This window comes from Myxocyprinus asiaticus, chromosome 25 (assembly GCF_019703515.2).
Source record: "Myxocyprinus asiaticus isolate MX2 ecotype Aquarium Trade chromosome 25, UBuf_Myxa_2, whole genome shotgun sequence".
In the NCBI taxonomy this organism is placed as follows: Eukaryota; Metazoa; Chordata; class Actinopteri; order Cypriniformes; family Catostomidae; genus Myxocyprinus; species Myxocyprinus asiaticus.
The window spans coordinates 39808712-39952890 of NC_059368.1; the positions used below are offsets into that span (position 1 = coordinate 39808712).

Genomic DNA, 144179 nt, shown 5'->3' on the forward strand with positions numbered 1-144179 from the left:
ACGTTTTAATATTAAATATGAATATTTTGACACTTAAACTTCTTGATAATGTTGACTCAAAAATCTAAGATATTTGTAAAATCTTTTTTTTCTTTTGAAAGTAATGATTAAGCTCTGTACATTAACATGTATTCGAGTTGCAATTAAAGTTTTTAACCTTATACTTGGTTACACCACATAATATTTTTGTAGAAAAAGCAATATTTGTTATTAAAAAAAAAAAAAAAAAAAAAAAAAAAAGAGTAAAACAAATACGGACTCAAGAGTACATTTCCATGAACTTGACGTGTGTTTTAAACGACATTTTTTTTAAAAGGTTCTTATTTTTATTACCTCGGACAACCTCATTTATCAATGACACAGTTGTATTGAACCTGGAACATTCCTTTAAAACAGAACAAAAGATACAAATCACTGAAAAAAAGGAGGGAAAATGACTTTTATTATCTGCCTAAATAAACATCAAGTGAACACAAAGTGGTTGGCCACAGCAAGTCCCCTGATGATCAACTACAACTAAAGGCATGTACGAGAAAAAACTGATACTATGTGACCATTCATGGACTCACTTGACTTCACAGTCAAAGATGCCAGAAACGCATCTAAATAAAAAAAGACCATCAAGGATGATTTGTGGTATTTTTTTTTTTTTTTCATCTTGGTACGAAAACAGATATGAATTCTGTAACACAGCAACTAAAAAGCAAAGCAAGGGGGAAGAGAAGAATTTACATTGAAGACAAAAAGAAAACATTCCCTAAAGATATTACAGAATAAATCATTTGTATAACCAAGAAATCCCAGTTCATTCACAGAAAGGTGTTTGGAATGTCAGTGGTGCTGTGAACTGAAAAAATGGTTCACCCAAAAAGTGAAAACTGTCAATATTTACTCATGCTCATGTCAATCCAAATCTTTATGCTGTTATTTTTTGGCTGTTGAATAAAGTCGTATGGACTACTTTTACAGGAGTATTGTATACACATTCACCTCCACCTTTCCATTACGTCTCATCTCATCCACGCTCCTCTGTTCATTCCTGCCACGGGTGGCATAGCGTGGGGTGGCAGGGGCACCTGAGGTTGACCTGGAGGAACAGGTGGAGGGGGATACCCCATTACCGGAGGGGGCACACTGTGCCCTGGTGGCATGCGTGGAGGTGGAGGGGGGTAGCTGGGGTTGTATCCTGGCGGGGGGTAAGATGGTGTGGGTGGGGGCAGATTGGGCGGGGGGTAAGTGGCTGGGGGTGGAGGGCCAGGAGGTGGGGGGTTTGAGTGTGGATAGACGTGTGGGTGGTAAGGTAGGCCATATGAAGGGGGCATGGGTGCGTATGAAGGTCCTTCAGTCTTCATCATGGATTGCAGGCTCTGGAATCCCTCCCCTGACATGTATGAACTGGACGTTGACATTCCCATGATGTAGCTGGAGGGAGGAGGGGGAGGCGGGCGGTGAGGTAGAGGGGGCGGGGCCCCGTGCGGCAGAGGAGGAGCCGGGCCCTGTGCTGGGTCAAGTTCGGTCGACACGGCCAGCTCTGCTTCAGCAGGAGGCGCAGGGACTGCAGATGGAGCCTTGCGATCTACAGGAGGACAGATGTCAGGGTGTGGTTAAGTAGAAGTATTTTCTCAACTAATGGGTCACGACACAAAATTTGTCTGTTATAATTCTTATGCAACAGCATGGAAAAACAATGATAAATGCAAAAAAAAATTTTTTTTACAAATCATCATTTGCCATGCAATCTTCCCATATCATTTGTTGTTGATGGCAAACGTTGCGAGTCCAGTCAAAAGTAATGGTATTTTGGTGCAAATTCATGTGTCACTTGGTAATGAGGATAAAATAAATACAATATTTGACCCAGTGTTTGTTGCATGTTAGACTGTATAAACCACAGCAGAAGTGTGATTTACCAAAGTTGTCAATTTTACTATTCAAACTGTGTCATGTTTATAATTTAGCATTTTGTTGGGACTATAGTAATACATTTCTATGTATGATTTTAATGACATACTTAGGACTTACAAATGTGTCACGATGCACAATTCTAAAAATTTCTAAAAAAGAAAAATGCGAATCATCGCTTGTTTTCATCCACTACATCAGCGGATCAATTATTTGGCCACGCCCCCTTTGGGGGAAAAATACAAAACCCCCTCCCACTTTTTTTTTTTTTTTTTAAATACTTTTAAAAGATCTTCATGTTACAATTTTTTTATATAAAAATATAATGAAAACTAAATGAAAAGTTACACACTTCATTTAAAAAGGATCTGATTTAACTTTGTCACTAGGCCTACATTGTTCTGTTATTTTGTGTATACTTTGTGTTACATAAATAACACATTTTAATATATACTTGCAAAACATCCCCCCCAAAAATAATTAAAAATTTAATAAATAAAAGTTATACTGTTGCAGGAGCAACCCATGAGACAAAGTTTTCTTCCTGCAGGAGGCGCTTGATGGCTCAGAAAACCGAATGAGGAGGAGCAAAATGAATGAGAGGTGAAAAGTGTCAATGTCACATTTTTGTTTGCTGTTTACAAAGTCTACAGCTGTCACAGAGACCGGTGAGATATCTCAGGACACTTATTTCATTAATATCTTTAAGGGAGAAGGACATTTTTTTGCATATATTTCCATGAAAAAAAAAATAAAATAAAATAAATAAATATAATATATATATATATACATTATATTGCCAAAAGTATTCGCTCATCTGCCTTTAGACGCATATGAACTTAAGTGACATCCCATTCTTAATTCATAGGGTTTAATATGACGTTGGCCCACCCTTTGCAGCTATAACAGCTTCAACTCTTCTGGGAAGGCTTTCCACAAGGTTTAGGAGTGTGTTTATGGGAATTTTTGACCATTCTTCCAGAAGCGCATTTGTGAGGTCAGACACTGATGTTGGACGAGAAGGCCTGGCTCGCAGTCTTCGCTCTAATTCATCCCAAAGGTGCTCTATCAGGTTGAGGTCAGGACTCTGTGCAGGCCAGTCAAGTTCTTCCACACCAAACTCGCTCATCCATGTCTTTATGGACCTTGCTTTGTGCACTGGTGCGCAGTCATGTTGGAACAGGAAGGGGCCATCCCCAAACTGTTCCCACAAAGTTGGGAGCATGGAATTGTCCAAAATCTCTTGGTATGCTGAAGCATTCAGAGTTCCTTTCACTGGAACTAAGGGGCCAAGCCCAGCTCCTGAAAAACAACCCCACACCATAATCCCTCCTCCACCAAACTTCACAGTTGGCACAATGCAGTCAGACAAGTACCGTTCTCCTGGCAACCGCCAAACCCAGACTTGTCCATCAGATTGCCAGATGGAGAAGTGTGATTCGTCACTCCAGAGAACGCGTCTCCACTGCTCTAGAGTCCAGTGGCGGCGTGCTTTACACCACTGCATCCGACGCTTTGCATTGCACTTGGTGATGTATGGCTTGGATGCAGCTGCACGGCCATGGAAACCCATTCCATGAAGCTCTCTACGCACTGTTCTTGAGCTAATCTGAAAGCCACATGAACTTTGGAGGTCTGTAGCGATTGACTCTGCAGAAAGTTGGCGACCTCTGCGCACTATGCGCCTCAGCATCCGCTGACCCCGCTTTGTAATTTTACGTGGCCTACCACTTCGTGGCTGAGTTGCTGTCATTCCCAATCGCTTCCACTTTGTTATAATACCACTGACAGTTGACTGTGGAATATTTAGTAGCGAGGAAATTTCACGACTGGACTTGTTGCACAGGTGGCATCCTATCACAGTACCACGCTGGAATTCACTGAGCTCCTGAGAGCGGCCCATTCTTTCACAAATGTTTGTAGGAGCAGTCTGCATGCCTAGGTGCTTCATTTTATACACCTGTGGCCATGGAAGTGATTGGAACACCTGAATTCAATTATTTGGATGGGTGAGCGAATACTTTTGGCAATATAGTGTATATAGTGTACAATACCTTTAAGAAGAGATAAAGAAATTGCGCACGCTGGTTCTCACGTGTATTGTTACTATTTTTGTTGAATGTGTGAAAATGAATAAGATTTGAGAATGTGGCAGTCGTCAGTGCTCCACTTACAATACCTCCTCGCTGGCCTACACTTAAAGAACAGCTGCACTACACCATTTGCTTTATCTTGAGGGAACCCACCTTATCATGAAGGAGCAGCTCAAATGACCTTGCTTCGGGAAGAGTTGTATTTGTGGTATTAGAGCAATTGTAGGCTGTTTTATAAAAAAAAAAAATAATAAATGCTGCCAGGATACGTCACAGAATGAGTACAATATCTCATTCAATAAGGGCTGAAATGGCTGCCATGACCTACTTTAACAACCAGCTGTGCGTTAAACACTTCTGAATGTCAAGGGCTATGTTCGAACGTCGAACCTTTCATTGGGCCAGACACAAAGCAATCGCACATCCAGGACATGTGCGCAAATGGTTTAAAACACGTCACTGTTTTGCGAATAAACTGTTTCCATCACCTTAAAGGGATAGTTCACCCAAAAATCAATTTTCTCAGTATTTTCTCACCCTCCTGGCATCCCAGATGTGTATGACTTTCTTTCTTCAGCAGAACACAAATTAAGATTTTTAGAAGAATATTTCAGCTCTGTAGGTCCATACAATGCAAGTGAATAGGTGTCAAAATTTTAAAGCTCCAAAATCCACATAAAGGGAGCACAAAAGTAATCCATATGACTCCAGTGGTTAAATACATGTGTTCAGACATGACAAGATAGGTGTGGGTGAGAAATAGATAAATATTTAAGTAATTTTTTGTCAAATTCTCCTCCCAGCCAAGTAGGGGGCGATATGCAAAAATGATTACCAAAAAAAGGAGAAGAACGCGAAGGAAAATGGACTTAAATATTGCTCTGTTTCTCACCCACACCTATCATATCACTTCAGAAAATACGGATTTAACCTTCAGAATTTTGGCACCAATTCACTTGCATTGTATGGACCTACAGAGCTGAGATATTCTTCTAAAAATCTTAATTTGTGTTCTGCAGAAGAAAGTCATATATATCTGGGATGGTATGAGGGCAAGTAAACGATGAGAGAATTTTCATTTTTGGGTGAACTAACCCTTTAATGCACATTTTGAATTTTCAAAACTCTAGAAAATCCAACTCTGCCTAGCGCATAAAATTTTAAATGAATTTTGAAAGTTTATGCGCATATCAAGCATAAACATAACATTCAGGTTTTGTTAAGCGCAAATTTGAAAGTTGTCTGGAAACCCAGCAACGGAGTTTGTGTATATGCAAAATCTTACACAGAATATGCTTAATAAGATGACAATGTGTAAGGTCATGTCAATATCCTTGACTGTCCTCTTTTATCTGGGAAAGGTAATAAATTCACGGTTTAAGCAAAAACTGATTAGTACACCTAGCTTTTTGTCCATTACCCTGATTTTGCTTGGCATGTAAACCGCTTTATCACCACTGTTAGATTATTTAGTGTGCATGTCTGTTTACGCTTAGATGTCAAGTGTTAAAAACTTCATTGCATTGTCGGTTTATTGATTTGTACGTAAACCCTTACAATGTGTTTTTCTAATGAGCAGATTTTTAGTAGTTAGCAGCATTTTGATGAAAATGTAAATGCACTCACAGAAATAAAATCACTTCATTTTTTTGGTTTATGAGGAGCATGGAAAATGTTGCCAAAGATTAATATTACTGGTTATTCTAAAGCACAGAAAGCCTCACCTGGGGGTTGGGAGACAGGCAGAGGGGGCATAGGACTCTCTAGACGCGGTATCTTAGACCCAACTTGCTCTGAAACAAAGACAGAGAAAGATTAGAGACAGTTAACCCAAAAATTAACTTTTCATTTACTCACCTTTGTGCCATCTCAAACTCGTGTCTTTTTTTTCTTCTGTGGAACTGAAGATATTTTCATATATGCATGATGTGTTTAAATCCATGCGTGATGTGTTGAATTCCATACAATACAAGCCAATGGGGTCCAAAACTTTCAAGCTCCAAAAAGGACATAAAGGCAGCAACAAAGGTAATCAATGCGACTCGAGTGATTAAGCGATACGATCGGTTTCGAGTTAGAAACAGACCAAAATGTAACTCCTTTTTCACTGTATACTGTATCTTGACATTTGCAGTCTCCTTGGTGCGTTCATGAGAGAAGCTTGATTACAATTCCTTGCATTTGAGGCATGCACAGAAGTATACAGAAGTTTCATATTGGTCTGTTTCTTACCCAAAACCGATCAGATCGCTTCAGAAGCCATGGATTAAATCACTCTAGTTGTGTAGATTACCTTTACACTGCCTTTATGTCCTTTTTGAAGCTTGGAATTTTTGGACCCCATTGACTAGCATTGTATGGATAATACTGTACATCTTGGAAAATATTTTTGTTTGTTTTCCACAGAAGACAGCAAGTCATACGAATTTGAGACAGCATAAGGATGAATAAATGACGAGACAATTATCCTTTTTTTGGGGTGGGGGGGGGATTTTCTCCTCAATTTGGAATGCCCAATTCCCAATGCCCAAATCCAAAAGTCCTTGTGGTGGCATAGTGACTTTCCTCAATCCGGGTGGCAGAGGATGAATCTCAGTTGCCTCTGCATCTGAGACCATCAATCCGCGCATCTTATCAAGTGGCTTGTTGAGCGCGTTACCGCAGAGACGTAGCGCCTATGGAGGCCCACACCATTTTCCGCAGCATCCACGCACAATTCACCACGCGCCCCACCAAAAGCAGGAACCACACATTATAGCGACCATGAGGAGGTTACCCCATGTGACTCTACCCTCCCTAGCAACCAGGCCAATTTGGTTGCTTAGGAGACCTGGCTGGAGTCACTCAGCACACCCTGGAATCAAACTCGCAACTCCAGGGGTGGTAGTCAGCGTCAATACTCGCTGAGCTACCCAGGCCCCCTATAATTATCATTTTTCAGTGAACTATTCCATTAACAATTAATACAATATGGAATGGTTCATCTTTGATGACACCTAACAATGTCCTATTTAAGTGATTTACCTGCTGGGGCTTTAGGTTCATCTTTAGGGGAGACCTAAAAACACACACACACACACACACACACACACACACAATAAATAAACATATGATGTTTGTTTGTTTCTTTCATTTTTTACGCCATGACAGCTTCTATGGCTATATTCATGGCGGGAACCAGGTTTAGTTATTTAAAATACTTAAATAAGTTGAGGTGTTTAAGATTCATTTTTCCTAAAAACCTTAAAACTAAATTTGGATTCACTTGCTTAAAAACCTTTTCAAAAGTAATCAACTGAATAATACAGGTTAATAAACATATGAACCTTTAAATGCCTAACAATCACCATGGGGGGGGGGGGGGGGGGGGTCTTAGTTGCCCTGCAGCTCAATGGAGGATTCAGCTTTCTGAGCCACCATGCATCCCAAAGAGGAACACCCCTTTTTTTTCTTATAAAAAAACAGTTAATTGCAACCCAACATTCGCCACCTAATGAACAATGTGCATCACATATCACGTCACTGTCTAAAGTTCCTAATGTGTCTGCAAAGGGGTCAAATCCTAGATCAATAATCAGATAAACTGATCCTCTACCAGTATAAAGGCATGATGTACAGTATATGAGCTGAATGTGAAAGCTTCACTTACATGTTGCCGTTTAATCTTGGTGGGTGGGCTGGCCTGAGGGGAGTTTTTCTTGGGAGGTTGAGAAGGTGGGTTCGGTGCCCCTGATTGACTGGGCAGCACTGCAGGAGGTGGTGGTGGTTTCTCTTTGTCCTGCATCTGAGGTTGCTGGGGTATCGGCTGCTTACCCTGAGAGTACAAGTCCAGGATCTGATGGCAGATGTCTGTAAAGTAATTAAAAGTAAAGCTTTCTTTATATAACACCTTTAAAAACAGTGTTTACAAAGTGCTTTACAGATGTTCACACACACAGAATAAAAAACAGAGTCAAAATAAAAACAGAATTTAGAAATAAAAAAGGAGAATACTGTAAAATGGAATTAAAAGAATAAGAAAATATAATGCATAAAAACACATACCATATTTTCCGGAAATAAAGTCGCACCTGACCTTTTGTGGGCATGTGAGGAGTTGCGTTTGACAGCGGACTAGAGTTCGTTAGAACAATAATGTTATGATGGACAAAATATTGAAACTGGTTGCATGAAGAACTTTGTAAAGGCAAAATATTCTGAATTGGCAACTTTAAAAATTCTACCGTCTCTATGACTGATGTTTTCATCCGTTTTGGTGCGCGTGTGTTTGACCAGCCGACATCAGTTACATATAAATTATGTATATAAGTCGCTTCGGACTATAAGTCGCAGGGCCTTTCAGATGATGAGAAAATCCATGACTCATATTCCGGAAAATACGGTAGTACTAACAAAAGAATTAAAAAGAGAAGAAAATTAGAACACAACGAAGGTGTGAAGATGCTGTGAAGAAAGAGCTTGTAATATACTGCTGCTTTAATAGTGTAAGAATTGTAGTGAATCACACTGCCTTACAAAGGCAAAACACAGTAACTATTTACTTTGTCAAAACGGAGTTATTACTAAAATTATATCTTTTAGACTAGTATTGTCACCATACCAAAATTTCAGTAGTCGGTACCGATACCAGTAAAATTTCACGTTTCTCCAATTTCAATACCACACAAAAAAAATAAATGCTAATATGGTAATGTGCTATTGAACATACTCCTTTAGTCTATTTAAAGTTACATTTCAAAGTAAATAATACATTAAAACACATTTCCTTCAAATGTTTCATAGCTCTGCTTTGTCATGTACAATGATTGAAAATGATTCTCAATGTCTGTGGAGTTTCCAGTGTATCAACGGTCTCAAATGCGGATTAGATTGCAGCCTTTCGCGGTTTAATAATCACACTAGGACATATCATGATTTTAATTTGATTAACTGTCAATTTTAGTGTAAAAGGAGTAAGTGGTAATGTGTCAGTCAGACAGCATGCTGGTACCGGGAAGAGTCGCTGCTCGATACTGCAGAAACACTGGTATTGTGACTACTTTTTTTTTATTTTAGTATAGTCTTGGTACTGAAGTACCGGTACTTCTGACAACATTATCTTAGACTAAGATCTGTCCTGTGACAGAAGGGTTTCCCTCAACAGTGTTCAGATTCAGAGAAAACAGCGAGAAGCTGTCAATAAAAAAAAAAAAATAAAAAGATTCTGTTTTTCTAAAACCAAATTTCTTGGGGGCTTGTGTAGCTCAGCGAGTATTGACGCTGACTACCACCCCTGGAGTCGCGAGTTCGAATTCAGGGCATGCTGAGTGACTCCAGCCAGGTCTCCTAAGCAACCAAATTGGCCCAGTTGCTAGGGAGGGTAGAATCACATGGGGTAACCTCCTCGTGGTCGCTATAATGTGTGGTTTTCGCTCTCGGATGGATGACGCGGAGAATAGCGTGGGCCTCCACACGCGCTACGTCTCCTCGCTAACGCGGATTGACGGTCTCGGACACAGAGGCAACTGGGATTCGTCCCCCGCCACCCGGATTGAGGCGCGTCACTACGCCACCACGAGGACTTAAAGTGCATTGGGAATTGGGTATTTCAAATTGGGGAGAAAAATAAATACAAATGTTCTCAGTTTCACTATGGTGTAAGGTTAAGAATCATGAATTGTGATGAATCGAGTGCCAATGTTCCTTAAATATTCCATTAACCATTAGAATGGAGAAAAGTAAAAAAAAAAAATTGAAATGCACACTATGAAACACATTGTGTATTGGTTTTTTTTCCATGCGTTTGCTTTGACTTCTCACCCTCCAGGAGCTCTACCGGCACGTCCTGTACGAACTGCTCCCACCAGCGACGAGATGACTGCTTGGATGTCCACTCCTGGATGTCAAACTTACACAGTCTGCCGGCGAGGTACATGACTGCCACAGCTATGATTTCTGGCTCCCACTGAAGAGACAACATTGTGCAGAGACTGCAAATATACACAAACATGTTAATACCGAGGAGGAGGTAAAAATCATACATAATACAAAATTCATTTCAAGAGGGCAGATTAATTAGTAAAGCTGTAACAAAAAACCCATACAAATTTTTTGCTACTCATAGGGTGTTTTTTCATTTTTCTTTTTAAACTGTAAAACCTCACAGGTATATTATTTGAGGTAGGTGCGACTGTTGTGCTTTTTAAATTTCAGAACACAAATTACATGTAAGAGAATTTGAGCAAATATAGAATTGATACAATATGCATATTGCTTTCCTTTGCAGTCATGCGAGCGCTCCAAAGAAACTCAGGACATTTGATTTATCAGCAGTAGTTGAGCTTTTAGAATTTGAGAAATAAAATATTAAAAAAATTAAAATATTGTACTATTTATTATTCAAATCATTCTATCCTGTTGAATATTTATTTACAAAGCCTTACAGGCTAATGTTTGAAAAAATGACTTCAAAGTGTGATTATTAAAGGAATAATTGATGATGATCAGACATTTGTAGCTACAAAAATCACATAAAGGAAACATAAAAGTAATCTGTATGACTCCAGTGTTTAAATCCATATCGTCAGAAGTGATATAAAAGGTGTGGCTGAGAAACAGAGCAATATTTAAGCTCTTTTTAATCTAAATCCCCACTTTAACTTTCACTTTCAGATGTGAAAGTGAAACTAAACAGGCACCAAATGTGAATGAAGCTCTGAAGGGCCACACAATGCAAGTGAATGGTGACCAAAACTCTGAAGCTCCAAAAAGCTCATAAAGGCAGCATACAAGTAATCCATTACACTCCAGTGGTTTAATCAATGTCTTCTGAAATAATCCAATCCATTTTGGGTGAGAACAGACCAAATAATAACTTCTTTATCACTATAAATCGTGACATCAGCTGTCTCCATGGTGATCCTGATTTCAAGCTCGATTACACTTCCCAGTGCCATCAAGCGCTCTGCACATGCGTCAAAGCACTAGGAAGAGTAATCGAGCTTGAAATCAGGATGGTACCTAGAGACTGCAATGGCAAGATGTACAGTGAAAAAGGAGTTATAGTTTAGCCTGTTCTCACACAAAATTGATTAGATCACTTCACAAGACATGGATTAAACCAATATGGATTACTTTCATGCTGCCTTTATGTGCTTTGTGGAGCTACAAAGCTTTGGTCACCATTCACTTGCATTATATGGACCTAAAGAGCTGAGATATTCTTCTAAAAATCTTCATTTGTGTTCTGCTGAAGAAAGTAAGTCATACACATCTGTGATGGCATCAGTAACTGATGAGGGATTTGCATTTTTGGTGAACTATTCCTTTAAGCTTAGACTGTAACTGAAATGAGCAAGATAGACAAATATCTAAATTATAATTAATTGCCAAAGTAAAGCCAACCTGTCATTCACAAATGTCCACGCCATCTGCACAAGCTTCTGAACTTTGTTCTTATCACCTGAAAATCAAACCATCAGGCGAGTGAAAATGAATTCAAACAGTCAGGATAAAAGCTGAAAAACTCAGCAAACTCTGTTGATACCTTTCAGCTGTTTAGCGTAGCGCAGCAGAAATTGGTAAGGGTGTTCTACTTGTAAATCAAACTTGATTGTCTGGAGTAAAATTCTTTCCAGGACCATGACCTCTTCCTGTAGAGTCATTCCATGAGAAGCAGGGATGTTTAATATGGTAGGGACATCACAAGACTGATATACTGTGTGTTGAATAAGTTGCAAACCTTTGGATCATCTCCAAACTGGGCAAACTGCACGTCGTTGAGTAGACTGCGAGCTGTTTTAATGATGTCTTTACACTTCTTAGGGGTTTCTTCCACTTTTCCTGCCAAGAAAAGACAGCAAGCCCCGGTCACCTGTGGAGAGCAGTCATAAATGTGATTTAGTTCATAATTTGCTACTTCTGAAATTGGTAGGCTGTCAGGCCTACAACAATGAACATTAAATACCAACAATCTCTGCACTCACACAATACCCTTTTTCAACTGTGAACCTTTGTTTTGTTTTTTTGTCCCTGGCACAAAAGAAATGCTGAACTGCTCAATTTAAAGGGATAGTTCACCCAAAAATGAAAATTCTCTCATCATTTACTCATCCTTATGCCATCCCAGATGTGTATGACTTTCTTTCCCCAGCAGAACACAATGAAGATTTTAAAAATAATTTTAAATTTAAAACAAACTTTTGGTCCATAAAATTAATGGGTGCCAAAATTGTGAAGCTCAGCATAAAAGTAATCTATAACTTCAGTGGTTAAATCAATGTCTTCAGAAGCGATATGATAGGTGAGAAACAGATCACTTTCACATTCTTCTTGTGTTTTTGGTGATTCACATACTTCATGCATATCGCCCCCCACCCCCCCTCCCTTCCTCCCTCCCCTACTGGTCAGGGAGAAGAATTTAAAGCAAAAAAGGACTTAAATATTGATCCGTTTCTCACCACACCTATCATATCACTTCTGAAAATATGGATTAAAACACTGGAGTGTTATGGATTACTTTTATGATGCCTTTATGTGCTTTTTGAAGCATCAAAATTTTGGCACCCATTCACTTGCATTGTATGGCCCTACTGAGCTGAAATATTCTTCTAAAAATCATAATTTGTGTTCTGCAGAAGAAAGTCATGCACATCTGGGATGGCATGAGGGTGAGAAAATGATGAAAGAATTTTCATTTTTGTGTGAACTGTCCCTTTAAGAGATGTTGCCTTTGAAATTATTTTATTAGCCAGGTTCAAAACTGTTGTAAAATTTAGAGAAACACAAATCTGTGAACACATAATCTATTTTCATGCAGGTAGTTTTTATGTTGCTTGCCAAATGTAAACAGCCCAGAGTTAAACTAATGAACCACATTACATGGAATATTTTTATATTCCAATTATTATTTTTAATAAATCTAACTATAGTACATTGGTGTCTTATATTATTGTTAATGCAATTTTATTAAAGGAATAGTTCACCCAAAAATGAAAATTCTTTCATCATTTACTCACACTCATGCCATCCCAGATGTGTATGACTTTCTTTATTCTGCTGAACACAAATGAAGATTTATAGAAGAATATCTCAGCTCTGCAGGTCCATTTAATGCAAGTGAATGATGGCCAGAACTTTGAAGCTCCAAAAAGCTAATAAAGCCAGCATAAAAATAATCCAAACGACTCCAGTGATTTAATCCATATCTTCTGAAATTATCCAATACATTTTTGGTGAGAACAGATCAAAATATAACTCCTTTTTCACTGTACATCTTGCCATAGCAGTCTCTATGTGCCCTAGTGCTTGATATATGCGCAGAGCACTTGATGGCGCTTGGGAAGTGTAATGGAGATTAAAATCATGATCGCCAAGGAACCTGATGATGTCAAGATTTATTGTGAAAAAGCAGTAATATTTAAGTCTGTTCTCATCCAAAACCAATTGGATTGCTTCAAACGATATGGATTAAACCACTGGAGTCATATGGATTACTTTTATGCTGCCTTTATGTGCTTTATGGTGCTTCAAAGATTTGGACACCGTCACCTGCATTGTACGGACAAAGCTACAGAGCTGCGAAATTCTTAAAAAATTTTATTTATGTTCTGCAGAAGAAAGAAAGTCATACACATCTGGGATGGAATGAGGGTCAGTCAATTGAGAAATTATATATTTTTAGATTAACTATTCCTTTAAAAGCTTAAAGACACTCATTTTTTTCCATGGTTAAGGTGGTTTTAGGCACTCCACTTTGTGTTGTTCATAAGAACACCACTGACCTGTGGTAAAATGACTGTAACACAAGACCACAAGGCTTTTTACTTTGCATTGTTGTTGTGATGTAATGTCAGATTTTTAACAGCATGTTTTACTTACATATCTGGGGAACTGTTTGAAAGAATGAAACATGTAAAAACGATGAAAGTATGTTATGCCAGTCGCCAAAGTGTCATAATGTCTTAAAAACTGGTTAAGGATAATACTGAAATTCTCTCACTATTCTTCTCTCTCGTTATATTACAGAAAACAAGATGTACTTCAGTTTGAAATGGTCTAAACGGCTGCATTAGAAGGATACAGTCCCAGACGAGTTCCGACGTCGAATATGAACCTGGCTCCCTCTCGTCTGTACCGGGCTTCTGTGGCCGGGTCAAGGCCGTCGGACTGGGATGGGGTGTGGGCCAGATCCTTCTTGTCCCAGTACCAGCATGGCTTTATGTGATCCAGATTTGTGGCGAAACTTCCAGAAGTGGCGTTAGAATTCTCCTTGCCGTCCTTCATTTGGCAGGAAGTGACAGCTGATGCCAGACTGGACTATAAGTCCGCGGTTGGACAGCAATCAATGTGCAAGTCTGAACTGCAAAAGACTAAACATATAAAATGCATTTTTACTGAGAGAACAGACATGCCAGTGACATCCAATTACAAAATACTTTTTGTCATGAGAATAATGCAAAAACAATCTTAATGGTCATCATGTATTTTAATCAGCTATTTTATGGTACTGCTAAAGTTCTTCTTGGTAAGAACATTGACCATAAATATGATCATATTTTAATTTTCAGAGCATGTGCATCAGGAAAGTAAATGTTCCTTGTATGACAATTAGTTTAGTGTCTTAATGTGATCTTAAACTCTGTGATGCCCACAGTACATTCATTTTCATCTTGATCTGGCAAATACGATCAGTCTGGTGTTTGGACTACAATGACTGTGTCCAGATGAGGATATTTCAGCGCAAGTAATCTGTTCCGGGAGTTCAAGTTTAGTTTCTGAATACATGATCATTGTCAGTAACGCGCTTTCAACAGCCCTCGAGCACGATCAGATTAAATACTCATCGTTCATATCATATTTCATGAATAACTATGTACTAATCTTACCGTTGTGATATTTGACAGGGTGAGAATCCAGATAAATTCCGTAAACCTGTGTACTTTTAATATTTTTCGGGCTCAGATTCAGGACATGGAGGTGGCCATTTATCGCGGGTCTTCTTCTGCTTGCCCACACCGGCTTGGAAGCGTCATTATACACACGAGAGCTGCTTCTGCGCCACCTAGAGGCCTGGAAGATTAAGTGCACACCAAAGCGCCACACACCGAAGAAATAATGCAACGTGAAATTTAAAGGAATAGTTCACCCAAAAATGAAAATTTTCCTCAACATTTACTCACCCTCATGCCATCCCAGGTGTGTATGACTTCTTTCTTCAGCAGAACACATTTGTAGAAAAATAGAAAAAATCTTGGTTCAGTAGGTCCTTAAAGGAATAGTTCACTCAAAAATGAAAATTCTCCCATTATTCACTTACCCTGATGCCATCCTAGATGTTTATGACTGTCTTTCTTCAGCAGAACACAAATGAAGATTTTTAGAAGAAGATAGAGCTCTATCAGAACCTTATAATGCAAGAAAACGGGTGCCAGTATGGGTGCAAATGCAAATGTCACATTTAGGCAGCATAAAAGTAATCCACACGACTCCAGTTGATCAGTGAATGTCTTCTGAAGTAAATCAATAGGTTTATGTAAGAAACAAGTCTATATTTTAAAATGTTTTTAACTTTAAATTGGCGCTTCCATCCAGGGCTCTGATGCTGTTTGAAATGGCCGAACTCTCTCGTGACGTTCGTTCTTCTGTTGTAAATAAGCGCCAATTCCGAATTCTCGCGTGAACTCGCCGACACTCTTACGTCACCCAACAGCTACGTGATGCATCAACTACTGTCAGGAAGCACTTTATAAAAGTGAATAACGTTTTAATTATCGATGTATTTTTTACACAAATGTGTCGATTTGCCTCAGAAGACATTCATTGGTCAACTGGAGTCGCATGGATTACTTTTATGCTCCCTAAATGTGACTTTTGGACCATCAAAGTGCTGGCACCCTTTTACTTGCATTATGAGGACCTGACAGAGCTCTATCTTCTTCTAAAAATCTTTGTTTGTGTTCTGCTGAAGAAGGAAATTCATACACATCTGGGATGGCATCAGGGTGAATAATAAGTGAATTTTCATTTCTGAGTGAACTATTCCTTTAAAGGGATAGTTCACCCAAAAATGAAAATTCTCTTATAATTTTCTCACCCTCATGCCTTCCCAGATGTGTATGACTTTCTTTCTTCAACAGAACACAAACAAAGATTTTTAGAAACAATATCTCAGCTCTGTAGGTCCTCACAATGCAAGTGTATGGTGATCAGACATTTGTAGCTCCAAAAATCACATAAAGGAAACATGAGGTAATGTAAAAAAATTCTTTTTTTTAAAAAATGGTACAAACAGACACTTCTCTTACAGTTTTTAAACAGTATTTAAATATGTTCACACTTATATTGGACTCTTCAAACTCAAGTAATCCATATGACTCCAGTGTTTAAATCCATATCGTCAGAAGTGCTATAAAAGGTGTGGCTGAGAAACAGAGCAATATTTAAGTCCTTTTTTTAATCTAAATCTCTACTTTAACTTTCACTTTCAGATGTGAAAGTGAAACTAAATAGGCACCACATGTGATTTTCAGATGTAAAAGTGAAAGTGGAGATTTAGTTAAAAGAAAACACTTAAATTTGTATTTGTTTCTCACCCACACCTACATCGATTCTGAAGGCATGGATTGGACTGGAGTCTTATGGATTACTTTTATGTTTCCTTTATGTGATATTTGGAGCTACAAAGGTCTAATCACCATGCATTGTATGAACCTACAGAGCTGAGATATTCTTCTAAAAATCTTTGTTTGTGTTCTGCTGAAGAAAGAAAGTCATACACATCTGGGATGGCATGAGGGTGAGTAAATGATGAGAGAATTAAAATTTTTGGGTGAACTATCCCTTTAAAATGCAAGTGGATGGTGATCAGACCTTTGAAGCTCCAAAAAGAACAGTCAGCATAAACGTCGTCCATATGACTCCAGCGGTTAAATTAGTGTCTTCTAAAGCGACACGATCACTTTTGGTGCAAAAAAGATCAATATTTAAGTACTTATTAACTACAAATCATCGCTCATTTCCGGTCAGCAGCAGTGTGTGCGCGTGACGTAATCGTGTTGGCATTTTTTCTAGAGAACTGACACACGTGCGACACACCCGGAAGAGCAGCGCTGTTTACAACAGAGGAGGAACGCTGTACAGATCCTTTGTTGGTTTTTGGTTAAGATTTGTATTTGTATCTGTATGTTTTTCATAATGATGCGTTTGTGTACTTATCCTGGATGTCTCAACCGAGAGAAGAATGTGAGATTACGTCCATAACATGCCAATGCAAATATGTCACACGAGAGAACGTGTGAACTCCTCCCTCTCGTGAACGTGCATACTGCTGCTGACAGAAGCGATGATTTATAGTTAAAAAGCACTTAAATATTGATATTTTTTTTTTACACCAAAAGCGATCATATCACTTTAGAAGACATTCATTTAACCACTGGAGTCATTTGGATGATGTTTATGCTGACTGTCTTTTCTTTTTGGAGCTTCAAATGTCTGACAGGGAGGTGGCCATTTATAGCGGGTCTTCTTCTGCTTGCCCACACCTGCTTGGAAGCGTCATTATACACATGAGAGCCGCTTCTGCGCCACCTAGAGGCCTGGAAGATTAAGTGCACACCAAAGAGCCACACACCGAAGAAATAATGCAATGTGAAATTTAAAGGAATAGTTCACCCAAAAATGAAAATTCTCCCATTATTCACTTACCCTGATGCCATCCTAGGCATTTCTTTCCCCATGTATTTAATCTGTGCATGCGTTAAGCGTGAGGAAGTGTGAATGAGCTTCTCTCATGAATGAGCAAGGAGACTTCTGAAGGCAAGATTTATAGTTAAAAGGTACACCAAAAACAATCACATTACTTCAGAAGACACGGATTAAGCCACTCGAGTAGTATAGATTATATTTATGTCCTTTTAATAGCTTGAAAGTTTTAAACCCCATTGACTTACATTGTGTGGACATAAACACATCAAACACCAATGAAAACATAGTTGCTTGTGTTCTGCAGAAGAAAGTCATATGAGTGAATTATAATTTTTGGGTTAACTATTCCTTTACACTGACATAATGATATAGAATAAGTTATAGACAAGGGCGTAGGCCTGCGAATATTTTCTTGGTCAGTGGGTACCTTGGAGTCAAAATGATTGAGAAACACTGAGCTGTTAAGATAAATACATTAGAGGGAGTATTTAACTATGAAATCTGATGTGAGACCTTCGCTAATGGTGGTAGTTCCCTGACAAACTAGATCATGGCGAAACTCAATAAAATCATCAACAGTGTTATTTTGACTACATTTTCACTGACAACTTCAACATTTAATTTTTTTTTTATTTTATTTTTTTTTTCTAATAAATTATATAAACTATTTGATAATGTTTTAATTGAACGCTTCTTTTGCTCAGTCGTTTATAAATCCTTGTTATAACAAATTGTCCACTTATGCATACTAAGATTACATTTGGATTTAGATTTACTGGGTGAATATTGTCTCGTTTTGTCACTTTTGTGTATGAAATGGAATGATGCTGATACGTACATTCTCAAACGGGTTTGTCCTATATTACTTATTAGTGTGTAGGACTATTGCAAAATAAAGAATTATCCAAAAACATAAATAAAATTGAGGAAATGTAAAAAAATAAAAAATAAATGGTACAAACAGACACTTCTCCTACAGTTTTTAAACAGTATTTCAATATGTTCACACTCTTCAAACTCAACATAAAAAATCCGAAAAATATTGTTTTTGAAACTAAGCATATTTGCCGGTTAAGGCTTTTATTTGCCATGGCCATTACAATGATCAGCCACAAAATTATTTGAATGTAACAGGGTTGGCACAATTCATTAATAGGTTACAAATTTATCAATTTCCTTAGAAAGCCCCTAAAATATTCAGTGTGCCACAGAGAAATATGAACATCAAAGGGTTTGAAACTCTTATCAGACAGGATTTTCTAGTAATGTCAAATCCATATGTTTTGTGTCCCAAAAAGTCCTACATGGTGTATTGTTCCTAATCAGCATCTACACTTTTCAGATTGAGGATAGACACTTTGTCTGACAACCTAGTATTTCATGCATTGTAAGGGTGCTCCTGGTTATCTGAGCTATAAGCACCTCACGATTTTGAGACACCGCCAAAATAACAGCATATTGTGCTTTTTCAATGTGTTGCATGTTGGTTTTGTATAATGGTGTCCCTCTCCCAAAGGCAACAATAATAACCTTGAATGGAAAAGATCATGTTTTATTTATGAATGTAACTGTGCTCCAGGGATAGAGTATACAGGTTGTACGTTGTATGGAAGTTATTGCATAAGGGAGGAGGTTTGATGTTTTTAGATAAATAGGGTTACAGTGTGAAGTTACATGACATTTATTCTAGTTTCATATATCATAGTTTCTGCTGGAAAGAAGGCTACATGTTGAGCGACAGAATGCCTGTAATTAAAACCCCTAAAATGTGCTGAACAAATTGGTGACAGGCTGACTTCTACAGTAAGACGAAGTAGGGAAGACTAGTTGTTACACTTTGTACTGCAGAAAATATTTATCAGGTTAGGTTTATTTTTGAAAATCAATTTCTGTATAGGCACACACTTTTAATTGTTGACTACAAAAAGCTAATAAAAATTTGCCCAGGAAAAAAAGATACATTTCATTAAACACGCTTATAGGCAAGGGCAAGTTGTGACATTATTTAGGAAAAGTTTTCACTAAAGGAACCCGCTGATTTGAGAAGTATTCCTTTGTTTGAAATATACAAATATTTTTTAAACCAACATTTTAACGAAAGAAAAAAATTAACATTTTCCTCAAATATCTGCATTTACAATGAAGGTATTATCGGCTATTTAATGTTTTTAAGCAAAATGTAAATAAACAATCATAAAACATAAAACAGTGGAAATGAAATAACATGCAAAAGAACCCCAGTTTTGGCAAAGAGACATTGTAATTAATATTACAACATTTGAATTCTAAAATGTAAACATTTCAAACACATCCCATTTCACAGTGCGTTTCAGTTCAAATATACCTTTATTACGTTTACATTTGCCTCAATGCATGCCTGTGCTGTTTCGTTGTGTTTACTTGTTTACCTTACAGATATTACTGTAAATAGTCTACTCTATAATCTGTAAATAATAGAATTTTTGTTTGGATGATATAATTCACAATAATTATTATAACATGACAGCTGTGTGAACTAAGTGTTTGAAACCAACATATAAAACCGCTTCTAGAAAATAAGCATTTGTGCAACTGGACTTTTCACCCAAACACTTAGTTACTGAGATATAATCCCTGTGACAACAAGCCCCAGTCTCCCCTATCGATAAGTGAGTTACTTCTATCCTACATATGAAAAAATAGAGCTGATGTTGTGAAATCTGCCCTAATCATTATCACACTGAAAACTCTTTGATAAAAAAAATAACAATTTGGCCCTTTATAAATTGTATGTAATTAAAATGCTGCTATATTTATTCATTTTAATTATGTTTTTATTTTATTTTACTTCATTATAATGTGTTGTTTTAAAATGTATTCTCTGTCATTTTTAAGTCAATTAGAAAAAAAATGAGTTGTTTCAGCTGAACTGTGTTTTGGGGTGTGGCCACTGGCTCTTGCACAGAGATGTTTAAATATATAGACCTGGGTGAAGGTACGGCGGCTTATGCAGAGCTTAAACAGTTGTTGTTGATAATTGATAAGGTTTCAGTTGTGTCCACAGTTCTGTTTAGTGTTACCTATGCTGTTTTGTGTTAAATGTTTTTTATTTAAAGTTACCATCATGGAGATTAGTGTTCCTTGAAGCAATGTACTCATGTTCTTTCAACTCAGAATAAAGTGTACCATGCTTATATTCGTGCTTATATTCGAAATAAGGAAATAACAGATAATCGGAAATATATTTCAACTTTGAGACACATAGACATGTGGTATAAGGTTGGTTTATATTTTTCTCACTTAAAAAAATTAAATGAGGCCTGATGCATGCTTTCGAAATAAGTAGAATATATATATATATATATATATATATATATATATATATATATATATATATATATATATATATGTGTGTGTGTGTGTGTAATGTAGATAAATCAGTTTACACAATTCAGTCAATTCAAAAAAAATTTTTTTCCAGTGCAGCCAACAGGTGGCGCTATTGTCTTAAATGGCAATTGGACAAATCTGAATCACAATGTATATTGCCTGGGAAGTATCATTATTTTGTATTTGTATTATTTGTATTATTTTGTAAAAGGCAGAACTGTACATGGTGTCATTGTTTTGAATATTTAAAACTTTATTATGCGATGTGTTTTATATATATATATATATATATATAAACAACAGTTTCTACTAGAGATTCAGCTTACATTTACAATTTGGAGCACAGTAATTTACAACTCCCGTAATTTACAATACCAAAGTTACCCCTACGGTTATTATTACTTTTAAAATCATTTAAAAAAATGATATGATGCCTCATTGAAAGAGATCCGATTTTTTTATTTTTTTATTTATTTATCTATTTATTTTGATGACAGTGGTGATTAATACTAAATTGTCATAGTTTTATTGTAGCAACGACAACTGTAGAACATTTAAAAACGACTCTTGGCACTTAAACTGTAGAAATGCCCCTCTCCGAACCCAGTGACGGGACACTGTTGGTAAGCACGGCGACCCTTCTGTACCCAGTCTGCTGCCACTAGTCGCCCCCAGCGCTCTGGTTGTTACACATTGCGGACCTCGCATCACGTCACGTCCGTACTTGAACTTGAATCCCATTCCATTCTTCAGATGCAACCCCCCCCCCCCCCCCCGAGGCACTGGGTGCTCCCTGAGAGGAACTTGTCGGACGTAAATGCGAGACGTAATTGCTCGGGTCTTGATTGATCTGGAGAGGAGGTGTTGTCTTCAGAGGGACCGCAGGAGAGTTGAGCCATTTTGCGCGCTGATGCCAAGCGCACATGGAGGACTGTGCCAAACACTTCTCTCACCTGGCGAGCGCGCCGTCCACGGGTCTTGGATTTCCATTAAGCAGGACCACAGATAGTTAATTCTGTGTTGTAGGGATTTTAAAGACAGAATTTTACAGGACTCAATGTGAGACTGGCAGAGGTTAAATCAGCCGCTGCATGCCGGAGTGACTTTTTCCGCATCGCTATCTCAGGTCAAGTTGCTCTTAGTTATTGCTTCACATCAGTCGAGCGCGATTTAGATTTTTCAAAGAGGTCAAGTGTTAGTTTTTGCCGTGATCACGATTAAAATAACACGAGAGCGGAGTGGAACAGTACCCGGACTGTGGAGGAAAGTTTGGAGAGCATCGGGGAGCGCGCACACATCAGTTCGAGTGTTCCGTGAGATGCTGCTGTAAATGGTGGGGCAATGTCCCGACGGAAGCAAGGCAATCCACAGCATCTGTCCCTCACACAGAGGGACACCATACCCAGTGAGTACAACACCTTCACCCCCTTCAGCAATACTGGCATTCCTTAATAGGGCCAAAGAAAACGTATCGAAACAATTAGTGAACACGTTTCTTTCTTTCTGTCTTTCTTTCTTATGTATTTTTTAAAATATCAGTTGAATATCTCACACTCGTCTTAAGTAAACATGCATTGCTTCGAATTGTAACAGGAGGCATGTTAGTTTTTCACATTTCTGGGGGTTGATTTCACTCATAAAGTTATATTTCGTAAAATGCAGAATTACATGTGCTCACTAAAAGTGCAGAATTAACTTTTAACATTTTAAATACCAAAAATAATTATAGTAGACCTAGGTGTTTGGGCTTAACTGATTACAAATTCTATTTATTGATCATTTATAACCAGCAATTGAGGCCTGTTACTGTTTTTTTTTTTTTTTTTGTTTTTTTTTTAAACTGTCAGACCATCAATTCTGAGAATAAATGATGAGTTGGACAATCTTGGTATGCTAAACATAAAATATAATCCATGACATACCGTTTTCATCCAATATTACTGTGTAAGAGACCCACACGCTATCTGTCCTGCTCTGTCCCACATGTTGGTGCAGCTACCATTATGAGGACTCTCCATAGACTTAATGATTTTTATACTGTATAGATTCTATCCCCTAAACCTAACCCTCACAAAAAACTTTCTGCATTTTTTTATATTTTCAATAAAACATCGTTTAGTATGTTTTTTTAAGCAATTTAAATTATGGGGACACTAGAAATGTCCTCATAAACCACATTTATAGCATAATACCCTTGTAATTACCAGTTTGTAACCTAAACAAAAGTCCTTGTAAACCACTTAAACCTGGCCACACACACACACACACACACACACACACACACACACACACACACACACACACACACACGCAGAGTGGCCTATCAAGTCTACTTTATATAGCTTATTTTAAATGTATTTATTTATTTATATGTTAATGTCTGAAGTCATTTTGTGTTGTACATTTTAATTTAGTTGATTTAAAAAAAAAACAATATATATATATATATATATATATATATATATATATATATATTAATATATATATATATATATATATATATATATTAATATATATATATATATATATATATATATATATATATGTATATATATATATTACTTCTGTTTTACAATATCAGACTATCAAACAGGACTAACAGGGACATATGCGAAGTAAGGACTTCGGTGTTTACTTCCATAGTTTATCTAATTATCCGAGCACGTCAAGAGATACTCTTTCTAATTGTACGACTTTATCTAAAAGAGCCAAGTGCTTACACTAGTTCAAGTTTTCTTTCCTCAAAAAGCTTTTTTTATTTTTAACTTTGTAAATTTTGATTGTAAACTATTGAGAGTAATATAACACAAACCAACAGTATGTTTTTAGATATTCAGTATTGAAATTCATAGAGCCCTAATGTGTCTAATTTATAACGGCTTCATAATCTCCACAATATGCCTTACATGTTCACAAGCATTTATAACATTGGTTTTAGCCACAAACAGTAAAAGACCAGGAAAGTTTGTCTATGAATAATACAAATATTACAGCTACGATAACTTTGCATATCAATGATATGATACATCCTGTACTATTGCAAGATTTATCAATTAAACTCATATCAGATTAATGTCTCTTTTAAAAACCTCTTTACATTTTTCTTCACAACAAGATTTGTTTGTATTAAGTGGTTTATAATTACTATTCAAAAATATCCCCCCCATGGAGAGCTGGTGGCGTTTAAATTCAAACCACTGCCAGTTTGCCAGATTATTTTACCTGATGTGGTTTATTTAGCAGACAGTTAGCTTTCATTCAGTGTTTTGGGGGTTTTGTTAACCAGAAATACTACAAAAATAATTTATATATTAGTGCTTAATTAAATATGTTTATTTGTATAGCAAAACCCATCAAGCATATGTGTATGTTTGCAACTGTGTTTGAACAGAATAATTATACTTGTATTATAATTATACACAAATATGTGTTTAGTTCACTCATAGTTAGTGATGTGTGTGTATCAGTTGGCAAATGTGCAGTTCACATTGAGATGTGTGCATGCTTTCTCTACACTCTCACTCTCATGTGCACAGACTGTAAACCCACCCTTTTTTAAGTGCACTCCACTCAGGCTTGCACGCCAGCCTTCATGGGCAATATCACACTCTTTTGGGGGGTCTGTCTGAAAGGGAAAGCCAAAGTGCCCTCATTTGGCTATGTCAGCGCTCTTGGCACAAAACATGTCAGTTAGCTAAAAGTTGCACAATAGGAAGATATTGCCCCGAGCGACAGTACCTATAGATCACACTCAAAGAGAAAACCAAGAAACACGAATATCGACATACTTTGCGTCTTGAAATAAACGGGGGGGGGGGGGGGGGGGGGCGCACTCTACACCCGCATGTACATGCACAGGTGTGTGCTTTAAATGGATAGTTCACCCAAAAATGAAAACACACCCTTATTTTGTTCCAAACTGGTAAGACTTCCTTTCCTCTGTGGAATACAAATGTAGATGCTAGGCAGAATGTTAGCATAAATGAGGTAAATGGTGCTCTGCCTAACTTTCTTTTGTGTTCCAGGGAAGAAAGAAAGGTAAAAATAGGTTTGGAACAACATGAGGGTGAATAAATGATGTCAGAATTTTCATATTTTAGCGAACTATGCCTTTATAGAAGATAACATGATCAGCAGGGCTCTTTTACACTCAAACATGGGTTCACAAGGAAGTTCTAAGGAAGTTTCATAGATGAAACCACACATATTTAGATTTCCGCAACAGCACTTCAGTGCCAAAGAAACTGATTAGTATATCTCAGTAGCTCTTATTGCATGTAAATTGTATGATTCATTACATGAGCAGTTACACAGATATTTGGATGGGTTGGTTTAAACGTTAAACTGTGGGTGGGGGCTGTCCATTAGGGCCCTTACTGGCTGTGGCTCTTAAAATGTCAAACGATTCTTGCATTGGCTTTTAATGGCTGTGACTGTCAGTGCTTTGAATGTTCACATGATGTTTGCCATGATCTTTTAGTAGCCGGTGGTCATTTTGCATTGCATCATGCAAATAATATATATGGCATGAACGGCCCGACCACTGCCTCTTTGATTTCTTAGAGTGGAAAGGGTCACATCAGCCTTTTACAAGTGACTCACTTCTTTAGGAGGGATTTTTATGGTGACGTCCAGCCTATTCGTTTATGTTAGAACAGCCTTTGAATGAGGACGAGACAAAGAGATTATTTCACACACCGTGTGAACCCAGAACTGTTTGATTGCCATGTGGTTTCCTGCTGATCGGCCTCGTCTGACCTGACTTGACAAAGATCGTATGTGAGTCTTTATTTCACTGCACCAAATTACGGTTTATTTTATGTGTATCATATTTGGTGGTTTGCACAGCTTCAGAGGAGTGTGAGCTTGTACGGTCATAGCTGATAGGGGGTGCTGTAAGTCCTTATGAGAGAGGATGTGTGTGTGTTTGAGAATCTGATTACTGCCTTCAGGAAGTGTGATAACTGTATTTATAATGGTTAATACCCTGAATTGCTATCTCTCCTCCCAAGTGTATCATTCCCACACCAGACTCAGTATAAATCTCTTATCTTAGGCAAAAGGTAATTAATTCAATTTATTGGAGTATAGATTTCACCCTGGAGAGCAGTAATCTAGACGCTATGCCCACTCTGCGCATCGCTCCTAAACATGTCCTCGATTCCAACCAACTTGCTGCTTTTAGTTTTAATTTATTCAGGATGTAAACATTTCTGTAAATGTGCCAGCTTAGCTACAACAGCTCATTTTCAACTGTTGTCCCAGGGCAGGTATTACAAATTGACAGAGAAAATGAAAAATGTAAAAACAGGATATTTTTAAAACAAAGTTATTGGGGTTCTGCATTTGAATATCTGGCTTTATGTGAAATTGTCAGGTTCAGAGGAAGACGTTAGAGCACACGTGCATGTAAAAATTTGTGTGCATTTGTTTGGCACGCATCCAGAGCTTGTAGGCCGCTTTAATGAAGACAAGAAAGAGCATTCAAGCTGGGCCTGCATGAATGCAAATGGGTTATAATTTTTTTTCTTTGCAAATGCACCTGGTGAGCTCAAAAATCATTTTAGAGATCTTTTCATATGTGCTGCAGATGTTACCAGTGTCGCAAATACATGTCACTCACAATCGTTTTGCGGAATGTGCTCGGTGCTGTTCGCTGTGAGTTTCTTCAAATATTAGCTACTTTAATTCAGGGCCATAATCACCATAGACAACCAATGTTGAGTACTGATGTTGATTAATATGGATTTTCTCAATGACAGATTCTAGATGTCCCCCCAATCATGAATATTTGGTGACATGCTTAAAATACTATAATAATTACCTTAATTATTACTGTACTATTAAAATATGTACAGTTATAAAAGGATAACTGAAAAAAAAAAAAAACCCACCTCCATACATTTTTTCCCCATATTATTTGTGTTATTACACATTTAGTAGTTGTAGTTTTATTTAGTTATTTTAGCTTAACGTCAACAAATACATATTTTCTTCTTTTTACATACAGTGGCCCCTTAAAGCATTTGGACACTTTAGCCACCCTTGCAATTCTGTGAATGTATTTTTATTAAATAACATAAATATCAAACTAAATTGCATTTAATTTAAAGAAATATAGTACAAACACACTTTTCATGCAAAACATTTATCAAAAGGTTTGTTAGATTTCAAATGATAAAACCTTAGTACTAAAAAGTATTTGGACACTTAAGACACACGCAAAAGTGTATGAATGTATTTGCATTAAATAATATAAATATTAAACTAATTGTCATTTTATTTTAAAGAAATATTGCACAAACACATTTTTCAAGCAAAACATTGAAATAAAATTTTTTTGCAAGGTTTCAAATGATAAAATGTAAGTAATATAAAGTATTTGGTCACTTTTGTGTTGTCAGATGTTCATAGTTAATGTGATGAACTACACCTGTGGTTACACTGCTAGGACACCTGTGTGAAGTTGAGGATAAATGGTGTTAGTTCTGAGAAAAGCTCAGAACTATGCCATATGCCATTTGGTTTTAAAGCTATTTTGTTATTTAATACAATAGCATTTAGATGTTTTTAAGTGTGACTTAAGTGTCCAAAAACTTTGTGGCCACTGAATAGGGAGCAATTTACCTGCAAACTATACACAACTATAGCATTCTTATTTATAGAAAATGTAGGTGCATGATGCGTATAATACATTATGCAATTTTACAGCTTCTTCACGCACTTAACTCATAGATTTATCTGATTTAAATATCACACCACACACACGATCTGCTGTACCTGTGGCTCTCACAACCACCTTCGTACTTCCATTGTGTCCTCCGCTTGCATTTGGTCCATTTGGGAGGGCATGGCTGCCTCCCAGCACACCCTCAGCGCACATTCCTGCAGCATTGGGTCTATGCCAACCCCATGATGTTTGTGTTCTCCCCCTTGGCGTTACTCCACCGCTCTGATGGGCCTCCTGTCAGTCTGCGAGTGAGCGGCAGTCAGTCAAGTGTGTGGAAGTGGCCCGGAGCCGCTTGCTGTCGCGTCCTCCACAGCACTTGTAGCATTCAGACATGTATGTGATATCATTTAATATGTGTTTAGGTATCACAGGCTCTAAATACAGTGTTTATCTAAATATCAGTTTGTTTGTGAGTCAAAGTGCTAAATAGTCAAATATTGTACAAAAGAATGTTTTGTCAGTTAGCCTAAAATGTGCTTCATATGGTAGGCTAATATTCAACTCAATAATATCATTTAATAACAACATCAATCTGATAACATTAGGTTATGCCAATTAATGTAATTCAGAGAATAGCTCCTTAAAAGTACTGTTTACCCAAAAAGACAATTCTGTCATCATCTACCTACCCTCATGAGTTGTTCCAGACCAGTATGACTTTCTGTCTTTTGTGGAACACAAAGTCACTATTTTTTCCCCCAGTCCAGTCCCTAACATTCTGCTTAACATTTACTTTTGTTTTCCTCGAAGAAAGAATTCATACTGTTTTAGAACAACATGAAGGTGAGAGAATTACATCAGAATTTGCATTAAGGAGTGACTATTTGCGACTAGTTGCACTAGGTGTAAATAGCACCTGCCAGTAGTGTGGCAGGTGCTATTTGCATTCCAATACTCTGGTGGAAACACAGAAATTGAAGACAAACTGCTCCCCTAGTTTTTACAGTGGGGTGTAACGATGGTTTGGATGTGCTTTTTCATGTGGTTCATGAAAAGCATATCCTTCACATAGTTCAATTTCTCCTTTTGTCCCACTTTTTCCATTCTGTTTCCTGTCTCCACTCTTAATATTTTCTTAATACTACTTATAAAAATAAAGGTTGATTGCCTCGCAGTGATTTGGTCACAGTGAAGGTCAGGGTGTTGAGTTAAAGGTTTGATCCTGGTAAAATCCTGATCCTGTTCTTGAGCTCTGAAAAGGTGCTGTATAATTGTAAAATTATTATTATTATTATTATTATTATTATTATTATTATTTAACTAAATAATGGTGTCCTATCGTAAAAAATTCCTGATAGACTTACAGGACTTTCACCTATCTGTAGGCTATATTGATTTATTATATTTATTTTAATGCATGAATTTGTATTTATTATTCACTGCAAAATGTGTGCTTGACATTTCACATTTTGCTTGACACCTCCTGCCTCCAGAATATTGTTGTTATACATGAACAATGGAACGAAAATTCTGTTTCAGGCAGATATTAATAACAGAAACACCAGGAGAAACTAAAGTTAACAACATATTCCACAGTTAATGTGGCCAACAAATTCAGCTTCATCTGGTTAGAAAAAAAAAAATCATAAAATAATTTAATTAAATAATAATAATTATTGTTAAAATAATAATAATAATAAGGCTATTATTATGAAAAGGCATACACAAGGCATATTTTATTAATAGAAACTATAAAAGTAAAAGTAACATTTAAAAATGGGCGTTTCATTTAGTTTTAACATACTTCCTGTTTAAGCCCCGCCCACACCCGGTTCTATCTGAATTCAGAGACAGATACAGATAATTTTATCATATGAAAAAATACAGATACAAATACAGATAATGGCTTCGCTGCACACCTCTAGTTACTATAGTAAAACAATGTTTAATTTTTGTGAGGGAAGGTTACGGTTAGGTTTAGGGGTAGGGGTGAGTGCAGGTGTCTGTCGGACTCTAAATAAACACAATAAACTTGCTCCAGTGATACCGCTATACTGTATGTTAGTATTTAATTAGAGGTGCAAACAGCATCTTACACTATTTGTACTTAGTGCAAAAAATATGCTTTTTGTTGTTATTTACACTTAGTGTAAATAGCATCTTTTGCTATTAGCCTCTGCCTTTTAATTGTTGGGTGAACTATCTCTTTAAGGTCACAACTGCACACTGTACAGTTCACTTTTTATAGTGTATCTCTTCAATAACCAACTAGTATGTGCCCAAGAGTGTGTTTGTCCTTCAGGCAGAGACTGGGATTGATTAGCTATCGGATCTCATGTCTGCTGCAGTCTCTTTCCTGTAGTTTTGCTCACAGTGAATCTGTTTTGTATCTCTGTGTGGTTTTGAGTTTTGGGTCAAATCCATTTCACAGCAAAGAGTGTTTTGACAGTTTCGTCATAGCTGAGATGTTAATAGTCCAAAGCAAATGACATCGATATGCCAGAAAGGGAATTTCGCGAGGGTACGAAATTCAAGAGATTTAGCTTATTTTCACATAACAAACAGCTGTTTGTGAGGCTCCTTAACCACTTTTCCCAATGTGCACCTGTGATTCTGTGACAAGCGAGGCGGCTCATGCCTGTGAGCGTATTTTGAGACTGTTTTGCGGCTTTAGCTAGCGCTGGTTTGTCTGCTGCGATATACCTGTGCACCGCTCCAACATCCGTCCAGCGTGCAGAGAACTAGACCGGAAACACAAATACCACTGCGAGATTCAGACTTTACTGCCTGTCACACACACACACACACACACACACACACACACACACACACATCCCCTGACTGATCTTACTGTGCAACTCACAGGTGTTATACTTCGACTGCAGTGCAAGCTGTGAATTTTGTTTTGTGAGGAAAGAGGAAAGAATCAGGCTCTGTGTAAGATTTCGAGCATGCAGTTATACATGTGACCACATACAGTGGGGTTCAAAAGTCGAAGAGTTCTCTTGTGAAAATGCTTCTATTTTGCATTTTCTAATTAAATAAAAAGAACATTCTGCACAAATTAGATTATCAGCATAATGATTTGTGTTCAAAGTTGAATCGCATTGACATGGACTCAACAAGTTTGTGCAAAACCTAATAATCCATGTTTTCCAGCATGATTTAAGAATGAATCACACAAGATGCTTTTTGGAACAATGGAAGCAAAGAAATCTAACCTGTTTTTCACATGGTTAATGTCACAAATTTATGATGTGGAAAGAGTGTGGAACCTAAATATTTATAATTAATTTGACTTAAAAACTATTCTTTGTTTAACATTTTGTAAAATCTTAATATTTCTGTTAATTCTCAGATTTATTTTAAATTAGATTTTGAATGCCAGATTTTTAGTAGGTTCTCAGATATTACTATATACATGGTGTGTATGTCACAATATCAGTTTACGTGCTTGACATGTTGGTGTCACTTTGGCTTGTGCTCCAATGTTGTGTTGCAGAGCTATCGGTGCAAGAGTTCCGCACAATTTTTTTCTGGAGAATTCAGAACTTGAGTTGACAAATAATTTGAGATTCGAATTTAGGCTGTGACTTGAGCTGATGGCAAGTGACTTTTTTCAGTTTATATATATATATATATATATATATATATATATATATATATATATATATATATATATATATTTATATATCAGCCACAACATTAAAACCACCTGCCTAATATTGCGTAGGTCCCCCTCGTGCCGCCAAAACAGCACTAACCCGCATCTCAGAATAGCATTCTGAGATACTATTCTTCTCGCAATTGTACAGAGCGGTTATCTGAGTTACCGCAGACAATAACTGACAAAGTTATTTGTCAGTTATATGTATATGTATATATACACACACACACTGTATATATATTTAAGCAATATCACATGAGCAAGAGTGCGATATGGCTTATATACAACAGTTCAGTGAGCAAGTCATTAAAAAAAAATTAGGAAAAACTGAATACAGTCATAAACACATTTGTGCATGGAAATACTTTCTTACGTGATGGATCAGAATCTGCTGTTGCTAGTTCAAGCCAAATGAACACAAAGCCTCCATTAGTAATTCAAAAATGTCACTTTAGAACTAGTATCACGGCTTGGGCTGTTTCTAACAAGTTATTGGAGAAACAATGATGTGTGTGCATGTGTGCGTGTGTGTGTGTGTGTGTGTGTGTGAGAGAGAGAGAGAGAGAGAGAGAGAGAGAGATGGAGGGTGTGTGATCACCTGTCGCTCCAAAGCAGAGATGCTGTAGTGTGTTAGTCCGTTTCCTGAAGCTAATGTCATTTTGGTCAAATTCATCCTATTTTCTCAGTGGAAAAATAAAAAAGTGGGGGTATTCCTGCCTATTCTGTGGTAGCCGGTGCACAAGTGTCATTCACTATTGAAACCGCAATCTCCTCCGCCATTTTGAACAGTGTGTCCTTTCCAATGTGGAAACTCCAGTAAGATGTAAGCGCCTTGAGTTTGTGTAATTAATCAGTCTGTTGTGTCTCTCAGCTGTGGTGAACCTTAATGCTGAAGTTGTTAGTTTAAAGCCATTTAAAGCTATTTCCTAGCTTTAGTAGTGTAGTAGTAATACAAGCGATCCCATAGTTGAATGTAAACACTGACTGACGCTGACTCACTTACGTCACCTAACTGGCTTATTTTACTCACAGAAATGGTCTTTTGCCACCATCTACTGGCTAAAATATGTAATGTCAAAAAATTTAATGTAAAGAGACATCTCTTAACACATCTGCAATGATCTTACACTTTAGTTTAGAATGGCACGAACACAAGCGGAGTGATACACACAGTGAAGCGTCCACACACTCGTCTGACTGCCGCTCACTCGCAGACTGACAGGAGGCCCATCAGAGCAGTGGAGTAATGCCAAGGGGGAGAACACAAACATCATGGGGTTGGCATAGACCCAATGCTGCAGGAATGTGTGCTGAGGGTGTGCTGGGAGGCAGCCGTGCCCTCCCAAATGGACCAAATGCAAGCGGAGGACACAATGGAAGTACGAAGGTGGTTGTGAGAGCCACAGGTACGGCAGATCGTGTGATATTTAAATCAGATAAATCTATGAGTTAAGTGTGTGAAGAAGCTGTAAAATTGCATAATGTATTATACACATCATGCACCTACGTGCCGGAGTGATACGCACAGTGAAGTCATAGAACTTCTCTCATCCAATCAGATTCAAGGACCGGAACTAACTGTTATATATGTATATATATATATATATATATATATATATATATATATATATATATATATATATATATATATATATACAGTTGTGCTCAAAAGTTTGCATACCCTGGCAGGAATTGTGAAATTTTGGCATTGATTTTGAAAATATGACTGATCATGCAAAAAAACTGTATTTTATTTAAGGATAGTGATCATATGAAGCCATTTATTATCACATAGTTGTTTGGCTCCTTTTTAAATCATAATGATAACAGAAATCACCCAAATGGCCCTGATCAAAATTTTACATACTCTTGAATGCAAATTGTCTGCCAGTATTTTCTGATAACATGCTGCATTCATCTTGCCATCAATTGTCACAAGATTCCCCATGCCTTTAGAGCTCACACACCCCCAAAACATCAGTGAGCCACCACCATACTTCACAGTGGGGATGGTATTCTTTTCACTATAGGCCTTGTTGACCCCTCTCCAAAAACATCTCTATTTTGGTCACGTCACTCCAAATTACAGTGTGCCAGAAGCTGTGAGACGTGTCAAGGTGTTGTCGGCATATTGTAACCGGGCTTTTTTGTGGCATTGCTGCAGTAAAGCTTCTTTCTGGCAACTCAACCATGCAGCTAATTTTTGTTCAAGTATAGTTGTATTGTGCTCCTTGAAACAACCATACCGTCTTTTTCCAGAGCAGCCTGTATTTCTCCTGAGGTTACCTGTGGGTTTTTCTTTGTTTCCCGAACAGTTCTTCTGGCAGTTGTGGCTGAAATCTTTCTTGGTCTACCTGACATTGGCTTGGTATCAAGAGATCCCCGAATTTTCCACTTCTTAATAAGTGATTGAACAGTACTGACTGGTATTTTCAAGGCTTTGGATATCTTTTTATATCCTTTTCCATCTTTATAAAAGTTCCATTACCTTGTTATGCAAGTCTTTTGACAGCTCTTTTCTGCTCCCCATGGCTCAGTATCTAGCCTGCTCAGTGCATCCACGTGAGAGCTAACAAACTCATTAACTATTTATACACAGACACTAATTGCAATTTAAAAAGCCACAGGTGTGGGAAATTAACCTTTATTTGCCATTTAAACCTGTGTGTGTCACCTTGTGTGTCTGTAACAAGGCCAAACATTCGAAGGTATGTAAACTTTTGATCAGGGCCATTTGGGTGATTTCTGTTATCATTATGATTTAAAAAGGAGCCAAACAACTATGTGATAATAAATGGCTTCATATGATCACTATCCTTATTTAAAAGACAGTTTTTTTTTTTTGCATGATCAGTCATATTTTCAAATTCAATGCCAAAATTTCACAATTTCTGCCAGGGTATGCAAACTTTTGAGCACAACCATATATATTAGGGATGGTCATACTTGTTGAGTACTCTAGGGGCAATAACATATACATAACTGTATATATAATAACATGTCTGACAAACAACTTTGACTGCTGCATTGCATCTTGTTGTTCCAGTGTACTGTCTATTCATTATTATAGGCTGTCATAAAATAATCTGTTACAAAATGTACAGAAGATTGCATAATCAAAATATAATGCATCATATTTTGTCATTATGTTGAGTTACCCAACTCAATGAAAGAATGTGCACAATGCGCGTCTCTCTGTTTTTCCTTCAGGTTACCGTAGTAATCTTAGTAAGTGCACACCAGTTTTTTTTCATGACTGAACTGTCTATTTTCAAATCGTGGTTGGCTTAACAGGAGACGCCATAACCATCGCATTTTTAATATGTGTAAGTTGAAGTTCAGTTTTGATGCTGCATTCTGTTCCATTTAGCTGCACTCTGTCTAGCTGTTTGAAACACTCGCCTGCTGTATCCACAATATTCCTGAGTCCCATGATGCTTTGCAGGCGATGTGGGCAGAACTTCAGTGTAAACAGTCATAATGTTACGTACTAATACAGCATTAAAAATGACAGAAATTTGAGAACAAATGAACACAGAATTATAGCAAGGCGATATTGTTCTTCCCCACCTATTTGTTAATGATTATGGGTTTCAGGATGATGGCCAAATATCACAAATAGAAGCATTTTAGTTATTTTGTTGAGTCTTTATCCAACGATGGAAGAACCTGAGCAGACTAACCTGAAACGCTATGTAGCCTATTAGCGCCTTCACAGCTGTAAATTTGGACATGTTTTGAGAACTGTAGATAATTATGTTTATTTTAAAGCATATATTGAGTCTAGAAACCTGAAGAGTTTGTTGTACCGAGATTATGTACTTACTGCAAATACAGGAGAGGTCCAGACAGCAGGATGCTTGTGTATTACAGGACTCAGGTGATAAGACTGTCATGCTGCTGTTTTTCGGATAAAATACAATTATATTGTGGGAGATGACTATGTAGTAAGCTCAATCTAGCTTTATAATTGTTAGTTTAAATACATAATCTCCGTATCTAAATGCTATAACCGACATGAAATTTTTTAGTGTTGATTGAACAACTGATCCTGTTGATAGACTGAATTTATGTTTCTTGTGTAGGAAATAACAATATATTAGCAGCCACACAATAAACTGTACCGTACAAAAGAACTACATGCAATACAAATAAACATATTTATTTTGACATACTTTATAAACATTGTACACAAAAGTTTAATGTTCTCTGTAAAGCAACTATAAAACAGTATGTATTATTAAAAGCACTGTACAAATAAATTTAACTGATACTGAATTAATGTCCACACTGTTTTCCAAATCACATTTTCCCCTTAAGGAAAGGCAAGCACATTCTGCAAAGATACTCAATAGAAAGTGAATTGCAGGCAGGAAAAATGCAGGAAAGATGAAAAACATAATACAATTAATTTCAATAATATAAGTAATCCCCCCTGTTGACCTCTTTCCAATAAAGTGGAAAGAGCACACAAGCAAATTATTCCAAGCTTTTTCAAACAGATGTTCCTAAGTCAATCCTTCTGTAGGCAGCCGATGGAAGAAGCAGCATCTGGGACTGGAGTGGTTTCTGATCATAACATCGCTGTTTTAGATAAAACTTTAGTTTCGCTTGATTATTAGGATAACCATTAACCGCACACGTTGTCTGTGAAATTTTTAAGACATCTTACAACATTTAAAAAGCAAGAATCTAACCACATGACACGCAAGCAAGCAGTGACCGGCTACACACAAAATGGCAACCAATCGCACTTCCTCTAGCCAACCGGAAATTCTGCCCACCTTGCAAAATACAGTGGGCTCGCTGAGAATGTTGTGGATATACAATGCTTCAGCTTGTTGAGTCCACTGCCACACGCCTGGTGTGTGAGTCTTTCCAAGTGTTCGCTTCTGTGGGGAAAGCTGCGATGCTCTGTATTGTTGTTGCTGTGATGATTCATGAAGCATTCCATTCAACTCGGATAGTCAGAATTTCCACCTTTCAACTGGGGAAAGTGCAACGTAATGACACATTATGTCGGACTTCTAACTTGGAAACTTGTGCGGAAATCTTCAACTCCTATTTCGTTGAGATGCAGGTGTGTGTTACTTCATGCAAACATGTTGGTGCCCAGGGCAGGAAGGTTTACAGTCAGTGACAAACATTCACTTTTATTAAATAATATCCATTAACGAGTCAAAGATCTTACATTAAATGATAATAAAACATGTTTAGCAAACGTTATGCAGAGACAGGTGTTCAAAACACGGTTAATTACACTCTCTTTTGATTATCGTAACAATAGCATTGCAGCGTCGTATATCAGTTTGGTTGCAATGAGACGTCTCTGACTAGGGATGGGCGGATCGATCCTAAAGTATCAATACTGATGTTGTTTCAAAAATATCAATCCTCACAAAAATATCGATTCTAACATTTTTTTTAAAACTAGGGATATTATTATTTGGTTACAATGAACATGAACAATAATCATAAGCTTCAAAATGAAATAAAAAGGACTAGGCCATATTAGCAAATACTTGTGCTAATATCCGCTGATCTTAAAATGCATGCTGAAAGACACAAGCAGACAAGCACTTGCACTGTCACAAGGCTCGTTCAAAGCAGTGCCTTGTAGAAGTAATGATAGAAAAAAAGGAGAAACTGCTTCTGGAGTAAATTCATGCTAAAATAACATATCTAAAGGTGACATTTCTTATAATGAGTTTGTATGTAATTTTTGTTAATAAGTAATTTAAAAAAAAAATAGTTAACCATGGTTTTACTACAGTAATATTGTAGCAGTAACATTGGTTTATTGTGTGGTAACTATGGTTTAACTAAATACCATGGTTAAACTATACTGTAGTGAAACCATGGTTAATTTTTTGAAGGGTAAACAAAACAGAAGTCTAATAATTTTCTGTTTAGGCTCACAAATGTAAAAAAAAAGAAAAAAAAAAGACTTGAATTATGACTAAAAATAATATTTTTTATTAATAATATTTGTAATTAAAAATATTATATTAATATTATTTATATAATATATCGCCCATCCCTGTCTCTGACAATCAATGTACCCCTCAAAATCACAACGTAATCAGTCTCAAAATTAAAAAATAAACTCCCTCTTTGACACGTTTGTGTTTAGTTGTCAGGTAATTGCCACTGAATTTCAAATTAAGTGAGAAGTCACATCATGCTTGATCACCATCGATTATCGTTTTCACGATCGATCATTGCTGCCACGTCCGAGTACTCGAGTATATATATATATATATATATATATATAAAAGGGATTCGAGCCTGTTGCTCAATTTGAACACACTCAGTTTCAGGCGATTTGCTAGATTAGCAAATCTAACATTTCAGCCCATGTAGTCATTGCACAGAAGATTTGTTGTTGAACTTTGTACAGACTGTACATGCAGTATCCTAACAAGCAAGATAATCATGTATTGACCAGCTGAATAGCAACACTGAAAAAAAGATTTGCACCTTACAATAACTATAGAACACTAATCATAGACACGCCAACAATTTATCATTTAGGAACTTGACATGAACGCTAATTAACTAACCAACTACTTTAGATCCAACTAAATAATATTCACCGGCACCTGCAGAACATTAACAGTGCTGTAGTTAGTCAAAAATGCAGCTAAAGTAGTGATGCACTAAGTACCTCTGGGGTATTTCTTCTGTTTCACTCTCTCAAAATACATCATAAAAAAATAAGATTCTGCATGGTTCTTTGTTTGTTTTAAAACAAAAAGAAACAAAAAGAAAAAAGAATTTTTTCCCCCTTTTATGGTTTTATAATTCATTTATCATAGGGGTTAAGCAAGTAACTGGTAATTTGTTATTTTTTACTGTATAGGTCTGATTCTGTTTTTGGCTTATTTTCAGATTTGTGAAACAGATACAGTATTGTTCTGTGCCTGTTGATTACTCACTCCGTTAGTTGTATTATTTAATAAATTAGTTAATAAAGTTAGTAAAATTTGATTCTGCATGATTAATTTATTAATTATTCTGACACGACAGAAGATGTTGGGCAAAATGTTTGCCTCAGTATTTGATTGTATGGAAAAAAGATGCAATGAAAGTGAAAGATGACCAAGTCTAACATTCTGCCTAACGTTCCATGCATAGGTGTATAAACACTGACAGAATTTTCATATTTGGGTGAACTATCCCTTTAACCATAAAGTGCATAAATCTAGCCATGCACTGGTTGATGTGCCTTCTGTTTTTCTCCATGCCTCAGCTGCGGTCGATCATGACGTGGGGGAGGGGCAGTGCCCATCAGAGGTGTCTTTAGCCAGCCCACTGGGCGGAGCCGGAGAGAGTGACCTGCTGACCTGTGGTCAGTGTCAAACCAACTTCCCCCTGGGAGATATCCTAGTGTTTATCGAGCACAAGAGGAGACTGTGCCCCGGACCCGGCGTGTGTTTTGACAAACCGTCAGACTGCAGCGATTCCCCGTCCCCCAGACCCCCACGGACAGAAGTCTGCCGGAGGTCTGGACCGGTGGAGGTTGGGATCCAGGTCACGCCAGGAGAGGAAGAAAAGAAACGACTGACGCCCGCAAGAGGAATCTGCCCCAAGCAGGAGGGTGTCCCTACAGGTGAGTGTTTTGAGGGCTGACACACACACACATTCTTATCGTGATCTTGACATGTCTATACTCCTAAAAATAAAGGTCCTTCAATGGTTCTTTTCAGCACATTATGTCCTCTTATAAAGAAGCATTTTTGGCTCTATTGGGTTCTTGAGTTAGCTATGTGGTTCTTTACAGATTAAAAAAGTTCTTGAAGTTACATTATAGGTCTGTTTTAGTTTCTGTGTTCCTTCAAGGAAGTTAAGCTCAATCGACAGCATTTATGGCATAATGCTGATTAACACAAAAATGTATTTAGATTTGTCCCTCCTTTTCTTTTATAAAAGTGAGGCACTTACAATAGAAGTGCATGGGACCAATTGGTAAACGTTAAAAAAACTCACTCTCACTCACTCACTCAAAAGTATAGCCACAAGATGTAAACAATATGTTTGTTAACATGATTTCAGGGTCATAAAATTGCTTACTAACCTTTTCTGTGTAAAATTATATCCAAATGTACAACTTCATTTAGATGAAGACGTAATGCTGTAAACCATAAAACCCTAAAAAGACCTTAAAAACAATGATTTAAACGACATTACAGTTTAAATAATACTCTTGTTTTAACTGAAGAATTCATGTATGTGCTTTTATAAAATTATCAGCTTCAAATTTCTGCCTTTAAACCCTCTAAAAAGTGGCCCCATTCACTTATATTGTAAGTGCCTTACTGTAACCTTGAATATAGCTTCTTTTTTTCTTCTTCTACTTTCTTATTTTAAGGGATGGGTCAAGTTGAAAAAAAGTTTTTTTTTGTTTTTTTTTTGGTAATCAATATTAGGTCTGAAACGATTAGTCGACATTATCGACAACGTCGACAATAAAACATGGTCGATAAAGATTTTCATTGTTGAATAGTCGTTTGATCTCATTTAACGTAACATGAGATCATATGAAACTCTAATGATGACGTTTGAGAGTAGCACTGCAGTTCGCGCCTGACTGAGGAGAGGAAGAAAAAACAGCTCACAATCCAGATGCACTCTAAACTTTCCAAACAGCTTCAGGTGATGTATATTGCAAAGTATGATGGAATTATAATGCAAAAATACAAAATACGTAAATACAAAAGCACTCTCGTTGTGGAATAAGTGGAGCTGGAGCTGCCTCTTCGCTGAAGTAAAACTGGCATGTCCAGTGTCTTTAAATGAAACACCCCAGCGTTACATCTTTAATGCAGTAATATTTAATGCATTACAGCTTTATTAAAGTTCAAATAATAAGGAAGCAGGCCATGTAAATAACTACAAACTCCAAATTGGTAATTTCTCTGTGCGGTCAGCGCCTCCTCTATGAGTTGTGCGAGTGTCCCGATCTAAGGGGGAGAGATTGAAACTGCACCCGGCTGATGCACACTCTGTCACGGGGACGCTCATCCCACGAGTGTGCATGCTTAATGCAGCTAGATTATAATGTGATGGCTCCCGACTTATTGATTCATAATATATGTGTCACTGTGCATTTCTTATCGTGAAGAAAATTGGCAATACACAGCTTTATTAATAAGAGAGAGTTTGTTTTTTGTGAGTTAAAGATGGATTGAAGTGAACAGAAAGGTGAGAGAGGGTAGTCTTCGCCCCATTATACACTGCAACAAAATACGTTTTTGATTTGTTTTTGTTTTGGATTGTTTTCCAAAAATATTATCCAAGACTCATTTAAAACAATGTACATTTTCTTTAGCAGCTATACTGCAGAAGAAATTTTTTTTATCTGAGAATGTTGTATATAATATTCAAAATACAAGTATTTTAAATAATCTAAAACTCCTTTAAAAAAAGATGCATTCACCTGAGAAGCAGTATATAAGATATTTATACTTGCTTTTAGAGAATAGATCTTGAATATAAGTATATTGTGTCTTCACTGCACTTGCAGAAGAATAACCAAGTGAAAAAATACACTTATATACAAAATACACTTATATTTAAGATACATTCTATTAAAGCAAATCTAAATATCTTATATGTTGCTTCTCAAGTAAATGTGTCTTGTTTTAAGGATTTTTAGACAATTGTAAATGGAAAACAAGACAAAAACACTTGATAACAAAAGGATTTTTTGCAGTGAATTTCTTTACTGAATTAAACTTAATAAAAAGTTTTTTTTTCCCCCTTTAATTCAGTGAATGTCATTTAGAGGTATTTTTAAAATATGATTTTCTCCTCTGTATTGTTAGTAAGCACGTTTAATACAACCTTTTAAGTCGGGGCACAAGCTGAATAGTCAGTTAAGATCTAATGATTAATCGCTGCTGTAATCACCGAATAGTCGAATAATCGTTCTAATAATTGTTAGATTAGTCGATTATAAAAATAATCATTAGTTGCAGCCTTAGTCAATATTATGCAACAAATGCTGTTGATTGAGCTTAATTTGCATATAACCTGGAATATTAATTTAAAGCAACAGTAGTCAGATATTTTCTAAAGAACTAGAGTTTATCTGATAGCTTCAGGCTGTAAAACCAGTTTGATTCTAATTTGAATCTTTATTTTTAAGAGTTACAAAGGAATAGTTCACACAAAATTTTAATTCTGCCATTATTTACTTACCCTAATGTTGTTCATACCCGTAAGAAATTCTTTCATCCGTAGAACACAAAAGGAGATACATTAAAATATCTTTACATAGCTCTATTCCTCTAGTTCATAGTGGCCTATTAAGCTAAAACAAAGAAACAAACAAAGAAACATAAAAGCTCAATAAAATAAAAAATAACTCATGCGCTGTATTTTAAATCTCTTGAATCCATATAATAGCTTTGTGGGAGGAACAGACCGAAATATAAGTGAAATGTCAGTGAAAATGTTACCCTTTGCAGTTATTTTTATTTAGTTGAGTGGACAAACAATAAAGTTTCTGCGAAGATTGTTTTTAGGAAGTAACGTCTTGGTTACTGATGTAACCTCTGTTCCCTAATGGAGGGAACGAGATGTTGTGTCGATGTAGTGACACTAGGGGTTCGATCTTGAGAGCTCCATTCACCTTTGCTTAAAAGAGAAAAGGCCAATGAGAATTGGCGAGTGGAATTTGCATGCCACTCTCCGCCTCGGACATATGGGTATAAAAGGAGATGGCGAGCACCACTCGTTCAGATTTATACTGAGGAGCCGACAGAGAGTCCTGACCGTGTCAGCGGCCGGTTCGGCAGGAGGGACACAACGTCTCGTTCCCTCCATCAGGGAACAGAGGTTTCATCAGTAACCAAGATGTTCGCTGTCTGTCACTCACTCGACGTTATGTTGATGTAGTGACACTAGGGGTTCCTATAGGAAACGCCGCAGGCGCTGAACCCTGTCACTAGGTATGGAAGAGTGGACACAGGCAAGCTGCTGCGTGCCTCGCAGTGAGCGCTCAACCACGTCATGACCTTCCAGTGACTTAGGTAAGGCATCTCCCTAGTCCTGTTAAGGGGGAGGAGGCACTTACCCAAGGAGGCTACCGGCGGAGCCTTACCTGATTGCTGTTAAACGATTTCCTGCCGAGCACTTTCTAGAATAATGCTGGGAAGACCACAACCGGTAGGGAGGTTAACATGTGGAGAATATCTCACATGGACTTACCAACGGGCAAGTTCAAATATGGAATGATACGACCGGAGGACCCTATCTACAGAGAGGGTACACAGCAACAGTGGCCAAGGCAGAGAAAGCTCTGGGGAGGGGAAACACAGGGTTCACCTAAAGGGAAACCTGAACAGTGGAAACTCATCATACGGGATTACCAAAGGGGAATCACCACACATGGAGCACTGAGTCCGAGCACACAGGCTCACCTCAAAAGGGCATACCACGAGTACTGGGCCTAGTGCCGTTACTCCTCCGCTGAGTTCATCACCGAACAGTGCTTAAGAATTAAAGAGGCGTCCGGGGGTTCACCGGATACGGGGAACTGTTGTGGACAAAAATGCGCACATTATCACCTTTTGAAAAAGGGGAAAGGCGCAATGCAAGCGATACACCCAACCGGCCACCCAGTCTACCCGCTATTACCGTGTAACACTCGGGTCGAAACCGGGTCTATGCTTGGGTTGTAAACCTCGCAAAGGTATTGGGTGTAGCCCAACCCGCAGCTCTGCATATGTCTGTGTGGCAGGGCGGAGGGCGGGGCCGGGTAGTGATTCCGCACACCTGGCCCCTAGTTGGGCTGATTAGCCCGAGAGGGATAAGGGCCGACTGGAGACGGCAGTGCGGCAGAGAGAGAGTTACGGACAGATGTCCGACACCTGTGTGTGTTTGTGCTTTTGGTTGAGTTTATTCATTAAATCATTATTTATATCGTTAAGCCGGTTCTCGCCTCCTCCTTTCCATTTACCCTGTTACAGTCCGCTAGAGAGGCCCCCCTTGCCAGTGCCCAGGAGGACGCAACACCACTAGTGCAGTGTGCCCGGACTCCCAAGGGGTGTGGCAAGTCCTGAGATTTGTATGCGAGAGAAATGGCATCCACAATCCAATGGGCTAGCCTCTGCTTGGAGACAGCTTTCCCCTTCTGCTGTCCTCCAGTACAGACAAAGAGCTGCTCCGAGCATCTAAAGCTCTGCGTGTGGCCCAGATAGATGTGCAGGGCGTGAACTGGACACAGCAACAACAAGTCCGGGTCTTCCTCCTCTGAAGGGAGGGCTTGGAGGTTCACCACCTCCAGGCATTCGCTGGTAACTGAGAGCACCTGCGGGTCCCCCATCCTCTTGATGAAAATGAGCGCCACCAGGAGGCCCGTCTTCAGAGACAAAGTGCTGAGCTCGCGCCCTTTTTGAACCTGTTGATCAGGTCACGATGTCATGAGGGTCTCCCATCCAGTGTGTCATGATAATTTGCTATGGCAGCCATGTACACTTTCAGGGTAGAGGGAGACAGCCGTCTCCACAGCCCTTCCTGAAGGAAAGACAGCACAGACCCGACAGCGCATCTCTGTGGGTCTTCCCCACGGGAAGAACACCAGTTCGTGAAGATATGCCATTTCAAGGCATACAGCCGCCTCGTAGAGGGGGCTCTGGCCTGAGTGATTGTATTTACCACCACTGGCGGAAGACCTGCTAGGTCTTCCGTGTCCCGTCCAGGAGCCAGATGTGGAGATTCCAGAGGTCTGGTCACGGATGCTGGAGCATGCCCTGCCCCTGAGAAGGTCCTGCCTCAGGGGAATGCACCAGGGAGGTGCTACTGCCAAGAGCATCAGATCAAGTCCGGTTGGGCCAGTACGGCGCAACAAACAGGACTTGCTGCTCGTCCTCCCTGACTTTGCACTCTGTGCAATGAGGCTCACTGGAGGAGACGCATACTTGCGCATCCCCCGAGGTCAGCTGTGTGCCAAGGCATCCACATCGAGAGGGGCCTCGGAAAGGGAGTACCAAAGGAGGCAGTGAGAGGTCTCTTGGGAAGCAAACAGGTCTACCTGCGCCTCCCCGAACCTCTCCATAACCAGCTGGACTTCATGGGGGTAGCACGTCTGCTGCACGTTTGATGACGCCCAGAAGGTGAGTGGCTTGCAGAGACTTCAAGATATGCTGACTCCAAAGGAGGAGGCGGCGGGCAAGTTGCGACATGTGACATGAGCGTACACTGCCTTGCCGGTTTATGTATGCTATGGTCATTGTGTTGTCAGTCCGGACCAACACATGCTTGCCCTGAATCAATGGCCGAAGCCTCCTCAGGGCCAGCAACTCTAAGCAGTTGATGCCTGCCTGTTGCACAAGGCACCCCAGCCCGAGTTTGAGGCATCTGTTATGACCACGACGCGCCTTGAGATCTGCTCTAGGGGAACACCTGCCCATAGAAATGGCAGGTCCGACCAAGGGCTGAAAGTCTGATGGCACTGCGGCATGATGGTCACACACCGGTGCCGTGGCGCCATGCCCACCTTGGGACTCAAGTCTGTAGCCAGTGCTGAAGCGGTCTCATATGCATCAACCCAAGGGGGAGAACCGCTGCCGAGGATGCCATGTATCCCAGGAGCCTCTGAAATTATTTCACTGGCAATGCCACCTTCTGCCTGAAGGTCTTCAGGCAGGTCAGCACTGACTGAGCATGTTCAGTCGAAAGACGTGCCTTGAGAGGGACAGAGTCCAACTCCATACCAAGAAAAGAGATTCTCCGCACAGGGGAAAGCTTGCTCTTCTCCCAGTTGACCTGCAGCCTGAGTCAGTCGAGGTGCTGATGCACGAGATCCCTGTGTGCACACAATAGGTCTCGCAAGTGAGCTAGGATTAGCCAGTTGTCGAGATTATTGAGAATGCGTAAGCCCTTCTCCCTTAGCGGGGCCAGGGCAGCCTCTGCGACCTTGGTAAAGATGTGAGGGGACAGGGACAGACCAAAGGGGAGGACCTTGTACTGGTATGCTCGTCCCTCGAAGGCAAACTGAAGAAAGGGTTTGTGTCGAGGAAGTATTGATACATGAAAGTACGCGTCCTTCAGGTCGATGGCCGCTAACCAATCCTGATGTTGTACTGATGCCAGGATGCACTTCTGCATTAACATTCTGTAAGGCTTTGTTCAAGGCACACAGATCAAAGATTGGGCGCAACCCTCCCCCTCTCTTGAGTACAATAAAATAAGGGCTGTAAAAGCCCTCGTGCAACTCGGCTATGGGGACAGGCTCTATTGCTCCCTTCGCCCGGTGGACATAGGCACCCCCCCCCCACACACACACACACTGTGGTGGAGAGGATGCCACTGAACCTGGGCGGGCATCTGGCGAACTGGAACACGTAGCTGAGGCGAATCATCCTAATGAGCCACCACGAGGGGCTGGAGAGCGCTAACCAGGCCTCCAGCCCCCGCGACAGTGGCACCAAGGGTGACGACTGGACTTACCATGCCCGGTCAGGTGCCGACATTGTCCAGCCCAGGGCGCGCCGTGACTTTCGTCACCCGTAAGTACGCAGTTCCTGCATCAGCCCTGGGTTGGTTCTACCCTCGTGCAGATCTTTCAGCACTGTGGCCTGGTGGACCTGCAGGATGGCCATGGTGTGCAGGGTGGAAGCAGTTTGACCCACGGCCTTGTAAGCCTTCGTCATTAATGAGGAAGAGAACTCACAGGCCTTGGAAGGGAGCCTTGGTCGGCTGCGCCAGGTGGCTGTGCCCTTCAGGCATAAATACAGCGCACTTTACCTGGGGGAGCTTGACATATCCTTTAGCCGTTCCGCCGTCGAGGGTAGTCAGGGTGGACGAGCCCGCGAAGCGTGTACGGGCAGAAAAAGGTGCCTTCCACGACTTGGTTAGCTCCTCATGCACTTCTGGGAAGAAAGGCACCAGGGCGGGGCGCGGCCGAGAGTTGCGCTCCGAGCCTAGAAGCCCATTATCCAGCCGCGAATGCTCATGGGGAAATACAACACTTGGCCATGCGAGGGTGTCCGCTGATATGCGCCGTAAAATCCAGCAGCGTAAGCAAAAGGTGAGAGGACGAACACAAGCATGCATTCAGCTCCGAAGAAAAATCTGAATGCAAATTCCACTCGCCATTTCTCATTGGCCTTTTCTATTTTAAGCAAAGGTGATTGGGGCTCTCAAGATTGAACCCCTATTGTCACTACATCGACACAACTTCGAGTGAGTGACAGACAGGGAACTTTAAATTAATTAGTAATGGGATTACATTTTCCATGAAGCAATCATTCAGTAATTTGACTACAATTATAGAAAAGTAACTATTAATTTGTAGTGGATTTCTTTTTGAGGAACATACCCAAAACTGTTAACTGTCTAACTGTCTGTTACTCATCATGACTTCAGGAGATGTGGAATTTATCGCACAAGTCATGTGGATTACTTTTATGTACCGTAGAAGTAGTCCATATGACCTGTGCGATACATTTCACGTAGTTATGGTGTTATGGTGTTTTTTGGTTCTTTTGGAGCTTGACAGACCCTTGTAACTATGCACTGTCATTGCATGAACCATTCTTTGAAATGCTATTAGCACACAATTAAACACACACACACACGCATTGCTCACCAGTTCTTACTGGATTGCTTCTCTCAAAGGGTCTTCTTCTTTTGACTCAGGCCTTCAAGAGGGATTAACTCCCCCTCGCTTGATTTTATTAGAGCAAGACACAGCACCTCTCTCTCTCTTTCTTTCTCTCATGTCTAAGTGAAACATCACAGCCCTGAGGTCTCTAGCAGCTGAAACCAATTCTCTAAGAGAAGAAAGCTCCAGAAATCCTCACCCAACGTGTTTGGGGGACATATCACCGCATTAAGAAAAAAGGCTAAGAAAACTCATTAAAATTCAAGTGCTAAGAGACATAGTGTGGGGATTAATGAAGAAAATTCCTCATTCAGAGGGTTAAAGATGCAGTTTAGCATGAGAGCCTTGAGGGGCCACATGTTATCTCGCACAGCAGCCCACCCTCCACTCAGCAGAGAGCCTGGACAAGGAAATGCTTCACTTGCTAGTCAGAATATGACAAATAGCGACATAACTGCCACATTGTTGTCGGCAAGATCCAGACTTTAGCCTTGTCCAAGGCTTTTTTTTTCTCTTTTGCCAAACCAAAATGATTAGCAGTTACTGTATCTATCTGTTTGATTGCTTCTTTCCAAAGCTTTTAATCTTGAAGTTTTTATATACGTATATATACAGTGTGTGTATATATATATATATATATATATATATATATATATATATATATATATATATATATATATATATATACAGTATATATATATATATATATATATATATATATATATATATATATATATATATATACATACTGTATATAATCAAACAAAATTTTACCAAACAACTTTAGCTTAAGGTTTGCTTCGTAGACATAAGTGGAGAAGTCATGAAGGTTATCCACAGAAATGCAGGACAGGAGGGAGCTTGAGGCTTGAATTAAATATTTCCAGAGCATGAAAGCTTTTCACAACACATTAGATTGCCACTTAACTGTCAAAAGTTTCAGCCAAATTAGATTATATTTAATGGGGCTAATTAAATACAATATGAAGCTATTGTTGCCTAGTGGCTGGAGGCATACATGCTGAGGGCCAAAAGCCAAGCCTGATGGTTGTGAGTTAACCCATTCAGATCCAGTGTTTGAACTCAGCTGATGGAAGAAAGGTGCTTTGGTTTGAAAGGCATTTTAATATAGCATGTGGGTATTATTGAGATACATTTGGTAGAGAAAAAGTCAACCAAAAATAATAATTCCATCATTTACTCCCCTGTATGTTCCACAGTACTCTCCACGTTACAGTGAACATATGGAATTCTTTCTTCTGTAGAGCACAAAAGGAGATGTTTTGATCTTAGGATGGATTCCACAGGGAATAAACTGCTATCATTCGCAATCCAATCACAGACCACTGCTTGCATTACTTCTCTTAAAATGGAATACATAGACAATAAATTAATACCAACTTTTACCTGCCAAACAGTAAAAGACACTAAATCTAAGTGCACTTCCACAGTCAATTCAGGATGGACTACAGGAAGATACTGAATAAATTAATCTTAACATTTCAATCAATATCCTTTAGTTTTAAACATTGCCTACTAAAAAATGCACTGTTTACTCAATTAATACATAATATGTATTTTACATGGACAAACAATTTGAAGGCATGATTTTCAATGACGTTATTTAATGAAACTTCATGTTGTTCTTGTCCATCCAATGAAAGAAGATAGTGACCCGGTGCTGCCAAGCTCCAAAATTGTTCTAAAAGCATCATAAAAGTAGCCCATACAACTCTAATGATACAGAAATCTAATTTATACCCATACATGAACATATATTGTAGTTAATATTTCTCATTCCACTAGTATTTGGGATATATACTGTGTATATACACTACCGGTCAAAAGTTTTGAAACACTTGAATGAAATGTTTCCCATGATCTTAAAAATCTTTTGATCTGAAGGCGTATGCTTAAATGTTTGAAATTAGTTTTGTAGACAAAAATATAATTGTGCCTCCATATTAATTTATTTCATTATAAATCTAAAATTTAATAAAATAAAAAAAATGACTTGGACCAAATAATAAAGAAAAGCAGCCAATAAGTGCCCAGCATATAGATGGGAACTCCTTCAATACTGTTTAAAAAGCATCCCAGGGTGATACCTCAAGAAGTTGGTTGAGAAAATGTCAAGAGTACATTTCTGAAAATTCTAGGCAAAGGGTGACTACTTTGAATATGCTAAAATATAACACAGTTTTGATTTTGTTTAGTCACAACATAATTCCCATAGTTCCATTTATGTTATTCAATAGTTTTAATGACTTTACTATTATTCTAAAATGTGAAAACAATTATAATAAAGAATGAGTAAGTGTTTCAAAACTTTTGACCGGTAGTGTGTGTGTATATGTATATATATATATATATATATATATATATATATATATATATATATATATTAGGGGTGTAAAAAAATATTGAATCGTATTGTATCGTAAGATACGATGCTCACTATACAATACCATATGTATCGTATGATACATAAACAATAACATTATAGTGTAATTTAAAAAAAAAAAAAAAACAGCGCAACAGTGAGCGCTACAAAACAAGCTGAGTGAGAGGCAGAGCTGAGTGTTCACAGGACTTAGCAGCAGTTCTGCAGTACATAGGCGTTAAGATAGATGGCTAACGTCAAGTAGATTGTAGCATTAAAACTTGTCAAATTTGCCAAACAACGGTATCATTTCCCGGTGCTACAGTACATCAAACATGTCATTTTATTTATGCTGACATCACCGCGCAAATCGGTGGATTTGCGATGCAGAAACAGCAGAGGCAAAGTTGCATATCTCCCAGACGACATGGAGCATGACACTGAAAGAGACGCTCATAAGTAACAAAAACAAGCTTATTCAAAAATCTGACAACGTAAGAAACCCGCGATTACATGAGACTTATTATTTTCTGGTTTTGACGTCAAAATGTAAACAGGTATGAGCACAACACTTGTGCACATGTTATAAGTCGGTAATAATGACAGTAAAGTATACATACAACGTGAAATCAGCAGAAGAGGACAAAAATAACGTGTGCCGATCGGTTTTTGCTCAAGCCGCTAAATAATATTGGATTGTGTACATATATTGTAAAACCAGAGGTCAGTTTCCTCTCGAGTTTTTATTTTTTCACAGCTAAATAACTGAAAGTTTTTTCTTGCTACGGTCACTTTAGCTTGCTCTCAGGGAGCTTTCAGACAGCAAGGCATGCTTTTCTATAAAGCTGATTTGAAATGATGTGTATTGTGAAAAGTGCTATACAAATATAAATGACTTGAGTGTAGACAAACAATTTTTTCAATAAATAAAATAAATAAATAAATAAACAAACATGAAAATTGTGAATTCATCTGAGATTTTCTCATTACAGTCAAAAAAAATAAATGCATTGCTGTTGTTTAAGTTATATATACTGTATATATATACAGTTGAAGTCAGAAGTTTACATACACCTTAGCCAAATACATTTAAACTCAGTTTTACACAATTCCTAACATTTAATTGTAGAAAACATTCCCTGCCTTAGGTCAGTTAGGATACACTATTTTAAGACTGTGAAATGTCAGAATAATAGTAGAGAGAATTATTTATTTCATCACATTCCCAGTGAGTCAGAAGTTTACAAAAACATTTTGGGTAGCCTTCCACAAGCTTCTCACAATAAGTTGCTGGAATTTTGGCCCATTCCTCCAGACAGAACTGGTGTAACTGAGTCAGGTTTGTAGGCCTCCTTGTTCGCACATGCTTTTTCAGTTCTGCCCACAAATGTTCTATCAGATTGTGGTCAGGGCTTTGTGATGGCCACTCCAAAACCTTGACTTTGTTGTCCTTAAGCCATTTTGTTACAATGCTTGGGGCATTGTCCATTTGGAAGACCCATTTGCGACCGAGCTTTAACTTCCTGGCTGATGTCTTGAGATTTTGCTTCAATATATCCACATCATTTTCCTTCCTCATGATGCCATCTATTTTGTGAAGTACCATCCCATGCTTCACGGTTAGGATGATGTTCTTCGGCTTGCAAGCCTCACCCTTTTTCCTCCAAACATAGCGATGGTCATTATGGTCAAACAGTTACATTTTTGTTTCATCAGACAAGAGGACATTTCTCCAGAAAATAAGATCTTTGTCCCCATGTGCACTTACAAACTGTAGTCTGGCTTTTTTATGGTGGTTTTGGAGCAGTGGCCTCTTCCTTGCAGAGCATCTTTCAGGTTATGTCGATATAGGACGTAGTTTGGTGCGAAAAGTGCAAATCAATCCCAGAACAACAGGAAAGGACCTTGTGAAGATGCTGGAGAAAACAGGTAAACAAGTACCTATACTTGTCTACCTGTTTTCTCCAGCATCTTCATAAGGTCCTTTGCCGTTGTTCTGGGATTGATTTGCACTTTTCGCACCAAACTATGTGCATCTCTAGGAGACAGAATGTGTCTCCTTCCTGAGCTGTATGATGGCTGCGTGGTCCCGTGGTTTTTATACTTGCGTACTATTGTTTGTACAGATGAACATCGTACCTTCCGGCATTTGGAAATTGCTCCCAAGGATAAACCAGACTTGTGGAGGTCCACAATTTTTTTTTCTGAGGTGTTGGCTGATTTCTTATGATTTTCCCATGATGTCAAGCAAAGAGGCACTGAGTTTGAAGGCAGGCCTTAAAATACATTTACAGGTACACCTCCAATTGACTCCAGTTAGCCTAATTGGCTAATGGCCTAAAGGCTTGACATCATTTTCTAGAATTTTCCAAGCTGCTTAAAGGCACAGTTAACTATGTCATCTTCTAACCCACTGGAATTGTGATATAGTCAATTAAAAGTGAAACAATCTGTCTGTAAACAATTGTTGTAAAAATTGACTTGTGTCATGCACAAAGTAGATGTCCTAAACGACTTAACAAAACTATAGTTTGCTAATATTAAATCTGTGGAATGGTTAATTTTTTTTTTTTTTTTTTAATGACTTCAGCCTAAGTGAATGTAAACTTCTGATATATATATATATATATATATATATATATATATATATATATATATATATATATATACACACACACACACACACACACACACACACACACACACACAGTTGAAGTCAGAAGATGTGGACCTCCACAAGTCTGGTTCATCCTTAGGAGCAATTTCCAAATACCTGAAGGTACCACATTCATCTGTACAAACAATAGTACGCAAGTATAAACACCATGGTACCACGCAGCCATCATACCACTCAGGAAGGAGTCACATTCTTAATATAAAGTAATGATCCTAACTGACCTAAGACCTATGGAATGTTTTGTACGATTAAATGTCAGGAATTGTGAAAAACTGAGTTTAAATGCATTTGGCTAAGGTGTATGTAAACTTCTGACATCAACTGTGTGTGTGTGTGTGTGTGTGTGTGTGTATATATATATATATATATATATATATATATATATATATATATATATATATATAGGAGTAAATATACATATTATCATATACAGTATGTTATGTATATATGAAAACAACCTTTAGACATTCTTGTAGAGTATAGACATGAAATTATGAAGCATTTAGAAATGATGTGGCATTTAGAAACTTTAAAAATATACACGTTTTTATATCAGTGAAAATCATATATGAACAATATACTGTAATTCATATATGTGTTTTGCATTCATTGCCAAGTATCAGATTTCTCAATGGGAATTCCAAGTTTTAATGTTTTACTGAAAATGTTCCCCTCAGCTCATACAGCATACATTCAAATAGGGCACATCAAGACGTTATTACATCTGGTGTATATCGAAATTATTGCAGTGCATCAACTTTTAATATGCAGAAGTGTGAATTAGATTTGAGAGCTACAGCTGAATTAAAGATTTTAAGTGAATGACAACTTCAATTTCAGACTGTTACTCAAACAAAGCTAACATATGGCTTCAGAAAATTTGGAATATAGAGCATAAGTGGTATAAACTATCTTTAACTGCTTTTTTGACATTTTGGAGCTTGACAGCCTGAGCAACCACTCACTTTCATTCAGTGATGTGCACAGACCTTAGCAGGGACAGGGGCGGAAGGATAAAAAGGGCACTGATATATATATATATATATATATATGATATATATATATATATATATATATATTAATGAGTAGTTATTATAAATACTTCACTAATTTCTTTGTTTTTTGAGTATTTAACCTTTTTCTTGTGTATATACACTGTACATAATTTTTTCCATTTTTCCTTTATCACAAATAATAGCCTATTCTGTTATATTTCTCACAAAATGCACCATGGTAATACACTTGTTTATTTATTTATTTTCAGACATGGTCTGTGATAATCCCATGTTTATGACGTGTCATAGTAAAACCATGGTATTTTTTAAAGTATCTTGGAGTACCATGAGAGTATCATGAAATATGAAACTGATCAACTATTCAGTACCATGGCATTACCCTGGTAACGTGGTGCACAGTGCGAAGGCGCGATGAGAAAGCACGAGGCAAATGACTGTGTTATGTGAATTCTACAGGGTCCTTGAATAATGTATAACATAGGGCAGCCAGTGGAGTTTCTGGTGCCCCCCTAGGGAGTTGGTGCCCTACGCAGACTGCGTAATATGCGTATAGGGAGCTGCGGTATGTGGTAGCCTAACAGTATTTTTCTGAAAGTGATTAGTCTAACGGGTATGAGGCCAGCGCGGCTAGCACTGGAGGCGATTTGGGGACCCCAATGGGACCACCTCCGCCGGGTATCCCCCCACGGACCTCCCATTTCCCAGCACGCTCGTCTGCCCCGATCGGGCTTCCGGATGAGTCCGCCGGCTCGTCTCATGGCGAGTTCGACCTTTTGTTCGGAGCCCGCAAAGCTGATGAGCTCTCGAGCGCAGCATCGGAGAGCGGGCTGGTCCAGTCGGGCGCGGAAGCATCAGCTGGGCTCCCCCGCTCGGGTACGGTCGCCCAGTCACAGGCTGGCGCAAGCGTCGGGCTAGAGTGGAACCCTCCACTCTCCCCTGAACCCTCGCAGCTTGATGATTGGCTCCTGGGCTCGCGGCGCCGCTCAAAGCAGCCATGCCCCGCTCCAGTTCCTTTCTTCCCGGAAGTGCACGAGGAGCTGACAAGGTCGTGGGAGGCACCTTTTACTGCCCGGTCCCAATCTTTCAGCTCTCCCGCCCTCACTACCCTCAATGGTGCGGCGGCCAGGGGCTGTTCGGCGATTCCCCCAGCGATTCCCCCGGTGGATAAGATGCTCACGGTGCACCTATGCCTGCAGAGTGCCACCACCTGGTGCGGGCGCCCAAAGCTCCCATCCAAGGCCTGTAGGTTTACATCGTCCACGACGGCCAAAGCCTACAGTGCCGCTGGACAAGCCGCCTCCGCCCTGCACGCCATGGTTCTCCTGCAAGTCCACCAAGCCAAGGCGCTAAAGGAACTGCACGAAGGTAGTTCCGCCCCAGATTTGATGCAGGAGCAGCGCTCGGCGACCGACCTCGCTCTCCGGGCAACGAAGGTCACGGCGTGGTCTCTCAGGCAGGCGATGTCCACCTTGGTGGTCCAGGAGTGCCACCTTTGGCTCAACCTGGTTGAGATGGGTGAGGCCGACAAGGCACGGTTCCTTGCTGCCCCCATTTCCCAGGTTGGCCTATTCGGCAACACCGTCGAGGACTATGCCCAGCAGTTCTCGACAGTGAAGCAGCAGACGGAGGCCATCCGTCACATCCTGCCCCGGCGTGGCTCAAGATCCCGCACCCTGCCTGCTCGTCACCAAGGGCATCCCCCTGCGGTGACTGCACCGGCTCCGCTGCAGCCCGCCCCTTCGGCCCGGCCCCGGCGTGGAGCCCACCGCAGGAAGCAGATGCCACCCGTCCCAGGCTGTTCCAGGTGTGGTCACAAGGAGCCAGGTAAGTGCTTCGATGTCCCTGAACTCAGCATGGCCACAACATGGTGTGGCATCTTGGGCTCCGCCCCGCCGCGAGGCCCCACCTGCAGGTACGTCCAATGAGATTGTCCCCTTGGTCCCCCTTGCCCGGAGCTTGACTAGGGCTTCGGGTCAACTGGGAAAAGAGCAAGCTCCTCTCGGTTCAGAGCATCTCTTTTCTTGGTATGGAGTTTGACTCAGTCTCATTGACGGCGCGCTTCACGAACGAGCACGCACAGTCGGTGCTGACCTGTTTGAAGGCGTTCAGACAGAAAACAACGGTTCCACTGAAACTCTTTCAGATGCTCCCAGGGAATATGGCATCCTCAGCGGTGGCCACTCCGCTCGGGTTGATGCATATGAGACCGCTTCAGCACTGGCTTCAGACTCGAGTCCCGAGATGGGTGTGGCACCGCGGGACACATCGCATGGCCATCACGCCGATCTGTCACCGCCTCTTCAGCCCTTGGACCGACCTCATGTTTCTACGGGCAGGCGTTCCCCTAGAGCAGGTCTCCAGGCGCATTGTGTTTATGATAGATGCCTCCAAAATGGGCTGGGGTGCTGTATGCAATGGGCACACAGGCGCGGGCCCGTCCATAAGCCAGCGGACTTGAGTTGCTGGAAATTCTGCTCGCCCTGCGGAGGTTTCGGCCATTGATCCAGGGCAAGCATGTGTTAGTTCGGACAGACAACACAGCAACGGTAGCATATGTCAACTGTCAAGGCGGTCTGCGCTCCCATTGTATGTCACAACTCGCCCGCCGTCTCCTCCTCTGGAGTCAGCAGCACCTCAAGTCGCTGCAAGCCACTCACATCTCGGGCGACCTAAACACTGCAGCGGACACGCTGTCATGGCAGGTTACCCTCAGGGGAGAGAGGAGACTCCACCCTCAGGTGGTCCAGCTGATTTGGAGTCGATTCGGGCAGGCACAGGTAGACCTGCTAGCCTCCCAAGAATTCTCCCACTGCCCACTCTAGTACGCCCTGACCGAGGCACCTCTCGGTATAGACACGTGGCACACAGCTGGCCCCCTGGACTTCGCAAATATGTGTTTCCCCCAGTGAGCCTACAGGCACTGACCCTGTGCAAGGTCAGGGAGGACAAGAAGCAGGTCGTCCTGGTAGCACCCTACTGTCCCACCCAGACGTGGTTCTCGGACCTCACGCTCCTCGCAATAGCCCCCCCTCAGAAAATTCCCTGAGGAAGGACCTTCTTTCTCAGGGACAGGGCACCATCTGGCACCCCTTTTAGGGACCAGGTGGTGAACCTGCAAGCGCTGCCCCAGGAGGATGCAGACCCAGCCCTGGCGTTGCTGTGTCCGGTACGTGCTTTACGCATCTATTTGGATCGCACGCAGAGCTTTAGAGTCTCTGAGCAGCTCTTTGTCTGCTTTGGTGGACAGCGGAAAGGAAGCGCTGTCTCCAAGCAGAGGATCGTCCACTGGCTCATTGATGCCATAACTATGGCATATCACACCCAGGACGTGCCGCCCCCGGTAGGGCTACAAGCCCATTCTACCAGGGGTGTAGCAGCCTCCTGGGCCTTGACCAGCGGTGCCTCTCTAACAGACATTTGCAGAGCAGTGGGCTGGGCAACACCCAACACCTTTGCGTCCCGTGTAGTGGCACGCAGGTAAGTCCGGGACAGCTGGCCGGGAGTACCGCTTGCGCATAGCGCCTTTGACTTCCCCTGAGCTGAAGACGTGCGCCGTTGACTCCCAGTAGTGTTCACAAACTGTGTTCTCTGGTTGATTTCCTCCGAGCCCTGTGGCATACGAGTTTGCGTAGAAATTCGCTGCCGGCTCAGTACACATGCTAACTAAGCCCTGTACTGGGGTAGGTGCTCCGCATGTGATGGTTCCCCGTAGGTAACCCCATGCAACGTATATCTTCTGCTAATTCGTTTCCCTGTTGGTAAACTGCATCTTCCTTGGGCAGAGGGAAAAAAAGTGGATAAGAGGCCATGACTGGCCTAGCCCGTCTCTATCTTTTGGGTAGTCGACTTGTCCCCAAAGGGCCATTCGACACTCATAACAGTGTTGGGGGAGGTTATGTGTCGGCCTGGTGCGCTGGCTATGAGGCAAACTGTGGTCTGCCCATCACACACCACCAGTTCACGTAACACAGTTCAGCCAGTTGCGGCGTTTCGTATAGGGACCCCTAGTGTCACTACATAGACACAACATCGAGTAAGTGACAGATAGGTAACGTCCTGGTTACTTGCGTAAACTCCGTTCCCTGATGGAGGGAATGAGACGTTGTGTCCCTCCTGCCACAACGCTGAACTACCCGCTGAAATGGCCGGGACCTTGTCTCAGCTCCTCAGCACAAAACCTGAATGAGTGGTTGCATACCAGCTCCTTTTATACCCGTATGTCCAATTTTCATTGGCCATTTATCAAAGACCAGAGGTGTCTCGGGCTCCCAAGAGTGACCCCTAGTGTCACTACATCGACACAACGTCTCGTCCCTCCATCAGGGAATGGAGGTTACGCAAGTAACTAGGAAGTTTTTTTTATATAATACTTATGTCAGGCTCATAACAGTATCAGTTATCCTATTTTAACATTTTATCCAGCATTTTTTTTTAAACAGCCCCTAATCAGTCACTCAACTCTCTAGCTAATCATACACTAGTGAATTCCGTAGAAAGAATACGGCATCTTGTGCTTGTCCTTTCCAATGCTTGTCTAATCACCTAGCCGACGCTCATTTAAATATTAGAGTAGCTTTAATCATGGAAAGTAATCAGTGTCATGAATATTCATATGGTACCGGTCTAACAGTCTCATTGTCTCACTTCTGCACCAAATCATGTCTTCCTGCCTCTCAGCTGTCTGCTCTGATGGACACAGTCTGGTGTAAATGGAAGAAGTTTCAAATAAATACACTATTTGTACATGATCCTATTGGAGAACAGTGTGTGTGTGTGTGTGTGAGAGAGAGAGAGAGAGAGAGAGAGAGAGAGAGTGAGAGTTTCAAAAGATGGGAAGAGTGATCCCTGTTCTGAGTGATGAATATTTGCATTGAGGCTCAAGAAGATTCCATTTGCATAATGACTTTGTAGTTTTGCATTAATTAAATTTGCATATGAAACTACGTTAATTACCTCTGATCATCTGTTTTCAACATTGCAGCATTTGATGTCCACCCTTCAGGGTTGTGATTAGGGATTACAGTGGCTGTTTTTTTTTGGGGGGGGGGGGGGGGGGATGAACTACAATAGAAAGTGAATTTGATGACTAAATTTAGCAGTCTTTTCTCCTTCTTTCTTTGTTCAGACTTTTCAGACTTTCACTAATGTCATGGCAGCAGTCATACAGTACTTTTGAATTCTGTAATTAAAACTCTTGCACATTCAAGGATCATATTTTCTTCAAGTTACTGTCTCAAGCAAAATTTTTTGCAAATGCAGTGTTTTTGTTTTTGAAAAAGCAATTGGGGGTGTGATGTCATGAAGTGGCAAAACTCATGAATAGTAATTATGTTATGTGCAGATAGTTTCAAACAATATTGTACTGTTTTACGTTATACGTATAGTGGAGTTTTTCTTTTGATGTTGGAGCAAATGGGTAAGCAAAAATTATTTTTGCCGTGGTCTCCCATGCACTCCCATTCACCACTCGAAGTTTATCCTGCAATTATTTACTTCCGCGTTCCAAAACTCAGAAGCGTGAAGAGGGTCCATACAAGGATTTCCAGGTTCAGCTCTGCCCTTATATGGGAAAATTTGCTAAGGCAAAAGTGGTAGGGCCACTTTTTTTTTTTTTTTTTATTTGTTTTTTTTTTTGGCAGAAACCATGGTTTTACTATAGTAGGCTAATATAGTAGTAGCTGTTGTAACAATTGTTTTTTATTTTTTATTGGGTGAAAACCATGTTTTTGATGCAAATTAACCATTTACCATGGTTGTACTGTAGTAATATTGCATTAACCATGACTTCAGTAACCGTGGTTAATTTAGAGGTTGCTATGGTTTTACTACAAATACCATGGTTAAAATATGGTTCTGTAGTAAAACCATGGCTAATTTTTACAAGGGAATGTCACCCTAATTAAATAAATAACTATCATTTGATTTTATTGAATTCTGCAATGACTTCTGATTGCAAAATTAAAAAATATCATCCAGTTGTTATATATTTACAAATAATTTCTTTAAATAGCTTCAGTGTAGTTAGCTACTTTTTGTTAGTAGTTTGTAGTGTAGCTAACTACTTTAAGTTGACTGTAGTTTTTTAAGCTTGACTGTAGTTTAACTACTTTAATTTATGAGTAGCTTGATAGTTTAAGACATACAGTTTCAAAGTAGCTTCCCCAACAATACATCTCAAAGCAGACGTTTTATTAAACAGAACTTCATTTCACTAACAAAAAAGATAATTGCATTACCATGTTTTTTTTTGGCATTGATCCTATTTGACATATATATATATATATATATATATATATATATATATATATATATATATATATATATATATATATATATATATATATATATATATTAGTACCACAATCACTGTATGGTACCCCCACAGAAATTTTTTATAAAGGTTGAATTAATATTGGATTAAAAATTGTATTGCAATTCAAGTGCAGATCTGAATAATCTCTCAAGGTTTCAAAACTGTATGAGTAAAAAAAATAAAGATGAATGATTTCAACTTGTCTGCCATTGGTTATCCAAACAGAGAGTCACACCCCAAACTCACTCCTTTGGTTTAGTCAATGTTGCTGTGACGTGCTGTTTGGAACTTACACAAACAAACAGAGGAATGATCTGATAGCACCACAGAGCCATTGTTTTCACTTTTTAAGGAAATAAGCCTACAATTGGCTTACTTACAATCATCTCTGCAAATTAAGCAAGGATAGGAGAATGTATTTAAAAACTGAAAAAATTACACACATCAGCTCTGATCTACAATCATGAAAATCTCATACTGGTATTTATTTGTTATCTCTGTCCACAATACAAGCAGAGTCAAGCATCTGCACCAATTTTAATCTCTCCAACCTCTGACCTCAATTTACAAAATGTAAAACCATACGCCTGGCACTGAACAGAAACCATGCCCAACACCCAAGCCATGCCAGCCTTTCTGCTGCAGGATACCTGTGGTTAGAGCCCCCAAGCTTATTTTTGGGATCCGTCCAAACAAGACCACCCCATCGCTGGCTGATTGCTGCTGTCTGCCGGCAGGGGTCAACCTGGTGCATGTTGGACACGTTATAGAGCAGGACAGCTCTGCATGTGCGCTCCACTCCGAGCCCTGGAAAGAGTTAAAGACTCCCACATGAAGGCATCAAACGCTCCACATACCACTTTATTGTAGTCATATGGCAGCAGATTTGATATTTTTCCTTCCACAGCAGGGAATAAAACTCGCCATTAATTTGGACTGTGAGCGTCGCCACTAAATTTCAACATGTGCTGATGGTGTTGACCAGATGTGTTACGGTTTTCCTTCTCAGTCTCTCTCGGTCTCAGTATCAGACTTTTGTCACATTATCCATAACAATTCCAGTACAACATTTCAAAAAATACTGCTGGGATGGTGAGGAGGTATTAACATGACAGTAGCTCGAAATCCTGAGGTGTAATCTGTACAGCTATCAGTGGTTTCTATTATTGCATTCTGTCTCTGCTATTTTCATTATGGGTCTATGTACACATACGGCGAGTGCAGTACTTTAGCTATTGCTCTGCGTCTTACTGTTTTTTGTATCTTGCACCATAAGCACCACATTTTTAAGCTGTTGTGTCAAATTAAAAATAATTAATCTTTGACATGCAGCACAGCTTTAAATGACAGCTTTAAAACAATAGACCAATTTGATCAATCTTGGGTGGGAAAAACATCTAGAATGTATTGTGTAAATTAGCTAGGGTGTATGGGAGTTATTGTGCCTATTAATATCTCTTTTCCTCACACAAGAACATGTCCTGTTTAAATGACCCCTTACACCCTGTGTACACCAGTTGTAAGCGGTGCATCTCGTTGGATCAAAATCAAATAGATCCCATTTTAATCAGTGAAGATGTCTACACTGGAAGTGTCTGCGCTGACAGAAAACGGATGTCCCATTCCATTTTGCATGGCACACGCTGGCGCTACTCCTGCCAACAAGACAAATTTAAGGTTTAGAATGTTTGCATCAACGTGTCCAGTGTAGACAGCCTCAAGCCGTTGCGGTGCCTCGCATGGTGTAGGCAGGGTTTTTGGCAGCATCCTAACCAAAATGGAACATCATAAGTAACTGATTTTGAATGCAAATACACAGATAGCACTACTCACATGTAGCACACAGATGTGACTCACAATTGATACAATACACAATAACAATACAATGCAATACACAATACAACTGACATAAGCATTTTGCTAAGCTAATAACATGATATGCTATAAGTTTATAATACGTAGCACATAAAAATATTGAATAAAACAGCCCATTTAAATTAGATTAAAGTATTTTATTTACACTGCTTTACAGTTTACCCAAAACAAGGTAGCTTATTAGGCAGCATAATGTTGCTGCTTACTGTTTGGAACAGCCTTGTGTCAGGAGCATCGCTATGGTGGTTTAAAATGCTGTTTAGATTTTGGGACAGAGCTTTTGTCCAGCAAATGGGATACTGTTTGCTCTCATTGAGTATCTTAGGGTGTGTTTGAACCATCTTTCCCTGAACCACGTTCACAAACCATAAGGATGATTAGATGTTTCGTCATATTGTGTTGTCTGTTTCTTCATAGTTTATCAGGTCAAGGGATCCCAGATGTGAATTTCTTGATCACAGCCCTCGGAAGCCAACAAAACAATATGCAAATATATGACCAATGCTGAAGATTAAGCAACAATCTTTGATGTCGCTGCTGAAAAGGCCTGCATTGCTGGTCACCAGCATATGTTGTGTTTTGGTATGCTGGGGTCACAACCATGCTTCTTAACTAGCTAAACCAGCAAGAGTTTCATGGATGGTTTACCACCTTCAGCAGCTATGATTTACTGGGGAACATGATGGCTATGGTGGTCCACCAGCACAAGCTGGTCTTTTCTCACCAGTGGTTCTGGCTGGCTCTTCATCACCAGTAAGACATTACGATAGTCTTGGCACAGCAGGCCGTGAAAGTGTTTGCGTGGAGAGTTATCTGCCAAACACTGACTATACTGTCACAATCAGGCAGCCAAGCCACACATGCCCAGAGGATACTGCTCTTCTGTGTGTCCTCCTGGCTGCTTTCTCAGGCAAACTGATTATGGGTTATGGCTCTACCAAACCTGTCCTGCAACATGTGCATTCTATCTGTACTTTTATATCATCCTTTATGTGGCACATGCTTTATTTACAAATAACATTTTATGTGTTTAATTTAGTAAAGCTTTGAGCACAGAGGCTGAGCATCTGAAAATGATGTAAATAAAAATGGTGTCATTATCAAGATGAGATAGTGTAGACTGAGCTAAATTACACTGTAGTAAACAGCAGTGTTTGCTGCCGTTGCTGTGGTTTTAGTGTAAGAGTTTGTTTTCGGTAGCAGATTTGTGTTATTGTGTGTGGAGTCCTGTTGAGTGGCACCGTAAAAGTACAAGGAGACTTTTAAAGTTTTTTTCTCATGCCACTTGACAACTGTCTTTTTTCTCTGTCCGCCTTAGAATATTAATGCCGGTTCTAAACTAATTGTCTCTGATCTGTACTGATAAGTGTAAGCTATGCGCTTTCCATGATTGTTCTGTTTATCTCAGTTTGGATTCTCTGATTGCACTTACACTGTAATAACAAGTGTGCTTCTGTATCTCTGTGTATCTAAAGGGGTTAATGGTTTGTTTGTGGCCTATTTAACCACTTTGAAATTGTAGCTTGTCAACTTACATGGTTCTCTTAATTAAAAGTATTTAAACTGCAGTACAGCTACACTTTTGAAAAGTAGTTGGCAACACTACAAGATACTTATAAAAAGTAGCTAACAACATTGAAGCAAAATGAAGCAATACTAAGAGTATTGATGAACAGCAGCGTTTCTGTTGGGTAAAAAATAATTTTTTAAACCGGTTTATTTAAATGAACTGATTCACTAAAATGAATCAGACATTTGTGTTTCTGAGAGTGTTTCTTTATTGCCTATGCTCATTTTGCTGTAAAGCTGCATGCGCTATACAACTTGACAAAACAGCAACTCACTGGAAGAAGTAGCTTGTTACTGGAAAAGCTACTCAAACTGGGTTTCCATACACATATTTTTATACCAATTGTGGGCTGGTTGGAAACACCAAGATGCAAATAATTGCTACAAAATGCACATAAAAAATGTATACATGGATTTATTTATTTTATGATAAGAGGACATGCATATAAACTACAATGGATACACATTTACTGAAAATACTCCTATGCAGTTTATATAAGAATATAGATGTGCATATACATAATTTGCTTAGAGAATATAATCATGCTTTTTTACTGATGGGGTTGCTATCCGATTGAATACGTACATTCCATTTACACTTGGCTGCATAAATGTGTCTCCTCCAAATGGATATAAATCCGATCTTCAATTCCCACACTTTAAGCAAATAAAACGGAGTTTGCTTCCGTGATTATGCTAATGCTGGGAAGCGAATTTAAAATCTGTGATTATTATTTGATTCCAAGTGACTCATGTCCATCTCGAGTCTGTCTTGGAGGGCATTTACACTTCTTTTCATGTCTTTTCATGATAGGATAGCGAGCTGATCAGCAAAAACGCATGAAGCGACCAAGTGTAAATACCCCCACATAGTATATCGAATGTTGCTCTAGTTATTCTTAAATGCCAAAGCCTGTCATTAAAATGATTGGCTACTAATTGTGTGACACGCTTTTGTTCCCATAAGGCATCAGCAACTGTATGCTTGCAAACAAGAAGTTCTTCTATCGCACGCTCTAAAATGCAAGAAGGAATTTATTACATTTTATAAAAGAGCCACAGTGGCTACAACCTTTATTTTCCTTTCTATTTTGTGGCAATTTCCTCACAAGTGACGATTTTGATCTCTTAAACACATGGGATGGAAACGCTGCTTTATATGCAAATTTCGGATTTTCTGCAAAAATTGGATTTGTAACTTGGATAGCAACATAACTACTGTTTTGAAAACTGATGTGTTACTGATAAATGTAGTTAAGTTAGTAGTGTTGCTACTGTGCCCAACAATGTAAAGCACACTATTACTTCAAGTTATTCAGTTTTTTTTTGTGTTTTTTTTTTTGGTCTCTATGTTACACTTATTTAGATTTCAGCAACAAGTTCTTAAATGCAAGTTTAGCACTCTAGGAAGAGGGGAAGGGGGTGCTCCATCATGTTGATAGTGGTCGATGACATTACAGTCTGAAGACTTGTGGGGGTAACAGACACCATGATAACTCAGCATTAAACCCTCCCAGGCAGCCCACTGAATGAATAAAGCCTCGATCGTATCAGTTTTTATTCATGCCAGTGAAGGCTTGTTCTTGCATGTAGTGCGCGGCAGATGTGGTCCTGTTGGTATGTTTGCTAAAGGCATTGGCTAGATGAAAGACTGTTCTTAACCATAAGCTATGCAGGGAGCCATGCCAAACGCCAAAATGCATCATTGTGAAAACAGCCCTGGGAGAAGCTGATCTCCCCTCGTTTGTTTCCGCAGAGGATGAAGAGGGCTTCTGTGAATTGCTGAGGGCGAGACAACACACAACAGATAAGACAGGAGAAAATGCTCATTCTCTCTATATACTTAGACTTTTTCTCACAGATATGAATGGCTTGGAGTTCTTACAAGTTGCTTTTCTCTTACAAGTCAAATTTTGGTTATAAAAATAGGCAAAAAGAAACACATTTCTCCTGAAATTCTATTTTCTCCTAAAGTCTATTGTTTTAGAGAGATGAAGGCTATTCCATGCATTACTGTTTTGAAAAAAGAATCTCTAACCAGGATAGAGAGGGAAGTGGACGGCCAGATGCACAACAAAAAGACAAGTAAATCACAGTCTCTAGTTTGAGAAACAGACTCCTCACAGGTCCTAAACTAGCAGCTTCTAAATGCAAAGACCTGAATTGCTGCAAGAGGATTCTTGGACAAACAGAACATTTTAAGAATACAACATTTATTTAAATAGAAATAGCAATAGTCTCTAAACTACATAATGTGCATGGTGACTGAAACACATTCCTATTTCAGGTTTATTCTCATTCACGGATATCCAAGTATTTTGGCTATTAAGTTAACATACAGAATGAGACTAATATAATGCAATATCATAGAGGAGGTAATGTATCCTCTATGATATTGTAGCAAATATCCAGATATGGAATGAGATTATTAAGCAAACTGTTATCAAATCCTACATGCCAACTGAATAAAATAAAGCAAAAATAAACATTTCACAAAGTGTTTAGTGAGAGATATGATTGATTCAAACACTAAAAGTGGCTGTTCTGCATATGTATTATTGTATTACAGTTGTAATAATAAAGTCTTAATTACCATTATGGTTATTTAACACATTGAGATATTAATAAGTAAATTGTTGCATTTGGTTACATTATGTTTTGTGATTTCTCATACCTTCTTTATATAACATCCATCGCAACATGGTGCACTTTTGGCCTCTACGTACAGTACAGCACCGTGAGCGAGACTGTTGCCCGCTAGGACAGTTTATTCTGAACAAGAGGGGTGAACGGTTACGGAATTTAACGCGGGAGTACAATACCGAACTGATGCGGATTGATAGAAGCAGACCTGTCTGTGCCAGGAAAAAAAATGATGTTCAATAAAAAGTCAAAAGAAGATCGCAATGTATGTAATTGTAACTTTATCAGATATTATTAATAAAACATGGGAACTCGTTGCGTGGGCATTTTTTGCCCCCATATTTTGAATTTTGTGGATATATTTGTCAATTTCTGAGGCATTTTTGCTCCGAGCCCCATTCATTTCTGACACTATTGACATTTTATCTTTCTAAGGTATTTAAAAAGTAGACATATAGTAGCAAGTAAACAAGATAATCCCTATTTGACACAATTAAAAAATTGCCTACCTTAAAAACAATTGAAGTTTGATCAGTGGTTAAACATGTTCAGACGGTTCCCTCGTACCTGAATGAACGGCTCCTTTCCAGAATAAAATGGAATGTGCAGAAAATCACAAGTATTACAGTTCTTGTATAGTGACAGGGCAGAAAGTCTTGAAGAAGCTAGAGAAGAGAGGACACCAGCGGCAGATTATGCAAGTTGCTGTGCTAATATGCTGTGCCCTGCATGCTTCTGTCATGATGCGCACAGGGCGTTTTAGTTTATAAACAGATTTAGCGCTCATAACTTTCTTCCTCCCAAAAAATGCAGAAATATTATGTTTGCAATTGTGGTGAAAATAATTGTAGCGAAGTTGAATACTTAATTTTAATCAACTGAAGTAAAAGTAAAGGTACTATTATTTATTTGAACGAGTCGAAATAAATTGTTGTGGTAATCAACATTTTGCCACACATGCTGTTGATTGAGTTTAACTTGTATTGAACCCAGACATTCATTCCTTTAATTGGATAATTGTACCACTATATCTTCAACTGTTGGTCCTGGAAAACCAGATGGATCAGCATCTGCTACACATTGTGACTGAGTGGTCTCATGGAAAAGTTTTTGCCTCTAGTAGCAGGAGTTCCCAGTTCCAATCCACCCTGATATAACTTTTCCTTTTAATAAACTAATATTGCACCTGGTTATAAGTGGATGTATATCATGAGTCAGGACACATTTGTCTGCATTTTGCTTTTGCAATTTAACTGGACAGGAGCACAAACTGCAGAATAATGGAGCGAGTAGTGCGTGCGTCTGTGTGAACTACAGAACAGCCACTTATAACAGCCTCAACATCAACGTCACTTATAATAGCCACAGCGAGACACTTGACACTTACCTGGTGAAAGCTCAGCAAATTCCGAATTTCAAAAAGTGGTAGGGACAAAATTGTTTAAGGCAAAAAGTGTTCCCAAACATAAATGATGCCTTTGGCTGCATACCTTAAAGTCTTGGCTACAAAATATCTGTTGAACATTTCCAAGGAAAAGGAAATAAGATACAGTTCATTGAAAACACATTTGTGACAACATGCCCCCATAGGCCTGACTTCTGTATTTTTAGACACACACATTTTTTTGCACAGTTATTGTAGGACATTGTCTGTATTTCTCAAATTAATGAGCATTGCATGTTTCTACACAAGAATCCTGACAGTTTCAGTTCCATACTCAAAATCACAGAGCATGTGAATGGACTCCAGTTGAAACACTACAATTAAAATCTCTCGCTTTTTTCCAACATCAGAAGTGCGCGGCCGTATATGCAAGCAGTTTAGAGGGAGCATAGCAGGACTGGGATAGGTTGCAGACCCTGTGCACAGAAGTGCTTTGCGGCATCTAAGGAGCTACTTTACAGGGCCCTGATTGTTTTGGAAGGCACACGGAGGGCCTGCAGAGTTTTACAGTGAGCTTTAAATGGCCTGGGCCCAGCTGGGGACCATTATGATACACGTTATTCAAAAAATGCCAGGGCAATTATTTAACATACTGGATAGCGCTTCCTTGCTAACACACGCAAGAGGCAAGTTATTTTTATCAGTTTTGAAACCTGCAAAATTGATGACCAGTAATTACCTCACACATCAGATAGCCTTAAGTTTTCTTCCATGTTGAAAAGACAAGTTTTAAACACAAGCCATGTTCATGCACCAGCCGAGCAACTGCCATTGAGATGAACAGCAATGCCAATAGACAGCAGGAATGCTAGCAGATAGCTCAACCATAGCAGCTCGACCAGCATGGAAATTCAATGGAAATGCTGGTGTAAAGTGGGCTTTAGGGTTTATAACAAAGTACAAACATTTTCAAAAGTACAGCTTGGCAAATGCAAGGCTATTTTCATTCTCGCTAGTTTCACACATGCAGCATTTAGCCATTAGCATTAACTGCTGGATATGCGGGTGGGAGATCTGATTGTGATCCAGATTACAGTTGCGATGACATTGAGCGGTACCCTCCTCTTGTTTGCTTTGAACTGGTCCCTCTCTAACCTCCTACTTTGCTTTCTTCTCTCTGCCCCGCTCGCTTGTCTGCGTCTCCTTTCAGCCACAAGTGCCAGTGTCATCCATCAAGTTCCTGCAGCTCTTCTTGAACGGCTTTCACGCCAGCCAGATCTTAACGTGGTGACGCACATGCCGAGCTATAATTCAGACTCATCGTTAATGCCACAAAACACAGTGCTAATGCACTTATTTCTATGTTCTCACAGAGCCAAGAGTAATAGCTCTTACTGACAGAGAAGTCTTTCCAGTTATTTTTCACTGTCTATTCCCGTCTATGCCGTAGGATGTCTCTCTCTCTCTCTGGCTGTATCAGATGATGACAGGCCACTCAAGGCTGGCATGTGTTTTTGTTTAGGCAGCTGTGCTACTCTCGGCTGGCCTGTTTCTTCCTTAAACTGGTGTTATGCTTGGTGGTCTATAATACCTGGAGACATAATCCAGGTATAATAATCCAGATATGAAAGAGTAAACAAAGTACAAATTTCCTTGTTGTGAAAACCTAAGCTCCTGAAATAATAGCATATAATGGATATTCTGAAGTATTAGCTACTTTTTACAAGTTAATGGATTCTTAATTAATGGTTTAGAGACTGTTAATAATTTTCAGTGTTTTAGCCTGAGAAAGATAATTTTTGTCCCCCACATAGCTAACTGAGCAAGGCTAACCAGCCAAACCTTGACCATTTGTTGGTAAGCATGCAGCAGGAGAGGACTGATATCAGGGTGTGTAGACAGAGCAGTATGGAGGCTAATGATAGACCAGATAAAGGCCCCACCAGCTGTGAAATGGCCTCCAGCCAAACTGCTGAGTGAATCTGTGTGTTAGTGTGTTAGGATGAATCTAGGTGTTTTTGTGACAGTGGCTGGGAAAATATGAGTTTGTTTGTCTAAGCATTCAGGTATGTGGGTGCCTTTTATGTATATATGTCACTCTCCTTGTCTGTGTGTGTGTGTGTGTGAGAGAGAGAGAGCGAGAGAGAGAGAGAGAGTGAGAGAGAGAGAGAGAGAGAGAGAGAGAGAGAGGTGTCTTCTCTTCTAGAGGCAGTTTGTGATGTCCCTCCTCTATATTCCTGCAGATGGAGACAGATTGGAATGGTTACTACAACCGGCCTGCTTTCACTTAGACAGGAGACCGCCATGTGTGTGTGTGTGTGTGTGTGTGTGTCTGTGTGTGTCTGTGTGTGTGCCAGCCGTAACCACTACTCCTGCCACTTGTCTCCTCACACAGTTTTTCCACTGTATAACTTGAGCTAGACTCTGCATATATAGTTGTCTGTCCACATTACAGCCAACAATCACAGATAACTGTAATGTGTAATTCATCAGAGAACTGAACTACCAGATGACTACGGGCTAAAAAGTACTAATTTAGTAATAAAGTTATTTGATTGTTAAGTATACTGTAATGTCAGAGCAGGCTTTCACACTGTGTACATGACTCATGTGTATACAACCTGGTTTCTGGGTGGACATTTATTTTTCTGCACTGCAAAAAATTAAAAATAAAATAAATCCAGTAAAATATCTAAACATCCCTTAAACAAAATAAATTGTGTTTTCTTTCTTGCTTTAAACATAATTCTGTTTAACTTTAGTGAGATTTATGCTTCCAAAAAAAAAAAAAAAAAATTCGAATAAATAAATAGAAATTTGCCAATGGGGTAAGAAAAATAAACTTTTTAATGGTAAAATATATAAATATATAATTTATAATATATAATACGAAAATGAGTCTTATTATCATATGCAATTTTGCTTCTCAAGTTAATTTTGTTGTTTTAGGATTTTTAGATATATTTATTGGAAAACTAGACACAGATACTGATTAAGAATTTTTTTTTTTAATTGTTAGATTGTCTACAGACATTTGAGAATTCAAGAGAAGAGTAATAAGAAAGCATTTCAATTTGACCTCAGATTTCTCTTATTAAGAGATGTACACAAACACGCACGCACACACACACACACACATACCGTAGATATTTAAACAAGTGAGGCCAGTCTGTCCTAACAGGGCCAAGCAAGTGCACATCAAAAAGGATGCGCATGCACACACACACACACACACACACATTTGTAAGGGATAATGTACAGTAAGCTGGTTGTTATCGCACAATAAACCCCGACAGGGTGATCAGGACCCCAACATGAAGCAGGGGGATCTTGTATCATACTGAAGGGATTTATTTATTCAGCTACTAACCAAATAAATAAATGCATGGACATAAAATATTGATTTGCATTAAAATTATGTAATTTGAGAAGAAAGAAATCGCTGAACAGCTCTGTTGGTGTTTATTTTATGAAAATGATTGTCTGACTCCTCAATATTCAGCTTATTACCACTTAAGACCACTTGCCAAATAAACAAATAAATGGCCACGAAACATTGATTTGGGCTGAAATTGTGTAATTATGTGAGAAGAAATAAACTGATGAACAGCTGAGGTCAACCTCCGGTTTGCGTCGAAGTACTGTTGGTGTTTATATTATGAAAATTACCACACGGGTCCTCATTATTCAGCCTATTGCAAGATTACTTGCCAAATAAATAAATAAATGCACATGAAACATTGATTTGAGTTGAAATTATTTTATTAGCTTACTTGTAGATATTGCACAGTGATCCGAGAAGCAGGAGAGATGGCTTGCAGAACCCGGATGAGCGGTCTGATATTTCTTAATCCCTGGATGTGCGGTTGTTACAGAGCAAGATCTGACTGCTAAATAGTGCCACTGACCAATCAGAATCGAGTATTCCAGAGAGCCATGTAATAAAATACTTTATTTGATACCACCCATTGAAACAAGGTACAGCAGGTGTCGAATATAGGATGATTTACATGTCTTGACATTTACTCATAAGACATAGCTCTACCACAGCACCGATTTGCAAGCATTACTGTAAGTACCACAAACAATGTTCATACTCATTTCACATTCATGTACATTTTATATACTATACTCATTTATGGATAAAGATAACAGTGCCTCCTCCAGACTGCAAGGCTTCCTATAATACATGATACAGAGCAATACCTTGCTAACGATCTTGCTTTCTTTTTATTTAGCCCAACAATCTGTATCCCTCTAGCCACCAGTCTATGCACATGCCCCAAACTCCCAAATATTAACACTAGAAACTGACACTTATACCCTAATTGACGTACAGCAGATAATAATGGCTGGTACTTCAATAATTTAGTAAGGTAAGCCTCTTCCAAAGAAAAGTCAAATGTGAATCCTACCTCCATTATAAGCACCTCCTTACAGGTCTCGTTCACAACTGTGTCTGATTTATTTGCACTTAAATTACTAAAAGCATCACACACAAACACACACATGTTGGTTCTCCTATCATTATGAGGACTCTCCATAGACATAATGATTTTTATACTGTACTGTAACAAGGTTGACATGGGAAAGGAGGAGGCGGGAACCGGCTGAACAGTCAAAATAATATTTAATTTAAACAAAAAGACACGAAACAAACACACACATGGCAGCTGCATGTGGCTCTCTCTCTCTCAAACTGCCGCATTCCACTGCACTTATCCCTCTCCTCGGCTGATTAGCCTGATTGGGGGCCGGGCGTGCATATTCACGGCCCGGCCCCGCCCTCCTCCTCATCACATGTACAAACTATCTGTTCTATCCCCTAACCCAACCCCTAAACCTAACCCTCACAGAAACCTTTTGTCATTTAAAAAAAAAAAAAACCTTGTTTAGTATGATTTTTATGCCATTTGAATTACGGGGACACTAGGGTTGTCCTCATAAACCACCTTTATAGCATAATACCCTCGTAACTACTAGTGTAATGCCCTCTTAAACCACCAAATCCAAAAAAACACATAAACACACACTGCAGGCTTTGGAATTTAGCATGAAAATATTGGGCTCCACTCAAAAAGCCAGTAAGCTGGTTTTGGCTTTAGCGTGGTCTGGTTCTCTCCACGCCATTTTCCTGCCAAAATCATTTATTTCACTGTCATAATCATTTATCAAAGCCAATCTGATGGGCTGTTCAGGCTTATAGCTCAATCAGTGTAGGATTACATCTATCATGAGGAATGACAGAAATCCAAGACAGACAGACAGGGGAGAAGGATATTAATTGCAAACATTTAAGGTGAAGTAATTCTGCACCACTAATGTCACAAAATGCAATTGACTGTTTTCAGGTTTCACGAACACTCTCCCCGTATTCCACTGGTAAACATATAGTCCCGCCCAAAACTCACACTATTGACTGAGCCAATTATGCTGTGCCGGGTTGGTCAGGATGCTGAAACAAACAGAGGAATGTTTTGATAGTTCCACCGAGTTTAACAAAAAACTTTCTTCCATGTAAAGCCATGCAAAAAATTTTTTTAGCTTGCACTCACTTTCTCACACATAAACTCTGAATTCCAAACCTCATCACAGATTCCCTAGGGTGTGTTGGTGGCACAGACAGAAGTGTCTCACTACACAGAATGCTTCACCTCTGTGTTTCTCATTAGCATAATGGCCTGGCCCCCTGATTAGCCGCGATCATCACAAACAAGACATCAGTGTTGTGAGGTGAGGCTCCATAGGCCCCAAGGAGCCCCAGATCACAGGCATGCTAATGAGGGCTCGCGTTACTGCGGCATGAGGTGTCAGCCAGGCTGGTGACAGGTGCACAGAGGGGACGTTTGGGGGGGGATTGTCCAGAGGGGAGTGAAGGCGTGTCGTAGTCCCCATGGCATCACATCGCCCTCTGTTCTTTATGCAAATCTACCGCTGTGGCTTTCTACAGCTCAGAATGTAGCAGGTTTGAGGGGCTAGAGCTGTGAGAGTGCCAGACCCGAGCTGTTCACACACACACACGCACATACATATGTTGTTGCATTGCTATTTTAGCATTGTGACGTTATAAAAAGAGTTGCATACATGTGCATGTGTTATAAGCCCAAACCCTGCCGGTACACGATACCATTTGACCTGACCCAATCAGACTGGTAGCGTCAAATTTTAAGTCTGAACCTGAAATTTCTCACTCTCTTTATAATTTCTTCTCCAAGCAAGTAAATTTGTTGCTATTGGCTGTATTTTATATAAGCATCATAGGCAACATTTGCGTAGTAACAGTAAACATACAGAGTTTTAACAAGGTACGGCGGCATCTCAGGACACCAGAGCAATGAAGTCCTCTTTGCAACCTGATCTTCTTCAGAAAGAATCTTTGTGACATCTGCACCAAAATACGTAGCACAACAAATGAAACAGAATGCCTGATAACTTGATATGGTGTCTAAAAAAAGCTGTTGTCCTGCATGAGATGCTGAAAAAACAGCAAGATGCAGCGCAACGGTCATAGATGTCAATCCAGCACATGTTTACATAGAAAAACAATAAAAACAGCACAGATGCACACAAACCCTTACAAATAATCTAGAGTTCTGGCAAACTAGCTGCAAATTTTCCACTCATTATTTTCACATGCAAATGAGCTTGTGATTTGACAAAAATGTTTGCCAGAAGATTGCAGCTCTTCATCGGTAGTGGTGAACCTGCGGCAAACCTTTGGCAACAATGTAAAATTTGCAAGTTTGCCACAAGCTCATTTGCATGTGAAAATGATCAGTGGTGAATTTACAGCAAATTTGCTGCAAATTTGCCATGAACTCTCAATTTTTGTAAGGGAAAATATTTCCAGTGTGAACAGCCCCTAACTCTTCTTTTCACACAGTTATATTTGAAAAATTGACCCAAACCTGGCTCAAAACCCGAGGGTTTCATTAACTCAGCTTCAGTGAGTGATTGGTTCATGCTCAGGTAATGCTAATGACAGCAGCAGCTTACGCTAATGTTATATCTGCCATGAAGCAGCAGCGCTCCTAAGTCTGCCAGATTTGTTCGCAGATAATTAAAAAACACCCTCCAGCCCCTCCTCCCATCTTCTCTGTCACTGCATTCATGCGCTTAAAGGGAAATTAATTGCCACAAAATGTTGAAATCAACATATCTAAACACAGGTTGGAGGTCCCTGAGGATAAGCTAATTGGCCATGAGGTTTTGTAATACTAAACCCAAGAGGGTGAATAACTTTAGTGTAAGCCCCCTCTGCCCACACACACACACACGTGTGTGTCATTAATCACATATCCTACACACACAAAGACATGCATGTCAACAGCCCAGCGCTGTTTAACACAGCGAGAATGCAGAACTTTTAGCACTATGCATGGCAACAGCCTGCTCTGTAGTATAACAGCCACAACTCAATTTAGCTGTTTAACATGTAATCCTGATAATATTTATTGAAGTGCAAGAGGGAAGAAAATTAGGCCATTAGGCTCTTGCAATGAATACACTGAAAGGAGAAAAGGCACTCTGCTAACTGGTAGTTGACCTTTGCGGCCTGCAGCGAATGGTTTCATGGACGTGGACCGCGGTAATTACTGCAAATTGAATTAGAGAGTGAACAGTGATGATTCTGTAATGAGCACTTTTATTGGCTGGAGTGCTTCGCTGTGACATGGCCCTCCCAGGCCTCTGTAGTGTGGCGCACACACACACCCAATGGGCCATGATCAGAAGGAGATTTGTGTTCCTGAGGTGCCTGATGGGTAATTTCACACCATCGTGCTACACAAGCTTCTGTCACAAGACATGGATCTTTGAAGGGTCATTAGCATATCCTAACTTATTCATTATGGGCCTCTCTCTCTCGTTCTGCCTTGTTTGGAAAGTTGATGAAATTTGTCTTTGGTCGGCATTAAGCCTGTCTGTCTGTTAGCTGACACGGTCCCTTAGTAACATATGGTGTTTTTTGTATGATGTGATAGGATGCAAATTGCAGTAGCTCAAGCACACATTTATGCCAGGATAAGAGCGCGCGCACACACACACAAACACACACACACACACACACACACACACACACACGTTGGTGCGGCTATCCATATGAGGACTCTCCGTAGACATAAAGATTTATATACTATACAAAACATAGATTCTATCCCCTAACCCTACCCCTAAACCTAACCCTCACAAAAAAACGTTCTGCATTTTTACATAAAAAAACAAAAACAAAAAAACATTGTTTAGTATGCTCTTTAAGTGATTTGAGTTATGAGGACACTACAAATGTCCTCATAAACCACATTTATAGCATAATACCTTTGTAATTACCAGTTTGTAACCTAAACAAATGTCCTCATAAACCACACAAACCCGCCCACACACTCACACACAAATGCATATATTTGTGCATGCACAAAACTCTCTTTCTTTTTCCATTCCACATTCTGTTGAATCCTGCCACCAGCGGATTATGAAATGCTGATGAGACATTTTTGGAGCTCAAACTGTTGGACACCGTTGTCCGCTGTTGATTATATACAGAATTGGGCACCTGTCCAGGATCTGAAAAGGAAAATGAACTGCCTGTGTGTATTTTAGCAACCAATGTCCACCACCTTTTTCTCACGCCCCCACAGTCTTTGTCTTTTTCTGATACTCTCTCAGCATCCAAAATCCCTCCTGCCAGGTGTCCAGCCAAACTAAACATAGGCTACGGACCTGTCTACACAACCTCTTAATTTGTCAATGTCCAAAACAGCAGACAGCTGCTTGTCAGACAGGACAAACCCCAAGTCCTATCTGCAAAGAAGATGACTCACACAACCTGTTTAAAAAATGATGACCTAAACAAATATCCAATATCAAATCAAATCAAATCACTTTATTGTCACACAACCATATACACAAGTGCAACAGTGGGTGAAAGCCTTGGGTGCAGTTCCGAGCAACATAGCAGTCATGACAGTGATGAGACATATACCAATTTACAATAAACAATAAACATCAGATTTACACAACACAATTTACATATCTAATATACACATAATTACACAACACAATATACAAATAATAATATACAATGTACAGTATACAATACACACAATACAGAATACACATACACACAATATAGAATACACAGTATACAATAAAAATAGAATATATAAAATATACAGTATGTTGTATTGTGCTGTATTGACATTCAGGCTGTCGGTTGATAGTCAGTTGCCAGTGTGTTGTTAGGAGAGAATATATTTATAACAGTCCAGTGTGAGATATAAGATTATAAGATTAATAAAGTGCAGTGCTGATGTATATTAATCATGAGAGATCAAGAGTTCAAAAGTCTGATTGCTTGGGGGAAGAAGCTGTCATGAAGTCGGCTGGTGCAGGACCTGATACTATCTCAATATCACACCTAGGGCCCCGTTACCTGGTATTAATGCCACTCTTGGGTGATCTGATCACAAATTAAACATGGAACTTATTTGCTTTGATTATCTTGCAAAGAAGCAAGAATTGATATTAAAATAATAGTTTATTTATTTATGGTGTAAAAGTATGAGTGTGACTGCACTGGCATAATTTGCAAACCACTATCATACAAACATTTATATGGGTGACTGTGTCAGTAGCTAACTGTGCATCTGACTATGTCAGAGTATGGGCCAATCAACATGACTCTTTCCTTTCCTTTCCTTCTTAAACCCTCTCTTTATCTTTCTTTTGCCACAGAATTATCTCTACATGGAAATAGTGAAGGTTGGGGAGGGGGGTAAGGGTGTTGAATGGAGAGTTATATTTTAATGTCTGACATTAGCACAATGCATTGTGGCCTCTGGGAAATACCTGCCATCTGTATTAGCCCTGGGGAGCTTCCCTGATTTCACCCTGACTCAGGTTCTGGTTGAGTCACGTACAAGCCGATCCTCTCTGACACAGCTTTTAAGAGCTCTAGGCTCTGCCGCGCAATAGATAACCTGCTATCAGAGAGCTCTTGTCTCCCCTCTTAGGATGATGTCATTTTAATATAATCGTATAAAATGGCTGCCACTGCAGCACGATGAGATGTCTCTCACATGTTGCCTGTTTAATTTTTCAACAGAAATTATCCATGAACCTAAACATAGAGGTCTCTTGTCTTTGATAACATTCAAAGCCATCACTGAGAGCAAACAGATGCACAAATAACATGGAAAGCTATTAAAGCGTGATATCTAAACCGACCTTTGCAGCAAATCATTTATTTATTAGCTAATATGTATATATTAATTCCATCCACATTCTTTTTTGTCTTCCAGGAAAAGATGAGCCCTCTAGTTACATCTGCACCATGTGTAAGCAGCCATTTACCAGTGCATGGTTTCTGCTGCAGCATGCGCAGAACACCCATGGGATCCGAATCTACCTGGACACCCACCCTACTAGTTGCTCTCTTACCCCACGCATGGCCCTTCCTCCACCACTGGGGGCTGATGCCCTGCCCCACTCCCCTCTTCCCAGCTTTCTGGGTGATGGCAGCAACCCTTTTCAATTGTTACGTATGGCTGCCCCGCTGCTACGAGAGCCACTGCCCCCTGGGTACATGGAAACCCGCTTGCCATCTACCCCTCCCTTTGTAAGTCCTCCACCACCTCGCCATCCTCTGGAACGCCTCGGCCCAGAGGAGATGGGCCTCCTGTCCCAGCATCCAAGTGCATTTGAGCGGGTGATGCGGCTGACACCTATGGGCATAGAACCATCTATGGGCTTCTCTCAACGTCTTCGAGAATTGGCAGGGAACAACAACAATAACGGGGGGCCAACCCCTCCCCTTTCTCCTAACCGTGTACCCCCCATGCATCGGCTTCTTAGTCCCACCCTCTTCCATCATGGATCCAAACCTCCACCTTTCCTAACCTCAACCTCACAGCCACCATCAGTCCCATCCAGAGGCAATTCCTCACCACCACTAAATCAGGTCGGCAAAGCCAAGTCCTGCGAGTTCTGTGGAAAGACTTTCAAGTTCCAAAGCAACTTGATAGTGCACAGAAGAAGCCACACTGGTGAAAGGCCCTATAAGTGTCATCTCTGTGACCATGCATGTTCACAGGCCAGCAAACTGAAGCGCCACATGAAGACCCACATGCACAAATCAGGCTCCATGGGGAGCTCACCTGAGCAGGGAGGGCAGGACTCAGCCGGAGAAGGGATTAAGAACAGAGAGGACAATGGCACAAGGGAAGGATTGGATAATGAGGAGGACGAAGATGACGAGGAAGAGGAGGAGGAAGAAGAGGAGGAAGAACAGCAAAATGGATGCAGGCCTCTGTCCAACCTGAGCATGGACTCGGAACTGAGTAGGAACAGAGAGAATGGCCCAAGACCCTCGCCAGAGGAGAAGCCACTGGCTTCTGAAAGAGTGACAGAAAGCCAATACAACAACCTCGACAATCACTTGAGACTGCCACAGGGCAGCAGGTCACACGAACAGACGGATGCAGATTCGACAGGCAGGGAGATCAACAGAGACGGACGGCCCATGGTGAACGGCAGAGGCTGCTGTCCGCAAGATCCCATCTCACTGTTATTCCACCGGAAGCCCCTGCCTATTTCCAGTCCCAGCCTCTCTGGGTCGTCCGCAAAGAGGATCAAGGAGGAGAAGGATGTGGAATTGCCACAGGTGCCCGTCATCTCCCCTGAGAATGTGTATTCTCATTTGCTAGCCGGATATGCTGCATCACGCCACTTCATAAGGGAGCCCTTCCTGGGCTTCAGCGACTCCAGGCAGTCACCTTTTGGCACTTCTTCCGAGCACTCTTCGTCTGAGACAGGTAGCCTGCGCTTCTCCACCCCTCCAGGGGAGATTCTGGAGGGGGGTGGGTTGTCAGGGCGAAGTGGCAACAGTACACCTCACCTCCAGCTGCGGGGTCCCGGGCCAGGGAGACCACCAAGCTCCAAAGAGAGCCGACGGAGTGACACTTGTGAGTTCTGTGGTAAGGTGTTCAAGAACTGCAGCAATCTGACCGTGCATCGGCGCAGCCACACAGGCGAGAGGCCTTACAAGTGTGACTTGTGCAGCTACGCTTGTGCCCAGAGCAGCAAGCTTACCCGGCACATGAAGACGCATGGGCAGTTTGGCAAAGAGGTATATCGCTGTGATATTTGCCACATGCCCTTTAGCGTATATAGCACCCTGGAAAAACACATGAAGAAGTGGCATGGAGAGCATTTGCTGACCACTGAGGTCAAACTTGAGCAGGCTGACAGGGCTTGAGAACAGTTACTAATGCACTGTATTATGGGTTTAGCTGGATAGTCTTTCTCTTGTCTAGATTTTCTTTTGAGAGATTAAATGTTTTATTTTTTTGTTTTGTGTTTTATTTTTACAAGTAAAAACAAACTGCCACCTGAGAAACAAGAACACAGGGAAATGTTAGAATGTGGTTCTACAAACCCTTCTTGCATATTCCTGCAACTAACAGAGGAGTAGTCCAATACGAATTCATGGAGCCTTTCTACTGTGCAATAATTTCTGTATTTATTGGATTATTTGTAATTATACATGGCATGTGCAGGTACATTATCAATGGGATTCTAATGCATTCAGTTCCTGAAATTATATTTCTACACCCTATCATATATGACAAATACTGAGATTTTGGCAATTAGCCAATTTTTGTGTTTTTAACTAGTTTCCTCAAAGGATTAAAAACTGGTAATTTCTAAAGAAGGTCAACTTCTAAAAATCTGAGAAAGTTTTTGTTATTGTTGCTGTCAGTGGCCCCTCTCATCTTAGGTGATATACAATAGATAGATGTAAAGCACTGAATGTCACTTTGACAATAAAATATTTAACAAATTTAAAGGGGCAAAAAAAAAAAACAGGGATGTTTTAAGGCAGCTGACAGGCAGTTTGACTGCATTTGAATGATTTTCTATTGACAACCCTTGAAATTAAATGATCATCAACCATGAGAATGGCTGTGAAGTGCTAATGACAACAACAAAATGTACTCTACAATCCCTTAGTTCCTGTGTATAAACAGCACTGAGGCTGCCAGTATACAGAGTTGTTCAGGGAAGCCATAAGCTTGTTACATATAAAATTTGTATCAGGTATGTATGGATGATACGACAGCAGTTTTGAGTTTTTAATATTGCATTCCTATGAATTTTTAAATGCAATGCAAACATTCTCAAATTAACTTTAAATTAAAAATGAATAAGCAGGTATTTGGACAACAATATTAAGCCCCTCACCTGCTCACCTGTAGAATTCACAGAAGTCATTTGAGCAAACACAAACACACACACACACACACACACACACAAACGCACACAATCATTACATTCAGTGAATAGTGTTGGGGCCCTCTGGAAGCCCGTGGTGACTGCATGTCCTCGAGTCTAAAAGATCCTGAGATTAAATGATTTCCTCATTACATTTTCTGTTCTTACACACAGAGTCGCTTCCATCTGCCCGCTTTCACACACCATTAGCAAAAAATTACACGGTAGCCCTCGAATATGCCTGCCACAAGCTGGTTCACTTTCTATATATTCACTCTTTATATGTACACTGCAAAATCTTTCTAAATCAATATTTTGTATTGTTTTCTAGTAAAAATATCTAAATATGCTTACATTTACATATACATTTACTTGAGAAACAAAACTGCTTAAGATATTAAGACTTGTTTTCAGAGAATATATCTTGATTTAAATTTATTTTTCCTACACACTTGGCAAATAGTTTTTTTCTTGTTCTGAGAATACATTTTACAGAATTTTAGTAAGGGTTATGCTTAAAACAAGAAAAAGTCTTAATATTACATAATTTTGCTTCTCAAGTAATTTGATCTTATTTTAAGGATGTTATATTTGTTATATATTTTTTACTGGAAAACAAAACAAAATTACTGATTAAGATTTATTTATTTTTTTGTATTGTAACAGCCTGCCATTTACATTCATTTCTTTTTACAGTTTACATTTTGTTTTCCCTGAAACCAAGCATTTTTGTGATTTGAATAAGTTTACTATGAACTAAGGCTACACATGTTGACCACTTGAAATAAATCAACAGGGTGTAACAGAGATTTAAAAAATTTACAGCACAAGAATGAAAATAATTGTATGACTATGGTGTTTATCATCACCTACTTCTCAGATACTTTGCAAACTTAAAATAAATGAAAGAAAGTGGCCGTAACTTAGAAATACATCAAAAGAAATGTGTTGTAGTTAAGTGAATGTGCCGGACTGAAGTGCCACCAATGGCTTTCTGAAACAGATTGTACCAGACATCATGGACGTGCCTCAAACTAATATTCAGCCTTTATCCTCTGACATAGTTCAAACTCCTGCTATACAACAAAGTACAATTTGTGAGCAAACTATCAATAACCAGTATCATTTCAATTCAATAAGAGGAATAAAATCAAGTAAAGTTGTAAAGGACGATTATCCATTTATTCAGACAAATGTAATGTTTCATTTGTAAGCAAAAGTCTGTAATGCACAGATTTGTTTGAGAAATTACTAAGCCATTTCTTTACTACAATATTTATGGACTACAGAGTTATTGACAGTGGAGGTAAAACAATATAATTGGAAGTAAAAAAAAAAAAAAAAAAACAATGACACTGTATTTAAATGATGTTTACAGTGTTGAAGTATATGGATACTGAACTTTTCTGTATATGTGTTTCAAATGAAAAGGAACTGTTTTTTCTACTATTTTAAATATCATAGCAGGGTTTTCTCTTCCCTTTCTTTCCTTTGTTTCTTTTCCTTTTTTTGGTGCCGGTATTTCCGTAAATTTCAATGGATATATGCGCGTGTATGTTTTGTTCATTGTTAAATACTCAATGTATTTGTAATTTCAGTGGCATTTTATGAAATGATGAAAAAAAAAAAATCATTATATTTTGCAGTCCATTATGAAATTGTGAGTCTATTCAAATGTTTTGTCACTATATCTGTTCATGATTTTGGTAAAGCCATCCAGAGGAGGATGTAAAAAAAATCTAAATAAATGAGAATAAACAAAAAAATTCACCCTTTGCATATATATATATATATATATATATATATATATATATATATATATATATATATATATATATATATATATATATATATTATGTAATTAGATCCAGGGCTAATTTTGGTTTGTGTTTTTATAATTGTGCAGAATGAAATTCTGAATTTCAAATTCTACACTACCAGAACCTTAAAATATATGAATACTTTTTTTTACTTTACTGTTATTCTAAAATATGGAAATAAATAATAAAAAAGAATGACTAGGTTTGTCTACATATTGACTGGTAGTATATATCATTCTGTTAGGAAGCCTGTGAAATCAGCACATGCACATTTTATTTAGGCTAAAATGCATATCTCTAAGTGTTCCATTATATTCCACTTAAACTTGCAAGTTAAACCCCGACTGGGATTTGCACGTGACCTTTGACCCAAGGACTTCACTAATTTGTTAAAGCTTTGTCTTCACTGCACCTGCCCTTCCTCCTCTTTAGTCTGAGTGCAGAGCGCACAAAATCTGGTCTGACCTCACTTGACCTCTCCCATCTCGCCTCATCCCTTCTTGTCCTTTGTGAGGCAGGTGGGTCTTTTGTAGCTCCAACAATGTTGTTAGGGAGGAAAACACTTTAAAAACTCTTCATTTACACATGGCCAGTCATAGACGGCTTTTCCCTCTGAATAAGCCACTCATGTGAAGACCCACAGGCTAAAAGCAGCCTGCATGGTGACCTAGAGATGTAAACAAACAATTGCTCTATAGTTCATTCATCCTGTGTTGTCTTGGCCATCCTGCATGTTTAAGCAATGTGTAGTTAGGTCATTCACATGGACACCGGCAGGATTTAATCTGAGGGTACTCACAGAAATCTGCCCAGAGGTCTACACGGGCCTTAAAATGAAACCCGACCAGAACCCGAGACCGTGTGGCCCGACCCAGCCTGGCCTGAACGATACCGTCAGATTTTAAGCCTGAACCCGAAATCGCTTACTATCTAATTTCTTCTCCTAGTATAGCTGTATTTTATGTAAGCATATGGGCAACATTCTTAACAGTACTGAAACAGTAAACATACACAGTTTTAAAAAGGCAGAGCAGCCCCTTAGTACACTAGAGCAGAAGGGGAAAAAAGCATTGCCTTACCATTTATTTTTGAAACTTCGCCTGGTGCAGAACAATCTGGAATAAAATGAAACACTGCTACAGTCCCCTCTATGCAGCCTGAACTTGTTCAGATTGTTGAATCTTTGTGAAAACTGCGCTAATAATAATCTAGACGCAGCGCAAGTGCAGAGCGCAGGTGTCTCAACATGCGTTTTTGAAAATCTTAAGTTCTTTTTAACTTGACATGGTGTTTAAAATGTGCCAGTCCTGCGCGAGATGCTGAAGAAAAGCGAGATGCGGAGCAAATGTCAAAAACATTCATCCAGCATGTGTTTAAACAATGGGGAAACAGAACAGACATGCAGAAAAACACCTTCGGTGTGCACGGCCCCTAACTCGTCCATTCGTACGTGTCTGTGAGTGAGAGCACGTGCGTGAAACAAGATCGGTAGGCCTGTTTATTTTTTCATTAATTACAAACCTGAACCCGACCTGAAACCTGTTGGGTTGCAGGGGTGCTCCCCGTGAGATTTTTTGTTGTTGCGAAAAACAACACCAAAGCGTTCAATTCTGGTGACTTTGAGATAAGCATTTATTTATTTTCTCGAGTATGAGTAGCGTTCACGTAACTATTGGCTAAAGCATTTCTTCCAGTAACCGTTCAGACAGACGCGTTTTTGTGCTAAAAAGCTAAACGCACCACAATGAATAGAACACTGGTGTATCGAGACATGTTTTTATCAGTTGAAAAAGTTATTTTTAACTTGACACAGCATCTAAAAATGCAGCGCTCCCGTGAGAGATGCTAAAAACACAGTGAAACGTGATGCAGTTGTCAAAAGACATCCATCTAGTGAATGGTTACATGGAGAATGATTGAAAAACAGTGCGAATGGACGCAAAAACACGTTCAGTTTGAACAGCCCCTTGTTTACATGCCAGCACTAGCTGAAGTTTCTCAAAGTTACATCTCAAAAAGACAGCCTTTTGTTTCAGTTGACTGTAGGTAAATTTACACCATATCCAGCGCTGTATTCGTAAATATCCAGATACTGTTTTACTGTGTGAGAAACCGCTCTGAACGAATTGTACTGAATCACAAATCGATTCAGACCGTTTTGCAAGCCCATTTGGCCAATTCACTGAAAATAACTGACTCAAAAGAATTATTAATTCGCAAATTGGGCATTGCCAGTTCTTTTAAACAGCCAACAGAAATACGGGACACATTTCATGATTGGTGAAATAGAGTAAATATTTCTCAGGTCAGTCGGAGCACTCATGGTACGCACAGTGCATACAGCCGTACATCTGCAGGCACCACTGGTCATTCAGACTATGCAGTACATTTTCATGTCCCAATCATTTATGTTTTAATATATTGGATAAAATATTAAACTCACAATTTTAAAAGAAATCAGATTTGGTTTCTTTTATCACAGTATCACAATTAAGTGAACATCTGGGTGAATTTTAAATAATGACACTACTTTTTATTAAGTAGATGTTGGTGTATCTGCCTTTGTCATGGAATGCAGAGAGACAGGATCCAATTGCAGAGTTCAAAAACAGGGATTTATTAAATACAACAAAAAGGACAAAAACAAACTAAAACTCCCACAAAGGGGGAAAAAATAAACATAAACTATCCCGAAGGGGAAAAACACAAAGTAAATAATCCAGGCAGGGGAAACAGGGAACAGGACCGACCGGACTGGGCTACGGGAACCAGGGTAGGAAGACACAGACCGACTGACAGGACCAACATGAGAGGAGCAAACAGACTGGAAACAAGACGAACTGGCACTGGACAGCAAACACAAGGAGACTAAATAGGGAGAGAAATCAACAGGATAACAAGACAGAGCAGGTGTGACTAATAAACTAATAATGGGCAAACAAAGCCATGCCACGCATTCTCACACTAAACAAAACCTGAGCGTACATCTCGAGGCAAATGCCATGCGATGCACGCAACAGGTGACAAAAGCAAGACAGGACACCTGTGCGAGAGTTCAGCCACACACACACCCGACACCTTAGACCGAAGTGACCGAACCTCAGCACAACGTGAAGACAGCTCGTGACCCAGGGGCGCAACGTGAGGCGCACCCGTGTTTACGAGAGACAGACAAACTCTTGATGCGAGTGCATGCTGCCAAGATGACATAAGCGCGATGCACCCACGTCAATAACAGACAGGCATGGAGCACGAGTGTCTGCATCCTGACACAGACCGAAACCGAACCAGACAGGAAGTGAGGATCCAGACACCATGCTCCCAACATTAAACAAGACAGACCGAAGAGCGCATGGCAGGAAATATCCCTATCATTTCGTAATATCACTTTAACGAACAAAAAGCCAGTTCCGTAGAGACACCATCCTCCAGGAAGTGGCTTACATTTTGGGGGGAAACAACAGCACAAATATCAGTAAGTATTATCAATGGATTTTATACATTTTGTGATGTTTTGTGGATTTAGTTGGTTTATGTCACGCTACAACATTCCAACCTGTTTGATACAATTACAGAAACTGATGTAAAATATTAAAAGTTCATATTCAAAATCTGTTAAATTTCAAAAGATTTTACAAACAACTTTAAGTTGACAGCCACATGTCAGCTAACTGATCAATCCCTCAATGAGCGATGGCCAACTTTTGCTCTTTATTTCCATCCTGTTTGGCATCCTTTTCATTTTCTTGCCATTGTACACATTATCATGTTATAATTAATTAAGTTTAAGTACCTGATCTTGACCAGAGCATATTTCTGAAATTCCTTAAATTACAATACACGTTTCTCTTCATTTTAATAGATACAAAGTTCAAAAGCAACCACGTAACATGAATGACCTAGTGAATGTCACTTTAAAGAGGGAAGCATGGAGCCTGACATCTGGGAGACATCTGCCCACAAACAGCCCGGTCCCAGCGCATACCTGACGGCTTAAAAAGTCTGATTCCCATAGCATCATTCGTAGCACCAGTTTCCCCTCGAGGTACCACTCTTTTCACACTCTAATTATGAGCAGCCACACCAATGAACTGCCAAGTAGCTTTGACCACATCCTCATATGAGCTGGTGTCTTAGTTCAGATATGGCATGTCATTTAAGGTCTCTTTTAGCCTCTGATAATGGCAGGTCCCACTGGGCCTGACCTCTCTGCCATGGGAAGAAACAGATCTCTCTATAGTGGTGAAGTAGCCCCTTCTTTATCAGGCCAAAACAACTAGGATACAAATAAGTCACAAATGAGGGGTCTGAACGTAATGTGGTCGCAACAAATGGGGTGTGAGCTGAGGTTGCAATCTGCGCCTTGACTGTGCCAAGTGACCGCAGAGTCCTATAGGTTTTCATAGGATGATAGGGGGTCATCCCACCAGATCTCTGCTTCATATATCCAGTTACTAATCTCCGTTTCCCTGACCACTGCCCTATCATACTGCCTCCTGTGAATATGATGAGCCCATGGGGCGGAGAAAATGGCAACCAGGGAAAATCTGCTTCAGCTGGCTGGATGTGGGAATGAGGGTACAGAGAGGATTTTTTTTTTAAGAGTTGAGGAAGATATGAAAATCTGTCCACAGCAGAGATACTATATGACCTAAAGGAACAAAGACTTGGGGTGTTGAAGACCATACATACTTACTTCGTGTCCTTGTTTTAGATGAATCTCTTTCCATTGAGTAACCTGTACAATTCTGAAAAGTAAATTGATAACATTTATATACTGTATATATATATATATATATATATATATATATATAGGATAGGAATGGCATATTCATCAGCTAGTTAGCATTTGTTACATAATGGTCCACCTTAACACTGGAAGTCAGGATAACACAAATTGCGCTATTTAAAAAAGTGGGTTACTTTACATAGAAAATAAGTGAGCGTTTACGGCGATAGAAAATAAGTAAAAACAAATAAATAAAAAACTATTGTGCCTGTCTTACAGTCCACCGAACTCTTGTGAAATCATCAAACTTCTAGCTAGAGTTTATTTTCTGTGCCAGCATCATACATGTTTGCATCAATCAAGCGGAAAGATTTGATGGACTAATCCCGTTTCGAGAAAGAAATTATAATATGTCAAATGAACACTATTTAATACGAGCATAGGTTTATAGCCTACTTAAAAGTTAGATTTAAATGCCTTACTGAAAGAGTTCCTTTGAGAAGACAGTTGTGTAAACGCACACCTTCAATTTAGAGGTGCAAGCTATTGAATAAATATATGAAAGTATTATATATAAAACACAACGCAAAATGCAAACATATTTGTTGAAATGTTGGTCAATAAATAAGCTTGTATTTTGAGTTGTGCAGTTTTTTTTTTTCTTTACTGAAAGCGTAAGATGTATTGATTTTGTTCATAAAAATATTTTGCCTTGTATTTGCAGTGCTGCAGCACCCCCACTTCCTGCATCCCAGCCTCTAACTGCTTTTATCAAACAGTGAATAACATGCAGTGAATATATCGAGGCGCCATTTTAGATTATCGTGGCCCGTTCGGCCCCGTTTCTTGGCAGGGCCATCAGGAAAAGTCCCGGTTCTCCCTGTGGCCAGTCCGCCCCTGAGCTCATTATACATTGTGCTTTATTGACAAAAATTGCCCAAAAAAATTTCCATCGCACTGTTACCACCACATAAAACCAGGCTGTAAAATTAATTTAATTTAAAATAGATGTTTTTTGTTTTATATTATTTATATCAGCAGTAATTCATCAAATAATGATCAAATGATAGAAAAGAGCATTATAACCTGGCATATGTGAAGACGTGCAATGTAGTCAAGTGTCTGGATCAAAATAGAGGAGTGATTCTGTACAGTCCCTGCAAAGTGTGTCAGATCACGGTGGTCTGCTGGATCCTCCGCTACACAGCATTAAGAACCTGCTCGCAAGATCATGATTGTGTGTGCAAATTGGGACCAGCAGCGATGTTGTGGGCACGATTGCACAGTTGCCTGATCTCAGTGACGTGCACATACCTTAGCAGGGACAGGGGCGGAAGGAAGAAAAAGGGAAGGAAGAAGGGAAGGAAGAAAAAATAAATCAGGGTACTGATTTATTTATTTTGAATGAGTTGTAATTATATATACTTAACTAATTTATTTGCTTTTTTTAAGCATTTTTCTTGTATTATATACATAATTGTTTTTTTTTTTGTTTTTTTTTCACAAGTAATAGCCTATTCTGTTATATTTCTCACAAAAAGCACCATGGTATTACACTTGTTTATTTATTTATTTTCAGACATTGACATTCATTTATGACATGTGCCATGTAAAACCATGGTATTTTTTAAAGTACCTTGGAGTACCATGACGGTATCATCAATGAATATAATAACCATTCAGTACCGTGGTATTACCCTGGTAATGGCACAGTGTCTGTTGTTATAGGGCTCTAATGTTTTTCTTGTCTCATCACTCTTTTCACTTTCTCTCATCTCATGCTCCATCACTTCATCCAGTCATAATAACTGACACTTCTTATATTACTTTCTCTTTATTTCTTTTAATATTCATATAATGTTATTTTACTGAATTCTTTCATTAATATTTATAAATATACAGGACCTTACAGCAATAATATGGCAGAACCATAGAACAATGATGGTGTCAAGATGGTTTCAGTGGTTATCATGGTAGACTACATGTTTAAAAAATGGTAATACCATGGTATTTTTCTGAAAGTGATTAGTCTAATGGCTTATTCGTTTCAACAAAAAACAAACTGGCTTTGGCTGAACCGCTCCTTAAGTTAATGGCAGTATTCTATAAAAGTCGAATTGAATTTCTATCACTGAAAGTGACGTGACCGCTCCCATTATAATTAATAAATCTGTCTACACTGCAGGTGCGCAATATCGGAAATGCAGTAGCAATTGAGCATTATTCTTTTGATGAAATTACAACACAGTGGAGTGACCTGTTACTCGTCTGAGGTAACGGCATTTCAATGCTCCGGGGCGAATTCCAAACAGCATGTTTTGCTCCCTTGAAGGACACTGCTGCAGGAGGGGATGCCACGCGAAATCTCGTTCAAAACGAAAGTGAGAAAATGAATCTTTTCTTGAAAGGCCCTTCCACAAAACAGTTAGCGAAAGGGTACATTCACACAGTAATGCCATGTTTCCTTCAGAGTAACCACTTCAAGGGCTCTGCACTTCGGAGTGAGTATAGGGCACAGGGAGGATCACGTGCGATGGTATCTGCCTCCAATCTGCTTTTGCGTGCGCTCTTAAAGGCACCTCCACTTAATATTCATTTACACGCCCGCGATTTACAAAGAAATCTCATAAAAACACATTATTAATATTATTGTGAGATTATTTTGAGATTTTGATTTAATTTCATTGTTAAAATTTCTTCCCTTTTTCTGGACGACCAAAAGGGCACCTTTAGATTTGTGAACGAAAGAGACTTATGCCCCTGCTGCCCCTGTTCTGTGCACGTCACAGCCTGATCTGCATAATTCCTTTAGTGAATTTGCCTGCTAAACCAGCACAGACAGTGTGTGCAAATAACATGTGTTTTTACAAGGAGCAATTCATTCTTAGTGAATTACCCACTACATGTTTTCATTGTAAGGAAAAGAGCAGCATGAGCAGTTTTTTGGGTGAAACATTGCTTTAAATATAGTATCTAACACATATTGTATGTAATCCTTGCATAATTAAATGTCTCACTCATAAAGTAGTATCTTCCATTCATTGAAATACACCTTCCACATATTGAAAATCAAGTCTGAGAATATATTAAATCACCTACTAATTGACAAGATATATAAAATTAACCTGGAGTGTTTATAAAACTACTGCATTACCAAAAGAGATCTGAGACTAGACTCTGCATCAATATGAATAGTTGACGGAGAAAACATAAATATAAGAATGTTAAAACATGAGGAGGCACAGAAGTTTATCCCACTTCGAGCTGTGCATGAGATCACATAAACTCTTTGCTTTTGGTGTCAAAATTCTTCTCAAGCTGCTGCAAACAGCACAATCACCTTGTGATTAGCTTCAAACAGAAGAATGCTACGGCTCTGAAAATAAAACAACATACGAGGCTTGTGCACTGAAAGATGGCAGCTCTTGTACTCTGTAATTAAGCCAGTCTGCACTTGATGAAAGCAAATTCAACTGGCGGGGACACAGTTTCACAGCCAGTTTGCTTTTACAACATAATTACAGTCCAAATCAAATGAGAAGATTTCATATTTCGCCGGGACAAGCATAGACTCCAGTGTCAACAATTACACTGACCCCCCCTCAGTAATTCACCTCTGTTTGGGTGCTCCAGGGAGGTCTGACTACAAGAATTCAAATGACTACTACTTGGAAAGAGTGGCAGCAATTATTCAGACCGTAGGTGTGGGTTTTCATTATATACAAGCTACGCTTCAGCGTTTTCCCCATTCCAATGTGTCAACGAGTATCTCCAAAGCTTGTATCAGCATGACCCGAGCTCATATTTCATTTAAACAAATGGAATTGTTCTGCAGGGGAAAATTAATATAGGACTGTGCAGAATGGGTGTCAGCATGCCATTGAATACAATGGCAACTGAAACAACATAGTTTCATGCCCTCACCCCCTTTTTCAAGGGTGAAGTCTCACAAGCTTTGCATCTAAATAAAACATCGGTGGGAAATCATTTTAAAGCAATACAATTATTCTCCTTCATTTGCACAATTTTTCAAATGTTCTGCTTTGTAAAGAAAATCTGAAGAATTCTCTAAAATCAACTTACGTTAACAGAGCTATAAGAATGACACTTTTAATGGTAATTTAAAGCATTTTCATATTTTTGATTTGTAAATAGTGCACCTAATAACATGCAAATATTTTTCCAAAAAATTAAAGTACTCATTTTGGAACAGCGGGCCTAAGACATGTGAAACACATTAAAGCTGATTTTCTGTAAAGCTGCTTTAGAAAAATGTGTATTGAGAAAAGCACAAATAAAAAACTATTCAAATAAAAAATTATTTGACTTTTATGTAACAACTTTTTTCTACTTTGGCAAAAACATCTCAATGTTCTCTATTTGCACAGTCAAACAAACAAGTGAACTAGAAGAACTTGATGAAATAAGAGAAAATATAAATACAGTCTTCTCTAGCACTCTTGATAGTGTCGCCCCCTTCGATTAAAAAAATTAAAGAAAAAAGCCTTGCACCGTGGTACAATAATCACACTCATGCTCTCAAGAGAGCAGCTCAGAAATGGAGCGCAAGAGAAAGAATACAAAATTAGAGGTATTTTGCGGTGCATGGAAGGATAATGTCTGTAGCTACAGACAGGGACTAAAAGCTGCCAGGTCAGCATATTTTAGCAAACTCATAGAAAATAACCACAACAGTCCTAGATGTTTATTCATTAGTGTGGCTAAATTGGTTAGGATTATAGCATCGACTGAACCAGATTTTCCATCGCAGCACAATAGTAATGACTTCATTAATTTCTTTACTGATTAAATTGAAATAATCAGAAATAAAATTGGAACTATGCAATCAATTGTCACAGCACCTCAGAAAACAGTGTCTCATAATTTTGCTCATGAGCAACTTCAACCCTTTGCTGTCATAGGTCATGAAGAGCTAACAAAACTTATCAAAAAATCAAAAGCCACAACATGTATGTTAGATCCAATACCAACTAAGCTCTTAAAAGAGGTATTCCCAGTAATCTCAGAACCTCTACTTAATATTATTAACTCCTCGCTATCCTTAGGACATGTCCCAAAAAACTTTAAAAGGGCAGTTATCAAACAGTTTCTTAAGAAGCCACAGCTTGATCCTAGAGAATTGGCTAATTACAGACCGATTTCAAATCTACCATTTATGTCGAAAATACTAGAAAAGGTAGTGTACTCCCAACTATGTTAATTTCTACAGAGAAATGAATATATGAAAAATTTCAGTCAGGATTTAGGCTCTATCACAGTACAGAAACTGCACTTGTCAGAGTTACAAATGACTTGCTCTTATAATCTGATCGTGGCTGCATTTCTCTTCTAGTGCTTTTAGATCTTAGTGCTGCCTTTGACACGATAGATCACGACATTCTCGTGAATAGGCTAGAGAATTATGTTGGCATTAGTGGATTTGCATTAGCATGGTTTAGGTCCTATTTATCAGACCGCTACCATTATGTATGTGTAAACGAGGAATTGCCAAATCAAACAAAAGTTAAGCATGGAGTGCCACAGGGATCAGTTTTAGGACCTCTGCTTTTCTCCTTATACATACTTCCCCTGGGAGATATTATCAGGAAACATGGAATAAGTTTCCACTGTTATGCAGATGATACTCAACTTTATATTTCTTATAAAACCCAATGAAAATTCACTATTCTCCAAATTAGCAGAGCGTATCAATGAAATCAAAGACTGGATGGCCAGAAATGTCCTTCTACTCAATTCCGACAAAACAGAGGTACTAATTATTGGACTAAAAACCTCTAAAAATAAGCTGCTAAAATAAAATTTGACTCTCGATGGATGTACTGTTACATTGTCTTCTTCAGCAAAAAACTTAGGTGTTATATTTGATACCAATCTGTCCTTTGAAATTCAAATTTCCAGTGTTTGTAGAACAGCATTCTTCCACCTGAGAAATATTGCTCTCCGTTGCTGATGCTGAAAAATTAATTAATGCGTTCATGACCTCAATAATACGGAGTTGCTAGGGAGGGTAGAGTCACATGGGGTAATCTCCTCGTAGTCACTATAATGTGGTTCATTCTCGGTGGGGCGCGTGGTGAGTTGAGCGTGGATGCCGCAGTGGATGGTGTGAAGCCTCCACACGCATTATGTCTCCGTGGCAACGCGCTCAACAAGCCACGTGATAAGATGCGTGCGTTGACGGTCTCAGACGCGGAGGTGACTGAGATTCATCCTTCACCACCTGGATTGAGGCGAATCACTACGCGACCATGAGGACTTAAAAAGCACATTGGGAATTGGGCATTCCAAATTAGGGAAAAAAAGGGGAAAAATCCAAAAAAATTAAAAATTAAAATTAAAATAATAGATTATTGTAATGCATTACTGGGAGGATGTCTAGCAAGTTCAATAAATAAATTTCAATTGGTTCAAAATGCAGCTGCCAGAGTGCTGACTAGAACTAAGAAATATGATCATATTAGCCAATTTTATCGATGTTACATTGGCTACCTATTAAATTTCATATTAATTTTAAAATTCTGTTAACTACATACAAAGCTTTGAATGATCTAGCTCCACAGAACTTAAGTGACCTTCTGACATGCTATATTCCATCATGTTCATTATGATCACAAAATTCTGGCTTGTTAATAATTCCAAGAATATCAAAATCCACAAAAGGAGGTAGATCCTTTTCATATTTGGCCCCTAAACTATGGAATAGTCTCCCTAACACTGTTCGGGTTGCAGACACACTCATTCCGTTTAAGTCTAGACTAAAGACTCATCTATTTAGCATACACCTAATTTATTCTTGAATAAATTAATATCCCGAGGTTACCAGAATCTGCCAGATCCAGCTCCATTCCTGCTTGGTGTCGGACTCCACTGCTACGTGTCGCTGAGAGATGATGACAAACTACAGCCGGTGCTAGCCAGACATCACTACAGTCTTTTGACTTCAGAGGATGAACTGATGCCAACTACAACTGTAAGACACCGGATACTACATATGCCACTGCCTGAACCTTGGACTTAGGATGGACCCCACCGAACCTCACCAAAATGACCTGCAGGTTGAACTGCGATGCACCTCATTAATCTCTGCCTGCATCACCTTTGTCTATTGATGGACTACACTCTTGAAATGGAATACATAGACTATAATTTAATTGCCTCCTGAACCTTGTTAAATGAAACTCCATTTTGGATGTGCCCATTGATTCTCAATGTGATAATGCACAGTGGATATAGGATTTCTAATGTAAGTAAGGCTCACTGTCCTTGTAGGAGGTCATCGTGTTTAACAGTGTGCTGTTTCGTGATAAATCCTTGAATTTTTCAAAATGGCATATCGGATGAAACTAAAGATGTTTCTCTTTTGATACAACCAGGTTTCAATGTAAAAACTTAAAGACGTTTCTTACCAGATGTAGACTAGTTTAGTTGGTGTTTCTCGCAAAGACAAACTTCACTAAGATTGGCGCCATGTTGTTTGCATTTAATGACAGCCCAGAGTGTCTTGAACTGAGATCAGTCAGTTTAAATGAAATTAAAGGGAAAGTTCACCCAAAAATGAAAAATCTCTCATTATTTACTCATCCTCATGATATCCCTGGTGTGTATGACTTTCTTTCTTCACCAGAACACATTTGAAGAAAAACAGAAAAATATCTTAACTCAGTAATCCTTAAAATGCAAGTGAATGGAGATTTTTCTTTTGAAGCTCCAAAAATCACAGACAGACAGCATAAACGTCATCAATACGACTCCAGTGGTTAAATTAATGTCTTCTAAAGCAATACGATCACTTTTGTTGCGAAAAAGATCAAATACTATGAACCATCACTTCTGCTCTCTCATGTGATGTATTCACTTTGCCATGATACAGACGTAATCTCATGTTTGAGACATCCAGGATGAGCACACAAATGCACCATTGTGAGTAAAGAAACAGATAAATACAGATCTAAACCAAAACCAACCAAGCTACTGTACAGCGTTCCTCCTTCTCACTTGTAAACAGCACTTCTCTTCCAGCTGTTACACACATGCGTCAGTTCTCGCATGTTTCACACGCGTGTACCACTTCTGATTGGAAGCATAATTTAGAGTTTAAAAAAGTACTTAAATATGTATCTTTTTGAACAAAAAGCATTTGTGTCGCTTTAGAAGACATTAATTTAACCACTGGAGTTGTATCAATGACGTTTATGCTGACTGTCTGTGATTTTTAGAGCTTCAAAAGAGAAATCTCCATTCACTTGTATTTTAAGGACCTAGTGAGTGAAGATATTTTTCTATTTTTCTTCAAATGTGCTCTGGTGAAGAAAGTCAGTCATACAAACCTGGGATATCATGAGGATGAGTAAATAATGAGAGATTTTTCATTTTTTGGTGAACTATCCCTTTAAATTATGCATAGTGTATAGCGAAGCCAAAACACAATGTACGTGCATGAGGACGTTAGGTCACATGAGGTTAATCAATGGAAATAATTTAGAAACACAAAAAGGCCTACTCTGAAATGTCCTTAAAGCTGATGTGTGTAACTTTTTTCAATACTATTTTTTTTTCTTGTATCCCAGTTTAATATGCAGAGTTGACATAAGTAATCCATTTGTAGGTTGATTTTACCTAAAATAAAATTGAAACACTGGACCTGTTCCAAAACTTAGTGAGCTGCCTCGCTGTCTCCTGCCTACATAGGCAGCTGTCTTCTATGGCAGCCGCAGCATCCTACCTGAAATGATACCTCATAAGATACCAATTTGGAATGCTCTGCGCATCTTTCAAATAGCACTCCTCATGCACAGCGCTTGGGAGACTCGTCTCGCAACTGATTTCAATACAGGTGACGTGAGAGAAACACCGCAATCCTCTAGTGAGCATAAATATGCACAGCACACACACATGTTGGGTAAAATAGTCAGTTTTGTATCATATTAACTGTTATTGATACTTTTCAGTATTGAATGGATTATAAGTATATTTATAATAAAAATTTATCTCGCTTCATCCGCCATCTTGGATTTATTTTCCCACCGAACTCAATATTCTGGGATCTGGGGAAGGATACATTCGATGATACCTTAGAATTTACATAACATAGAAGACAGAATAATTAAGATACCTAACTTTTGGAACAGCCTTCACGTCGGGAGTGCACATATGATGTCTTAAAATGCTGCCTCCGCAGGACGCTCACAAGGTTTTGGAATTGACCCACTCTGGCTCTATCAAAACATTCCTCTAGTTTGAGCAGCAACATTATCTCGGCCAGTGGTGTGCGTTTTAGATGGGACTATCTGTTTGTACAACCAACGAAAGACGGGGCGTTTCTGAAATCTGTTAAAGAACAATCATTATTTTTGCATTATTTTGCTAGTAGTGCAAAGATTACACACTTTAAATGATTTCTGAAAGTTGCACACAATATACATAGACAAACATTTGCCAATGAAATATTTTTATCATACTATAAGTCAAAATCTATACTGAAAATAACCATGAAAAAAATCTGTAATATATAATTTGCATGATATAATTTTAAAATAAATAAATCAATTAGTGATATGACAGGACAGAACAGATTCAAGGCAGAGGCCTTTGCTTCTGTGAATAAATATGTACTTCTCTTTTACAAGCAGATAATTAGCTCCTCATCTTCAAGTGACTTATATATCTGTCTTTTTTATGGTGAGACACCTTGAGAAGTGTTTGCTCAGCTCTGACCTTGTTACGAGGGTAAGTGAAGACAGATACTTCCCTCTTTCTCTCAAATCTCCAGCAGGCCACATATGCTTAAGGTTATGCAGCGTTTCTGTTCATATTTAAACCCTCAAGACTCTCAAATAAATCGAATAAGCCTCTTTGTCTTTGATTAACACCATCAATAAACCATTTGAGGCTGACAAACTTTTCTATTTCATAAACTTTCATACAAAACATGTTTATATATATATATATATATATATATATATTATGAATATATTGTCAACTGGTTGTGCTACAGGACCCCAGACATTACGTAGGACATCAGCTAGTGACCCAGCACCGTACCAAAATTGTTTATCACACAAAATGAACAAAATTGTTATTAAAATCAAACATGAAATGTATTAATATTGCCATTAATTGCATTGGCCAAAAATACACAAAATTATGATATTGACATTAGCTAAATAGGAAAATGTACAATATTGTAAATATATAAACAACAGCAGACATGTGATTTACCAGCCTAATATATAGAACAAACACTGGGTCAAATATCAGACTGTTCTCACAGAGAAATCAAACACAGTAGGTTGACTTTTCATTAGCTAAAATTGCTCTGTGCCAAAATGTAAAACACTGCCCCCAGTGGCCAAAGCGGTAAGTGTGGTTTGTTGTTTGGGAAAGTGTGAACTCCATTTTCCATTCTGGGTGGATTGTCAACAGAGGGGCGCCAAAAGCGAGTTGTGAAGCGAGTTGTTTTCAGCTGTACAGGCTACAGTGAAGAGGAATGCATATTTTATAAAACTAAACCCCCTGAAGTAAAATGCAACACAGAACCTCTTGGAACCCCCCTCCTCCTCCCACCTGCTATTAAATCTGCACTTATGATCTGTGAGGAGGATGTGTGCCGGGTCTTTCGGAAACAACAGACTAGGAAATCTTCAGGCCCAGATGGTGTTTCACCTGCCTGTCTGAAAGTCTGCACTGACCAACTGGCTTCCATTTTCACACAGATCTTTAATAGATCACTGGAGCAGTGTGAAGTTCCCTGCTGCTTCAAATGCTCCACCATCATTCCAGTCCCCAAAAAAACCCAAATCACAGGACTTAATGACTACAGACCTGTCGCTCTCACGTCTGTGGTCATGAAGTCGTTTGAGAGACTGGTTTTGGCCTACCTGAAGGACATCACTGGACCCCTGCTGGACCCCCTTCAGTTTGTTTACCGAGCAAACAGGTCTGTGGATGATGCTGTCAATATGGGACTGCATTATATCCTGCAACACCTCGACAGACCTGAGACTTATGCAAGGATCCTATTTGTGGACTACAGTTCAGCCTTCAAAAACCATCATGCCTGATCTTCTCTCAACCAAACTGACCCAGCTTTCTGTGCCAACCCCAATCTGTCAATGGATCACCAGCTTTCTGACAGATAGGCAGCAGCTAGTGAGACTGGGGAAACTCATATCTGGGACCCTCACTATTTAGCACTGTTGCTCCTCAGGGATGTGTTCTCTCTCCATTGCTCTTCTCCCTGTACATGAATGACTGCACTGCAAAAGATCCCACTGTCAAGCTCCTGATGTTTGCAGATGACACCATGGTCATCAGCCTCATCCGTGAAGGTGATGAGTCTGCATACAGACGGGAGGTTGATCAGCTGGCTGTCTGGTGCGGTCACAACAACCTTGAGCTGAACACACTCAAAACAGAGGAGATGATAGTGGACTTCAGGAGAAATCCCCCCCCCCCCACCCCCCGCCCCACCATCCTGAACAGCACTGTGGCATCAGTGGAGTCATTCAGGTTCCTGGGCTCTACCATCTCTCAAGACCTGAAGTGGGACACCCACATAGACTCCATTGTGAAGAAGGCTCAGCAGAGGTTGTACTTCCTTCGCCAGCTGAGGAAGTTCAACCTGCCACAGGAGCTGCTGACACAGTTCTACTCGACCATCACTGAGTCTGTCCTGTGTATATCTATAACTGTCTGGTTTGGTTCAGCCACCAAATCAGAGAGAAGGAAACTACAACGGACAGTCAGGACCGCTGAGAGGATTATTGGTGCCCACCTACCCACTCTCCAAGACCTGTATGTCTCCAGAGTGATGAAATGTGCAGGTAGAATCACTCTGGACCCCACACAGCCTGCCACTCCCTCTTTGAACTGTTGCCCTCTGGCCAGCGCTACAGAGCACTGAGCGCCAGGACATCCAGGCACAAGAACAGTTTTTACCCTCAGGCCATTTTCCTCATGAACAATTGAACAGCATCAGGACTCCCCCATAGTGCAATAATGTACATACATATCTCATGTACATATGTAAATTCACATATTTAATTAAATAACTGTACATACCCCTACCTTGCACATAAATTACAACTTGCACATGTACATACGTCATTCTGTTATATGTCCTATTAATTAAGTCTTACCTTTTTTATATTCTGTGTCTCACTGTAATGTTCTCTGTGCACTTGTTTCTCCTATCACCAAAAAAAAAAAAAAAAAGCTCATTCTGATTCTGATTCTCTCTGAACGTGAGCAGATCACTGAGCTGGAACAGAAGGAGTAACACCGGAGATGCTGGTGAATTTGGACTGTCTGGAGTTTGACCTCTTGTGTCTCAAGTGCACACTGGGGAATCAATGGGAGGATCTGAAGGGCCCAGGGGTCATTGTGAGCATGTCTGGAGGATGCATTCCCATTGTGAGCGTTGATAGGACCTCTTTATGGTGCCATCACCTGTGTTTGAGCAGGTGGCTTTGGAAGAACTCGGATCTCCCCGCATGAGGGTCTTCTTTGTCCCTCGGCTTTAAGGACTCTGCCTCATTAAAGGGCTTTTAAGAGGTTAAGAAAAACAGACTTATCTGAAGAGCGAAAGAGAGAGAGAGAGAGAGAGAGAGAGAGAGAGAGAGAGAGAGAGAGGTGCTAGAGGGTGAAGATGAGGTGAGAGGTGGAAAAACTTTTGATTCAATTATGTGGAGGCTGTTTTCACATTGTAATTATAAAAAAAAAAATTATGCTTTATTATTATTATTATTATTATCAATTTATTTTTTATTGATTTTGTTTCTGCAGTCAGTTTTTATTATTATTATTATTATTAAATTGATGTTGTGACTGTGGTAACACAAGGTAAATATTACCACCACAAACAAGCTTAAATCAACCATTCTTGTCAGTATTTCAATGTTTGAATATTAGGAGCCTAAAACGGCAGTTTGTTTTGAAGTGCACTGTATGAAACACATCAATTTTTCTAATTAGAATTAGTTATTGTTCTGTCCTTTGTTGAAAACATCAATAGATGACCAGACAAAAGACTGTGCTGCTGTTTACAACAGAACTTTAATTGTCAACTGCCACAAAGAACTAGCTCTCACTTGTCGGCCGAAAACCTTTAAGCAATCTTAACTTAAACTTGAGCATGCTAACCAGCCAAAACCTGACCCCTCCATTTAATTAGCATGAGTAGGCCAGCCATAATGACATTGGGTCAACCAATGACATGAGTTTGGGCTAAAAATGTTTATCTACCAATACTGCAATGAACAATGCTGTGTTAATTAATATATAAAAAACAATGTGATAAAACAATTAACACCAATACTCATGCCACCAACCCATATGTAAATTCTTTTATCAGAGATTTACCAACGGAGCAATTCAAACATGAAGTACAGCCTTCAAGTTTTTGTGCATCCACAGTTAGCGCAGCGCTAGCTACAGGCAAAGCACCTCACCAAACTTTTTACGGAGGGCATGCAGATCTGTTCACAATGCGTTTTTGCTTTTAAAAACAGCTGGACAAAGTGGAACGGAATGGAACAGAACGATGGGGCCTCAAGGCACATTTTTAAATGTTGAACTGTCATTATCCTGAAACCCTTAACAGCCTGATAGACAAAATGACATACAGAGTTTGGAATTCTATTTTACCAGAATTAATGGGTGGCTTTTTAAACTAGTTTTGAAGTGGAAATTGATTTTTAGCGAACTAGCTTAGTTAGTGAGGGTGATTATATTTGACTACACAATCATGTTAATTCAACTGAATCAGGAAATTGGTGAACACTTTTGAAATAAATCTGATAGTAGGGCTACCCACTACTAGCATGTTCTATTTTGGCAAGAAATAGTCACATATATAGACATTTCTAGTTGAATGCAAACAAAGCGTTATACATGTCACAGGGTCATCTGCTGTGCTAATAATGTTCCACTTTTTTGCTGCATGCCTCTATTTATGAAATCATATTAATTGCCCATAATTTATACTGTATGACTTTGCATTGGAGTAATTTCCTGACACTCAAGGTCTCTTTCCTGTCACTCATTAGCCTTTATTATGTGGCTTGATGTTTTTTTCTTTGCAAGCCCCTCATCCGCTGCAGTCGGCACAGTCGGCTATGGACCACCAGCTGGAAGCACTTATGTCTCACAGTTCAGATGTCTCGTGTCCATGGGAATCTGCATCATTAGCACAATTCAACAACATCATTTGCTCAGGGTGTCGGAATAGTCCTATGGAATCACACTGAAGCCCTGTAACATTCATGTGTAGGCCATGTAAAGCCCCTTCACTCTGTTGACACCAGATTTGTTTTGCTCTTCATGATTTGGCAGCCTCCTCACCCTCCAGGTAATGTTATGCTGCTTAAATGCGAATCAGTTGGGCAATTTGAAGAACTTTCATTGAGCTCAGAAAATGGGAGGAAGAGACAGGGGATAAACATGTGCACACCCTCATGCGACGCACACACGCCACCGACCAAACACAGGCGCTGAAATTTGCATGGTGCTCGGTAATACATTAGTGAACATCACTTGGCAATCTGTTCATTCTGGCTTAATTGGATTTTAATACCGCCTCTGATCTTGTTTTCTAATTAACGGCAGTGGCTGGCAACCAAGCAGAACCGTGCAGTGAACAACACCTTTGATCCCAGCCATATGGAGCTCCTCCAAGCATGCCTTGGAAAGAGAAATCTGTCACCTCCACACCGGGTGTAAAGGTATAGGGGTGAAGCGGGGGGTGGTGTGGTGCAGACCAGGGCTCCGGGTGGCTTTCCTATTGATTAATTTTCCTCACAATCGGTTGTGATCACAGATAAATAAAACATGAGCTGGTGAACTGATGCAAATAAGCCCTTGCATGCATTAGGGAAATGTCAATTGCTTTTCTAATCTGTTTATTTCTCCCCTTGTGGCCCCTCTCGCTCTCTCTCTTTCTCCAAATTTTTTGATGAAGACCTGCTAAAATGTTTTCCTATTTTTAATCTGGCATGTTTTATGAAGTAGGGAGCACATTTTTACATCCTGTACTGCCTTTTGTTATTGAATGCAATTTGATAAAGGAAAGATCCCATGGCAAAAGCAATATACTGCACTGTGTGACCAATATACAATATACCTTCAAATGTAATTTTCTTAATTACTCACACTCATGGTGATCCAAACCTGAATGACTTTCTGTGAAGCACAAAAGGGGAAATTTTGAGGAAGATCCCGGTCCCTCTTTTTAACACAATGCCAGTGGATAGTGACTCCGCTTGGGGCCATACAAAAGGTTTTGGTGGGAAACGGCACAAAATTTATGTCATTATTCAGTAAACATCTTGACATCTGTTGCATCTTCATAAGAGGGCATGAGAGAAATTCATTCAGAGTGGCTAGCATTTAAAACTTGTGTGTTAACACGTTCACACATTTCCCACATTTTCAATTTTCAATAATATATCATGTTTTCATTAAAGTAATGAGAACAAGATTTTCCTTTTGATGATGATAATATTTGGGGGAGTTTTGTTGCTGTATTTAATTGTTATGAAAATAAAGATACAATGCCAAATTTGCCCTTCCCTTTGATTTTGGGGTGAAATGTGTCCTGGATATGTTCTTGACAGGTTTTGTGAGATTCACCAGCAACCATTGACTTTTCATTTATCAATGATTTACTATAGGAAATCAAAGTTTCAAAGCAAGATCGTCTTTAATGAATAGTCTAAGCACTTTGTCTTTGCACAGTTCACTGAAAGGATTATGATGTAATTTTGACTATGTGGCATGGGGGGCGTGGTCACGTATCGGTCTGCGGGAGAGGGAGAGTGGTAAGGCTTGTCACCTGGATCATAATTATCTCTAACACCTGTCTCTCATTATAGTGATGGCGGAGGGAGACCTAAAAGGCACACCAGAGCGTCAGAGAGGAGAGAGAGAGAGTGACCTGAAAGCACAACGGACAGTGCATCTGAGAGTGTGCGAGATTTATTTCCTTTATGTTTATAATGATAGCTACTGTTGTTAGTGTGAAAATACTGCAAATTAAAAGACCTGACCTTGAACCTGCTTCGTTGTCTCCTGACTCCTCCATTGCGCCGAATTAAGAACCTTTTCACAGTGGTGCCGAGAACACAGCTTTGGAGGAGAATGCTGTTATGGAGTCCTCACCGCTGGGCGAAGTCTTCAAGACCCTCATCAGTATCCAGCATTCACAACATCAAGCCCTCATGGAGGTACGCCGGCAGCAGGAACAACGCTTTCAAGTCCTGCTCCAGGCACAAGCGGAGGACCGGCAGGTGCTCCGGAGCTTGATCACCAGGGAGGGGGCTGGTGCTGCAACCTCCTTGGAGCCTGTTCCACCGGTGGCCCTGATGAAGATGTGGCCAAACGACGATCCTGAGGCCTTCCTCGACCTCTTTGAAAAGACCGCAAATGTTTTGAGGTGGCCTCCCGATCAGTGGGCGGCCCGCCTGTTGCTCCTGTTCGCCGGGGAGGCGCAACTGGTGGCACAACAACTTCCTGCCTCCAGCCTCTTGGATTACAGTCCCGCCCCCTCACTCCCACCCAGTTCCGGCTCCTCGGAGGTGGGGAGGAGCCCCGCCCAAACCCCACCCCCAGTCCAGAGGACCCTTCCCCTTGTCTGTCTCTCCTACCCCCCGTCTCCCTCCGCTATCCCCTCCAGGTTGGCGAGACCACCCCCACGAGTGCGGAAGGAAGACCTGGACTGGTCTGCTCTAGCTGCAGGGAAACCGGACACAGCCAGGAGCGGTGTCAAGTGATGGAGGTGGGGACACTGGTCCGGATCTCTGACGCTCCACAGGCTGCCCCCAATTGGGCAGGGGCGTATCGGATACCGGTAAGAGTAAAAGGGGATACATATCAAGCTTTGGTGGATACAGATTGTTCTCAAACCTTGATCCACCAACACTTGGTGCAAGGCAGGGCATTGGATAAAAATAAAAGGGTGAGGGTGAGGTGTGTGCATGGTGACATTCACAAGTATCCGGTGGTTACCATTGAGATACGATTCAGGGGAAAAAGGCATAGAGTCGAGGCTGCGGTTAATTCCTGCCTCATCCATCCACTAATTCTGGGAACCAATTGGCCCAGTTTTAAGAATCTATTGAGGGTAATGTGTGTGGATGAGTCCGGCAAAGTAGTGGTGTGGGGTGTGACATGCGATACTATGGCTGGTGAGGCAGTGCCAGGGCCGTCAATGTCGGCTCTGCGTCAGGATGATGCAGATGAGGGAATTCCCGTTCTCAGGAGCTTCCCTGAGGGGGATTTCCCTCTCAATCACGCCTTTGACCAAGTAAAAGTAACTGATGGTCAACAGCTCCAGCCCGGTGTTGCGCTCACATACTCGTACTTTTCTATTATCAAAGAGGGGTTGTATCGAGTGACTCAGGTGTTGGGAAACACTCTTCCAGGTGGCTCACTATAATCCAATGGCTGGCCACTTAGGTCACGAAAAGACTTTGAACCGTTTCTTTTGGAAGGGTATTCATGGGGACGTTCACAAATGGTGTGCAGTGTGCTGTGAATGCCAGTTGGTGAATCCACTGGCCACCCCAAAAGTACCATTGCGCCCTCTGCCGTTGATCAAGGTCTCCTTCGAGAGAATTGGCATGGATCTCATCGGGCCATTAGAGCGGACTGCATGCGGCCATCGCTTTGCATTAGTTCTGGTGGATTATGCAATGTGATATCTGGAAGCAGTGCCTCTACACAACATCTCAGCACATAGTGTTGTGGAGGCACTCTTCAAAATTATCTCCCGAGTGGGGACTCCAAAGGAAATCCTCACTGATCAAGGCACAATATTCATGTCACGTACACTTCGTGAACTATATGAATTATTAGGCATTAAGTCGATTCGCACCAGCGTTTATCACCCACAAACCGACAGGTTGGTCGAAAGATTTAATAAGACCTTAAAAACATGATTCGTAAGTACGTACACGAAGACGCTAAGAATTGGGATAAGTGTCTCAAACCCCTGCTGTTTGCAGTACGAGAGGTAGACAGAACGGATGTTGCCCCGGCCTGAGTCAGCAGTGGGGGCATGTGAAATCGGGGGCGTGATCATGTATCTGTCTGCGGGAGAGGGAGAGCGTTAAGGCTCGTCACCTGGCTCATAATTATCATATTTTAGGTGGAGTGAAACCTAAAAGGCATGCCAGAGCATCAGAGAGGAGAGAGAGAGTGACCTGAAAGCACAAAGGACAGTTCGTCTGTGAGTGTGCAAGATTTATTTCCTTTATGTTTATAATGACGGTTACCGTCATTAGTGTGAAAATACTGCAAATTAAAAGACCTGACCGTGAACCTGCTTCTTTGTCTCCTGACTCCTCCATTGCCCCGAATTAAGAACCTTTTCACAGTCTACTAACAATGTCCAACAATGGAAGCATAAGTGTAGTTCTAGCAGGAAGACCCGGGATCTTTATGCATTCATTAAATTCAGGCATCTCATCCAATCACAATCAAGCCTCTGCTTTATAAGCTCTGCACAGCTGTCATTAATCGCTCACATACCTCCGTTGTTTTCACCCCCCTCCACCCCATCACTACATGTTTAAGTCCTGTCCTGACATAGGGGTAAGCTCCTGTCCCCTGCCGCCATCGCCTTCCGGCAGGATCTGACAAGTCAAATCAAATAATTTTTTTACTTGACTTTTGGATCTGACGGGTTGAGCAAGTATCTGAGCGCTGAACCGCAGGACTGGACTAATGCCAGATAAACTAAATATCTACACATTCTGATTAATTACAACCATCCTGAGTCTTTCTGATAGAAATGTACATGCATCACAGGAGATTTATGCCATTTTTGTCTTTTTTTCTGAAAGCCATGGAAATTCAAACCACAGCATCATTTCCAGCACTTCTCAAATTGTGTGCTGTGTTTAATAGAATTCTGCTGTGGAAATGACAGTGATGGAAATTAAATGTTTTAATGTTTTTGAAACAAAATAATCCATTTGTTTTGTCATACTATGGCTAATTTCATAGCTAACATTTTATTTATTGTATACTATATACACACACAATTAAATAATATTTTCACACTTTTTGCAGAATTTCGTAAAATTACAACTTGATTGGAAATGACGCCCAATAAAAATAAAGTAATTTTAAGCTTGATTTGTATTTGTTTTCTTCAAACTCACTCATATTTAATCTCAAGCATGCTCTTTATTGACAAGTACACTAACTCCAGTGTGAGCCTCAGGCTGCGTTCCATTTCAAATTTGTATCCCCTTCCCTCGCAAATTCACTCTGTCCCATGGACTTGGATGTACGTCACTGCTTACATTGCACGAGTGTCCACTACTGGTGGAAGACGTGCAATGGGTTAAACTGGAACATCCTTAACCCTTGATCAATAGGAGCATGTTTAAGGCTGATGTCAATTTGTGGAATTATTTTGTGATTTTTGCACCTGAGAAAACAATGTTTTCGGAGCTTGATTTCAGAGGCTTATGTATAAATCTTGTATGTTTAATTTTTTTTTTTTTTTTCATTAGAATGAATTGTAAGTAAGGATTAATCAAGATTTACACAAACAAAAATGTTAACATAACAATGAACACATAGGCTATAACTGTGTGATAAACAGTTATTATGCTGTTAAATTTCAATATAACTTTTCTAAACTGCTTAATTGACCAAACTTCACTTCCATCATACATTAGAGTTGTGTGGGGGTGGAGTTCATGAAGTGCAATCTGCTGTCATGTCACAATCGAGTTGCAAGTCAAGTCAAGTCATTTCTATTTGTATAGCGTCTTTCACAACACACATCGTTTCAAAGCAGCTTTACAGAAGATCAGGCATTAACAGAAAATAAAACTGTAATATCTATAATGTCTTCGAGTCATCATTGTGTAGTTTGATAAAATACGATTGTGAATTGTGTTTAAAAGTAAGTAATTAAATAATAATTGTACAGTGAGCAAGCCAAAGGTGACTGTGGCAAGGAACACAAAATTAAATAAGATGTTGGTTAATGGAGAAAAATAACCTTGGGAGAAACCAGAATCACTGTTGGGGCCAGTTCCCCTCTGGCAACATCATGAATATAATGCCAATATTACTTATGTATAGTACAAGTCATGATTTAAAATTATTAAACTAAGTAAGTGTTAAGAGTCAGTGTTTAAAACAAAGATTTTGTATGATCTGTAAGATTAATGACTAATGTCTTTGAACTCCATCCTGGATTAACTGCAGAAGTTCACATAGATGCAATTGTCCTTGTTAGTTGGCTGATGAAGGGTTTTGTTGGCAGTTAATTGATAGTCTATGTATTCCATTTCAAGAGTGTAGTCCATCATTAGACCAAGGTGATGCAGGCAGAGATCAGTTAGGTGTATCGCAGTTCAACCTGGCTGGTAATTTTGGTGAGGTCTATCCTAAATCCAAGGTTCAGGCAATGGCTTATGAAGTATCCCATGTCTTATGGTTGGAGTTGGCATCAGTTCATCCTCTGAAGTTCATCGTAATAGACTGAAGTGATGTTTCGCTGGCACCGGCTGCTATTAGTCATCATCACACAGCGACACATAGCAGTGGAGTCCAACACGAAGCAGGAATGGAGCTGGATCCAGCCCCGAGGTTGAGACAGGGAAACAAATAAAATAGTATTAGCATAGATGCCATTCAATTTATTGCAGAGTTATAGATCATAATCACTGTTTCTGGTTCTGGCAGACCTAACTAAAGCAGCCTAATTGTGAGTTGAAGGATAAATTAGGTGTATGCCTGGCTAAATAGATGAGTCTTTAGTCTAGACTTTTTTTTTTTTTTAGTTTTTATTGATCTTGCTGGACATCCTGCCAGTAATGCATTACAATAATCTAGTCTTGAGGTCATGAACGTATTAATTCATTTTTCAGCATCAGCAACAGAGATCATGTGTTGTAATTTAGCAATATTTCTTAGGTGGAAGAATGCTGTTCTACAAACATTGGCAATTTGATTTTCAAAGGATAGATTAGTATCAAATATAGCACCTAATTTCTTTGCTATTGAAGATGATGTAACAGTACATCCATCGAGAGTCATATTATATTTTAGCAGCTTATTTTTAGAGGTTTTTGGTCCAATAATTAGTACCTCTGTTTTGTCGGAATTGAGTAGAAGGAAAATTTGGAGAATTGTGAAATCTCATCAGGTTTTGAAGAAATATAAAGTTGGGTATCATCGGCATAACAGTGGAAACTTATTCCACGATTCCTGATAATATCTCCCAGAGGAAGAATAAACAAGGAGAAAAGCAGAGGCCCTAAAACTGATCCCTGTGGCACTCCATACTTTACTTTTGTTTGGTTTGACAATTCCTCATTTACATAGACAAAGTGGTAGCAGTCTGCTAAATAGGACCTAAACCATGCTAATGCAACTCCACAAATGCCAACATAATTCTCTAGCCTATTCAAGAGAATGTTGTGATCTATCGTGTCGAATGCAGCACTAAGATCTAAAAGCACTAGAAGTGAAATGCAGCCACAATCAGATGATAAGAGTAAGTCATTTGTAACTCTGATAAGTGCAGTCTCTGTACTGTGATGAGGCCTAAATCCTGACTGAAATTGTTCATATATACTATTTCTCTGTAGAAATGAACATATTTGGGAGGACACAACCTTTTCTAGTATTTTCGGCATAAACAGGAGATTTGAAATTGGTCTATAATTAGCCAGCTCTCCAGGATCAAGCTGTGGCTTCTTAATAAGCGGTTCGATAACTGCCATTTTAAATTTTCTTGGGACATGTCCTAAGGATAGCGAGAAGTTAATAATATTAAGAAGAGGTTCTGAGATTACAGGGAATACCTCTTTTAAGAGCTTGGTTGGTATTGGATCTAACAAACATGTTGTGGCTTTTGATGCTTCGATAAGTTTTGTTAGCTCTTCATGACCTATGACAGCGAAGGATTGAAGTTGCACATGAGGAAAATTATGAGACACTGTTTTCTGAGGTGCTGTGACAGATGATTGCATAATTCCTATGTTATTTCTGATTATTTCAATTTTATCAGTAAAGAAATTCATGAAGTCATTACTCTTGTGCTGCGACAGAATATCTTTATTCCTAACCAATTTAGCCACAGCACTGAATAAGCACCTAGGATTGTTGTGGTTATTTTCTATGAGATTGCTAAAATATGCTGACCTGGCAGCTTTTAGTGCTTGTCTGTAGCTACAGACACTATCCTTCCATGCAAGGCGAAATACCTCTAATTTTGTATTCTTCCACTTGCGCTCCATTTTCCGAGCTGCTCTCTTGAGAGCATGAGTGTGATCATTGTAGGACTTTTTTCTTTATTTTTCTTTAATCGAAGAGGGGCGACACTATCAAGAGTGCTAGAGATGACTGTATTTATATTTTCTGTTATATCATAAAGTTCTTCTAGGCTTTGGGGTTTACTGCGTGTATGAGATAGATCTGGAAGATTATTAGTGAAGCTATCTTTAGTGATCGAAAGAATAGTTCTACCTGAATGATAGCGTGGTGTAGATTGAGTAACATTAGCTGATCGCAGCATACAAGAGACGAGGTAATGTTCCAAGATGTCATCGCTCTGTGGCAGAATTTCTATATTATCAACATCAACTCCATATGACAGAATTAAATCTAGCATATGATTATGGTGATGAGTTGGTCCTGTTACATTTTGTCTGACTCCAAGAGAGTTGAGAATATCGATAAATGCTAATCCCAATGTGTCATTTTTTATTATCTATGTGAATGCTGAAATCACCAACAATTAAAGCTCTATCTACAGTCACTACAACATCTGATAAAAATTTGCAAATTCACCAAGGAAATCAGAATAAAGCCCAGGTGATCTATATACTGTAGCAAGGGTAAAAGACGACAGAGTTTTTTTAATTGATATCTATATCTGACAGTGTCACATTAAGCAATTTTAGTTCAAAAGACTTAAATTTATATCCTGTCCTCTGAGTAACACCAAAAACCTCACTGTAAATTGTAGCAACACCTCCTCCTCGACCCTTCAGAAGAGGCTCATGTTTATAACAATAACCTGGGGGAGTAGATTCATTTTAACTAATATATTCATCCAGTTTAAGCCAGGTTTCAGTCAAACAGAGCACATCCAAACTATGATCTGTAATAATTTCGTTTACAATTAGTGCTTTGGTAGAAAGAGATCTAATGTTTAGTAGCCCTATCTTTATATGATGTTTATCTTTAATTTGTTTGTTTTGTTCAAGTTTGACCTTAATCAAATTTTCTCTAAATGATTTAGTGAGGGTTTTGTGTTTGGTAGTTTGGGGAACAGACACAGTCTCTATGTGATATCTAGATGATACAGTCACTATGTGTTGTCGTTTATGTGACCTGTGTGATTTCTCAAGGCAACTAGCAGACGTTCAGATTAACTAGTTTGTCTGCTTCCTGACCTGGGCCCCAGTTAGTCAAATACTATCATTATTAAGACTATGAGCCAAATTACTAGAGAGGAGCACAGCACCTTCCCTGGAGGGATGGAGTCCGTCTCTCTTTAGCAGGTCAGGTCTACCCCAAAAACTCTTCCAATTGTCTATAAATCCTATTCTATTCGCTGGACACCACTCAGACATCCAGCCATTCAGTGACACTAATCTACAATAAACCTCATCACCACGACGAGCAGGGAGGGGGCCAGAGCGTATTACAGTGTCTGACATCGTTTTTGCAAATTCACACACCTCTTTAATATTATCTCTAGTGATTTCCGACTGGTGAAGCCAGACATCATTAGTGCTGACATGAATAATAATTTTAGAAAAACTACGTTTAGCATTAGCCAGCACTTGTAAATTTGATTTGATGTCAGATGCTCTGGCACCCGAAATGCATTTAACAATAGTGTCTGGAGTCTCTATTTCCATGTTCCTTACAATAGAATCACCAATAACAAGGGCTCTTTCAACATGATTCTCAGTGGGTGCATCACTGAGTGGGGAGAATTGATTGGAAACCCTAACAGGAACGGGAGAGTGGTGTCGTTTTGCTGAGCGAGTATGCCACCGAGACATCACCCAAATGCCCTGCTGCGGGGGCTCTACAGCCGGAACCAAAGTGTGTGTGTTGCTCTCTGTACTGCCCGCATCCGAAACAGTATCTACCGGCTTCTCTTTCTCAATGACCTCCACTAGCGTTCGGATGCGTGTCTCTAACTCATTAACCTTCTCCATCAGCCTGACTAATTCCATACATTTATCACATGTGAATCCCTCACTGCTGATGGAAGAGGCTATTGTAAACATGTGACATGCAATGCAGGAAGAAATAACATGAGCGGATGCCATAACTTACCGCAGCTGTTTGTTGTTGTTGTTGGTTGTTCCTGAGTGGTGAGGGTTTGAGATCGATGTGAATTCCTCACGCAATTGTTTGTTGTTATGGTTGTTCTTGATAAGCGGTGCTTTGAGATCGATGCAATAATCTGTGTAACACAGAGGAGAAAAATGGGTGCGCACTGTAAAATGCACACAGTTTAATCGTGATAAAAATAGAGAGTGGATGCATGTAGAAAATGCACGCAGTTGAATCACGATAAGAGAAAAATGTGGGGGGAAACGCTGCATGCTGAAAAATGGCAGATGTTAAGGATTAAAGGCTGAAAACAGATAGATAAGCAATGCTAAAAAAAGCTAGCAGGCTACAAACACTGTGGGATATGGAGCTGCCTGAAGTGTACATCAGAGTAGGCTCGCTCCCTCGGTCAAAATCGAGTGGTTGAGGGTCTATCAACAGAAACTTCCCTCGCTCACTGAACGAAGTGGAACGGATTTCCAAAATGGCGGCAGGGATTCCCCCGAGGGGAATCGCTTAGGGGAGTTAGCGAGTGGATGTTAAATGTGAAGTGGAACGCAGTCTCAATCTCCTGAAAGTTAAACGGCCTGGATCGCCTGCTTGGATTGTCACAGGTCAGACCATCATGATTTGTAAATGAAAGGAATTTTTTTTTTTTTTTGCCATTAACAATTTTATTGATTCTAAAATTAACACATACAACACATGGAATCAACATTTAACCATATATGCCCCCCCCCCCACTTCCCTCCCATCACCCAACATACATCCCAGTGGTCAACATTAAATAGCAACAGACACACATATAAACATGCAGTTCAAAGAAAATACTCTATGACATAAAAAGACATAAATAAATTAACCAACCAAAAAAAAAGAGAACAAAGATTCCACATATTAATTACAGAAATGACCCAATTGTCCCTCTTCACTACTCCTCCTCCTCAACCCCCCAGGAAGGCCAAATAAGTGCCCCACTTCCTGCCATAATCACCCAACCTGCCAAGTAGTCTATATGATAGCTCTTCAAAAGCCGCCACTCTGCCCAACTTGGTGCACCACTCATGAAATGAAGGTGCACCCAGCAACTTCCATTCCCTGAGTATCACCTGCCTGCCAGTCATCACGCAGGTAAGGACCCAGTTTTTTATGTGTTTATTTATAATATTAATACCCGTCCCATCACCCAAAATACAAAGTCTGGGGCAGAATAAAATCTGAGTGTCCAAGACCTCGCAGACAAATCTCTGAACCCCATACCAAAACTCCTGAATCTCAACACAGGACCAAAAAACATGGGCCATGTCCCCATCATCCAACTGGCATCACCAGCAAGTAGGTGTGTCTTTAAGGTCAAGCCTGTATATTCTAGAGGGGGTCCAATAAAGACGAATAAGCATAAAGAATCTTAAATAGAATGAGGCGCACCCTTGCATCCCTAGACATAGACTTGACTTTTTAAAAATCCTACCCCATCTTCTAGTACTAAATTCAGGTCTCTATCCCATAACTTCTTGAGAGATGTTAGAACCCCATCCCCTAGACTCTGAATTAGCCAGGAATTGTACGCTGAAGCTTCATGACCTTTTCTAAAAGCAGCAAGCACCATCTCAAGAGTGTTTGCCGCTTTAGGGGGCTACGTATTACACCCAAAGGTGGTACAGAGTAGATGGCACAGCTGTAAATACCTGAAAAATTGAGATCTGGGAATCCCAAACTGCTGTATAATATTTTCAAAGGATCTCAATGCTCCATTTTCATACAGGTCATCCAGTGTAGTAACACCCTTCTCAATCCATTCTGTCCAGCAGAAAGGGGACTTGTTAATGCACAATTTCGGATTTAACCAAATACTTGCAGCAACGTTTAGATAAATGTCAGAGTTGAACACGCGAGAAACTTTTGTACACACTAAATGCATGTGTGAGATGATGGGATGTGTCTTCTCTGGACAGCTTGGTGGAAAGACTTTGCAATGGCAAGATAGGGGCAAGGAACTCCTGTTCAATAAAGTGCCAGGGAGGGGCTCACTTTTTAAGAATCAGACTGATCCGGGCTTGCGTCATGGTTGGGGGAAGTTTTCCATTCTTTAATGATTCTGTATAAACTTCTAACAAAAGTGGAGCCAATTCTGTAGCATAAGATCTAAAAAATTCAGCGGCAAAGCCGTCTGGCCCAGGAGACTTGCCTGTAGATAAAGACTTAATTACCTCGTCAAGCTCCTCCAAGGTTATCTCAGAATCAAGAGAATTATTTTGCTTAGTCATCAATTTAGGAAGTTCTAATGGTTCCACAAATGTTCTAATATCTTCATCAGTAGACGAAGACGTGGAGCTATAAAGATCAATATAGAATTCTTTAAAAGCATTATTAATATCAATGGCCGAGGTAAAAATTTCACCACCAGCAGATTTCACTGAGGCAATGGTAGAAAAAGACTCTCTCTGCTTTATATATCTAGCTAAAAGCTTCCCTGCTTTGTCACCCGACTCAAAGTATGACTGTCTTGCCCTGAATAACCAAAACTCTACTTTCTGCGACAAAATAGTATTATATTTGTATTTCAATCGGGTCAATTCTCTGAGGCCATCAGATGGCATACAGCGCTTCAGCTGTGCCTCAGCATTTTTAATATTCCCTTCTAACTCCACGAGTTCTCGTGCTTTAGATTTTTTGATGAATGAGGCATACTGTATGATCCGGCCCCTGAGAACCGCCTTAAGTGCCTCCCAAGCCACGCCCACAGAGGATACTGTTGGTCTCCATATAAATATTGATTTCAGTCTTTAACATTTATAACTATATGATTTCTTTTTCTCTGTGTGTGGCAACACCTCTAAACTCACCAGGGCATGATCTGAGACTAAGATGTTTCCAACTGAGCAATCAACAACAGATGAAGTGAGGGATTTAGATATTAAAAAAAAATCTATTCTAGAATAAATCTTATGAACTGATGAAAAAAATGTATAGTCCCTCCCAGATGGGTTCAAAAGTTGCCAAATATCTACAAGACCAAGATTTTTACACATCCTGTGAAGTGTCATTGTTGCTCTAGGGGGCTTGCACACTTTTGCTTCACTATGATCAAGGACTGAATCCATCAATAGATTAAAGTCTCCTCCCAATATTATATCACGAGGGGTGCTAGCGGTTTGCAACATCCCCTCAAGATCTATAAAAAAGCCCTGATCATCAGCGTTAGGTGCATAAATATTAGCCAAAATCAGTCTTTGCCCCTGAATGTCTGCTAAAACAATAATGACTCTTCCTATTTTATCTTTAATCTGTTTGAGAAATTTGTATTGTAGATGTTTATTTATCAGTATAATGACCCCCTACTCTTACTTGAGCCAGCACTACAGAAAACATGTCCACCCCATATCTTCCCCAATTTTTCAGCTTCCTGTGGGGAAAGATGTGTTTCTTGAAGAAAGACTATATCATATTTATTACGCTTAAGAAAAGAAATAACGTTCCTTCTTTTTATGGGGTGCCCCAACCCATTTACATTCCATGTGGAGAGAGACAATCCACTCATATTAACATTTGACATCTTGATATAGTAGAAAAAATAAATTGTGTGTCAAAAACAAAATTATACAGACCACATTCCCCATTAGTGAAACAATCAAACCCCGAAATTCCTCCCGAACAAAACAAACAGAAAAAAGAAAAACGTGTGCATTAACCCTGCGTACGAAGCGCCAACCGGCGACAATCCATTTAAACTCAAAAGGTCCATGAACACCCACGAGCCCTCACGACAACTTTGCCATCGGATTGCTCAATTTTGCCTCACAAATTTGCATAACAGAAATACTTTGTAAAATAAACCCCAGCCAATAGGAAGAATGAACACAAAGAACACGTAGATTAATTCACAGAACTGTCTCAAAGGTGTGATCTTCCACAAGACAAATTCCAGCTGAAATAAAACCATTCAGATTCCTCGGACAGACAAACTTATGTTCAGTGAGCCAGCTGTTATGAGTTCAGCGGATGACGTAATCATTCCAATGTCCCATAAAAATACTCAACAAAACAAACTCCAGCCAGCAGGAGGAATAAGCACGAAGAACGAACAGAATAATCCACAGCTGTTCCAAAGGAGTGATATTCAATAGAACAAGCTCCAGCCACTAGGCGGAACCAATACAAAAAGAAACAAAACTGGCATCCCGGTTCCCCAGATGGTCGAGTCAATTCACTCGTAGGCCGCATAAAAGTATATACCATGACTTACTCAATCCATCAACTTTCATCCTTTGCGTGAGCATGTAGATATTTTGCGGTCATCCATAGTGTCCACTCTCAAACTGGCTGGGAACTTCAATGCAAAAGTAATCTTCCGTCAATGCAGAAGTTTCTTTAAGGAAAAATGTTATTCACAAAACAAACACAAAAAGCAAAAAGAAACCAAAATGACGCCCAGCTTCCTCAAAAGCCAGAGTAAGTACAGCGAGTCGACCCACTCACATGAGAAACACCCAATGGTTTACTCACCCACTGATTCTATAAAAGACATTGCCTGATTGGGACATGTAAATACTTTGCGACCGTCCTTCGTTTCTATTCTCAGTTTGACCGGAAACATCAGAGCAAAAGTGATATTTCACTGACGTAAGAGTTTCTTACATTCCTTGAACCGATTGTGTTTCTCTCTTGTCGAACTCGCAAAGTCCGGGAACAAGAAAATATTATGGTTCTTCCAATAAAGCTTCCCTTTGCTCCTCACCTGGCACAAGACAAGATTTTTATCGGATGATCTCAGAAATTTGGCCAGGATTGATCGGGGCCTAATGAAAGGAACTTTTGATCTTACTTTCCATATCCTGATCCTGAAGTTTTAATTCTGGCTGATAGAATACACGCTTCAGAGGAAGATATTAGATGAGCGCTCGATGGGAAGAAAACACTGGATTTTCATGAGGTTCATGAATGACATCTGTTTAAACGAGATATCTGCATATTTGCAGATGGTATATACTAGATGTTTAATTTATATTTGCATTTTTATCATTAGACAAGACAGTTAAAAGTTACAGGGAACTGCTGAGAAGAGAGATGGAGAATGAAACAGGCAAGCACTTTAACATTATGAGCTCAAATGCATCTACCGCACCTCTGATATACGGCCTGTTTAAATGACACTGACTATGTTTACATGCACAAATTTTTATTAATCCAAATAAATTCAGTCCGATTGCAGATTTCAAATGTACTGTTTATATGTCCCCTAAACTTTGCAATCTGGTACAAATATTTGTTTACATGTGCATTACATGTATTCCGAACCAAACTTCTGCGCATGTGAAGAGCGTCAGTCATTGCATTGTGAAGAAGCAGAGAAAGGCTGAGAAAGTGAGAATGGCACCAAAGTCCGTAATTGACGTTTTTGCTTTGTTGAGCTATCTAAAAAATATGCCAGAAAAGCTTTCTTATGTTACTCACTCTACTCAGCAAACAATGAATTAGAAGTAGTGTCTAACACAGAACGCCGTAACCGCAACTGATGCTTAAAGTCCCTGTAAAGTCCCCATAAAGCAACTGCTTTATGCGATGCCATGAAAGAACACATGTGCCCTGCAGAATATTCAGTGTGAGCCCGCATACCCTTGATAATGCATTTGCCATTGCTTTGCATAAATTAGGTTCCCGCAAAGACTATTTATTAACATACATATGCACCACATCTCTGCGCATGAGTGCAAGGTATTTTAGAACACGATTGAGCTGTCGGATTCAAACGTTTACATGGCTAATATTTTTCTTTTATTCAGATTATTTTAGGTCTACACCACCCCCTTCAATCAGATGGAAATTTCATTCAGATCCAGCTCAATCAGATAATTTTTGTGTTTACATGAAGGCTTTTCAATCCGATTGAGCTATCAGTCGAATTCTAAACTGATTATTTGGTTGCATGTAAACAGGGCCAGTTGTGTTTTACACCAGTCTATTATTGTAGTAACACGATGCATGTAACAACAAAACGATGGTCATCATGGGCGGACTGGCCATAGGGAGAACCGGGACATTTCCCAGTGGGCCGGCCACGAAAGGGTGGCGAACGGGTGGCGATAAGCTGAAACGGGCTGCCGCGTTATGACAAATGGGCTGCGACTGGCTGAAGAGGGCTGCAAAATGGCACCGAGATATGCTGAAGGGGGCTGCAACACGTAGAAAAGGACAGCAACTTTTTTATAGAATGACCCCTCTAAAAATTGGCAAAACTCTTGGGACATTCATTCAGATGGAAAAGTGCTTCTTCATTTTAATTGGGTCAAACAAAGTGAATGGCTTTCCACTGAATATTGAATTGAAGTACATCTGTGCTGCTCCCCCACCCCTCTATGTAGGGCTCCACTTGAGGAGGCGCTATTGAAATTATGTGTTTGCCCTTCAGAATGTAATTATTTAAAATTATGTGTCATATCTGTAAGAGCAGGGCTCTTTGGCTATTATCCCTATGTGTGTAACGTTGGGTCGTGGAGTTGAAGAGGAAGAGAAAAGACGCAGGAGTAGATTATTTCAATCTTTTAATTATAAGTGGAACAAATGCTGGAGTGGAACAAACAATAAACCTTAACAATAGTAATTGCTGGAGTGGAACAAATGCTGGAGTGGAACAAACAATAAATCTTAACACAACGTAATACTTCATAAACACAGCTTAACACTTCAAGGACTGACCAATGAATGGGCAAAACAAAAGGATATTTATACAAAAGGAACTAATGAGGGAATGGAATACAGGTGAGGATAATAAGAAACAGATGGAAGTGATGAGGGCAGTGAAACATGGGAGATGTAGTCCAGGGGAAAACTTGTCCTTGAAGAAAATGAGGGAAACAGACTGTGATATTACCCCCCCCCCACCCCCCTTTAAAGGGTGACTCTTGGTGCCCAAAGATAGATGAGGAGGGTAGGGTGACGTAGATGGTGAAGAAGGATCCAGGGAGGACGATCTGGGGGCCGGGGGTGGCTTCAGGGCTGGGAATGGATCCGGAGGCCTAGGGTCGGCTTCAGGGCTGGGAATGGATCCGGGGGCCTGGGAGGTGGCCACAGGGCAGGGACTGGGTCAGGAGGCCTGGGAGGCAGCCACAGATTAAGGACTGGGTCAGGAGGCGGAACCGCTGGAGGAGGAGACTCCGGGGAAGCGGGCGGAGCCGTGGAAGACTCTGAGGGCAGAACCGTGGAAGAGTCTGAGGGCGGAGCTAGGAGAGGCTCGACGAAGGTAGGCAGAGCCATGGAAGGCAGAGCCGTGGAAGTCTCGAGGAGCGGAGGCCTGGGAGGCGGCCACAGGGCAAAGACTGGGTCAGGAGGCCTGGGAGGCAGCCACAGGGCAAGGACTGGGTCACGAGGCGGAACCACTGGAGGAGGAGACTCCATGGAAGCGGGCGGAGCCGTGGAAGTCTCTGAGGGCAGAACCGTGGAAGAGTCTGAGGGCGGAGCTAGGAGAGGCTTGATGAAGGTAGACAGAGCCATGAGAGGCAGAGCCGTGGAAGGCAGAGTTGTGGAAGGCGGAGCCATGAGGGGCTCGAGCAGTGGAACCATGGAAGGTGGAGCCATGAGAGGCTCGAGGGGCAGAACTGGGGATCTTAGTGCCCGGAGCGTAGCCGAAGGCTCGAAGGACCATGGTGGGGCCGGGGGTTTGGAGGACAGAGGCAGCACCGAAGGCTCTGAGGTCTGAGGTGGAGCTGGTGGATCGGAGGGCTGAGGTGGAGCCAGTGGGACTGAGGACCGAGGTGGAGCTGGAGGGGCGGAGGTCCCTGGTTGAGCCGAAGGCAGACCCAGGTGACTGACGGACCAAGGCGGAGCTGGAGGGATGAGGGACCCCAGTGACGCCGATAAGCTGATGACCCACGGTGGAGATGAGGGGACGTAGAGCCGAGGTGTTGATGAGGGATTGGAGGGCCAAGGCTGAGTCCAGGGCTCAGATGGCCGAGTTGGCACAGGGAGCGAAGGTCGAGCTGGTGACGTGGGAGGAGCCGGCTGACCAGGAGGAGGAGGAGGAGCAAATGTCTTGAGTGGAGCCAGCGGAGGAGGAAGGGACAGGGCACTGAATGGAACCAGAGTGTCCATTAAGCTGGCTGGAACCAGCGGAGGATGAAGGGTAGCCAGGGTGGGAACTAGGGCGGGGAGCAAGTCCAGGTCTAATAACTTGCCGATAACTGGCTCAGGGGCGGTCATGGCAACAGGCATTGGCACTGGGACGGTTGAGGCTACAGGCACTGGCTCTGGGATGGTCGAGGCTACAGGCACTGGTTCTGGGACGGTCGAGGCTACAGGCACTGTCTCTGGGATGGTCGAGGCTACAGGCACTGTCTCTGGGATGGTCGAGGCTACAGGCACTGGCTCTGGGACGGCCGAGGCTACAGGCACTGGCTCTGGCTCATTGACCGTGGCAGGCGTGGGTGCTGGCTCGTTGACCGTGGCAGGCGTGAGCGCTGGCTCGTTGACCGTGGTAGGCTTGGAAGGAGGAGTCTTGGAAGGCTTGGGAGGAGGAGTCGTGGAAGGCTTGGGAGGAGGATCTTCCTTGTGGGTCGTTAGAGGTGAGAGGAGATGTAGGGACAGCGTGGCTCGGACAAATTCTAAAAAGGGAAGATTTTTCACTTGTGGGATGCTGTGGGATGATGGAAGTTTAGGCCCATTCCATAAATGGCACAGAGGTAGGGGTCCGAGACAGTGGAGGAAGTGACGAGTTGACAGAATTTGGCGGTGTAATCCAGGAGAGGAAGGTCTTGTTTAAATAATTCCATTAAAGGACTGGTCAGCTCCATAAATAAATGTGTTGTGCTCGTTGGGGTCTGGCTTTCTGGGAGAGGAGGATAAGTGGGATTGTTGGAGTAGAAGAGGACGTTTGGAAGAGCAGGTAAGTGAATGCGTATTCTTTGTAGGTCAGTCCTTCTGTAATGTTGGGTCATGGAGTGGAAGAGGAAGAGAAGAGAGGAGATGCAGGAGTAGATTCTTTCAATCTTTTAATTATAAATGCTGGAGTGGAACAAATGCTGAGTGGAACAAACAATAAATCTTAATAATAGTAATCACTGGAGTGGAACAAACGCTGGAGTGGGACAAACAATAAATCTTAACATCAAAACTTAACACAACGTAACACTTCATAAACACAACGTAACACTTCAAGGCAGGGGCAGACTGGGAAGAAAATTTGGCCCAGGATTTGACAGAGGCTGGCTGGTGGCTGTCCTTTTCCGCATATCGCTGCCCCCTTCTGCATATCGCGGCGTGTTGCGCATACCATTTCGTGGCCGGCCCACCGGGAAAAGTTCCAGTTCTCCCAATGGCCAGTCCGCACCTCCTTCAAGGACTGACCAATGAATGGGCAAAACAAGAGGATATTTATACAAAAGGAACTAATGAGGGAATGGAATACAGGTGAGGATAATAAGAAACAGATGGAAGTGATGAGGGCAGTGAAACATGGGAGATGTAGTCCAGGGGAAAACTTCAAAATAAGAGTCCTTAAAGAAAATGAGGGAGACAGACTGTGACAATGTGTTGTACCCCACAGCCCTGGTTTAATGGCAACAGACTCTATTGTGCTGCTTCTAAAGAATAGAAACCTTTAGAGCTGAAGTGAACATCATAAAACAGTGTTCATTCAATTGAAATCAGCCATATTTGAAACTCAATTGGAAAAGAATGAACAACCCTACAATATTATAAAACTACATTTCAGGATTTACACATAACGCACACCCAACACATTGCATCCGAATATATTAAACTGTTAATCTCAAGCACAACTGTTAACACTCACACCATGTCTACACCGGACAAGAGAGGCATGTCACGTCAAAATCAATAGAACCCAATATGATCAATGATGCTGTCTACCATGGAAGCACCCGTTGCAGTGCGTCATGGCAACAGTAAACAGGTTTCCCATTCCATTTTGTGCTGGCGCTACTACTGCCAACAACACAAAGAAATGGTTTAGAAAGTTTGTGTCATCCTCAAGCCATTGCGTTGCATCATCGGACATGCCCGGTGTAGACAGGGTGCAGTAACGGATCCTGGCATAGGCGATATAGGCAGGCACCTAGGGCAACAGTGTTCTCTCGCAAAATCGCAATGGGAGAATGGTGCCCCGAATTGTGCCGCCCCAACCCTGGCTCGCAAGATCGCGATGAGAGATAGGTGCCCCAAATCGTATATATATATATATATATATATATATATATATATATATATATATATATATATTTGGGGCGTTAAAGGGGGGGGTGCCACATAAGCCAGAACCACACTGACAGGGTGTCAGCACAATAAACTATCAAACAGTCATGACATTTGAAATATTAATGAAAGGAACTGTATACTTACGTTCAATAAATATCCTTCAATGGCAATTCCTTGGCAAAGCTTGGCAATTCCTTGGCAAAGCTAGAATCGTTTTATGAATGTCACAAGCAATCCACACTGATATCAGTCAACAAAACATGCATTCCATGCTGAAATATTCTGAAGACACATCCACATGTCACACACACACATCGTCCAAAGCACAATGAAGATGCACACATCCAGTTTCCTGTATCATCCTGCACTGAGATGTACATTGCCAGAAACACATAAAAACTGTCAAAGAAGTCCATCTAGTGCGTGTTTACATATACCAACAATTAAAACTAGCACAGATGGGCAAAAGAACAGTTTGTTGAGCAGTTTATGCACAAAACAACAAGAGCAGCATTTTTGTGCAGCAGCTGATGAAACCGCGTCTTCTCTTCAGAGTTGAAACTTGACACCGCATCTTTTAAAGACTGCCCAAGATACATGACAACAGTCAAATACATCTGTGTAGTGCACATTAATATACAAAAATAATTAAAAATAGTCCAGATGGGTCCTCTTTGGTGTTCAGGAATAGTGAGGCCACAGTAGGCCTATGTCATGCTCTCTGTCTCTCTGTTTACGATGTGAGCACCAGTGGGCGGGGCAAAGGGTGTGAGGATTTTAAGTAGGCATTGATGTTGCTATAGAGGTGGTAATAGAGGTAGTGACGTAGGGTAGTCACGGAATTAGAGAACGGGGCGTTTTGGCAATCAATATTAATATTATGCCACAAATGCTGTTGATTGAGCTTAACTTGTATTGAAACCGGAATATTCCTTTAAGTATATAATTTATTGGATCATTTTCAATAACTGCAATTGTTTTGTGCCACTCTACAAAGTATGTATGAATAAATGTGAAAGCCATCTTTATGTGAAAGATATTTTATAGTAAATATTAGACCAAAGCATTCTGAACCCAATGTCCTAAATTATGTCATATTATGGATGTCAAATGGGTTGCAAACGTTTCACAATGACTTTATAAAGGGATAGTTAACCCAAATATTTGCCTGTTCCTCACAAAAAGCTATTGTAAGGTTTCAGAAAACAGGGAATATATTGCATGAGTCATCCTGACCACTTCTATGATACTCTTGTGGTGATTTTGCATTCTCGTTGAAGCTTGAAAGATTCAGTCCCCATTTATTGTAATTGATGGAAAAGTACAACCAGCACAGTCTTGAGAATTTCTCCTTTTGCCACTCAAGAAAGAACATCATACGTGTTCGGAAGGACATAAGGATGAGTAAATGATGACAGAATTTTCATTTTTGGGTGACTTCTGTGTGTGCAGTATTGGGCAAGCTACTCAAAATAATTGGCTAGCTAAGCTACCAACTACTCAAAAGAGAAAATTGTTAAGTTAAGCTAAAAGCTACACTTCAGAAAAAGTAGCAAGTTACACTACAAGCTACATGCCAAAAGTAGCTTGCTACGTTTAAGCTACTTTTTTCAACCGCAGATGCACAGAGCATACTGTCATAGACAAAGCACCTAAAAGTCATATTCACATGATGTTTATCAAAGCCACGTTACAGTATAGTACAGTATAGTGCAATACAACATACAAGTATACAGTAGGTGCAATACGTATGTGCACATAAAAACAAACAAACATGTAAATTCATATTTAGACATGCTACCTATACAAACTCATGAAGGGTTCCCGCAGATCCTTAATAAGTCTTAAATTCAATTTTCCAAAATTTAAGGTGTTAAAAAGTCTTAAATATTTTAAATAATACAACAAAAGTCTTAATTTTGATTTAAAGAGGTCTTAAATTTAGGAGCGGAAAGACAGGAATCGTGATATGATCTAATGTGATTATCAAACTTCAAAAGAATATTATTTAATTTAAAAAATCCATGCGCTGCATACCTCAGAGTGAAAACATGACACTGTTGTATTTTCTCCAAGCATGTGGGGGCTTGTGAGCATTTTCAGCTGTTGCGGAGCAGTTCACAATCATCAAACCATATTGAAAATTTATGACAAGCAATCTCTAAAGATTGAATTTTGATGATGATGATGATTCAAAGATTGAATATAGTGTTGGTGAAATATGACAATGTTTACTTTTAATTGTTTATTGTAAAACCTAGATTAGTGTTGGAGTGCACATTTTAAATCCTTTATTTGTTTGAATGAGCAGCTGGAAACAGTGAAGACAAACATTTCAAAATAAAAGTCCCTGGTGTATTTCAAACTTAAAGTGCCTTTAAAATTAAAAGTTCCATGCTATGAATCAAATCTGCATCTGATTTATTTTGAGATTGTGTTGGTTTGTTTTGGTATGGTGATACGGTATTAATTTTATTTGTTCAGGTCTTGAAAAAGGTCTTAAAATGTCTTAAATTTGATAAAAATAAATAAATAAAAACCCTGCCATGTGTTCAACATGTTAAATCACTTATTTTAAATTTTATTTTTCATATTTATACTACTACCTCTACAAACCCATACCCATTTAAACATAATTTCATTTGAACATTTCTGTATAAAAACTCTGCGTACATATAGTATACTATTCATCTTATCCTTTAATTCTGTGTCTAGCTGTTGTCATCACTGGCAAACGATAGGATGTATTTGCAGGTTTGATTTCCATTGATTGATTGTAGATCCACTGCAACCAGCGTTATCTTTATTTGCTGTGTTATAAAATATTCCATGAGCTTGTTGACAAGTGAGTGCACGCCAAATGATTCAGCAGCGGGAGTGCAAGCTTCCTGAGCCATTCAGATTGAATCGCAAACCGATTCAGACCACTTTTCTATCACGTGTGACCAATTCATTGTAAACAACCAACTCAAATGGCCGATTAATTTGTGATTGGACATCTTTAGTTCTGATTCAAAACTGGCATTAGTAAACACCGGGTACAATGCATGATGTAGTGTAGCTTTTGTCAATGCTATGCCGCTACCTTGTCAAAAATATAGTTGCACTACTGAAAAGCTACTTGATTTAAAAACTAGCAAAGCTAGCGTCTCGCTACTCAAAAATGTAATGAAGCTAATAGCTTCGCTGTTTGTAGCGAAGTGTAGGCTACTGACCAGTGTTACATGTGTCTTTTAAACTTCACTAAACTAAACATTCAGAAATCCAGGATCTCCCCTTGGTTAGACTATCTAATCTTTTCTCACATGTCTATACCTTGTTATAATTAGCAGTTCTTTGATCATTTTTCTTTTTGAGGCCTTACTCTCAGAGCAGCCGGAATAAAGATAATTCTGTGAAGCTTGAAAGGACACAGTAACCTAGCCTGTGTTCATACCCAGTGGCAGAGACACTCATTTCAAATGTTGTTAAAATCTTCCAGCAATGTCATTCAGCGTGACTCCCTCTGGCAAAACAGCAGTTTTAAGTCAGAATGATGCACCTTTCTATGTGTGCATTAATTTCCAGACATGTCACTCAAATTAGTGACAACAACAAAGGTATGTAAAGGATTATTACACGGTGAAGAGGACTAATCCATAATCAGAAACATGATGTTGCATCTGTCTATGATTCATCTCTAAAAAAATTTATTTTCAGAATTTCAGAATGTCTTAGTATTTGGCATGTCCCCCTTTGTTTTAAATTGTTTCAAAATGTTTTGCTTTCTGGCCCAAGAATGAGTCCAATCCAGCCTATTGGAGGATTTTAGGAAAAAGATACATTTATTTCCAATTCCCCAAATCCATATGCAGGTATGTGGCATGGAGGGGCATGGTCATGTGTCGGTTTGTGGGAGAGGGGGGAGAGCGGTAATGCTCGTCACCTGGCTCATAATTATCTCTAACACCTGTCTCTCATTATAGTGATGGCAGAGGGAGGCTTAAAAGGCACGCCAGAGCATCAGAGAGAGAGTGACCAGAAAGCTACTGCAGACAGAGCTTCTGAAAAATATTACCTTTTTATGTTGATAGCGGTGGTTACTGACATGTATATGTGTGAAAAAGAGCAAATTAAAGAACTGACCTTGAACCTGCTTTGTTGTCTCCTGACTCCTCCATTGCCCCCAAACAAAGAGCTTTCTACAAGGTAGTATATCAGCATGAAATGGCCATAATATTTGTTTCAGCAGAACAGATAAACTCTAATTCGTTGTGTTGCATGTTAGTTGCATCTTAAATTGGTAGAACCTTTTCTTTTCAGTTTCTTCAAGTAGCTCATAGCAATTATGACAAAAAAAGATGGAGAGTTAAAATAACCAAATAAACTGGGGTAAAACATTAATTTCTCAATCATTTCCAAGTCTCCACTGGATGATCATTTTATATGATGCATAAATACTGATTAGATGAGTTTAGGAAACAGACCTGCAATTGAAATTAGCTATACTGTTTTTTTTTTTTTTTTTTTGTTAGACTGTAGAGCTGAGGAGGGCGGGGCCGGGCTGGAATGAGACACACCCGGTCCCCAATCAGCCTGATGGGGCGCGTGAGGGATAAAGGCGCCAGGGACGACAGTTCACGAGAGAGAGAATTACAGGCAGCTGTACTGTGTGTTTATAGTTGTATTTTTGTTTGAGTTGTTTATTAAATTATTTAAATTGTCAAGCTGGTTCTCGCCTCCTCCTTCCCACTGAACCCCCTTACATAGACATTTTCATTTTTAGGCTTAAATTTGTGTTAATGTTAGTGACTTTTTAAAGAAACTTATGTTATCCAGCCAAGAGCAGTAAGTGGTTTTCTCTCTTTCTTGTTAATGTTGTTCTTGGACTGATTGTCTCTAATTATAAATGTGACTATTTGTCCTGTCTGGCCCATGACATAAAAGGTTAGTTCACCCAAAAATGAAAATTCTCTCATTTACTCACCATCATTCCATCCAAGACGTGTATGACTTTCATCTGCTGAACACAAACGAAGATTTTTAGAAGAATACCTCAGCTCTGTAGGTCCATACAATGCAAGTGAATAAGTGCCAACATTTTGAAACACCAAAACCCACATAAGGGCAACATAAAAGTAATCCAGACGACTCTAGTGGTTAAATCTATATCTTCTGAAGCGATATGATAGGTGTGGGTGAGAAACAGATCAATATTTAAGTTATTTTTCCTTCACTTTCTCCTTCTGTTTTTGGTGATTCACATTCTTCATGCATATTGCCCCCTACTAGGCAGGGAGGAGAATTTATGATAAAAAATTACTTAAATAGTTTAACACCTCTGCTATATAGATGGAATAGTTCAGGCTGACCTCACAGTTAAATCAGGAATAGTAGATTGACTTTTCTTTTGCTAAAATTGGTCTGTGCTTACCAAAATGTGAAACAATGCCCCCAGTGGCCAAAGCTGTAAATGTTGTTGGGCTATGGGCATGTGTGAGCTCCATTTTCGAGGTGAAATGTCCATGGAGGGGTGCCAAAAGAGAGTTGTGAAGTGGCTGGTTTTTATTTTATTTTTTATTTTTCAGCTGTTGGAATGCATATTATATAAACTGTGTTCTTCAACTCAAACCCCAAACCTAAACTTTATCATCAATGGAGTAAAAATGTAATGTTAGAGGGGAAAATGCAACCTCCAAATCACACTTGTCACTGATTAAGCAAATGCGATTACTTCCTAGTTTCAACACAGGATCCAAAACCGGGTCTTTCATGCTGCTGATGCAACAGGCTTCTGGTCATACAACACATGGTAAGGTAAATATAGCCGATGCAAAAATGTCTGATAGGAGATGGCGCTTATCCTAGGGTATCGGGTACAGGGAACTCTTGGAAACATCATGCCGACTTTCCTTGTGATCATGTTGATGAATTTATCCAAAAATGAGAACGAGCTTTCCACTGAAAATTACTTTAGGAGGTTTCTCACCAAAATCTATCACATGGCTTCAGAAGACTTGCAAAAAGAATACTTTTATGATAATTTTGTGTCCCTTTAAAGCAGTGGTGCTCACACTTCTATGTACATTTTGAAGTCTATTGGACTGTTTAGGCGAATATCTGCTTTACCATGAGTACTCTCGGAGCACACGCACATGTAAAGCGCACAAAAATAGGCGGTCTGGTGTTTCTGGCTACAGAAGCAAGGAAATAAAGTCAATTTTTACTATTTTTGTTTTTTGTGTATTTTCTCTTCTTTCCCTTTTGACCTGTTATCGAGATTGACAAGTAGTTCTCTTGCTCAACATAATGAACACCTCTGCTTTAAAGTGAGGCACTATCAAGCAGATAATCATTAAAATATCCACTTTTGTGTTTAGTCATATAGGTTTGGAACGATATGAGGGTGAGTAAATGATGGGCAAACTACCAATTCTGGTTGCAATGTAGTCTACAATGTAGCATATACTGTTCAGTATGTATTTGGCTGTAACATGATCAAGGGAAAGTTTTTGGTGACCAAAGATGGTTGACGTACTGATGATGCATCAAGATGAAAAAAACAAATGTGGCCACACAGGTTTGGGCTGAGCTACACTAACAGTCACCACACCCTCAATAAAATTATTTTTAATTTAAACCTTTATGGTTTGACATACTAATAGAATGCACTTTATAGAACGGGAAAGGATATATTGTATACCATAACTGCACAACGATAAAGGGTATTTGCATTAGCCTAGTTTCCTTCCACTTTTCACGCTATTTTGTTATCGACAATGTGAAAATGCGTAAAACATTTTTTGCGAAATTTGCCGTCTTCTGCCTGTTTCCATTCAACTAGCATTTTATTGATAAAAATGGTGTGCGTGATGACGTCATGTCTAAAAAAAAAAAAAAACCCACTTTGTCACATAAGTTTTGGTTTATCGCAAAAGAAATCTGCCCTTAAGCCGTTTCCATACAGAAATGTGTGTTTATCGCTAATTCGCCTCCCTATTTTTTTTTTTTCCTCCGAAGTTTTGGTAAAATGGGGAGAGTATTGAGACTATTCATTGAAATTAGCCATCTTATTGTCATTTTAATTTCACAAATAAAAGCAGTCAGAAGAGGAGGAATTGCAATCAAAAGGGAGCAGTTGTCGTTCTGATAGGACTGTAATATTGGTCCTGATATTGCGCCTATCGTGGGTTCCGACCCGAAAGCGAATCGCCATGGCCCTGTTAAAGCTGGCAACCCGCACCAAGTAGCGGGGGAAACTTTCAGTTTTAGTATAAGGACCATCCATCGATGTGTATATGCTGTGTGCACAGCTATTAAAGACAACATTATGCAGTGTAATACCAGGGTTTACATATGATACATTCCTGATATTCAACAGGCTATTTTGAACAATCATCTATAATCTAAAGCATCGCCATCACAACTGCATTATATCCCGCATATTTGTCCAGCAAATGTCCAGTATTTGTTTTAACGACCAACTGAACTTGATTGTCATCTCAAATTAATTTTAGTGTCAAAATGCAATTTACATTTTCTGAAGAAGCTCAGCAAACGTGATCAGAGGTCAAGAGGGTTAGATTTAAAATATTTAAACGTTTTAAAATGTTCAAAAGCACGTTTTCTCGTTTCGTTTATTGAGAATGTCATTCAGCTGACTTTTTTCATCTACAGAACAGGGTAAAGCTAATTTAAGTTTGTGTAAAGAAAAGGCCTATATAGGTCTAAAAAAAAAAAAAAAAAAAAAAAAAAAAAAAAACAAACAAACAAAAAAAAAATCATTTGGTAATTTTCTTTTTTTTATTTAATGCTTTTTTCGTTTGGTAATTTATTTAATTTCATACAGGGAATTTTGCCGGCATTTTTTCAAAATTAAACTAAACAATAATTTAATAGAATTGGGTTGTATGTTCCAAAAAAGCACACTGATGTTTTTCTCCTGTTATTGTGTATTTATTTTTAATTTAAAACATCTTTGTGCACAGAAATGATGTTATTTATTTATTTATTTATTTATTTTGTATTGTGGGCTAATTCCATGACTGCCGTCTATTATTTTGAATGGTGTGTAAAAGCAGCTTTAATAAATAAACGGATGTCTACCGTGATTAAATTAATCGCAAAGAGTGGCCATTCATTTGTTCTCCTTGTACTTGCTGTGTATGATACGAGATATTTGTGTTGGCACTCCTGGAAGTGTCATGTTTGCAGCATTGGATCTGTATGCCATTCAGATCAATCCATAATCACGTACAATAAATTGGCTTTCAAGGCTGTATACTGTCGTCATGATTAACACAGGCTAACAATTGGGGCAAACTCTGTCATGTTACACTTCATTTTTGACACTTGTGAAATTTTAGCGATAATTTGCATTTCCATCAGCTTTATTTTTATGTGCTAAAACTTTTTTTTGCAAAAAATCCTTGGATGGAAACGTAGTTATTGTTCCTTTTAATAAATGCTCCACACCCATATTTATTTGCATGTGTAAATTGACCACAACACCCAAAACCACAAGGCAAGAATCACCAGCTTCAGTTGATTACAGCGGCCAACATCAGTTAAATACCATAAGAGTAACGTGTCAAACGATAATCACGTCCATGGGAAGCCGCTGCAGGTACACTCATTTATTGTGACAGAGACTTAGCCAGTGGCTTGACATTAAAAATGCAGTACACTCAGTGTACTTGATTTATGATGTTTGTTGCCTTGCCAACTTCCTGATATGCATGTTGGGACGAATTTGAGGGAAAAAGGGCACATATTGACATGCGTTCAAGCTTAGCATTCATAAATACCCTCACCTCATAAGGGGGCCTAGACTAAGGAAAGTGTAAAATCTGTTTAAAAACACTATACGCTTACAAAATACACTATGCACTAAGTCATGTAGTGTTGTTACACCCTTGGAAGGAGTCACTTCTCCTGAACGTCACCAGAGGGCTCCTTCACCCGAATTCTAAAACTGTCACACCTGTTTCTCCTTAGTTTAATCACCTGTGGACTATTTAACACTGAATGCTATAGGATCAATGTGAAGTATTGTTCTGCCCTGGCAAGCATGCTGAGTATTTATTATATGACTTATATCTTCTGTGTTTGACTCTGCTGTGTTTTGGATTCTGTTTATTTGGCCTTGCGATTTGGATTTTATGTATTGATTGGACTGATCTCTCTGTACTTTGGTCTCTCGCCTGTCTTCTGATATTGGATTATTTACCCCTTTGGACTGATTTCTCTGTGTACCGACCTCTGCATGTTTCTACTGTTTTGGATTATTACCCTGGACTGTTATTAATATATATATCCTCTGTTTACAATAAATCTGCACATTGATCCTAATACCACTCCTGCTCCATCATTACATAATACTTCGCCAGACACGGATCCAGCAGATATACACAAATTACAAGTGGAAGTATCATCACGGGCTGCTTTACTTGCTTCACATCATCAACAACTCTGCAAACTTACCTCTCTCACTGAGGAATTGGTAAAGACATTACGATCTCCAACAAATCCACCATTTTCCCCGCCAACGAATCCCGATGTTTCCAGCCTCAATGTTCCAGTTTTACCCAGCGGTAATCCACGACTTGCGTTCCCAGAGAAATATGATGGTTCACTTGCCAAGTGTGTTGGATTTTTATGCAGTGTCAACTATTTATAGCTCAACAACCACATCTTTACCCCACAGAAGAGGTCAAGGTTTCCTTTATGTCTACTCTAACTGGTCTACAGCGGTGTGGAAAAGATAACCCGATCTCCTTTCCTCTTTTGCACATTTTCAAAGATTATTCAGAGAGGTGTTTGAACATCCCAAGGGAGGAAAAAATGCAGGTGAGATGTTATTAACATTAAAGCAGGGACGAGATTCCGCTGCCAACTATGCCTTGTCATTTCGCACTCTCGCAGCGCAAACAAACTGGGTGGATGACACGCTGAAACTTCTGTTCCGTCAAGGACTCGGTACTGAATTGCAATAAGAGTTAGCTTGCAGAGATGAAGAATTAAACCTTAATCAATACATCAACCTCCCCATTTGTTTGGATAACCTCATTAAGTCACGTCATCCTGTCAAGACGCTTCATGCTCTGCCGTCACATTCAGCCTCCGCTAGTTCCCACAAGCCGATGCAAATAGGTCAAACACGACTATCTCAGGAGGAGAGGTCCCGTCGTTACAACATGAGGCTCTGTCTGTATTGTGGACAGTCTGGTCACTTTGTTCCCACCTGTCCTATTCATCCTGAAAACACCAGAAAGGAGGCGGTGAGTGTGAACAGTTCTCAACTATTGCACAACAGTCAAATTATAATTCCCATAACCATTTTTAAGGATAATGTAAAAATACACTTATCTGCTTTGGTTGATTCTGGATCTGCTGGTAATCTTATAGATCATAGTTGGATGTCTTTTGTGATTTCCCCCCCTTAGGAATAGGCCAAGTACAACAAATCACGCAACCTCTAATCCTACAAGTTGGATTGCTTCATGTTGAAAAAATTCAGTTCTTGGTCATTCACTCTCCTAAGACACCAGTGATCCTTGGTTTACCTTGGCTACGTTTGCATGATCCTGCAATTTCCTGGAGGGAGGGACAAATTTCAAGTTGGTCTCATTACTGCTTCCAAAACTGTCTAAGAACTGTTGTACCCAGACAAAACAACACCATCGCTGTGACATCCACTTTTGTTGAAGTTCCCGGGCTTCCTGCTGAATACAATGATCTCACTGAGGCATTTAGCAAAATCAAGGCCACTCAGCTTCCACCTCACCGTTCTTGTGACTGAGGTATAGATCTTCTGCCTGGCAGTACTCCACCTCGGGGATGCATCTACCCTCTGTCAGAACCAGAATCTAAGGCCATGGAAGAGTACACTGGGTAGTCATTAGCAAAAGGCTTCATCCGTCCATCCACTTCCCCTGTCAGCGCAGGCTTCTTCTTTGTGAAAAAAAAAAAAAAAGATGGAGGACTTTGACCCTGTATTGATTACCGTGGATTAAATGATGTAACAGTCAAGTTTCGATACCCTCTTCCATTAGTACCCGCAGCTCTTGAATTAATGCCCTTTGGGCTATCCAACTGTCCTTCAGTATTCCAAGCTTTTGATAATGAGGTCTTCAGAAACATGCTAAACATGTGGGTCAGTGTCTACATTGATGATATTTTGACTTTTTTCATCAACATTGGAAGAACATGTAAACATGTCCAAGCGGTACTGCAATGTCTGATTCAGCATCAGCTCTACGCCAAAGCAGAGAAGTGTGAGTTCCACAAGACAACCATTGCCTTTCTAGGGTATAATCTTAGTCCAGATGGGGTAGCTATGGAGGAATCTAAAGTCCAAGCCGTTCTTGACTGGCCACTACCAACTACAGTAAAAGAACTTCAAAGATTTCTAGGATTCTCCAACTTTCAGACGATTTATCAGAAATTTCAGTTCTGTAGCAGCACCTCTCACGTCAATACTCCGGAGGTCTACTAAGAAGCTAAAATGGAATGCAGAGGCCAAGAGGGTTTTCGAGGAATTAAAGAAACGTTTCACTACAGCTCCCATTCTTCGGCATCCTGATCCATCTCTACATTTTGTGTTAGAAGTAGATGCTTCGGAAACAGGTATAGGAGTGATACTTTCACAACGCCATGGCTCTCCAGCAAAGTTATTTCCATGTGCGTTCTTTTCTCGCAAACTCTCATCTGCAGAATGGAACTATGATGTGGGCAATTGAGAATTATTGGCCATGAAGGCAGCCTTTGAGGAGTGGCGCCATTGTTTAGAGGGAGCAAGACAACCCTTCCAAGTTCTCACAGACCACTGCAACCTGGAATACATCCGTGCAGCCAAAAGACTGAACCCTCACCAAGCTAGGTGGGCATTATTTCTCACAAGATTTGATTTCAGCATTTCTTACCATCCTGGGTCCAAGAACATTAAAGCGGATGCACTTTCTTGAATTCATGAGAAGCTCTATAAGGATCATACCAGTGAGACGGTTATTCCTTCCTCAGTCATGGTTGCTCCTGTTTGATGGGAGATCAGAGGAGATTTCACGAGCCAATACCACACACCCACCTCCAAACGATTGTCCTCCTCAGAATTTATGTACCAGTGGTCTTACGACCTCGTGTGATACACTGGATCCATTCTTCCCTGTATTCTGGCCATCCTGACATTCAGGCCACCATCAAACTTCTTCAAAATCAGTTCTGGTGGAACACTCTGGTGCAGGATACAAGTACCTTGGTCCGCAGTTGTGAGGCATGCGCTATCTCAAAATCATCTAAGTCAGCACCTGATGGCCTGCTTCAACCTCTTGGTCTCATATAGCTTTAGACTTTGTTACAGACCTACCCGTGTCACAAGGAAACACTGTTATAATAATTAATAATTATAATAATTATAATTTTTATAATAATTATAATTTTCTTTATTTGTCACATTATACATTTGCACATATACAGTGAAATTCTTCTTTTTCACATATCCCAGCTAGGCTGGGGTCAGAGTGCAGGGTCAACCATGATACAGCACCCCTGGAGCAGATAGGGTCAAGGGCCTTGCTCAAGGGCCCAACAGTGGCATCTTGGCGGTGCTGGGGCTTGAACCCCCGACCTTCTGATCAGTAACCCAGAGCCCTAACTGCTGAGCTACCACTGCCCCATGTTATACTTACAGTGGTTGATTGTTTTTCCAAGGTCTGCCGCTCTATTCTCCTACCCAAGTTACCCACTGCTCTCGAAACTGCGGAATTATTATTCAGATTGTATGGACTACCTGAAGACATTGTTTCGGACCAAGGTTCACAATTCACATCCCACTTATGGAAGACTTTTTTCAAACAGTTAAATGTCAATGTGAGTCTCACTTCTGGGTATCACCCTCAGTCAAATGGTCAGACCGAATGTCTCAATCAGGAACTAGAAAGATTTCTACGCTCTTACTCTCATCACAATCAGTCTGAATGGAGTCAATATCTACCTTGGGCAGAGTATGCCCAGAATTCCCTCCAAAAACCTTCTACTGGCACAACTCCCTTTAAATGTATTCTGGGTTTTCAACCTCCATTATTTCCATAGGCTGGTGAACCTTCAGATGTTCCTGTGGTGGATGATTGGATGCATCACAGTGAGGCTGTATGGGATTTAGCTCATGTTCACCTTCAAAGGGCTGTACATTGCCAACAGTTACAGGCCGATTGCCATCGTCAACCAAATCCCGATTACCAACCTGGACAATGGGTTTGGCTCTCTACTCGGGATCTTCGTCTTTGTCTGCCATTTAAAAAAACTGATTCTCCTACATTTCATGTGTCCTTGCTTAAACCTGCTGGTGGTCCGAGGGGGAACCACGTGACTCACGACCAGAGACCACTCCCCCGATGATTGACGGCGAGGAGGCATTCAAAGTTCACAAGCTTCTAGACTCGATGTCGGGGTCATGTTTTGCAATATCTGGTGGACTGGGAGGGTTATGGACCGGAGGAGCATTCTTGGGTCACCACCGAGGATATCCTGGATCCAACCCTCATCATGGAATTCCAAGATCATCCTGATCATCCTGCTCCCAAAGCTCGAGGTAGACCCCAACGCAGACAGCTTCCTCGCGCCAGGAGCCACTCGTGCGGTGGGGTGAGGGGCTCTGTTACACCCATGGAACGAGTCGCTTCTCCTACATGTCACCAGAGGGTTCCTTCACCCGAATTCTAAAACTGTCACACCTGTTTCTCCTTAGTTTAATCACCTGTGGACTATTTAAGCACTGAACGCTATAGGATCAGTGCGAAGTATTGTTCTGCCCTGGCAAGCATTCTTTATTATATGACTTGTATCTTCTGTGTTTGACTCTGCTGTGTTTTGGATTCTGTTTATTTGGCCTTGCGATTTGGATTTGATGTATTGATTGGACTGATCTCTCTGTGCTTTGATCTCTCGCTTCCGATATTGGATTATTTACCCCTTTGGACTGATTTTCCTGTGTACCGACCTCTGCATGTTTCTACTGTTTTGGATTATTACCCTGGACTGTTATTAATATATCCTCTGTTTACAATAAATCTGCACATGGATCCTAATACCACTCCTGCTCCATCATTACAAGTGTATAAAGTGTAGAATAGTCCCAAATAAAACACTTAATGTTTTTTTTTTTTTTACTACACAGAGGCATTTGCCATTTAACAGCTGATGGAAGTGACATTACAAATGCAGGCAACGTGTTGCCGCTAGCTTTAGCACATAAGCCAACCTCAGTTCAATCCATTTAACTTAATGTACACATTTAAACAGCGTGGGGTGATGGTAAAGCATTCAACTTACATTTAAGGTGTTGTCTTCGCTGACGTTTCGCTAGTTGCTACATTCTCCATTATTCACAATTGTTTTGTCAGACCAGCACTGTGGCCAGGTAACTCCACCCCTTCTGCTACGTACGGCAAGTCGCGAGCGCTGAGTGCCCTGAAGTGTTCAGCATTCCACACTAAATTTTGACAGCTGAAGAAGTGCATCATCCAGGTATTTGTAGTACACTTCTTTGTGTTGCATTTTCAGTGTTAACATACTACTCTACTACTTGCACTATAAAATGATGTAGAAAGTGTGTGGTTTGGGACACACCAACTGTCATGAGAATGTATGTTATCTGAGGTTTGAAAAATCGGAAGGGTATCGCTGATCAAGATATTCTGCCGTCCAGAAGCTAAAATGAGTGAGTTGATTTAGATGTCTGTTTATGAGAAATATTTCGCTCTCTTCCAAAACCAAGTGATCTCTCTTGTACGCTGCCAACATATGCAGCTACCTTCTAATGCAGATTCTAAAACTGAAATGAAACCTTATGAAGGCTCTGATACAAGTTCTTCATCATTCTTCGCTCAGAGCCAGAAAGAAGGTTGAAACAGCTGAAAATCTGTATAATGTATGTGAACATTTGGACACTGTCCATGCCTCTGGTCATTTAGAGGAGCATTTAAATACGAGATGCACAATGTCTTGTCAAGAGACTACATGTAAAACATTAACCAATGTGACATTAAAGGGTTAGTTCACCCCAAAATGAAAATTCTCATCGTTTACTCACCCTCATGCCATCCTAGGTGTGTATGACTTTCTATCTTCACCAGAACACATTTGAAGTAAAACAGAAAAATATCTTAGCTCAGTAGGTCCTTAAAATACATGATAAATATATAAAGAAATACTATGTAAAATAATCTTTTTTTAAATTTGATTAAATATAATTTATTAAAACCACCGTCATCAATACTTTTTGGTTTGAAATATTTATAATCAATATTCCTCTCACTTTTTTACTAAATTTTATAATTCCTCTATATTTATTCCTCCATATGATTATTTCCTGGGTTCCAGATTTCCTGTTTGTCTAAAAGATACTCCACACTGCTGATCTCACATCCCTATCAGATATTACTGTGTGCAGACTATGTGAGAGAATGTCAACATGTTTTTTCCCCCCTCTGTTTAGACCAGGTTAACTTGTCAAACGACTGGTCCTCTGCCGGACTGATCTTTCTGAACGGATCTGAGAGTCTGAGCCCAATGGCAGAGGCTTAAAGTGCAGGAGCGATCAGAGGGAGAGCAAGGGGGCTGTGGATTTAGGAGCGTTTTACCTGGATATGGCAGTGTGGTGTACATGGATTAGCTTTTCAGGTCATGTCGCACGCTACTCCACAACCACATTGCAGGGGAAAGTCTGAACAGCACTTTTAAGCAAGAAGCCATAGTACACAAAATGGATGGGCGATACCGCTTCCTTTATTTTTTTTATTAAATACCAAGCAGGCCCTACTATCAAAGCAAAAATCACTTATAAAAATAAAAATTTTAAACCAATGTACCAACATTTCTATTAAATGGAAGGATTTTGTTTTATTTCTGAGGATAAAATGGTTAATTATAAGCTTTAACATTAAAATCTTTTACTAACATTAGACCTAAACTGCAAATTATCTGTCTCCTTTTTAAATGTGGGAACCAGGGACTTTGAGCTGATAGGGGCGAAACAGGTTAGGCTGTATACAAAAATGACATGGGGATTGAAGTACAACATGCAAGAGCCCTAACATCATGTCTTGCCCCTACACTTCCCATACCTGCTTCTGTTTCCGTGCTTTGCTTTAATTTGAAATTATTTTTCAGGGTTAATGCCTTCATTCAGACTGTCAGAAGCACATGATTTCAAGCCCCAGGGAGATACGCAGGGAGATGAGACACTGGCAAAGGGAGGACAGCTAATTTTTACACAGACAGAGAGGGAGGACAGCTCATCTTTGATCCAGCAGGGGCTTCGCAGGCCAGAGGGGTGACAGCTGCATTTTCTTTAGCACACATTTGAATTTGAATTCTATCTTATGATGCAGCTATATGGCGGCTTGGCAGGGCAGTGGGGTAATCTGCTACACACAAGCACCTGGGCTTTCTTCCTGTGTGCCCTCACAGAGATTTAAGTAATTAAAGTTAAATTGAATGCATAAAAAAAAAAAAAAAAAACCTCACTTGTACCGGTCTCGCGCGTGCTAGGAGTGAATAGGCAGGGCTGTCCTCTCTCTCTAATCCCTCGTACTATTTCTGACCTCGTGACTTTGGCTGGCCTTGCACTGAAAGCCTGGCATTCCTCTCCACACATCTTTGCGAGCTGGAGGATGTAACATCTGAACTTCCACAGTTCATTGGAATAAACATCTGTGTTGGTTGTTTGCCTGGATTTCTGCTCCAGCAGTTTCATACAGTGAAATCGAGATTACATCATATACAATAAATTATGCTAATTTCAGCAACTGATTATTGATTATGCTAATTTCAGCTACTGATTTGCTGGTCTTAGCTGTTTAAGTTGGTGCTAGCTGATTTAACACATCATATTTCTTGGAATACAGGTAATTTGTACAATTTTAGAAAGCTTAAATGTGACCAAAATGATGAAAAACTAATAATAAAATACATTTTTGTAAATTATTATTTCATAATGTACCAAGTTATAAGGTCCCCTGTATAAGTTACGGCATTAGCAGAGAGAGAGATCTTTCTTTTATACGTAAGCAAAATAAATATTATAACTTAAATATAACCAAATTAATCATAATTGAATTTGAATCCAATCGGGGTACTTATGCCAAAGTGGTTGGGAGACACTGGAGCAGATTGCAAGGTATGTTTAGACTTAACTCAAAACATTTAACTTATGCATGTGTTCTGTAAAAGTATTACACTGGTTCATAAAAATGTATTAAAATGATAATAAAGGACACTAATCACAATAATGGTGATTTCAAACGAAACAACTACTGTATTTACAGTAATATTCCATAATGCATAATTTTTACAGAAATGTGGCGTCACCACAGAAAATGACCTTGCCTACAGAGATTTCACAGTAAAATACCAAAGACATTATTTTATTGTTATAAATGATTGTTAAATTTGCTAAAATCCTGGAAATGTTCTTCAGAATTCTGTTGCATTCAATGGAAGTTGAATTCGTTGCAAATGCTGTTATGTGTTAACTTTAAATAGTGAAAAAATATTGTTGTGTTGTCTTTAAAACTACAAAAAGTTGAATAGAATTACTGAAAAAAAACCCACATGATGAGATGAAATTTTTGTAAAATTACATTATGTGGTCCTTCGTTGCACATACCTCGGCAGTTCTGAAGTGAAATGTCCACTGTGTGACGCTAAAGGCTAGTTAAATATTTCCTCAAACAGATGAGGTTTTTAAGGTCAACAAAAACTTTTAAGGTTTTTATGTTTTTTTGTTGTGATTAACATTTTTTATTGATTCATCTATTAAACAAAGAAAAGCAAAACATAAACAGAATCAATATTTAAACCCCACTATAACAATCTCCCCCCGACCCCCAACAACTCCCCAGTGGTCACATGATTATAGACACACAAACAAACAAAAACAAAACAAAAAAAATATAATAATCGCACAAATTATCCACAACACCTCTCTCTCCACTGTCCCTCCCCGAGAGCCCTCCAAAAAAGCCAGATATTTGCCCCATTTCCCCACAAACAAGTCTAAATTCCCCAGTCTTCTGGATGACCCCTCTTCAAAAGCTGCCACCCTGCCCATCTCCGAACACCACTCCTGAAATGGGGGCGCTCCAGCCGACTTCCAACCCCTTAAAACTATCTGTCTGGCGATCATAATTCTAGTTAGGACCCAGTTTTTTTATGTGCTTATTCTCCATATTGATGACCGCCCCATTGCCTAAAATACAGAGTCTGGGGCAAAATAAAATCTGAGTGCCTAATACCTCACACATAAATCTCTGAATCTTCAACCAAAATTCTTGGATCTTAACACCCCCCAAAAGACAGGGATTGTGTCTCCATTTTCTGATTGACATTGCCAGCAGGTGGGTGTGTCTTTAAGACCAAGCCTATACAATCTAGAGGGGGTCCAATAGAATCTATGTAAAATCTTGAATTGCATAAGGCACACCCTTGCATCTCTAGATGCAGACTTGATGTTTTTTTTAGAATCCTAGCCCACACTCCCTCCTCCAATACCAAATTTAAATCTTTCTCCCATAACCTCTTAAGAGAAATTGAAGTTCTGTCCCCCAGACTCTGAATTAGCAGGGAGTAATACACTGATGCCTCATGACCTTTTCCAAAAGCAGTAATCACCACTCCCAGCATATCTGACACTTTAGGGGGTTGTAAACTACTCCCAAAAACTGTACAGAGCAGGTGGTGCAGCTGTAAATACCTAAAGAACTGAGATCTGGGAATCCCAAAATGTTGAACCAAATTTTCAAAGGATCTCAACACTCCACTCTCATATAGGACACTGAGTGTAGTAACCCTCCTCAAGATCCACTCTGACCAGCAAAAAAGGGCACTTATTAATACATAATTTGGGGTTCAGCCATATGCTCGAGGCAACATTTAAATAAATGTCCGAATTAAACACTCTGGACACTTTTGTCCACACCGAGTGCAAATGTGAGACAACGGGGTGTAACTTAACTTCTCCGGTTAGTTTGATAGGGGCAAGAACTTCCTGTTCAATACAAAACCAGGGAGGGGCTCTCTCAGGTGGAAGAGACCAATGAGCCAAATGTCTGAGACCAAATGCATAATAATAAAACAAAATCTTGGGTAGGCCTAGTCCACCTTTGTCAATCGGCCTATGTAATTAATTGAAATGTAATCTGGGACGCTTACCATTCCAAATGAATGACTTCACTATGCTATCAAATTGCTTGAAATAAGAGGGGGGACATCTATAGGGAGAGACTGTAACAGGTAGTTACATTTTGGAATATAATTAATTTTAATAACATTAACCTTCCCAATCATAGATAAATGTAATGAAGCCCACCTGCCCACATTGCTCGAAAACCTTTTTATTAAAGGGTCAAAATTAACTCTAAAATTATAAAATTTAGTAAAAAAGTGAGAGGAATATTGATTATAAATATTTCAAACTGAAAAGTATTGATGACGGTGGTTTTAATTAAGAAAAGCTGTTACTTGGCAGTACGCTGTCAGAGCCAAAGCTTCAGATTTAGACCAATTGACTCTATATCCTGAGAACTTAGAAAAGGAATTAATAATTCTGTGGAGGCAAGGCATAGATCTAGTGGGGTCGGAGACGAATAATAAAATGTCATCTGCGTAAAGCAAAAACTTATGCAACATACCTCCCACCACCACCCCTGGAAAATTATCTTCCTTTCTTATCGTGGCTGCTAATGGTTCCAGGGCAAGACAGAACAATAATGGGGAAAGAAGGCAACCCTGCTGGGTGCCCCTATCCAGAGTAAAATAATCTGAAATTAATCAATTTGTTTGTACTGTCGCTACCGGGTGTCTGTAAAGTGACTTAATCCATACAACAACAACAAAAAAAGAAGTATTCCAGAACCCGTATATTTCCAAAATCTTAAAAAGATAATCCCATTCTACCATATCAAATGCCTTTTCGGCATCAAGTGAGATGGCAGCAACCGGAGTTTGATCATTCACCACTGACCACATGATATTGATGAAATGCCTAATGTTATCAGAAGAGCTACGGCCCCTAATAAACCCCACCTGATCTATATGTATAAGAGATGTCATAACTTTACTTAATCGGTTAGCCAGAGTTTTTTACAATATTTTAACGTCTTGCTGGATCAGGGAAATTGGACGGTAACTCTTACACTCGCTTGGATCATTGTCCTTTTTAAGTATCTGACTGATCCTGGCTTGTGTCATGGTTGGCGGAAGCTTTCCATTCTTTAATGATTCCGTATAAACTTCTAGCAAAAGTGGAGCCAATTCTGTAGCATAAGATCTAAAAAATTCAGCAGCAAAGCTATCTGGCCCATGAGACTTGCCTGTAGGCAAGGCCTTAATTACCTCGCCAAGCTCCTCCAAGTTTATCTCAGAATCAAGATAATTTTTATGCTCAGTTATCAGTTAAGGGAGTTCTAATGGTTCCACAAAGTTTCTAATATCTTCATAAGTAGATGAAGACTTGGAACTATAAAGATCAAGATAGAATTCTTTAAAAGCATTATTAATATCAATGGCTGAGGTAAAAATTTCACCACCAGCAGATTTCACTGAGGGAATGGTAGAAAAAGACTCTCTCTGCTTTATATATCTAGCCAAAAGCTTCCCTGCTTTGTCCCCCAACTCAAAGTATGACTGTTTTGCAGTGAATAGCCAAAACTCCAACTTTCGCTACAAAATAGTATTATATCTGTATTTCAATCGGGTCAACTCTTTGAGGCCATCAGATGACTTCTGGTGCTTCAGCTCTGCCTCTGCACTTTTAATATTCCGTTCCAACTCCACGAGTTCTCGTGCTTTGGACTTTTTGATTGATGAGGCATACTGTATGATCCAACCCCTAAGAACGGCCTTAATTGCCTCCCAAGCCACGCCTACAGAGGACACTGAGGACCAGTTTGTATCCATATACACATTGATTTCAGCCTTTAACATTTGTTGGAATTAAGGATTTTGCAACTCACCAGGGCTTGATCTGAGACTAAGATGTTTCCAATTGAGCAATCCACAACAGATGAAATGAGGGACATCTATTCTAGAATAAATCTTATGTACTGATGAAAAAAATGTATAGTCCCTACCAGATGGGTTCAAAAGTCTCCACATATCTGTAAGACCAAGATTTTTACACATCCTGTGAAGCATCAATGTTGCTCTAGGGGCTTGCACACTTTTGCTTCACTATGATCAAGGACTGAGTCCATCAAAAGATCAAAGTCTCCTCCCAATATTATATCATGAGGGGTGCCAGCGGCTTGCAACATCCCTTCAAGATCAATAAAAAAGCCCTGATCATCAACGTTAGGTGCGTAAATATTAGCCAAAATCAACCTTTGGAGTAAATCAACTGTGATTTACTGTGGAGTAACACACCTTCGGGACAGTGTTGTGGATGAATCTGCACGTTGTTTGTGCTTACGCCTCTTATTGGTTGGAGTTTGTTCTGTGGAATATTTCTTGCAAAACGTTGGAGTGATTAGGGCACTCATTCAGACATGTTCTTTGGAGCCGAGTATATGTGTTGTGTTTGTCCCGTCACCTCGTTCAATACACTGCTGGATTTAAGGCGCAGATCAGCAGTCACACTCGCACGGTCGAGTGTTGTGTTTCCCCTGGGTGCTTCGGCAGCTGAGTAATTTCTAAAAGAGTAAATTCCTCTAAAAGAGCTCGCACAAATAGTTGGCATCTTTTTAAAGATGTCCTTTCGCCTTTATGCTACTGGATGCAGCTGTTATCTCTCCCCATTGGACGGCCACGAAATCTGTCTCGAGTGCTTGGGTCGCCAGCACACTGAGGCAGTATTTGTGGATGGGACATGTTCTCACTGTGAGAATATGCCCATGAGAACATTGCTGTCACGGCTCTCTTTTTTCTTTGTGAAGCAGAGAGCCACCGCTGCTGCTCCCAAACCCAGTCTGTCATGTGTTGAAGCACAGACGACAAGGGCTGCGAGTGCCGTGGGTGATTTGGGGGCGGCTATGGGATTCTATCCACCAGCTCAGTCCCCACGGACCTCCCATCCCCCAGCACACTCGTTCTGCCCGGTAGACACGAGCGAGGCAGGCGGTCCGCCTCAGGGTGGATTTAATGTTTCATTCGGGGGTTGCAATGAGGATGTGTGACACTGAGAAGGTTCGCTTTCTCGATGCGCCATCTCCCAAGGGGGGCATTTTGGCAACGCTGTCGAGGACTTCACCCATCAGTTCTCGGTGAAAAAGCAGACAGAGACCATTAAACACATCCTGCCATGGCCACCTACAGGCCTCCGAAGTCCCGCACTCCATCTGCCCCTCGCCAAGGCCGTCCTCCTGCACGTCAGCCCTGGCTCCCCCACCATCGCAGCCTGCATTCCGGCCTCAGAAATGAAGATCCTCACGCAGGAGGTGGCACCGCCTGCCCGTCAGCCGGCTGCTAAGAATCCCGGACGGGCTTCGAAGCAGCCCTGAGGCAGGCGACCCAGGTATGAGGTTGCTGGCACCGACCGACCTGATCCAGGTCAGCATACGGGCTCCACATCCACCCCTGGGCCAGCATAAGGTGAGCGCGCCTCCACCTATAACATTGCCGGGTGCCCACCGAAAATATTTTCGGTCAGCGAGTGGGACACGAGCACCTCGCTTGTTCTCATCAGAGGGAAGCCAGCAAACAGGTAAGTTTGGCGGTTCTCGGGGCCGCTCGCCCTACCCAAACGCCGGCCATCGTTGCGGGCCGGCAGAGCAGCTTGCCACCCCCGGACGGTCTTCCCGGTGGGGCGTCGGCTCTGCCCCGCCACGAAACACCAACCTTGCGAGAATGCCTCGGTTCTTCGGGCGGAGGTTGCTACCTTTCTGATGAAGGGAGCAATAGAGCCCGTCCCTCTAGCTGAGATGCACAAGGGCTTCTACAGCCCTTATTTTATCGTGCCCAAGAGAGGGGGGGTGGGTTGCA

The 144179-nt window shown here is 40.0% G+C and overlaps 2 protein-coding genes across 2 annotated transcripts; one reads left to right on the forward strand and one right to left on the reverse strand.

The window, feature by feature from the left end:
• Nucleotides 1-420: 420 nt before the first annotated feature.
• On the reverse strand, nucleotides 421-14985 carry ccnk (cyclin K). Its single transcript, XM_051654804.1, has 11 exons — nucleotides 14861-14985; nucleotides 14056-14344; nucleotides 13854-13935; nucleotides 11716-11847; nucleotides 11521-11626; nucleotides 11379-11436; nucleotides 9795-9964; nucleotides 7645-7844; nucleotides 7020-7053; nucleotides 5720-5788; nucleotides 421-1576 (listed from the first exon to the last, which is right to left on the reverse strand). The coding sequence occupies exons 2-11, from the start codon at nucleotides 14256-14258 to the stop codon at nucleotides 1011-1013; spliced, it is 1620 nt and encodes a 539-aa protein (XP_051510764.1). The 5' UTR covers nucleotides 14259-14344; nucleotides 14861-14985; the 3' UTR covers nucleotides 421-1010.
• Nucleotides 14986-21839: 6854 nt separating this feature from the next.
• On the forward strand, nucleotides 21840-82141 carry bcl11bb (BCL11 transcription factor B b). The gene is made up of 3 exons (XM_051654742.1): nucleotides 21840-22452; nucleotides 38637-38996; nucleotides 77156-82141. Exons 1-3 carry the CDS (start codon nucleotides 22389-22391, stop codon nucleotides 79108-79110), a joined length of 2379 nt encoding a protein of 792 aa, XP_051510702.1. The 5' UTR covers nucleotides 21840-22388; the 3' UTR covers nucleotides 79111-82141.
• The last annotated feature ends 62038 nt before the right edge of the window (nucleotides 82142-144179 follow it).

Excerpts from the sequence above, each read along its gene's own strand:
- ccnk (XM_051654804.1), bottom strand. The coding sequence starts at position 14,258 with ATGAAGGACGGCAAGGAGAATTCTAACGCCACTTCTGGAAGTTTCGCC. Across the intron at positions 11,437-11,520 it reads CTACGCTAAACAGCTGAAAG|GTGATAAGAACAAAGTTCAG; the intron begins GTATCAACAGAG and ends TTTGATTTTCAG. Across the intron at positions 7,054-7,644 it reads CCAAGATTAAACGGCAACAT|GTCTCCCCTAAAGATGAACC; the intron begins GTAAGTGAAGCT and ends GTGTGTTTTTAG.
- bcl11bb (XM_051654742.1), top strand. The coding sequence starts at position 22,389 with ATGTCCCGACGGAAGCAAGGCAATCCACAGCATCTGTCCCTCACACAG. Across the intron at positions 22,453-38,636 it reads ACAGAGGGACACCATACCCA|CTGCGGTCGATCATGACGTG; the intron begins GTGAGTACAACA and ends TCCATGCCTCAG. Across the intron at positions 38,997-77,155 it reads GCAGGAGGGTGTCCCTACAG|GAAAAGATGAGCCCTCTAGT; the intron begins GTGAGTGTTTTG and ends TTTGTCTTCCAG.